We start from the raw sequence: 144,179 nt of genomic DNA, 5'->3' as shown, positions 1-144,179 counted from the left end.
ACAGCATGTGCCGCATTGGCTGACACATCTGAGCGGACATAGTCTACATGATGTCACAAGAGGCTCTGGAGAGCCGCTGTGAAGCTCAAAGTGGGTGTCTCCAGCCATCGCCATCGTAACAATGATGACGCAGCATAACTTCCAGCTAATCCGAAAAAGAGGTGGATTGTCTGTTCTGCTGAGGTGACCCGGTCGCTAGCGGGGTGCAATCTGAGTTAGCACCCACCTGTCACTCAAACTAGCCACGCCCCTTAATGAAGCCCAACTTGATTGTATGCTTAGTTCTGCTGTAAAGTTGGGCGTTTCAACGTGGAGGTGCATTGGGATTGACTATTTGTTGGCAGCCAGCATCAAATGGCCATTTGAGAAAACTGCAGTTCTTTACACTTTCACGTTGGCTTTCTTTTTCAGCACCGTTGGTCGTCGCATGGCTGTGCCTCTTAGCCGCCGCTGACCACACAAACACATCCAGCAGAAGCCCCAATGAGGGATTTGTGCCATTAAACACTAATCTCTGAAAGCATGCTATATGGCATCTTAATCTACAGATGAAGAGAACAGACACATTTTCAAGCAAACATCTCTCTCTCTCTCTCTCTCTCTCTCTCTCTCTCTCTCTCTCTGTCCCTCTCGCTCTCTCTCTCTCTCTCTCTCTCTCTCTCTCTCTCTCTCTCTCTCTCTCTCTCTCTCTCTCTCTGGCTTCCCCACTCAGTCGCTCCCCCACATGCGTGGCATCGCAGTGGCCATATCCTCCACTGAGTCGAGTCTTTGATGAAGCAGGCGATGCTTTGAAGCCCAGCTCTGCCATCAGGAGCTTTTAAAGAAGCCCCATTTATCTCTCTCTCACACTCTTTTACTCCAAAAACAACTTGCTCGTATCGCCATCTGAACCACAGAAGCATGCAAGGCCACACAGATAACCCAAATCTGATCATGCTCATTTTTGCCTTGCCTCCTGTAATCCCAGTCGAGGATGTAGACATAAACCACCTTCCCGCTCTCTCTCTCTGTCTCTCCCACTGTGGCTATGACTTCTTTATCTTCTGCATTTTGCCCCTCCCTCACTGCATTGTGTTCCTCCAATCTCATTACCACTCGCGTACAATCCGCTGGCTCTATTCTCACAGATCATGTTTATCTCTTTGGGATAGTGAACAACAGGTATTTGCAATTATATTTATTGTCCAGAGTTGGTGTGGATATTTTCGTACGGATGAATTTAGAGACATTTCTTTTCTGTACACTTGTTCACACCTTGGTATTTATTTGTGGTAAAGAATGACAGCTCTTTCTTGTAATCTGTGTGATTTTAGTCTCCAGAGGATAAAAACTCCTGACTTTGATGATCTTCTGACTTTTTCATGCACCATCAGTTCTAGTTGTTGACTCATTCTGTACAATATCTAAACATCTACTTGATGGAATGGCACAAAATGTTATGCAGACTGTCACTGTTCCTAATGGATGAATTGTAAAACATGTGATCCTTTGACCACTCAAGGATTGAAATCCTTTGGTGAAATTTCAACTTGCCTAATACTTTGGTTCATGACCTGCAAAATAAAAGACTAAGAGGCAAATGTACTAACCTTTTCCATCTCGGACACAGCAATGAGCTTTCCTCTTCTTCAAAATGCACAGAAGATATCTCAAGCCAGTCACACATTTAGAGTTTAGTGACCGCATGGCCTGCCCTCTAGCACCTCCCTAAGGACAAACTTGTAATCCACTACTTCTTTGTGCAGTTTCTGTCTTGAGGAGTAAAATGAATAGTGGAGCATCTGGGTGAATCTCGCCAGGCTTCAAAGTTTGAGGTTTTGTTTATGATTGCAAGTTGCTGACAGAATATAAAAAAAATGATGTGTTAAAACTTAAATCCATCACCCACACTGTCTCACACTGTCTCACACTGTCTCAGTCATTTGCATGTAACAGACAGTCTCAGGCATTTTTTTCTCTCATAGACTTTAACAAGATCTCTCAGATTTCTTGCAGTTGCTCTGGGAGTATTGTCTGCCGGTGCCCACACAGGAAGGTACCTCTTAGTTCTTCTGTCTGGCTGAGTGGGCCACGAGGTGCCTGTTGTCCTCCTACGCCGGGCCTGGGAGACTCTGTCATGGCCCTAATGAGAACTGGACCTGACATGCTCTCCAACCAAGGCTCGACTCTTCCTGTTCTTCGTCCCCAGTAATGATGGCACTGAGGTTATGGCAGCAGGCCTATTGCAAGCTGAATTATTGATGGGACACTAGGTCCGTCTGGTCTGTTGCTATACGGAGATGGTTGATCTTGTATGACATCCGTCAATGCAAACAAGTGTACAAGTGTAGTTATGTGACAGGAAATCTCTTTTATTTTTCCTGTGTGGGGCTTTGAGAGAGTGATGCTCAGGGGGAGCTGATGATGTCCAGTGTGCCGACAGTATTATCTCTCAAGGTGTGTAGAATGACAATGGCTCACTGTGATTTGCTGTGACAGGCTGATCCACATGGCTCCACAAATCCAACACCATTTTATAATAGAGTGTCCCTGTATTATTATTTTTTTAAAGAGTGGAACATGGGTAGGATTAACTCCTCCCCCCTCTCCTTCTTTCATGTCATGCAGGCATGGTATTGCGATAAAATTGCACAAAACAATCAGCTTCGGATGAAAAACAGCGTAGCCTGATTTCCCAAAGAAAAAAAGAAAGAAGCATACAGTGCCACTCGGTGGCTACCCTGTAATATGAAAAGATTATATTGTAGTTGAAACATCCTAATAATGGCCATTTATGTGTACGACAACCAATCAACTGCATCTTCACAAGCATCCATAATCCTGTGTGGCAGGAAATAGGTTTTGTTTCTGGCATTTGCACACACAGGGCAGATATAATGGCGTGTTTTCATTCTCAGTAATTAGGCTCTGGGTAAGATAGAGAGCTGGAGCACAAGGCACAGAGTATACGTGCACTGTAATTGCATCATTGGATGGAAAGGAATAACAGTAACTGTGACTGCTGTATTATACAGTAGCAGCAGTCGGCAAACTGTGAAATGATTTGTATAAGCCCAGTTTAGTGGGTCAAAGGGAGGGGTAGAAAGAAAGTGGGTGGTCATGTGCTTGAGAGAAGAACGCTTAAGCTGATGAACATTGCTTAACAATATAGCTGTAATGTGGACTAATTTAGAGCTGCTTCCTTCCAGCGGGGGCTTGATTGAGCAGCCGCCACTTGTTTGTTTTTCCATTTGGGCTTTGGTGGATACTCCCATTTTACTGCTGCGTTTGTTTTCCGAGCAGTCCTCATGTCTAATTTATTGGATCTGCTTTAGCACGTTCGCCTACTCGCTCTCCGGCGATGCTATGCTGCATAAATTATGCAGAGTACTTTTCGTCTCCGACAGCGGGCTGACGTGGGACTGCGTGCTGCAAGTTAGCAGTCAGTGTTCAAGACATCTACGTCACTCTGCCAGCTTCGCTGATTGAGACTTTGAAACCAGTTGCAGGCACACAATTACAGCTTAGTGAAATAAAATAGAATAAGATTCTGATCTGCGAAGAAATGAACGACATGGAGGGAATAAAATGTCATATTTATATTTATATTACATTTATATTATATTTGCGCCATATTTCTGCTTATAGTAATGGAGGAGAACCTACTGTATAATAGAGAGTGTTTGCCGTCCTGACTTTGAATATTCAACATGAATTTCACGCACCAGTGATGCTGCTCAATACAGCCGTCATCTGGAGCGGAATATTCCGGATGCAGGATAAAGCTTGCTCAAAGGCAACAATGTTGTTCACAGACTTGTTGAACCGTGGTCGAGTGAGGGTGCTGCGACCTGTGGACTTGTGCTTCACACTCAGCTCGCACCAGCAGCTTGTGAAATGAAGAACAAAATCAATGTGCAAGAAAAGGTGTCCTCCTGTCAGTTTTGTCAGATCCGGCTGAAAGGGTATAAATACCGGGGAGGATGATTGAAGCTGAGACTTTTGATACTCCTTCCAATCTGTGGTGACAACACCCAGCATTGAGATACCTGAATCTGTTTCTGTTGAATATTCCCCTCGTTCTCCCGACAGGCCCATCCATGAAGATACAGAGAAAAGAATCCTAATAATGGTCGATGCCGCTGAGAGGGAAACTAAACAAACCAGACGCAGCCGCTGCTTATAAAGAATCGACTTTTTGTTCCTGTTGCTCTGAGAAAATGAGCATCCTATTATGGCCTCAGCAGAATTAAATAGTAGATATATTTCAGCCAGCAGCACCGTTAAACCATGTTTTAGCATCAATGTGTGTGCTTGTGGGTGTGGGCAGAGTTTAAAACTTGAAACCTTGAATTAATATTCCTCAGAAATAACGATGCACAAAAAAAACACCCACATAGTGCAGACATGCGCCCGCAGGTGGACAGTTTAAGTTCAGGTGAAGTTTTGGTCAGCATTTTCATTTGAGAGCCTCTTCTCACATGTGTTTGTATCTCTCTTTATCTCTTACCTAAAGGGATAGTTTGGAAAAACAGGGAGCAGCACCAACAGCAAAGCAATGTGCTGCTGTGGATGGAGAAATCAACTTTAAGTGTACACTGTATTATTTTTAATTTACCCTGCTTTATCTTGCCGCCTGACGACCTTTTCTGAGAGGGGAATTTAACTTCAATTGGCATCTCAGTGATTTTAGGGTTGTATCACCATTTTCAGATTCTTCGGGAGGTTTTTTCTATTTGAGTTTTCTCTCTCTCTCTCTCTCTGTCTCTCTCTCTCTCTCTCTCTCTCTCTCTCTCTCTATCTCTCTCTCTCTCTCTCTCTCTCTCTCTCTCTCTCTCCGGTTTGAGAATTATGAAGGCTGCGTCGGCATAAGTGAACGTTTTGACAGCATTTAGGATGCAAATTCCTCTCTCTACACAGCATGAAGACCATTTGCACTGGAGCCAGAGGTCTTAGCAGAGGTATATGAACATAAATAGTCCTATGTAACATAATAATGTACAAAATATTAAATATATATATATATATATATATATTAATAGTTAGCATAATTATTTTCACATAAACATTGCGCTGAGCCTTCACATTATACATTGTATTTACAATGTCAGTACATTTGACTAAAATACAGACTTCACTTCTTGTATTAAGTGTTAATGTGCCGCACAAAACACAGATGTAGGGTAATTTCTAAATCACATGAGGTCAGCTGGTGATAGTCCTGTCCAAAAAGGGCTCATGTTTAACGTTTTGTATTTTGTTTAGTTTCCATATCTTTTTTCTTATGTTGCTAAAATACATTTAGCTGCTGCTGAAAACAAAACTTGAATGTTTTAATGAGAGCGACGAGAGACCAGATCCATTTTACATCTAAATAAGCATTGAGGTTAAATGAAATATAATTTATCTGCGAGTATTTGGATTACCGACAAGTTGTTCAAGTGATTTCCCAGCTGCTCGGTTGTGAGGATCTTCTGTTTTTCTTTGTCTCATGTGAAAGTAAAGTCAATATTTTTAAGATTGTTGGGTGGACAGGACATTTCAAAACGTCCCCTTTTAGGACGTTGTCTTTAATATCTTTTGCCTTTCACCACAGGGTGATGGCACAAATATCAGCAGATTTAAAAAATGAGTCTTTTTCTGTGTCTCATCCACAGGTATTAGCGGTCATCACAAGCTCTCTATTGCTCTCTAAATGACAACAGTAGGGCTCAAGTTCCTCCTCCGGTGTTGACTGAGCTGTCTGCGTCCTTAGCTACTTAAGAATCAGAATAAGCTTTAATGGCCGTGTACATTCTCACATACATGGAATTTGACGCTGGATTCTGCGCTTCGTACTTCTTTTTAGTTATTTATAAAAGGATCAAGCTGAAAAGGCGATGAGAAAAGAACAGTGGACTTGCATGTTGTTTTGAGATAGTGATGGAGGCAGAAGAGGTTAGTTTGCAGAAATATGTTCATAAGCTGCGAAATGCAATTATTTATCTGTCGTCTTAAGAAAAACACCTATTTTATCCAGCAGCAAAGATTCTCAAATGTCACCCGCTGAGATTTTAGATTTATTTATAGATTTATTTTTGGAGCAAAGGAACCTGAAGGGACTTCAAATAAACTCTACGTTGCAGAGGCAACTGGTTGCTACACCGGACTTGTAAAAAGACAGTATTATGCATGCACTCTTCATGTGCTTTGGTCTCAGAAATAGAGAAGATGATCAAGGAAACCACAAACCTTCCTCAGAAGCTGAGATGGAATTTGTCTTGGCACTGGGGATATGTTTCCCCATGACACTGCTGCTTACCGTCCATTTCTCAGCTTCAGCAGATCAGGTTTTCTGCTTTCTCTGTCTCCGACAAACATTTTAGCAAAGTGAATGAAGAGGAGGTGATGATAGGTACAAACGATAAGGCTTTGTACTTGCATTTAAAGCCCACCTTTTTACATCAAATCAGTGCCACTGCTAATGACGGATTTGTGCAGCTGATGAAGCTCTCAGCTGGCTGTTGAAACCCATCAGCAGCTCGTCTCACAGTTAGTTAGTTATTGCCACTTTATGTATTCTCCGTGTCCGTCACCTGTCCAATGAGACTCAGGGATGACCTCGAGGTGAGGAATGAAAGGAAAAACTGGTGAGACATAATAGATTGTTTGTCAAGCCAAAAATAAATGAGGAGTAGTGAAGCAAGACACTGAGCTCTAATTCAGCTTTAAAGATAAAGTGGGAAAAGGTGTATATATTTATAATTATGATACATTTTTTTAATAAAAATACAAAAAAAACACAATGCATCAATAAGTATTAAGGATTGCCTTTGAAGCCAAAGTATTATTCAGTGCTACAGACCTCTATTGTTGTCCAAAAACAGAGATATACACACTTCTGTTAATACACACACTTCTGTTAATATGTGTCATTGTAAAGTGGTGTGAGTTTTAGATATTTAGGGAAAAGTGCACGGTTTAGTTGTTTTTTTTCCCAAAAGTAGTGGGATTGAAACAGGGTGGTAGCTCACTGTCGCTTGTTAATTCTAGCAGAATCCAGAGCAGCCTCGGCCTAATGTGTGTGTTTGTGTGTTCACTCCCTCTCAAGTCCCCTGGCTCTCTATTTTATCAGAAACAGCACTAATGACCCTCTGCCTGGTCCCATCTCTTCTCATTGGTCCTTTCTACCAGCGCCGCTGCTCGAGCACACACACAAACAAACACACACACACACACACAAACAAACACACACTTTCAAAGCACACGTAGTTCAAAACAAACACATACAGACATGCTGGGTTTACATCATATCAAATTTCACTGCAGAAATTTACTTTAAATTGTGTAATTGTGCGCTTTTAAATGAAACAGCACACACACACACACACACACAAAAACACATTTTTGGGAAATATGGCACCCAAACACTTGCGTCAAGAAGCAGGGGCAGCAGATTATATTGCACTCATTAATTCTTGTTTGCCTGTTTATGAATTACTTGATTAATTATAGCAAACCCCTTTGGCTGGCATCTGCTCTGTGATTTACTGTACGCAGCATACAAGTTAAATTAAGGGCCGTGTTCATAAATCTGTCTTCACTGACACCAATGCTCCCTTGTGCCACACCAAGAGCCTCCTCCGCCACGCAAACTTTATTACTGAAGTGCTACTCGAATTGCACTTTGTGTGTTTGTACCGCCTCCCCATCCATCCAACAATACAAAGCTATCAAGAACATTTGAGATTGGTTTTATCTACCATATATATATATATATATATATATATATATATAGGTTGTTTTTTTTACTTTGGTTCTTCTGATAAGATGGCTGAATGGTGGAAGTCAGCAAAGAACAACATTGATCTGATGTGACAGGCGACAGGTCGCTCTCTTCCCTTTCAGCTGGAATTCCCTGTCGAGTTGCGGAAAAGGAGGCTGGACACAAATGGTTTTTCCATCAGCTCTTAACCGCTGAAGACTCGTTTCAGGCATGCAGGCATCTCTCCCATGGCAAACTTTGTCAGAGTCCAGTGGAGAAACACTTTGAGAAACATTTCGAGGTCTGCCACTTCTGTTTACCAGTAAAACCTCTCAATTCTCGCCTCAGGGAACAAACAAACCCGAGAAAACAGCCCCGATGCGCTCTTCCCTGTGGGGGGGAAGTACCCACATTCAAATCTGTTATTCAGGAAGGCACATACACTGTGATGGAAACAGTTGTTTCTTCGTTTCCGGACAAAATTAACTAGTATTATTCACAGGGGAAAGCCCCATGATTGACATGTCTGTGTGTCAGCAGAGGGTTGCACCTAAAGGTACTGTTACTCTGCAATTACTTCAAACTTTATTTACAACGTTTTCTTATGAATACACTCAAAAATACACAAGCACCAGCAGGCTGGTTGTTACGTGCTGATTTTGGAAACAAAGTGTCGGCAACGTCTCGGTGTAAGTATTAAAAGCAGTATACAGACACGCCTCTCAACGTTCCTCAGACGGGAATAAATCCTGCATTTATTGAGAACGAGTGCTCTCGTGGTTATTTACGGTAGCTGGAAGGTGTGTGCAGTACACATGTGCATGATAATGGAGGAGCATGTCACCCAGTGCAAAGATGTGGCTCACTGATTAGCGTTTGTATTTTATATGTTTTTGGACAATAATGGAGGTCTGTGGCGCAGAATATGATTCATATAATGCTTTGGCTGCACAGGCAATACCTAATTAATAGCTATTGATTCATTGTTCTTTTATGTTTGGAGACAAATAGTAGACACATGTCCCAAATAAATATAGTGCACTATTTAGTAAATTAAGTGATTTAAGAAATGGCGCAACAAATCTGATCGAGCCCTGTACTGCTTCAAGGGAACAGGAGGTAATGGAAGATCTTGTTCAATATGCTGCTTTATTTGTCAGGTAGATATTCGACCTGTGCAACAGAAAACATCTTTTGACAGCATCCGTGAGAATATCTTTAGAAAACTGCACTTTGGAAGCCGCAGTTGTCAATTCAACTTGTTTGTTCACTCATTCAATCATCCGATTTATTTACTTTGCAACTATTTTGCAACCCTTGGTCTTGACAGTGAGAGTATGTGATGCAGTGTTTTTGTAAAGCTGTGAAAATCCGACCGTGCTCACTCTCGACTCCAATGACATGCGTGAGCGTTTCATGCAAAGGCTCATGGGTGGGTTTAAAGAGGACGCTGCTTGCTACTGGCTGTGAAATAGGCATGTTAAAGAGTGTTAGTCTTTCGAATAGTCAAATGTACATTTGAAAGGTTTTTTGAAATGTATGCAAATACTAGATGTGTGTCAAGGTATGACGGGTTGAGAAAAAGAGGATATTTAAAAATGATTTCCCCAAACTGCAGCAAAGGATACCTTACTATGAATAAATACACAATACATGTCCAGTCATACTTTGCTACTACAGTCTGCTTTCACGGTGATTAGAAATTATAATAATACTAATCGTACATTGTATTTGTGTAGTGCTTTAAAAGGTACTCAAAGGCACTTTACATGGTAAAACATGTAAAGTGCAATAGTGAATGCCAGCGGTTTCTACCATCTGATTGCAATGTGTTTTCTGTTCGACCTCCACAATATTTCTGCCGAGTCACTCCACACAGCCGCCTTTCTGGCTGCCCTTCGTCCTGACTATGTTTTCGCTCCGTACAACATGTCTGTCTCTTCTCAATCACTCAGTCTCTCTCTCTCTCTCTCTCTCTCTCTCTCTCTCTCTCTCTCACTCTATCTCTCTCTCTCTCTCTCCCTCTCTCTCTCTCCCTCTCTCGTCTCCAGGGCTTTCTTGTCTCTCGTACACATCTCCCCCTTTCCTCTCTCCTCTGCTACCTTTGTCTCCTCAGACGTCTCTTTCTTTGTCAGTGTTTCAATATCTTTCTCAACTGCCTTCATTTTCTTTCTTTTTATTCTTCTTTCAAACATTGGTTCCACTGGCTAATGGAGGGTTGGTGACTGATAATACAGCTCATAAGCTGATACATTAACTTTGCCTCAGCCTTGGCCTCGGGGAGTCTGGCCCAGTGGAGATGAAGATGGGGAGGAAGAGCGGTTTTAAATGGACTGATGTAGATTGCATCGATGAGATTGCTTTTAATCCTTCTGCAGTTCTGTTGTAGCAGGTCTTACGTTTCACATAATTACTTTTGGACCGGAAATGTGTGCAGATGTGTATGTGTGTGTGTATATATATATATATATATATATATATATATATATATATATATATATATATATATATATATATATATATATATATATATATATATATATATATGTGTGTGTGTGTGTGTGTTTGTATATTAACCAGGTTGCCTTCTTCTGTCATTTCTGTCCAGATGTACAAAACTAAAGTCATGGAACTGGGGGAGAAGCTGCTGCCTGCCTTCAACACGCCAACAGGAATCCCCCGAGGAGTCATCAACCTGGGGAGGTGAGTCTCAGCACCAGCCTTCACCTCCAAAAGTCCTCCATCCTGATAAAAGGCGATATCAAGTTATTATCCTGGCTGGCATAAATCGGCGCATGCATTACATTCATCCTAGCGACCAGAGCCAGGGCTCGATGGAGGAAACGTGAGCCGAGTTGGGAGTGAGAGATGTAAACAACTGCGGAATAAGCCAATAGTGTATTCAAGCTTCTTCTGAATCCTCGGTTAAGTTACAAACCACAACACTGAACTTTAACTTTCAGATTATTTTGATGTATCATGATGCCCCGAGGCTCTACAACAAAATAAGATGGAAAAAGAAGAAATGTTCTAAAAGAAGAAAGCAGATTCATCGTCACTTCATAACATCATAACAAGAAAGCAGATTCATCGTCGCTTCATAACAAAATGCAGCTCCACACGAATTTTGAGAAATCACACCACATTTTCTGTGCATAAATACGAGATGAGATTAAGAAAAGAAAATTATGAAAAGAATATGTCCCACAGAGGCCCACAGTCTCTGTTTATTGACAATAGAGCAGCTGCAGGCTGAGCTTTACAATGACCATAATATTTGGATAAGAATTAATCTGTGTTACTCATTAGAGGGTCATGAATAATATGAGCTTGTATTTAAATGAGTTGTGTTAATTTGTAATCTGTTCCAAACCATTACCTTTCTAATCTAAAAATCTTTACTGGCACGATCTTGTTAATGCCACGGTCACGCAACACGACATCAAGCTATTTTCATATTTCATGTTTTCTGATCGTGAATCTCTCCGTGTTTGGATTTTGGTTTGATTCTCTTAAGCAAGAGTGCCGAAGTGCATTGTGCCTCTCGTTTTTTGATTTAACACTTTTTGAGTGAGAAAGAAGATTCTGACAAAGTGATGCCGATAACAGCACCGTGTCAGTGACTGTGACAGTCAAATTATCCTCGCTAGCCGACATACCCACAGCCCGACTTTATCTCTGTTACATGCACGAACACCAGCGGAACAAGTTTACTTCATGATTCAGTTTGATGAAGTGTCCTGTGAAAATATTGCAATAAATCAAACTCCTTTTTTTTTCTTCGAATCTCTGTTTTTGAAGATTTCTTCAAATCTTCCCGTGTATCCTCTCATTGCTCAATCTTATTTCATAAAATACTTCCTGGCGCTTCTGTCATCCACCTGCCACCACTTGCCAGCCAAGCTGGACAGCTGCTGGCGAATTTAATTACCTTTTTCTACAGTTAATTCCTGCTACATGACCAACATGGGCCTGTGCTGCAGATGGGCAGGAGGCACCAGGCTGCCCATACTGCGGTCATGTGGGGTGCATGGAGCAACATGTTGTGCAGACACACACACAAGCATATTCACTCTACAGACACACACACACACACACACACACACACACACACACACGTGTCACTTGAGAAGAACATATGCATAGTGTAACAGAACACAAGCAGGCAGTCTGCACACAGGGGAGTTCAGTTCTGCAGCACAGCCTGTGCTTTTGACTCCATATGGAAATTATTTTCTTATATAAGTGAAGGGGTCCTGTGCATTGCATGGTGTTATGAGTCTTTTTCTGCATGTGTGTGTGTTATTGTGATTTGTCAAACATCTGCAGGTGTCTATTACATCTGCGCTGGTACAATACATCAGATGTCCAAAAGATGAAAGCATGCACTAGATCTCTCTTTTTTTGCTGAAAAGATTGGAGAAAAGCAAATCGAAGTCGGTGTCTTTTTACCGGCACATTGTCTAGTTCCTGCTTCTCAATTCGGGATTTATTTTTTATATGTTCTACATTTCTAATGGAGAGATTGCCATTTGGTTGTGGAGCTCTGAAACCCCATCTGCTCAGCGTAGCCTCAGCAGTGGTGCTAGGCAGGAGAGGCCAGATCCATAATTCCTAGAGTTTTCTTTGTATGCATTGCAAACCTTCATAGTGAAAGATCGCAGTTGTATTGATACGTGTTTGTGTTGCAAGACAACATCAAACATTTGAATCATTTTAGCACCTCTGTTAAGATACAGAAAACTGCCAATTAGCCCAACATATTATGTGTCATTTTTGCATTTCTTTTGTACTTTCTACACCTCATTATTTTTCTGATAGCTTTGGACAAGTGTGAGCGTGTGTTTGTCAAAAGAGGTGAAAAGAAGTTAATCGCTCATCTTTCCCAACACACATAAACACACGATCTGCACCTCCCCTTTGATTCTCAGATTGATTCTTCTTAAAGGACGAATCAGATGTGACTCGAGCCAGAGCTACTAATGATGTAGCCCCCAAACTTTTAATGGATGCATTCATCAGAGTGTCAAACTCTTTGACTCGCACACCACCCACCTTTTTTTTTGTATTTCCCTCCATCGTATTCCCTTCTTACAAATTCAGTTCAATTCATTACCGGATGTCTCCAGCGGAGGATATGTAAAGTCATTCTACTGGTACAGTCTGCCTCAAGTAATCACAGCCATGTAGTAGTGCACCGTCTCAGAGACCACACTTTAACTGAGAATTAGATTTACAGAGTGATATTACCCACACAGACTTGAGGAAATAAAACTGAATGGTCTCATGTGAACGAAAGAACAAAATATTCACATTTTAGAAGCTGGAACTTTCTAAATTGTTGCTAAACAATACTCATGGTTTATTTGACTAATTGTTTCAGCCTTGGTGTTGCACAAAGTTGAATAAGAGTGCGTTTAGGAAGATGATACATGGTCCAACCCTGAAAACCACAAATGACAACAGCTGAATGTGGAAAAGGATCGATACACTCTGGATGGAATGCATTATACACATCTCTGGAGACATGAACCAGATTAGTTTATTGATTTCCATCTGAAAAGAGAATTAAAAAAAATCAGATCCGTCTGTTATGATGCATTAAGCACAGACAGAAGAAGAGAGGCGCTCTGAATGGGCGGCTTTCCGTAACATTGTTCGATGTAATACCTAGGAAAAAAACACTTTTGAAGGTACAAGTAATACTGCAGCTGAGGATCATATGAAGCACGAGCTTCCTGTAAAACATGTCTCACTTGAACATCACATGTAGCAAGTGAGACAGCAACTCAGAAGATTGTGCTGCATTTAGATAAATCATTTGGATCTCCGGACTGCATTCATGCACTTTCGGTGCTAAAATATTACATTTATTTTATTTTTGGAAATATCAGGACATAGCAGCTGTCATACACACAGCATGAGAGAAGCTATTTTGGAGTTTTGGAGTTTTCTTTTGCATATTCCTTTCAACTACACTTTTCTTCTCCTCCTGTAGATTTTTAACTCGACATACTGTAATTATATTTGTAACTATAACACATATATTTTAATGAGTGAACATTGTTGCTTTCAAGAAGTAAGTCATGCCTTTTTCAGGTGTCAAAAAATTTAAAAAAAGGGTTGTGATAAATCTGTTAAATCTGGGACTCCCTACTGTTGATGTAACGAAGCACACAAAACTAATGACAGATAAAAGGTAAGCTGGGCTCTTGACTTACAGGCGTGTTAATCATTATGTTGTAGCTTCAGGTTTCCCTTTCTCCACCTTTTAGAGAAAACCAGCATACGTCTGCTTACTGTGTGTTTGACGGCATGAACACCAACACAGCTGCACCTACAGTGTGAAGAGACACTGATCAAACATGTTACCTGATGATTCATTGTGTTAAATTGCACATATGCAATAATCGTATAAAAGTGTTGGTCCTTGAAGACGCTGGTGTGTAACAGCCATGAGACTTAGTCTACTTGTTTGGTGATTGTTGCAGTGGCACCAGTTGGAGTTGGGGCTGGGCCTCAGCCGGGAGCAGCATCCTGGCTGAGTTCGGGACTCTCCATCTTGAATTTGTTCATCTCACGGAGCTCTCCAGGAATCCCATCTACACAGAGAAGGTTTGATTTTTACAGTATATTTCCAGTTTTACTTTGCCTGACTATTCTACTGAGGTCTGACCATGGATTGGGAGTGTAGTATTCTGATATCCATTGTTCCCTGGTGTCTTTGCAGGTGATGAACATCAGAAAACTACTGAACAAGATTGAAAAACCCCACGGCCTGTACCCCAACTTCCTCAGTCCAGTCAGCGGCAACTGGGTCCAACGTAAGTACTGTTTGCTGTGGACGGCTCCTTCGTTCTGGAGATTGTTGTAATATTATGGGACATTTCGGTTGTAGAGTTTAATTTGCAGTGAAGGACAAGGTCAATGGCATTCTTGCATTATTATTAGAATAAAAAAGGTTTACATGACCTTGGTAACAAATCACTCTGAGCTGCCTTAAGGGAAGGTCAGTCTTGTTACCTAGTAAGTCTTACAATAATCATGTTTTCCCAATGTGGGATCAGAGTAAACGATTTAGAGTTCATTGAATGTCATTTCCCGTTTTTGACTCTTTCAGTTGGCTTTCATACCAATGACAGACCTTGAGTCACCTCACGTGTCAAAGCTCTTCTGGCTGCTCATCTATGTCACCCACCCAGCCGTCTATTTCCTTTCATTTTTAATATCAGGCTCATAGCAATGGCAATATACTCCCATTGCTCTGGGTTATTAAAATTATAATGAATTCAATTACTTCAGGAAATTGGATCTTTCCGATCTACCTGAAAGGAGTTTTTTTTATTTTTTAAATAATGCCATAAGACAACGCTGGGACTGAAACGGTGGTAATCTGCATGATTGCAGAGGCTAATTGTTGTGTGGGAGTTTGTATAGAAATGAAACTGTATATATGTATTGCAACAAAATAAAATAAATATTGGCTTCCCACCTCACCCTCTTTTGTCTATGTCAAGGACAAACACAGCAGCCCTGTGATAACCTTGTGGGGGAGTCAGCAAACGTGTGTGTGCTTTCAAAGAGCATGAGTGGATGGAGGAAGGCTTGCAGCATGCACGCCTCCGATGCAATATCATATTCATCTTTATGAGTTTAAACGTGGACTCACAGTTACCACTCAAAAACTAAGTGTTTTACATAATTAAAAATGTTCTCCCATCAGTGATCATGTAACTTGATCATGCGGACCACGAACTAACCAGAAAAGCCCAAAATGAATGAGAAAATATAGAAAATGGAGTTTATTTGGGGATATTTTAAGACTGCAGTGTGAATGAAATAACAGAGTTTCCTGTAGGGTTCACACAGTTAAATGTAAGACTTGGGACCTTTTAATACCACATATGGCACAATTTAATAAATGTTTCCTCATTATACTGGCCAGTGTGAAAGTATTATGGAAACCATAATGATACAGCTGAGAATTATTTGATATTTGATCATATTTATTGAGTCCTTCCTAGCAGTAAACGATCATACCTAATGGGATATTACATTAAAATATTGCAATCTTGATGAATGCCATTACATTAATGTATATATTAACCAAGGAAATGATTTATTCATATATTTGCACATTATGAGACAATTCACTTCCTAGCTACTGAAGCTAGCAGTAGTGGCGGTGCTGACTGAACAACCTGATGTACTCACAAACTGTAGAGACCTGCAGATAACCTGAATACAGGCGTGTATGTGACCCTGCTGAATATTTTTCATACAGATCTGTTTCCGTCCTATTTTCCGTTCTTAGATCACGTTTCCATCGGCGGCCTCGGGGATAGTTTCTACGAGTACCTGATCAAATCATATCTGATGTCAGACAAGAGGGACGAGGACGCAAAGAAAATGTACTACAGCGCGCTGGAGGTATGGAGATATGAATCATACATTTCACGCTTAGGCATGGCTCCATTAGATGAAATGATAATAGGTGCATTCATCTGCATATGCCTGCAATCAAAGAAAGTGTACAAAGTGCTTCACACTCATCACAAACAGAGAGTGTGAGGCAAATAGTGAATGCACAGCCGGTGCGTTGCTTAATGTTTCAAGGGATAGTTGGAAGTCTGAGTTCATTCATCTGCAAAGGTGACTGTGTTTTTTCATTAAGAAATTGAACATAGTCAGTTACAGAAATATTCTCCACGGCTTTATTCAGACTTTAATAAAATGAGCCAATGACGAGGTATAAGTCTGTTCTTTGTCCTCACAAAGGCTGCATTCATTAAAGATGGGTTTTTAACAAGTATTGTGCAGTTTAAGCCATAATTAATGACCATGGTGAGCTTGACTACTGGAAGCTTGAGCGATGAGGGTCGCTGAGTGAATCCCCTAATAAAATGTCTCATCAATTATATCATTTGACATTATTAGAGAGCTGGCTGTTTTTTTAAACCTGACACATTCACAAGCACTGAGAGGCACAATATTAAGTTGGTTTATAGTTCCTATATATACCTGTGGGCTTGGTGTGTGTGTATGTGTGTGCGTGCGTGCGTGTGCATGCACCGTGCATGCATGTGTGTGTGTGTCTGCGTTTGCTGATACTGCTGGCACTGTTTTTAACCCGCATCGAGAGGGAAGAAGTGAAAAAGGACACAGCTTTAATCACTCTTTGGGAATATTCAATCTTGTGCTGCTGTTAATATGCGTTAATAGGACAGCATAAATATCTGACTTGTTCAGTAAGTTTTCTAACTCATTAACAGTGCTGTCTTGACTTTTAAGCAAAAGTGATGCCGGCGGCAATTAGGAAATTGGACCTATGTGTTAAAATGCCATAACATTTACATACCGATGTGCATGTCTGAAAGTGTCTAGACTGCTCTTAATAATGACCTTATAGTGCAAAGCAAAGTGCCCTTTTGTCTCCATTTTTATGCCTAAAGGTTGAGATGATTCTCTCTTCTTTTGACACTCAGTGGATCCTATTCACAAGTGGATGTAGGGCTGTAATGGATGCTTTAATTCAAAGCACCATACCGTGATTATATACAGCGCTCTCAGTGGAAAAGTCTTAAGGCAAAGGAATGAAATTAATATCGAAAAGGAAAGCTTCCTGCTACTACATATTGTAACTAGACAGCAACTGACTCATGTATTTATAAACTGTCATGTAAAATTGGAGAACTACCTGCAGAAAAAAACCTGCACAGTATACACATACATAAAAAAAACACCGGAATCCATCTGTTTTGGTCTTGAATGGAGATAATGTCAGAGTAAAGCACATTACAACTGGTTACAATTACTAGATCACAGACAATAACTTAAAATTGCCACTGAGATTTCCTCAGTTCTCATCAGAGGGTGAAGCCAGAGGCATAACTGCTAATTACAGACTGTCCTTCTCTCCTGGGACTTGATATTTAAATGGCCAGGGACACCCGTCCTACCAGATTAAGTTATAAACTGTGTGTTTGTACAGAACTCTGAGGTGAAGGTGCAGCACAACTCATTATCTTTGGCATTCAAATGAAAGTAGATTACTCATTAAACATTATTGAATGAGAGCACATGTTCCAATTAGACTATGCCATGATTACAACTAACAACAGCTAATTAGCAGTAAATTATCAGCTCTCAAGAATGTTTTTTTCTTCTTCTGAGAACGTATTTATAAGCTTTCTTAGAATACACGTGTGTTTTGTACTCAGCTGGTTTCCTTTTTATCAACCCTCATTTAGCATGAAAGGTTTCTCTCACAGAGCTGTGGTAGGAGGGACTTGTTACATGCAGCATAAAATACTACATACTACGGTACTGATTGTCACCATCCAGTAAATGGCCATTAAAACATCCCACTCCACAAACCAAATGCTCTTCACATATACATCTGAAAGAGGAGGTATTGTTTTTCCGAGCACATCCTAAAAGAGTTGTTCCGAAATCAGATGAATGATTGGACCTGAGATTAGAAAGGGGATTTACACTTTAATTACCTGCACTTTGTGGTGTGTTGCTGCTGAATAACACAATGCTGGTTTCAAATGCAAAATGAGCACGGAATAGATGAGAACGAGAAAAAGAGAGAGAATGATGATTTGTAAAAAAAAAAAAAAGATATCTCATGAGATGTCCTTCTGTTATGTTCCGGCTTATAAAACAAGTGCTGACAGGAAACACGGCTGCAAAAAGGCAGACATTTAAACACTTTTCTTTATAAAAACATCGCCCTTTGATTTTTTTTCTGCCTCGTCCATTGTTTTTTTCTTTATTTATTAAATAATCTGTACTGTCCTCTTCAGGCTATCGGATAAAATCCCTCAAAGATTTGCTTTACTGTTACGCAACATATTTTTATAATGTATCATATAAATGCAGACGTTTACAGTGTAGCAGCCATGTTGCACTCATCTCCCTGTTTAACGAGTGTCCACATATACACACCTTTCTAGAAAACAGGTAATTAGCTGTTAGTTGTACTCATGGAATAGTCTAATTGGAACATGTGCTCGATAGAACATGGGAAGTTGCATCTGTCAGATCCAAACTCAATTTTGTGTTCATGGCCTCCTTGCAGCACAGTCAGATCTTGGGGAGTTGTGGTTATTTGTTGGGTTCATTGAGCACAAGCTACCACAGTTACGTCATCAACAAAACTACTACAAAACCTAGTAATCGTATTCAGTTGTAATCTTGAATTAATGCTGGTTTAAATACTCCTGACGTTGTGTTGCTTGCAGGCTATTGAAGCTAATCTGGTGCAAAAGTCCCCCGGTGGTCTCACCTACATGGCAGAGTGGAGAGGAGGGATCCTGGACCACAAGATGGGCCACCTGGCCTGCTTCTCCGGGGGCATGATCGGCATCGGGGCTGACGATGGCGCGCCGGAGAAGAGGCAACACTTCCTGGACCTGGCTGCTGAGATCACACACACATGCCACGAGAGCTACACTCGCTCAGGTGAGTGGAAATGTCAGGAATGCTGAAGAGGGCCACGTCGAGCTCTGAGAGGCTGGACGATCGTTCAGGTCTGGAGGCTCAACGACGTGCAGGAGAAGGGCAGCAGATGAGTTACTTGAAATATATATATATATATATATATATATATATATATATATATATATATATATATATATATATATATATATTTATTTATTTTCTTCTTAGTATTCAGGATTCAATACTTTTTTGCTTCATCATTTAGTTTTAAGTAATAGAAATGGAACCAAAATAAAACGAAGACCTTAATCCAGCCGTACCCAGCTTATTTCTTCTTCTAAAACAAGGATATATGCTTGCTTTGCATGATAGCATCTCAAAATAATGAATTTGTAGATTCAATGTTTTTATTTGCAAAACATGACTCACATCACCTTGGTGTGTTGTCTAAGTCAGAAATACTAGTTTTCTTATTAAACTACATTTGAAAATAATCCAACCTTTGCCCAACGCTTTATGAAAAAAACAAATTCTGAGGTTGCTGAATTCCAATGAGAGATCTTCTGGTTGAGTAGCAAATCAATGTTTAATTATTTGTTTAGTCACATCAAATCATTGTATTGTTTATCTTGCTTCCTATCATACAAACTCATAAGTCATTTCTACTTGGTGTTCATACTCTTTGGATCCAATTAATTGCCTATTATAAGAAATAAGCTGATGCTCGATCACTGTTGTGGTTCACTTTATCCGTCTCTCTTAAGAGAGCTTATGGCATTCAGAATGCAATATTGTAAATTAAAAAGGCCTCAGGCGTTTCAATTTTGCCCCGACTCAAAATGAGAATCGCTCTTAGTGGCTTCACCTCACCAGAGAGACAACAGGCTTAATAATGAGAGGCGAAAAAGTCCATGATTATTCTCCAATGTCGCACAGCTGTAGGCAGCAGCAGACATGGAGGTGTCTGTAAGTGCTAGATACTGATAATCACATTTTATTATAAATCAGCAGGAAGAATGAAAAGAAAATAGACGAGAGAAAATGGGGATACAGTATTGAAGAGTAATAAAAACTAAGTCCACAGGCAAATTTACTGCGGCTCCAATCTATAAATGAGATCGAGTAGATCAGTTGCCATCGACATACTCAGGAGAAAAATGCAATAGAGAATAAAACGGGAGAGTCAGGTTCCAGCAACAAGCCTGACTTAATTTTTTGGAAAGGCTGTTGTTTGATCTCTACTCCTCCCTGGCATCTGTCTTGGCCTTGACAATAATCTCCTTTGCTAATTTCAAGCTTCTTTTTTCACCACTGTTGGGTGAGCTGTAAGGATTCATCCTCAAGTGTTCACTCGCCTTCGCTTCTCCAGTAAGATAACGTGACTCATCACATAACAGGTTCCTTGATACGCTTTGAATACGTTTGATCTTCAGACCCAAAAGACTTCTCTTTCATAGTCATCCACCAGGTTTCTATTCACTCATTAAAAGGGACTGGATGGTGCTGAGCAGCTGTTGAATTAGCAGTCTGCAGCAGAGGGAGAGAGAGAAGATTTGCTATTGCACGTGCATAAAGTGGCTGCTCCTTAGCTTTGACTTACATAGTGAAACCTTGAAGACTTTCCTCCTGCTGCTGCTCCTGGATATCTGCCACCTTCACAGCAACAGACCAATGCTGGAAGATGGAGGTCTCATGGGAAGCAGCAGGACAATGTTATTGGTTTCAGAGAAAAGGTGGTAATAGAATTGTCATGTTTTAGCTTTGTGCTTTTCTACTATGAACTGATGTATAATAGAGTAAATTAAAAAAAACTCAGAGCATGAATCACTTAGAGCCATCATCTCGTATTCTAACTAATGTTCAAAAATAGGAACAAATATATCTATTTGATCTGTAATCATTAATGATCAGCGGGGAATTAACAGAAATCAGTAGGCTGGATTTTGTGTACAAAAAGCAAGTGGGTTAGAAAACTGGTTGGTAAAAAATATACAATGATACATCACACATATAACGTTCATACATATCAAAATGTATTTTGCCATAAAAAGGTTGCCATTCAGTTCCCAAAGCGGGTAAAAAAATTTTTTCAAAATGTACTTCTAAATTGTGCTTGACACAGGCGTACTATTCCTCTGATGAACTTGTGGAAAAATTGACTGTGTTATCTGCGATGCGAGTTACCGATGATCCTCTGCTGACTCAGCGTGAGCATTCCCATCACAAGTTCAAAACAGGCTGTCAGGAGGCAGGAAGTGGGATTAGGAATCAGATTTATGTAATGAAAAGTGTTTCAGTCGGAGAGGAGAGCCCCTGAGCTGAGCTGTGGAGGTACAGGTCTGGCATAGCTGTTGCATGATGTGCTGACCACGTTGGTGCATTTTAATCACAGTATCATGTGGCGCATCAATAATAACTCTGACAACAACCCAATACAGAACGTGGCACAGTAGCTGACAAAGAAAAGTAGCGATGCATTAAGAAGAAGAAAAGTTAGACTCCAAAACACAGATGTAAATAATTCTGGGGGGAAAAAATAAGAGGATGGCAGACGTAGTTCATATAGCTGATCGCAACCTGGATGTAGATTTGTCATATCTAGTTATTTAGTTGACTCGCATAATTGCAACTCGAAACAGAACTAAACAGATCAAATGTGTACGATGTAACACAGACATGGACCTTGGTTTAGACTTCCAGATGTGAAAAAAACGCAGACACAGTGCGTCTGTGCCTGTTTAACGCACTCAGCTGGTGATAACTGATGGATTTAACCTGTTTGTGCATCAGGATATCTTTGCAGCTGGGCCGCTTATTCGGCTCGACTGACGAGAGGTCAATGCCACGTTGCCGGAACAGCTGTGGTCGCATCGGAGTAGTTTCACAGAGAACCTGCTCGCTCCAACACGGCCCAATTTGCCAAGCCGCTTCACGGCGGATGGCTAAATTCTCAAATGAAAAGCAAGAGAAGAAAACAATATCTGAGCAAATCGATAAGCAGAAACAGAATGTCAGTCTCGTCATAATACACTTTCCACTTCAAACATGTTTCTGAGACGTTGCTATGCCGATGCTCCTGTCCTGACCACGGCAAGAATAGATTCCTTTGTGCGGTATCATGAATAGAAGCTCTTTGCCGCGCAGCATTGAATTGTGGTATAAATATAAAGAAAGAATGGGGAAGAGTAAGAAGGAAGAAAGAGAGAAGCAACACACCATCTGGAAGGCTGGCGAGGGTCTATTTGTTTAACCTTGAGCTCTTTTTTTTAAACTCACAATAAGTGAATTGTCTTTGTGATGTTTTGTTCTTCTGCAAAAGAAAGAATATCAGTCAGTGTGCTCGTATTTTTTATTTAGACTTTTTTCTTTTTTTTAATCCTCTGTTTCGTTTTTCTTCGCCCCCGTCAGCCACCAAACTGGGACCCGAGGCGTTCAGATTCGACGGCGGAGGAGAAGCAACCGCAACCAGGCTGAGCGACCGATATTACATCCTACGACCAGAAGTCATCGAGAGCTACATGTACATGTGGAGACTGACCCACGACCCCAAGTACAGAGAGTGGGGTTGGGAAGCTGTTGAGGTGAGATTCTCCAACAAAGCCAAGATGACCACTTGAAAATGTATTTTACCTCTTAATTTTTCAAAATTTGAACACAGACATTTCATCACACCAAACAAAACAGTCTTCTTCTCTAAAAAACAATTTTTTATATATTTGTCTTTCTTAGTTATGTTCATTCTTATTCTTGTTTATTATGTCATACCGTTTTGGCCCAAATAAAAGACCTTTTTTCTGGTAATTTCATTCGATAAAGTGGTTGTCATATTTTATTCCACAAGTAAATGCACATGCTAACAACATCTGAATAGTCAGGACCTGTTGTGCCTCCGTGAGGCTGGAAGCGTTCTTCAGATAAAACAACCACATATAAATGTCCAATGTTCAGGCCAGCGTGGTAAAAAGACTAATTTGACAATTCCACCTTATTTTTAAGTGGGTTATACTCTATACTTCTCTCTTAGGAGTACCTTGGACTCTGATTTTATAAATTGTACTCACCTATTATGTCAAGCCCCTTTAACACCCTTAATTACCCCGAGCCAGCTTCCTTGATGTTGTACGGCACTATATATATATACTTGTAAATCAAGCAATCTCCCCTGGCAGGAGGTGAAGGTTGAGTTAATGTGGCAATAGACAGGACATTAGCTGGAGTAAACTGTAACGGGGTGACATGATAGATTTAGCATTAATTTAGTGTGCACAGAAGTGGAGAGATCAGGCTGACGAGTTTGACGGGCCTTTAATTATCGGGCACAAAGGTTGAAAGTGGCGCACAACGCTTCCCTTCAGGAACATCAAGCATTAACACATCGGGGTCTTTGTTAATTAGCACATATAAGCCAGCCCTTTGTAACAGGGGTAATGCTGTGCTAATCCGCTTGGCTAGCTCAGCCACTCACCATTAGCCCCTTGTCAGATTCAGCATTGCTTGGGCTTCAGTTGTGCAGCCGGCTAAAGGGCTTGACATGTTCCATCCTTTACTCTTGTTTTAGTGGTACATTGGCACGTAAAGGATTTTCTGTCGCTGCACTATAATATATCAGAGGAACAGTGTTTTACTCAAATGGTTTCCTCTCTACAGTTTGTAGGATAAATGGTCCCCCCACAGTGCAGAAGAGAAAAGACAGTTATGTGAGAGCTGATTGAGTTAGTGAATAAATATACATGAATAAATGGATGAAGTAATATTGATTTAGTTTGTACAATCAAGCTGGCAACTGTGAGAAGTGGTCTTTAACTTGTTCTGGGGGGAAAAAAGGTTTTGAAGTTGTTTGCATTGTAACGGGCTCTCTTCCTGTCAGGCCCTGGAGCAACACTGCAGAGTGGAGTCTGGCTTCTCCGGGATCCGTGACGTTTACACCCTGACAGCCAGCCACGATAACATGCAGCAGAGCTTCTTCCTCTCAGAGACACTCAAGTAAGTCCTGTTTCCTCACGACATCTCCTGTGGCAAACTAAATAAAAAATCTGCATACATGATACCATCATATATATATAAAGAAAGTAATAATAATAATTCTTAAAAGCTGGGAAGGAATCTGTACCTTTTTGATCTGTTATCTAATTCACTGTCGGGCGATCCCATCACACACTCGGTATTCTGAAATAGGCCATTCTGCATAATGGTGACTTTTACTTTTGGTACTTTAAGTTTATTTTAATGCTAATACTTTTGTACTTTATTATTATTGTTGACGTAAAGACAATCACAAATGCTTGCCGTCTTCCTGAGAGCCTGCTGCTAGCGGCACATTTAGTGAGTCGGTCACTAAATGTGCAGCCGATCCCAGCTGTCTATGGGCGAAGGTTTCTCCCTGGACGTATCGCCAGCTTATCGCAAGTCACATATAGAGATAGACAACCATCCAGGCTTATGGGCAATTTTACAATTACTAAACTGAGAACATGCAAACTCAATACAGATTATATTGTACTTCATTGCTGCTCCGAGTACTCGCAGATTTATTCAAATGAATTAGCACTGAAGTCTCCAGGTCTGCATCGGAAAAAAAATTACGCCGCAATGGTTTTCTTGCAGACATTTATATTACCACCCTAAATTCTGTTCATTTTAAAGTGCAACGCATCATCCTGGTGCACTTTGTGCGCAAAATGAAGAGGCTCGCTCAAACAAATGGGAGGGATGGGTAGCGTTAGAATTGTATTGTCATCTTCAATCTAATGATGAAACATGTCACAGAGTATATTAGGCTTTAACGACACACAGGCGCGCAAACATACACTTTTCTTGTCAGTAGAATCAATTCATTGTTTTGTTTTTTAGTTTGACTGAGATAAATATAGATAGTGTCTACCCGTATTCTTTAAATGTGAAGATACAGGAAAAACGGCTGTAATGGATGAGTAAGTGCTTGGCCTCTCTGTTTCTTTCTACCTGAACAATCCTGTTGAGAAGTTGTTTGTCAGCATTTTTTACGTGAGGCAGTATGGTCAGAGTAATCGGGTAACACAAGTATTTGGTCAGCGTATTTATTCTGATCCGAATATTCATGCAGCAGGACAGTGACTAGGTTTCCCCTGCAACTCAAACCAAATGGCTCACTTATTTTAAGTGTATTAGCTCATAGTGCATATATTTTACTATAGCAAGCTTGACCCATGTACCGAAGGTCCTATTCACAATAATTTTGTTGATGAGTTAAAACTATTGATATTTTATGAATGAAAGTTTAAACGAGAGTTGCAATCCTCGAGAGTGAAGACGTGTCACTCTGATGGATTTATTGGAACCAAAGAAAGCAGAAGTAAAGTATTCAACGAGCCAAGGTTTGGATTAAATTAAACTGTGAACTATGTCTTCCTGTCTGCTCAGGTATCTGTACCTGCTCTTCTCCGATGACGACCTTCTCCCACTGGAGGACTGGGTCTTAAATACAGAAGCCCATCCGCTGCCCATCATCCGCAAGAGCTGCCTGCAGGACGAAGCGACACAGGATAAGACGGTCTCCGAATGAGGCTGAACACGACCAACAACCAAGACAGACACATTTGCACAGTTCATGTGTTCACACAGAGTCACACCAATATGGCAAACACCAATTAAATGCAGGTTCAGAGTCTTTCCAGGAGCGTGTTATGGACTCTCAATTCCTTTCCAGTAAAGGACGCCGTCGTTTTACGCTGTGATTGTACATCCTTTCTCCGGGGTTACTTCCTGCTGGCAATTCTTTTTTCGTGAACAATCAAGACAAACATGACTTTCATGAAAAGAGCACCTTTTTCTTTCCTTCTTTCCTCCGTGAGGAAACCAGTAGAACTTGCAGACCCCAATGTAGTGGGAGGAGGGTTGAACTACGGGCCATATTGTTAGAAAGAGAGAGAAACGTATTGAAGACCACTTGAGTTTTGCTCTTTGAGTTTGTTGTTTCGTTGATCTTAAGTGATGAATGATTTCCTTATATTGTCATTGCATCTTTTCCTTTGTGAGTACACTCTTTGACCAAAGGTTTCTTTGCATTTCTATTTCCCTCTTTCCAGTAATGTGTTTTTTGGTGGGTTTTGACTAAAAGTAAAAATTTACAACGAGGCTTGAATTGTAATGAATATTGATTATGTACAGACAAACACAACAATGTCATTCTCAAATTCACCTCCAAACCAATGTTGATGTCATGTTTCTTACTGAAACAAGCTTGAATGAATTTCTTAAAGGTTCGGAGGTGTCAGGAAAGTGGCAGTGTCTTATGCATCCAGGGACAATTAAACAAAGAATGATGTTGGGTTGAGTTTCCATTGTATGCTTGGGTTATTTTGTGAATAGGACAAAGCGTTCTCAGTCCTCTCAGCCTTTCAAATCAAAGTAACAAATGGAGTCCTGTCCGTTCTGTGGCTGTAATACATGCATTAAGGGAAAAGAACACATTTGCGCCAGCTCCAAATGGGTTTTCCTGTTTCTGTTGTAGTTATTCTGCTTCACCCTGCCTTTACATGTGAATCCATACAGCTGCCAATACTGACGTTAAAGGCTGTGAGCCCGGGAGTGGAGAGATTTCATTTCCATCACTGTTCTATTCATCACTGCTGTCCCGCACAGTTGTGGAGCGAATGTGCTGTACATACAGATGAAGCGAACGACCCCTGTATGAGCTTGTCTTGATTTTAATTTGTGATCTTTTTTTTTTTAAACTTTGTGGTTATTTTTTTCTCTGGATTCTCTTTTGATTTGCTTCCCTCAGGTGTTTCAGTAAAAAAAAAAAAAAAAAACTAAAATATTCTGACTTTTAAGTCTAGTTATCGCTGATATTAATTATTATTACTTATTCTTACTGTTTGATTTAACTTTCATTGTTGGATATTTTCAAATACTGATAAAAAGACCTGTGCAACTTTGTACATTTAAAACAATCATAGTTGTTTTGTGTGTGTGTGCTTTCTTTATCTTCTTTTTTTAATCAGCCTTGTTTGCTTACAAATTAGATAGAAAGTGAAAAATAAAAAAATGCCCTTTTTTAAAAGTATTTTACAGCAGGTTGCTACAATAAGTAAGAAGGACACAGGCAGTGACTCACAAAAAGGGAAAGAAACTACTTATTTGCTGCTTACGTTAGTTTCAGTATTTCCTTTCAAGAAGCTGGTTACAGATCTAATTGAAGGCGGATGTCTCAGGGATGTTGAAAGTTCCAGCAATCACACCGAGAAAATGACTCATGGGGTTTAACTACTGCGCCTCTCTCATGGTGTCAGCCCAACAAAGAACGTAATACCTTCCTCCCCAAATGATTTGACTCTAGCTGCTGTCTTTTGAATCCTAATGTCAGTGTGATAGCTTAAAGTGATTTTGCATTTGCTTTCAATATAATCATATAATCATCATTCATTATTGACACGGTTGACATTTAGCAGTCAAATGTCATGGATCTAGTTACATTAATCTTATCACCTTAAAAGAATAACTAATGTAAAGGTGTTGTGTGTTTAAATTCTAAGGGCAAATGTTCCCAACATTGAGGCCTGCAGCACTCTGCTGCAGGCCAGGACTTCTTCCCTGGAGCAAAGGTGTGATAATTAAAAGAAGGGCTGACGTGAAGGGCGCTAGTTGTACACATGAGCTCGCCTGGAGACATAAATAGGAGGATCACAGTCCATTTGAATGCAGCTGAGACTGATAGTGAAGGACAAATGCTAAAGATAATCCGCTACCCTCTGCACAGTCCCCGACAAGCCGGGCAAGGAGGCAGAAGCCCAGACGACACGTCTGTGTCTGTGGGACCGCTGTCTGGCTTGGCAAGAGACCTTCCATCAATGTGGAACGGAGGGGGAAGAGAAGAGCCGGCGCTATCTCTCTGCCACAGTCGTCCTCCAGCTGTCCCAAGCAGGGCAGCAGCTTTACAGGGAATAACAGGCACGCCATGGAGATCTGGTTCAAGTATTACTTCATTTCAAAACGCTTTCTACTCCACCTACTCACAGTTTCAACTGCCCACTGGTCAAGGACAAAGGAACAACATACAACACATTGTTTTCAAGCTTAGCCAGAAAATTCTCAATCGTGTTTTTAAAGTCTGATGCACTTTAATGACGGTTTTTTGACTCACTATATCGTAACGTTTTATGAGTTCTTTTTGAAAAGCCATATATTTTTTCTACTTTGACTCTTTTATTAATACTATAATATGATTGTTTTAGACACACTGTCAAATGTATTTTTAAGAATTTTTGGACATACTTTAAACATTCTAGTATGACATTTTCTGACTTATATTATGACTATAAGATACTATACGGTTACTTTTTTATGAGTAAATATAATACATGTATATTACTTACAATAAAACAGTATGTTACTTACCAGAAACAGTTTTCTCAGAAAATCCTCACTGTGGTTACGATCCACTATTTTAACCTCAATGCAATGAAGACGGATATCAAAAAATGCAATGTGCATGGTCACAATAAAGTCCACAAGTCTATACTTCAGCTAAAGTACGTCAGTGGGACGGTAAGATATTTCACCTACCGTACAAGAAAGGTTGATTCTAATAATTTCTGGCATCTTCTAAGCTGTCAATATCTGCAGAGAGCAGTAAGTGCTGTGTCACAGACGAGGCAGCATTGACAAATTAATGTTCACGACAGTGGGTAATATACGTGACAATTAGTACTACTAGTAATACTCCACTCATGAGGCTCCTCAATGCCTTTGAACATTTGAACACTGAATTGACAAAGAGGACGAGCCACTACAGAACAATCACACTGTTGAGATGGCAAAATCAGCACGGAGGCATTAAAATACAGCTATCACACGCATTTTCAATTATTATTGTCATAAACTTGCCATACTTATATTTCTTCAAATAAGAACAGTTTGAAGAGATCTTTTGGACTTGAAAGATTTTGAAGTACCAACTAAATTCACATTACATCTCATATTTACAGTTCATCAAGGTGTACCGCTTTGTCAGTTACAATAAATTATAATATGTTATCGTTTTATACTAACAGAATATGGTTTAAGGTGTAATTATAAAGTTTACGCTACATCTTTGGAAAGGTACAGGCAAATAAAAGTGACACAGTGTGAAAAATGTTTTCCCAAAATGTTTTTGATGTCATAAAACCTTCAGTGGATGTCTAATCACCTTTTTGGCCCCTAGCCTCTTTTAAGTTCCTCCTGTTACATTGTTCTTGTTAAAATCTCCCTCCAAACTGAGTTTAGTATGCAAACTAATATTTTTCAGTGGTAGGGGTGAACATTTCTAAATGAAATACAGTACTTTACTATCACCAATATTGTTGTGAGGTTTTCCACAGAAAACCTGGTTATTTCTAGTAAGGCCTTCTTCCACTTTAGTTTAGAAAACCAAATGTTTTTACCCCTTATAATCTGGAAAGTGGAAGTTAACGGCTGTATTTCTTAAGAAAACTTTAGAAGACAGAACCTTTACAGAAAAGCAATAGAAAGCATCCTGATTGGAAGCTTACATGCGATGTGCCCAACCCAGGACATGAAGGCTTTACAGCGGGTGACCAAAACTGCCCAAAACATCATTGGGACCAATCTAAAGAGCATTAAGGAAATTGGTGGAGAGCCCAAAGGATATTAAAATACAATATGCATCCTAGCCACAGGGTGTTCACGCTGGGTAAATATTAGTTGCTGTACTGACAAACTTTAGCGCAGCTTCTTTCATGAAACCCCTAAATTCATCCTCAACCCTTATCCACAAATTATAGTATTGCATTTTCTTGACAGCAGACCTTATATACTTCACAGACCTGCTTTACAGCAACAATAAATTAACCTTGTACCAATGATGTAGCTCCATCAACTCTTGCTTGCTTTGTTCAGAAACCTCCTAGTGACCTTCACGAAGAAGACCTCAAGCACAAAGCTGCCGAATGCAACAAGTCGACATTCCAGTTTGTAGATACATGCAGGCCGTCTACCGGTCAATTCTCAGCCATCCTACTTCTGACCCGCAGGCTGTCGTGTTATTTTTATAAGTATTAGCAGCTGATTAGGCAGTTGGGTTTGCCTTTTGGGTTCTAACAAGATGTTGGGCCAGCAGATGAGGCCGGCCTGGCGAACCTTCAAGTGTTGGCAATGCGGAGTAGAACGGGATTTTCCAGCAAGCACACAGTCGAGCAGCACAGCACCATGTCTGAAGGCTGAGGCATCTGTTTAGTTCACACATGTGCATGTGCAAAATGTTCAGAAACATACACTCCAGGGCTGGCTGTGGTTACACTTTTCAATGCGACTTTTGTAATCGGATGTGCCAGATTGGAACTGCGTTTGACGCTCAATGCAACCTGTCCCCTCAGAACAGATATATTTTGTTGAAAGGAGCAGTTGTAAAACGGTGAATGAACACATTTCATTTCCTATCAATTCTCTTTCTCACTGCAGTGTTAGCAGACTGTTATTGGAAAATATATGCAAACCAAGTTTCACTAATTTGTTTAAAGACACATTTTCGGATACATTTGAACCATATCTCTTGTATTTATTTCATACAGTAAAAGCAGGATAAACCAGGTTTTCACCAGGAGAACCGTATCACAGACTGTGCATCTCAGCTGTGCTCCAGACCGGGTGTTCCTCCTCTCTTTAATGTGTGGGCTGGCTGATCGGATCCCAACACGAGTGAGTTCCAATCTCAGAGCGCATATACTTGTAAATTAATGCACCCTGGCATTATAGGATGACAAAAAAATACATTGAAAAGACAAATGCAACCACAACGTTAGACTTAACACAACAGCACACAGCCAAAAATATATTTCACACTTGTTCTTTCACAGCATTTATTTTAAAAAAATCTTAAAATGTTCAATGGATGAATGGAAAGATAAGCTTTTTGTATTCCTACACGTTATCTTACTGGAATGTATAATTGAATATGAATATTAAATGACAACATGGCCGGACTAGCCTCATTTCTCTAAATCAGAATTGAGTTAGTAATTCAAATTATAACAAAGAAGCATGGGTTCCCATATTATCCGGATTATCCATTCATTTATTTTTTTGCTCATCAAATGCATTAAACACTACTTTCTCAAACATTAAAAGAAATAAAAGAATATTACAGCTGACCCACTCACTTTCCAGTGTAAAAAACTATTTTGGGAAACCCTGTCTGGAAGTCAATCTGTATATAGGATCTCTTCAGTAACAAATACATCATCTGTTCTGCTTTTTAGGATTTCTTCACCCAAAACAATGTGTCTGCATCTGAGAGAACTATTACAATCAGCAATAAAATCTTCTTACACTTCACAAAATTAAGCAAGGTACTTCACCATCAGCTATACAGAGTAACAAGACCTATTTTGCAAAACACTCCATATTGTCTTCCCTTCCTTCCTTTTTACCAGCGAGCCTGAGAGAAAATAACTCCGGTTAACAAACCATGAAATTGTGCTGACAAGACCCGAGAGGTAGGAAAAGAACAAAAGAAGGGAGGAACAGGAGTTGAAATTTAAGTCTTAATTTGAAAGGCCTCATTCCAATAAATTAAATGTTCACGACCTGAAATATTTTGGAAAACTAACTGCAGGCATTATGTGTCCAACTTACTGAACTATTCTTTAAAAAGTTATTCACTCACTGTTTGTTTTTCCTTTGTCAGAATGTGACATTCCAGGTGAGATGTGTGTGTGTGTGTGTGTGTGTGTGTGTGTGTGTGTGTGTGTGTGTGTGTGTGTGTGTGTGTGTGTGTGTGTGTGTGTGTTTGTTTGTTTTGAGAGCTGCGTAAGAAGACATTGTTGTTCCGGAATACATCAAAAGGATTTTGAAGCAAACTCTTTCATTTCATCCAAAGGTCGAAGTAGGTGGTTTTACAATATAGGATAAGGAGACTGAACCTGTCGCGGCACTGTTTTTGTCACTGGAGAAGACAAAGAAAAGCTGGCTTGTCTGTTTTTTATCTGCTGTTTGTGCTCAGGCATTTTCCTCACCTGATGTCAGAAATATAGTTTGAAAGAAGACAATGATGGATGTTCTTTTGACAAAAGAACACTTAGTTTAGCTTGTGTTTATCCGTAGTACCTTTACTTTGAAGTACAGAGAAAATAGTTTCAGTGTAATTTAAATTTTAAAAAAAAAAATCAAGGAAATGCAAAGGAAATGCAACTAGAAGTGGAGGACTTATTAATTGCAGTGAAAATCACGATGTGACAGGGGCAACAAAAAAAACAACCCTGGAAACTAATCGGGGTTCACAGAGTTGAAGTAGACCAAAAATAAGCAAGAGTTCCCAGAACACTTCAATCCTTTGCATTTTAAATATGGACTGTCATCCACGACCACTGAGGCTAAAATCTAAGAGTTGGGTCTCTTCTACAAATGCTGTCTCTTCCTCCATATTTCATGATTTCAACCTATATTTAATAGTGTTTCTCTTTTTTATTGCCTAACTTTACAGTCAGACACATTCACATCTGGGAGTGGCGGAAAACTACAACGTGTTACAATTGGACAGAACAGCTGCATCCCAATGGTAATCAATTAAAGCATCTTTTAAGGATGGATTTTATGCACACAAACATCCCCATGTCTCTGCTTTTGCCTCTTTACCACTACAGGGGGCCCAAATTCCTCCACTACCAGGCCTATTGCCAGGGCCAGGACCACTCTGGGTATGCCCAGCGTGGGAAACAGGCAACGGGCATCACGCCAACCCAAGCTGAGCCTCCAAGCTGCTTCTCATCCCTCACCGCTGTGGCGGTATGATGAAAGAAATACATTTACATTAATCACGTCGCCATGCTTCTCCAAGCACTTTTCCTTTCTGTTGTCTATTTCTTCATAGAAAAAAAGAGCACACAAGACATCTTAAATTAGGATAGATCTTTTTCTTAAACCGGTGAACAGAAGAAGAGCTATTTTGAAGTTTGTGGCTGTTAATATTCTGATCTTCCCAGAAAACAACAACTGTCAGGGATTAGTTTGAGTCACCAAAGGACAGAGGAAACTAGTAACCAGTACAGCTCTAATAGTTCACCATTACAGTAGTAGGAGCGGTGCTACTGTATATTGTTCTCCGGTAAAACGTTATTGTAAAATACAGCCTTAATTGTATGACATTGACTGCAACTAAATATTATTTTCATCAACAATTACGAAGCAAATAATGTATTGATTCATTGATTCATTGTTTGGTTTACAAAACTTCAGATTTGATTTTAATGGATTCTTATGGCAAAAACTTCTCTTCAACTACTAGTTGTATGTCTGACCATTTAATCATATAATCATAGCCTAGATCAATTCATATAGCGAAGATATGTTACCTATAATAGCCTTTTGTTTTAGGCCTCAGTTTTTTAAATAGCTTACCCAACCAAAAGTCTAAAACCACAAACACCTTCATTTTACAATAATACAAGGATAAGAAGCAAAGTCTGACATTTAACGTTTAGCATATTTGCTTTTAAAATGTCTCAAATGACAGATTAATTATCAAAAAAAGACTCACCAAATAATTGTTTTCCTACTGCTGACAGACCTAGTGGTGTAATTTGTTTTAAGTGTTCCCTCTTTACACTTTGGGACAACTTTGGAGATAATAAACATATGTATTGGCAGTGGACCGATACATTCAACCTGGATTGACTGCTTGTCTGCTTTGTTGCTTCTGCAATTGAATATAGTGTATTAATTAGAGCTATCAATTGACTGGAGGGTGCTTCCATTTCACACACTGACGTGGTGAGCTGAGGATTCTCATAGGAACTATCAGCACGGTAAAATACAACAACATAATTAACTTATCTTGGGCATCCACAAAACAGACATTATAGCTTTTTAATGTTAACATAATCATCTGATCGTTATCATAACAGCCTGAGTGTAAAAATAAGTTTATCCTACTCCAGATATGAAATCACAGCTGTGGTTTAATTACTTTCCATGATTTTTAAACTTGTTATGGCTGATCTCTGGATTTGCATGGCTATAGCACACTATACAGCTGGTCACCAATGGAACTCATATTTCTTGTTTTGGGTTTAACGCGACACATTTGCATCGTTCTTGCTGTGAGTATTCATGCAGAGACATTTAGGATTAAATTAAACATTTTAGGATTAATGCTATATTTTGTGGTCATTTGGCAAAATTGCAATTGTTTGGAACATACTGAGGAGATAGACAGACAAGGCTGGTGGATGATGCTGAAAAAAGTGCTTTTAGACTGTTGGTTGGATAGCGTGTCACCTTTTCTAGTCTTCCGACCGCTCAAAGCGCTTTAGCACTACACAACATAATTCACCCATTCACACACTAATGGGAGGAACCACCATGCAAGGTGCCACGGGAGCAATTTTAGGGTTAAGTGTCTCGCTCAAGGACACATCGACATGGGACAGCGCAGTCGAGGATCGAACCACCGATCCTCTGATTGAAGGACGACCCTGCTCACCACTAAGCTTGTTTGGCCTTTCTTGTTTCACTAAGTTTATGAATATATTGTGAATATAATTGCCTAACAAAACAACAACAAAAAGTTTATTTAGGTACTTTTTTGCCATAAAAACTGGAACCATCTCTTGAACCATTACAACTGACTGAAGTCAAAATGATCAAAGCTGTTTTCTGTCAAAAAGAAAACTAACTGTCCAAGACAAGGAGAGAGTGTCTGACAATCAGACCTTGCACATACATTTATAGCAATATTGAAGTATTATCCTAATCTTAGCAAATCTCCTTTTGCAAAAGCAGATGGTAATTATCAGTCAGACTGCAGTGAGTGATGACTTGGCTCAGTTAGTCTCCACTCTGGATGCGAGTGAAGTCCTCCAGTGTGTTTAAAACATGTCCTCAGTTAGAGTGACAGGCAGCCAGCTGGCTGTTTCTTTTAAAACAATTGTTACCCTCACAAAGAGAGTTTATAACTCTCCATATATTTTAATATGACTGTTAGAGGCAGATGAATTCACATGTTTTGGTCCAATGTGACTAAAGCACATTTAGAAATGAAGCAAGATGCTCGTGGAGGATGATCTATACTTCACTGACTTGTGAGCCGTCCTGGTAGATTACACTACTGTGTAAATAGCAATGTCCTGTCCTGCTCAATATGCAGTGTTCAGTCTTTTGGATCTCTTACAGGAACAATTACATCATTTTGGATTCAAAAATGCAATCTGAAGACAGTCAGCGGATATGAGTCGCTGTGTTTTCCAAGAATGCAGCAACACGTCTATGAAATATCATTTAAATAAAGATTTCCCTTCTGGGTGCCCACGTGATTGAACCGTGTTTTCAACTGAATATGCAGATAAGAGATCGACTGACCTCTAACTGAGCTAGTTTATTAGGCAAAAGCCAAATGTAAATTATCCTAACATACTTGGCATAATCACCTTTTAATTCTCCATTATGATTTTTAGTGTTCCAATTTCCCTTTATCTGTTAAATGTCCCACCCTTTAGCCAACATTTTGTTGATTAGCTGTGAGGTACTTGATTAATATTCCCGGCATGTAGCTCTGAAATGGATGTGCAGTTGGAAATAAAATCTACAGAGACTGTCAGTATTATTTGGAAATATACAAAACATAAACAATACACAAGTCAAATCACACATGTGGTCTGCAGAGAGCCTGCAATGACACTTCAAGTTCATTTTATTTTTTAAGAAAGGCAAAGATATTATTGTTTACTCTGAATCATAAAATGAAATAATTTGGATGACTATCAGCCCACGCTCACATCTTGCTAATTGCCCATGAAGTCATTTCCATAAATAATATCTCCTGTTTATTACAGAGGCCCAATCTGTCACACGGGAGTAATCAAATGAGCACAGTGACTTTGAGCAATCGCACTTACGGTCTTTTATTGGAATACTCCACCACAAAGCAAATGAAGTGCAGTCCTGCAGCTCATAACACACTTATCATTTCAACAGTTAACATATTCCCTTCAGCTCAGGCTCATACTGAACATCAAAGACTTTTCACTGAGCTATCAGGGCTTTAGGGATGACAGTGTTGGTTTGTTGGGACCCTACTTTGGTCCACATTAAAATACTTTTAACTATTTGAATAATTGCCATGAAAGTTTGTACATACATGAATGTTGTCAAGTTGTGCATAAAGAACAGTGTACACTAGTCCAGTTAACTGAAACATTAACGGTTGCTTTATCTACTTATGTGATAGATATACAAATGTCAATTAGACGGTAATCTGCTCTCCTTTACCACGGTTGGCTTTTCACCAGAGAGCTGTGTTGTTTATCACAGGGGAAATTGGTGTGTGAATATGGAAAATAATTTGGGCGCACCAACGAGCGACTCTGTGCTCAGACGCACGTGAATGGAAAAATACATGGAATCGATAAACTCAAGGCAAACTGATATTATTTTCAAAGCGTGTGTCCAAATCATTCTGGTGCCTTTCATGAGTTTATCTGCTGCTAACTGTTGCTTTGACTATTCAAAATAACAAACATTGTCACACTGTTAATAACTTCTTCTTCTCTTCCCGTCAGATACATATTTAAGAATCTGTGAATCATTGGTTTGTGTGTTGAATACATGAAGCTCCCTGCAGAGGTTGACCAGCAGCGAGACAGAGTTATAAAATATTAATAATAATTATATTAAAATATGATAAATCATTTTAATAATATTTGAATATGAGTACAACATATTATAGTTCATATTAATATTAGTGGTCATCATTTTAATTGTGTTAAGATATATCTTATGGGTCACTTTGGAAAAAGAAGAATGAATATGTTTAACAGAATAATTACGTTTCATTTTCATTTTAAAAGTGTCATACAATCGGATGCTAGCTGCTGCCTTGGTAAAAGTGTTGGGTATCAGCTGACATGAACTAGCATGACTAAGTAACATCCTAGATTTCAAATAGCACTGGTTAAACAGACCTCGGCCACCAAAACAAGGCAGTGTGCTGAGATACATATACCAATATTCTGCAAAAGTCCTGTAAAAACACAGCAATTAAGCAATTATATGCTCCATTTGACTGCTGACCATGATGTCTCCCACTATTTTATGCTTCAGTACCCACAGTGTGTCTCTAATCTTTATGGAGTGTTTGATTTAATATTGGTGCGCTGACAAAAGCCTGTTCTTAATTTAGCAAAAAACTTCCATAAATGTACAAGTTGAGATAATGGCCTCATAGTTTGAACTTTTTCAGGCTTAAAAAAACCCGAAATTGTTCACAGTGACTGAAAATGGTTTAAAAAAAAGTTAATTATTCTATTTACAATAGTCGTTGATTGTATCCTTAAGTAGAATAAAGAATAACTGCATCCAAATTGTAGTCATAGATAAAACTTGCAGAGAAGTGGCAGTGCTGTGAGAGGTCTTTAATAATAACAAATTAGAACATTAGCAAATGTTTACTGCATTAGTCTCACATCTATTTACATAATGTTTACCATTTTAGCTGAGCTTGTGTTTTCATGTACTACACTCTCGAATACTCGGCTCCCAATGTGCACAGTTTTGTTGGTGGGGTCTGTTGGGTTTCGTGACATGCCGCTGTTAGCCGCCTAATGGAGCTAAAGATGCAAGACGAGGCGTTTTTACTTTTGATGAGATGCTGCCTTGGAGGCACTTAATTGTTTCTTGATAAACAAATAGAAGTTTAATGCGGTTCCCAGGTGATAAGCATCTAGCTATTTAACTAATGAAGTGACTCCGTTATGTTTAACTACACAGCGAGTAGCTCTTAGGTTGGCTTCACCCATGATGCATCTTGAAAGGTATTTTTAACTGTACATCTTCTTCGGTGATGAATTATTTTTTCAGACGCCCATAATTCATGTGGGCGAGAAGTACAGTCCACATGACGTGATCAGTTAGCTGAAGTCATTTTACTTTAAAGAATAAAACATGAAAACATCATTGGACTTTATCATCAAACCTATCATTGTAAATTTGAAAACCAAGTTTTATTAACATTGAATCAGGTGTTTGAATAACATCATAAACAATATTGATGAACAAAAATATTATTTTTGAATTACGCATCATGAATCTATTAATGAGAATATTAAAAGGACAAAAAAACTGTGATCAAATGATCTCAGACTATAAGACCAAAAACTAAAACTGTTCAAAGGAGCAATAAGAATATTTCTCATTAAAATCCAATGTCTCTGTCAGCCGCCTTTTTTAAATCTGAAGCCGAAGTTTGAGTTATATTTAGGTTACATGCTTCATGTACATCGTGATGTATTCACTTTCCATTGCACTAAGATGTTTTTTTTTTTTTAAATTTCCAGCGTGCATATATAATATGTGCATCTTATGCACATATTAAAACGTGCATTATAAAAAGATGTTTGGAAATGCAGTTATTGTCTCTACATATAGCCAGCTAACACTGTAATAAGGACATAGGTTTGTGTGATTTAAATACATGATCTTTTTTATCTGGCTGACACTCACCTGATACACAGAATATCGCTTAATACCTCTGCTATTTGTTACAAGCCAATGAGTGTCATCTGATGAACAAAAGTGTGCGATGAACAGGATGCAAACGGTCCATGTAGTCAGGTATGTAGTCAGGTTCCCATCAAACGGTCCATGTAGTCAGGTTCTGTTGGAAGAAAAACAATATTCACACCTAATCATTTACTATTTCACTGTTATATTCAGACTTCTCATATTACTGTCTCTGTTTAATCTTACACACAAACTCAACATGTCTCCTGATAGCAGTGAGACTGGGGAATCTGTTTGTTTCTGTCTGAAAGAACGAGCAGTTCCTTTGTTATCGTATGACCATTTCTCACTAACCGCTCTATGGCACGAGGGGAAAGGTTCCCGATTAAGCCGAAGACGTCATGAGGGTTTCTGTTAGTGGTCATGATGTGTATTTAAGAGGTGGTTCTTTGAGAGATCTTTGAACAGTCTTGGATATGCAATATGTCTATCACCTTGTACTTCTGACTCTGCTCCTTCCTTGCAACGAATAAATGTTCCTGTTTTATTGATTTTACTCCGAGGGGTCGAGTGAATTTTTCTAACAGGTTCCCATCAAACGGACCATGTAGTCAGGTTCCCATCAGAACATGTGGATGAACAGTGTGGCAGTTCAGTCCGCAAAAAGGTAGATTGGGCAGTTGAGGTCAAAGTTAACGTTTGCTGGACAGTATTTTCTTCATGTCTGTTGCAGATTGATGGCTGTTTTAACCTTGTCACGTCGTCAATCACCTGAGATACTGGAGATTGCTGGCGTGTCAGAGTACTGGCTCAGTACAAAGAGTTAGGGCAACAACACACCTTCAACACAATAATGATAGAGACCCAACTTACCGAGATGAAAACATGATCAGGAATGAAGAATGGAGTCTACGCTCCACTATAATCATCCCGAAGGGTGTTTAGGTGTTACACCAAGGACCAATGCTTCAATTCCCACAGGTGTTTGTCAGGATGAAATTATGATTAATGGTGTCGTTTAAAAACATCAGTGCCTAGTGCAGGTAGACTGGGTTTCCTCCTTTGGTACCTTTAATTATCTCCTGACTCGCTTCTCTCATGTTTCCTGTCCTATGCCACCGTCTTTATTTTACCCATTTGTCCCCGGTAGCTGTTTAAATAACTGGATATTTTGAATAAAAAAAGGAAATAAATAGTTTGTGTTTAGTGGGTCATTGCTGTTTGTTGTTTGTTGGGTCGTTGTTGCTCTTAGCGCTGCAACTATCTCTAAACTAGGTGTAAATTAATAGATCAATAGTTTGTTTTATAAAATGTCCGATAACAGTGGAAACATCAAAATGTATCTTTTGCTAAGGCCCGGCCCCGTTACTTTCTCAAATGCTCGATTCTTTGTCTCTGTCTTTGCAGACATAACCTTTATTAAAGAGTTTCAACTTTAATATCTATCTACAAATATTCACAGCAGACACAATTAAATAAAACTGATTTAAAGCAAAAAGTCACAACCACAATTACAAAAACAATTTCTAACTATAGCAAGCTCTTTGTCACTTGTCATGCACATGCATGCTGCATAATAACAATGACAACAATGAACAATGCCTGGGTAATCTACAATTAGATCTTTATTACAAAGCTCTATTTTCCTCAGAACATGTGACTTCTCTGAAAACATTAAGCTGAAAGAGAGAAGTGATATAACCAACACCCAAACGTCAGCATCAAGGGAGGAGATGAAGAAGGCTCACGAGGAGCATGTGGATTGTGTTTTTTTTCCTCTTGATCTTTTCCTCCATCTCTCTCTGTAGGACTACTTCCCCTTTCTTGCTTCTTCTGATCTTTTTGCTCCCTCAAACTTGTCTCTCTGTTTGTCCTACATTATACACAGAAAATAACAATGTTTTTGTAAATAAATTATATTGATTTTTGAATTAAATAATAGTGTACAAAACAATGGAAAATAGTGAAAAATAATATTTATAAACTATATATGTATGTATGTTAACTTGTTGTTGCTCCACAGTGCTGTTATATTGTTCTGGTAAAATTACTTTAAAAATAAAAGCTGCAATACACTCGTTTTTTACTTCATTGTTGAATATGGTGCATAATGCGATTAATCACGATTAATCGCAGAAAAATCATGCGATCAATCGCGATTAATTTTTTTCAACTTTGCCTAGCTCTAAAAAATATCCATCACAATTTCCTGGAGCCCAATGCGATGCTTTCAAATTATTTCAGTCTGAAAAATAGTCCAAAACCCAAAGATTATATATATATATATATATATATATATATATATATATATATATATATATATATATATATATATGATGTAAGAGAATTAAGTTGAAATTGGGAATCGGCAGATTATGGCATCAATTATTAAAACAGGTTTACTTGTTGCATTCTGTATAAAGCCAATGAAGAGTTGTAGAGTATTACAATAACTAAGTGATCGCCATGTGGCTCACATTGAGGTGAAGACACTTCTGCAAGAGTTAAAAATATCACATCTATTGGAGTTTCTGGTTGATTTGGAATGTGTTCAAGGCTATCAGACTCATTAAACTATCAGCACGTCAATGCATGTTGATAACTAGCTACCGCTGTCGTGTGCAGTTTGTGTTTTGACTGTTAGTAGCAAATAATCACGCCCTGCAAAGACCCAGTGGTCAAACTCTCGTAAATAAAGCGAAAACCGTTTTGTCCGGGGCATGACAGGCCTTAGAATAATGGCCGTGTTGACATTAAAATGCACTAGGCAGCGAGTCTGCTGGCGTAATTAGCAACCTAGGCTGTCATAACAGATGGATTGCAAATGCCTGCCGGAGACGATGTTCTGCAGATTAATGTATCTGCTCCTCTGATAGTTAATGTTTGTTTGCTCTGTAAAAACAGCCTCAACGCTTTAAGACACATGATAAGAACAAGGATGGTACTAGTTGTTGTTTTTTCCATTGTTGTTGTTGTAATATTAGAGCACACAATATGTACTTCACCTTTTGTTCCCCCAGAATCAGCCTGTGAATAAAAGTCAAAACTTAAATGTAAAGACACTTTTAAGGTAAAGCACAAGAACAATATTTTCTCCCCACTAGTTTAAAAAAAAAATCAAATTTAGCTACGAAACATTGCATATTGTTCATATCAATTACTTATGCAATGCTAACATATATTGAAGCTATTTCTTTGGCTTTAATTGCACCTTCTTTGGTAATTGCTGCACGATAGATTTTCAATATAAAAAGTCCAGCTACATTTATAATGTTGTCTCCACCATCAATTACAACAAACAAGAGGGCATTTCTATTCGATCACTTCCAACAAAGTTCACTCATCCGTCTTTGCTAATCGGTGCAACGTGTCTGGTGCTGTTTCCTCTCATGACAGGAGTGCAGAAGTTGTATTGGGAAGCAGCAGATGAGCTGCCAGTTTCCATTAAAAAGCCGCATCACCAGGTGTTTGCAGTGTCATTCAGAATTTGGAGCGTACACAGTCAGCAGTGACATCTCAACAGAAGACAGCTTGTCAGATTAAAAACTGCATTCCTTTCAATTAAGAGGTGACTAAAGAATGTGTGATTAAGTGGTGGAGTCTCTGTGAGTAATGTGCTGACGTGGACTTGAAGCACTACACAGGACTTAATCATATTTCTGAGTGCTTATCTCAGGTATATCCTTCATTCTTCCCACTGTCAATAAACACAATAAATTATGTTAGACTGTGTCTCACAGCCAACTGACGCTGTAGTCAGTTGAGTGTTATAACCTTATGGCATATACAGAAGATAAGGAAAACTATATAATGTTTGTTTATTCGGGCTTTGAAGTCAGGCTGCATCTAGTGAATATTTAATCATTGGATAATTTCAATTTTTTTTTTTTGATCATTCCGACAGTCTATAAAGTTAGCATACAAAAGAGTAAAACCTTTTCTAAAAATGTACTGACGCTAAAGAACCTTTCACATTTTTCTCAACAACCGAATTCAACAAATGATCAGCATGGGATATTTGAAGCATTTCAGGAGTTACTACATAATAAAGTGTTTTATTTTTCTTGGTGAACCCATTTTCTCTCTGCCTGCCTCACTGCATCTTCCCAAGTTTGTGATTTACTGTTTTTCACAGAATGTAATTTCCACATGTGAGGGGGTACATAATAGGTTAATTTCATTGTTCTTAATTTATATTTCCCACAACCTCTTGTGTGACCTATAAATCGATTGAGCTCTTCCAAGATTAAGTCAATTTCAGTTCTGCTAATGCTGCTTAAGGGAGCGAGGAAGAGATTCAAGTCAGAGAAGTGAGGATACAAATAAGCAGGGCCGGGCGATAAAGTGGAAATCAATGTCAAGATATTAATAAGAGTGAGAAGCACGATACTGCCATTCTATAGTTTTCTAATGAGTTACATTTTTTAATGATCATATCATATTATAATTTGTATTACAGTGCAATTCATCTCTATTTTTATGGAACTTAACTATAAATTGCATGATTAACAGTGAACAGTGGTGGAAAAGGTACTTGATGTTTTACCTACTCAGTAAAATGAGCATTACAATACTTCTCTGCAAAAATTAAAGTAATAAAGTCAAAGTCCTGCTTTGACTTCAAAACATACCTAAAAGTACCAAAAGTAAAAGTACTCACGATGAAAAATGGTCCGTTTCGGAATAATGTCACAGTTCACTGTTTGTCAGCCACGCCCTCCTCGTTAGTCTAACTCCCTTCACCTGTTCATTCTGAGCACTAATCAAGGCCCTATAGACACCTTGCCAGATTGTGCTTTGTTTTTTCATACCAAACTCTCCAGCACTCATTGACGGACTGATTTCCTGTTGCCGACCCCACGTGTCCCTGTTGAACCCACTAGACCTGACTCCTGGTGAACCCACCTGCCTTTCCTATCCTGACTCTGCTGTGCTCTTCCTGCTGTTTCTGGCCATCTTAATAAAAGGGCAACGATCCCTTGAGGCACGCGCGTGCGTGTGTGTGTGTCGCACTTGGGTCCTGATATGACCCGTTACAGGCTCAAAATGTCCCTTCAATTCAGTACTTGCGTAAAAGTACTTCCCACCACTGCCATTGAAAATATCAACAACACCTCGTCAGTCTGCCTCTGTGCAGCTGAAGTTCAGCATGAAAGTTGAGGCCATTATTTATTCAAGAGTTTCAGGGGATAAGATGTTTTCTCCTTCCACATGAATGGTCTCCTCACTAGTTCATGAAGTTTATACATCAATATAAACAGTTTACAAACGCATGTGCAGTAAAAAACACTCCGCCTTTTTTTGTGCAAATGTGTTTGAATGTTGCACATCAGAAAGGAGAACCAAAAGAATGTTGCCAGTGTTGCCTGCAGAACTCATTGGCAGGTTTCCCCGTCATGTGCGGCTTCAAAGGCTGCTCACAGCCTTCCATACGAGCTCATGCAACAAAACCACTGCCTCAGGGTCTCTGTTGACTAAAAAACAGACCATCTAAGGCCTCCTGGCAAGATAAAAGAAAAACTTTCTCTGCAGTCACTGGTAATTATTCATTTGTGCACCGTAGTTTGTAATTAGGTACTGATTATTAATCAAGTGTCAGCCGGATACAGATAAAAAACATTACACTTAGCCGTCAAAGGTACAAACAAAAACCCCAAACAGACACGGCCACCCCTTGAGCTAATCAAGTACACCCAGTAGAACAAGACCAATTTAATCAACACCAGAATCAGAGTTAATACCACTCTAAATTAAAAATGATGATCTTTTAACAGCCCCATTTAAGTCAACCAATGAGATTTTTAAAGCTTTTACATCAGGTGAGGGCCCTCATTTCGTCAATCGAAGGAGTAGACTCATGTCATGGAGAAACACACAATGATAGTTTAGCAGACTACAAAGTCTTGCAACTTCTTGACTCGAGACAACCTGACAACCAACGAAGGAATGAACTGAAGAACATGAAGTCACAGTTGCACAAGACACACATCCTGCGTTGATGATGATCCTGTTAAATGCCAGAATTTGAACTGAGGTGTGAGACTTGCCAGCTTTTGTAGAGGTTTAGTCTAAGGTATGGTTTCATGGAAGGAACATCCGAAACCCTGAAAAAGATCTTTGACTAAAGATTTAAAGTAATACAAATAAAAAAAACAATGTCAGCTTGGATTGGCTCAATTTGTTTTAGCTTTCACAGCTCAGAAAAAAACTGCTGCAATTTCCTACTCATTTTGTTAGTATTACATTATTTATATAACATGAATGAATCTTCATTTTTATATAAAATGAAGATGCAGCAGCACTTGAATGTAATTGGAATGGGATCCCAAATGAAACTACGGTCATGCTTTGTGGATCCAGGAATTATTTAGTATGCATTGCAGTTGTAATAGATGTATCTATAAAAAATGTGCAACGTATTTAGGGCATGCTTATACATATGAATTATTCATTTACTGAGGGATACATTTTAATTATATATAATCTTTATATGCAGCATTAGATATGTTCATCTATGTGTCAAATGCATTCTAATCTCTAAAATGAGTGTTATTTGTAATAGTTTAGCCTTGTGCCCATTACCTGTAATAACCGTTTACTCCAACTGTGTTGGTGTTTAATAATAATACAAGTTTCTTTAGATGCTCTATATTAAACAGTATAGCGCCCCTTTCATCATCTAATGTAATTGGTGGTTGATGTAGATCTGGTGGTCCTCTCTGATTTAAGTTCAAAGGTCATCGTATTAGCAAATTATACTATGAGCACAATCAACAGTTTGAGTAACGCATATTAACTTAAAACCCAAAGTTCGATTTACCGAATCAATATGTACCATTAATATGCATGGAACAAAGCAAGTTGTATGGGTTATTTCCATGCTTTGATGTGATTGAATGAGCAGTGATTATTTAAGCCCCAGTGAGGCCACAGGCCCCTTGGTGCATTTGCACACCAGTAGTTGCACAAGTGGAGAGCAAGAAGAATGATAAATCATTGTATTTTCATGTGATTGATTAGATATATCTGTAAGAAACAAATTTCTTCTGGGTATCTGAGTCCGTTAAAAAGGCTAGAGAGCCCGCGTGGAATGGTGATATTGTGAGATGCAAAAAAAAAAGGATGCACTGACACATCTAAAGCCTGGCAAATATAGACTAATCACAGAGGCAGGGCCCACAGCTCTATTCTTCATCCTATTACTCAGAAACCTCTCACTTCCCCCCCCAGCTGTCATGCGTGCCGCAGATAATGAGAAAGCCAAACATTTTTCTCTCTGCTTTATGAGTCTCTCCTGTAAAGTAGCTTTTTAAGACGCCTTCTGCTGTTTTCCTCCCCAAAACAGCGACTCTGATTATCTTTGGAGTAGAGTTGGATGCATTTAATGAACAGGGCCTCGCTAATGAGCTTTGGCTCAGACTGGAGGCCAAAATATGCAAACATGATGTATGACTTTAGTGTATAGCGTTCATGTGCTGATTAAACTCTGTGAGAAACAAATATTAAACACCAGTGATTGTGAGGTTGTTTGTTCTTCTTAATTGTTAAATCTGGGATCAGACAGAACATTGTCATGTTCATAGTCTATGCTCTATTGATCGAGAACTACTCCATTATTTGTTCCATGTGAGGGTGGTGTTAAGTGGGAGGTGCGCTGGGCTGTGAGAAGCAGCAGGGTTTCTGGATGATATTTTGTCGCCGCCAAAGCCATCTGCACTGTTGGAACAGCTCTCTCTCTTTTAAACAGTCGGATCAGTCCCTACATCTGTTTGTGAATTCTCCCGCACTGTTGACAACTCCAGTCATGTGTGTGTGTGTTGTGTGTGTGTTTCTCTTCTTCAGTCTTTGCGATGATCATTTTTTGAGTTTTACGCTTCTAAGGTGAGGACGTCAGTTTGACATACAATGTCAATATGACGGAGATTTATGGTTAAAATTAGATTCATGATGAGGGGCTGGCATGTAGTGCTGAGCCAATTTGTACAAAAATATAATTTATTGCTTTAATAATCAAGGACCAGCAGTTGCAGGCACTGATGTTGCACGTGTTGAACAGCCTGAAGTGCTTTTCTGAGACCTTCACAAGCCTTTTCGGAAGGTGACTATAAATTATGTGGAGGTATTTCACTGAAATATAAAAGTATCCTCCTCACCTGGCAAAGAGGCTTTTCATCTTTCTATTGTGGTAATTCACTTGACATAAATTTATCTTGAGCACCGTGGTTTACTGATGTATTTTATATCCTTTAATTATTCAGTGTTTTGATATTGTTGTTTTGACCTCCCGATCCTTCAGTTGATTGAGATAATGCAGATATATGATTCAGCTACAGTTTTATATGTGTATCGGTGCCAAGGCGTTCATCTGGCCCTGACACTTTACGCCCTTGGCCCGATTTTTAAAATTCCTTTAGTTATCATCACTTTGGACAATCTCCGCCTGCATTTGAAACTTGGAGAAGAAAACCCAAGCAACCAAAGCTGAGGAGTTCTTCACGCGGTATCTCCCCCGCCGCCATAGACTTGACGTGTTGTTGCGTTCCTAAGGCTATGAGGAGGCTCCAAAGCTACCACACAACACCTCAATTTGCGACTATGAATCCTTCCTCAGTGCTGAGGATGCAGAAGTAATACAAATATGTGTTAGGTGTTGTTGTGTGTTTGCTAGAAGTACTATTGCTGTTATAATAGCACAAGTGGCACAAAGTGTAGCCATAGAGGAAGTAATTTGAGTGTAATTCTTGAGTATCGTGTTTCAAGACATTCCCCACGCACACCTGAGGCACATCACACGGTCACGTAAAGGGCGTCTGATTGGACCAAGATTGATGACTACAATGCTGGGGAGAGGAGGGCAGAGGAAAGCAGGACCTGGTGGAGGGGAGAAGAGTGGACGAGCATTCGGACAGTTTTTGAAGCTTGCAACCCCATTTGTGCTGTTTATGCTGCTGCTCCTTTTAAACATAAAAATATATTTTAAAAAAAATGTTAAACTAGAGCACTAGTGTGTGACATAAATTCTACTTGTGATTCAATTGGTTATCAATTTCCAAAGTTCTTAAAATCTGAAAGCTTGTTCCCAGTACAAAGCTTGTGTACCGAGCTTGTGTTCCCCACATACGAATACTGTAAAACTATCCTCAGAGTCATGTTCGTAAAAAGGAACCAATTGCACATTTCAAAGCAAAAGTGTTTGTTTTAATCCCCGCATATTAGTAAGAAAAAAAGAAGCATATGAGATCAACTATTTAGCAGATGAGCTCACAGCTAGAGGTGGTTAGACGTGGTTTGGTGGTCCTGAGCCAGATAAGGACACCATTTGGTCCACGGTTCACCCTGCTGGGAAATAATATTCACTCTCTCTGTTGCTGCTGTGCCCTCGCCATCTGGGGATTTAATGAGCCCAGAACAGCCTTGTTGATGCCAACCAATTGCAGAGCATCCAGTCCTCCTGGTTAGTCAAACCCCAGCAGGACTTCATGGAGCAGGGGAATGTGTCCCATACAGTGAGCTTAAGTGAGTCTGTGCATGACGTGCATACTACTGGAGCCGTGTACACACACTACCACTCTCCGTATATTATATAACACGTGTATATCCATAATTGCTTCAAACAGGATGAAAGGAATCTAACAGGGAACGCATACACATGACTGAGCATCAGGCTTAAAAGTGTTCCACTATCTGCGCGAAACATCTGTAATTAGCAGGTCACATTGTTCAACTTTTCATTAACACCTTGAAGTTCTAATATCTAATACCTAACTCTCCGTAATTGAGAAAAGTTTGTTTTTCTCAAAAACTCTCATTTCTACACAAGGACATCTGATAAGCCTGAGAGAGGGGAGGGGGGCAGTGTGGAGACAATTTACAATTCCAAGTCTGGTTGAACTACTTTGTCTCCCAGTATGTGGCAAAAAAGATCAATACTGCGTGTTGCTCATGTTGTGCCCTGCAGTGCTCTGAGTGGTGTCGTCTTGACATAGTGGCGGCCCCAGCTGCTGATTCTGATGCTCTGATGCTCTGATGGTGGTGAAATCCCCCTCATGGTGAGGACTTTAAAGCAGCAGAGCTCTCCCAAAAGGCTGAGTGGGGCTGTGTCAAATCACTCTGATGCTGCTCTTCAGGGATTTCAAGCTGTAAAAAATAAGTTCAGTAAAAGTGTCCCCTGGTGTTTTCATGTATGGTTTGTATGCAATAACAAACCCTGTGGATGTTTTTATGTTTTGGTTATTTCAGAATGGAGAAAAATAGAAGAAATGTATTTGATTTGTTATCGATTTGCTTTTATGCTTAGAGATCAAACATCAGAACAATAGTGATAGGTTTTGCACATCTGGGTGCCTCAGAAATGTGCCACAAAACAGAGTTATAATAGAATAGTCCTATAAATAGCGAAAGTATTAGTTAAAAGGATCCGTTGCTGTTGGTGAACTCACAAATTGTAGGTGATTTTTTTTTTAATAGTACCTTTTTGAAAACTATGCTGGTAAAATAACATATACAAGAAAATGTTGGTGCCAATAAAACTCAACAAAATCCCTGTGGAGCTTTGACAGACTCTTAATCAAATGATGGAACCATCTGGTCTCTCTTATTAATTTATAAATGCTGATACAATAATTAATTCGGGCCAAAGTCATTTTATTGGAGATACTCAAATGCATATTAATGCAAGATTTTTTGATACCTGTCCAAAGCATCACACTGGGACTCGTGGTCTCAGGGGAAAGTGATCGAAGAAACACAACGTACACATCAGATCTAAAGCAAACATTAACTTTACTGACCGGGAAAATGACCGGGAACCAAAAGTGAGTCCCGTCGAGCAGATAAATAGCATGCAGTGGAAACACGGCTCAAAAGGCAACAACATTTCATGCATTCGGACGCTGTTGATCTTGGTACGGTTTGCTTTAAACCTTTTATTTTTCACATGACATGGTTCCTGCTCTTTGGCCCATGAAGATAATAAGGACAAATATGAAAGGAGAATCAGAGACTTTTTTTTTTCTTTGCAGCGTATTGGCGAAGCTAACGAGGAACAAATTAACCTTTTTTTCCCCTGGGCTTTGTCTTAACTCACCCCACACAGACACAAGTGACTTTGTTGGCTTTTCAGTCATCTCTTTGACCAGGCGGACTTTGTCAACACAATTTAATTACTTCCTCATTGGTCACACAGAGGGCTTGTTTATTGACGTTCACCATTGTATGTGCTTTTGATTCTGCTCTTCCCTTTCTGAGACTTGCCAGTTATGCCCCGCAGTTGCAAATAGCTAATGAGAGGCTTTGTTTTTGCCTGCTGTTTTTTTCCAACACCCCATCACAGAGTCTCGTTCCCTTCTTCTCTCGGCTCACATAATGTGCCCTTCAAGAGATCCAAAAAACTGTGCGCCACATTCTGCACTGAGGTGATTTTCTCTGTCTGTGCCTCTTCCCAACTGAGACTGTAATTAACTTGCACTGATTGAGCCATCAAGCCCACTCGACGTGTGCTCCCGCTCATTTGAATCCCACAGACGAATCAACGTGAACTACAAGGCGTGCTGCTGTTTTGCTTGATTATAGTTGTGTGGTTTCCTTCTTCCCACTCTTTCAAGTTATATTGTCTTTCTATTTCAGACGTTTGTGCCTCTGACTTGACAATTGTAAATATCCACCAATGCAAAAGAATAAAGCAAGGAAAAGATCAGAGCTCAGTCTCTTTCTTTCACACGCACACGCACACACACACACACACACACACACACACACACACACACACACACACACACACTAAGATGGTTTGATCCAGAGAGCTTTATTAGCAACAATTCTGCGTTATCAGTCTCATGGCTCAGTCTGAGGCATACTACTCAATCCACACGGACGCTTTCTCTATCGGGTCAGATTATTAGATCTAAAAAAAAAGACTCTTCAAAGGCCTTGTGACTTACACTTACAAACCAAATTAGAGCTCATTTCCAACCAATTGGTTTGTCGGGGGTCGGACGAGGTTCGTCAGAGTTGTTTCTGGGCCAACTAAGCAGAGCAAAGAAGTTGTGTTTATTACCCTAGAGAGATTAAACTACAGCACACTGATCTTATCATCAATTTGATTTGTTTGTATGCACTTGATGGGGTTTCTCAGAGGTTTCAGATCTTAAAAGTTTATTTTTAAATTATTATTAAAGCAGTCACACTGGCTTTCAAAAAGGCATGTCTTTGGAACGGGATATTACTGTCTGAGATGTCAACTTTATGCTATTTATATATTAGAAATGACATTAAATATGACTAGCCACCATCACTGGACTTTAGTAGCAGACTGTTGTTGCTGTTAAATTAAACTTACTTCAACTGATTCTTATTGCTTTGACAATATAAACAATATGTCAACTGATTGTAATTGAAAATTTCTTCAATAATCAAATCACTTCACAGATACAAAGCTATTTATACACAAACATATGGCAGTCTTTTAGGAACAGACATCCTACGTCGTAAAATAGGAAAACTTTACGCGTAAGCACAAAAAGGATACGTAAAAGTGACAAAATCCTCAAGCACATAGAGCAGGTTGGTACTTTGGCCGCTTGAAGCCTTATTTGGCCGCAAAGTGGATGATTCAGTCCCAAAGGGGACCAGACTACATCAAATAAAAAACTAAGTACATGTTGACAGTGTCAACTCTGCCAACACCTGTGCCAAAAAAGATTGGAAACACCACCATGAACAAAATAATAATTATACTACATAAAGCATCACCACCCAGTTTAAGCATCCAACACTTATAGCGTACACACAACACAAAAAGCCCTGCAAAATGTTTTCAATAGCAAAATACAATGTGACTATATGCATATAAAATAGGGATTCAAATTGATAAATATAATTAAATTAAATTTTATTTGCATTGCCAAACATATCACAGATCACAATTTTGCCTGAGAAGCCTTTACATTCACAGCAAACGACATCCTCTGACCTTGACGCTTCACAATAGGAAAAGGAAGAACTCCCAGGCCTTGACGGCCCACCACTGATGCCAACAGTGAATGTCACATTGACACATTAATTAATAACAATATGTATTTCTCCCTTTATGTCAATGATGGTATCATTAAGTTAAATTAAGTCTGTTGTAGCTGAGTGTTGCACAGACACGTTGGAGTTGCAGATTCGGCATCCCATGCTTCTGTGTTGTTACCAGAAGACATGTGAGGAGAATTTAAGATTCTAGTCATTGTTTGGGAAACAGCCTGGAATGAAATTAGGAGAGACAGCGGTGAAATGAATCCTGGTTGGTCTCTCGCTCCAGCTAATCAGATAACAACAAAAGGCAGCGGAGCATGGGGTTTCTGTCAGTGGGAAGTTTGGGTCTTGAACCTGCGGGAGAGGAGAAAATGTATTTGATTGGGGATGAAAGAGTGCCAGAGGTTCCTTGGAGGACCGTGCATCTAATTGCTTTTGTAACGAATGCACCAGCAGGTGTCAGCAAAGCAAATGCTAACTAGGACACCAACCAATCCGCCCCTTTCATGAATTATTCACCCCGAGTCTGATGATCTGTTGGGCCGAACTGGAGTATGAGAAAGAAAAAGTTAGTACCGCCTACTGAGGATGAGTCAGCAGCAGCTTGAGCTCTGTCATCTCTCTGCCGGCTCATTCATATGCAGTCTGCCACAAAAAAAAACACTCACGTTGACATGCTTTGTACGTCACAATTGGGGACAATAACATCTTTCGCAGTTTCCTCAAGTTAAATGATTGAAGGATTCGGTGTCTTATCTTCCCGTAAAAAATACAAGAAATGACACATTTGACCGTGTCGGAATTAGTCACTGCCTTTCAGATATGTAGCAGTAGGGGGTCCCGGCTCCAACACACTGATATCTCTGTCTTCCAGAGGGAGAAGCACCAAGAGGCTCAGACTGCAGTTTGAACATAACACCAACACAGCGTTAAGCACGTCAATCAAATAATGAGATATCAACTGTGGAATGTTGTGTAGTTGATGAGGTTTATTAACTTCACTCAAATAGGGGTTCAGCATATGTTTGATTAATGTTGATCAATTTAGGAAATAATCAACTGTAAATAACTGGACAACTATTGAGTTGTGGTATAATTAATACATTTCTTTTTAGATTATCTCACTGAATAGCTTTGGATTTCATATTCTTGGTCGGACAAACCAAACAAGATGTCGCTATCTTTCACTGTTTTCTGACTTTTTATAGATTGAACATTGACCAATTAATTGACAATATAATCAAAAAAAATCAATGCTTCAATGAATAAATGTTGACTAAAGCTCAAATGTTTGGAGGAGTTAAAAGCGTCTGAAAAAATTAGTTTATCCAGTTGACATGAAATTGCAGATTTTCTCCGTTTCCAAGGTCAAGAGTTAACTGTGGACCGCAGTGTTTAAGCTACCATGGACAAGAAGTGATGGTAACAGATTTATGTAAAGTTTGAACCATTACGGCAAATTAAAACATTATCAAGGCGGTTTGGTGAATGTGTGCAGCAGCAGGATGCAGTTATGTATATCAACAGCAGTGTGTGAAATGAACATTTCCAAAGTTTTGATTAAAAATATGTATAAATGTACAGTGCAGCAGCCTGTTGGCTGGAAAAGCTGCTATGACGGATGCAGAAACTGACTTCTAAAATGTATTAAGTAAATCAAAAGTTGGCATTGTTGAGGATAAGCCAAAACTTTCAAACTATCCAGTTTATTGGATAGCACATTGATACATATGTATTTCTCTGTGTAACAGTTATTTCACTCAGCTACATACTGGAGGAGGTATTTTGATGGCTCTGGAATACCACCAGACAAAAGTGTCATTTGACAAGTTAAGACCTGAGGGTAGCAACATGCACTCTGTAAAGCATTCTGGACTAATTCATGTTAACTCCTGTGGATGCAGAAAATGTTAATTATGATAGTCTGTCATGAAGACGGAGACTGGAGGACGTTTCGGGTGGATTGACAGCCGTCTTCCGTGTACTGTCAAGTCTATTTGCATCTCCATATGGCCTCAGCGCTGCTTTTAGCCAACAGCTGTCTGTCTCATGTCAGCTCGACGAAGCACTCTCTATTTCACTGCTGATTTACAGTCTCACTCCCAGAGATGAGATTCATGCCTGAAAAAAATGACTGACACAAGTCACTAACCATAAATACACAGAAAAGTAATAAAATATTGAGGGAGAACAGACTTTGGTCCTCTGCTCATTCATTTATGCCCAAAGCTGTGGCATAATTCTCTCCGCTATCTTCCCAACTTCCTTTTTGCCTTCATCCATTGGTAATGCTGTGTATTTTTCATGGCCGGCAGATCGCGAAAGGGTTTCAAATCATTGTCAGCTCCGACCTTTCCTTTGAAAATTGGTCCACATGCACGACATTTATTGTTAGAGTTTGTGGGCGAGCATGTGTTCCCATGAGTATTTATGTGCATGCATATGAGCGAGATCCATCACCGCGAATAATAATAAAAAACACTGTAATCAGAATGCCACGGTCATTACCCTTCATTTCTCCAGAAAAAAAGAAAAGAAATGAGCAAGTTTACAAAAAATCTATTGGCAAAAGGTCACACTAGAGCAGCCAGCGCTTTGCTGTTTCATTTTCATTTGCACCGCCCTCCTTCTCTCCCGCCTTCACTGCCTCCCAGCCCCGCCTGTCTTCCTCCAGAGCATTTCTCATCAGACAAACAGAGCCTGTCTTGCTTTCCAAAGCAGCCTCAGCGAGCAGCTATCAGCCTGTCACATCTTATCTGAGTTTTCGGCTTCTTTCTAGGGAAACGAGACGGAGGAATCACGGCCCTGTGGATTCTCAACCATTAAATAATAATAATAAAAACAAGTCTGGCAAGTTCTCTTGCCGACCTGTGTACACCATTTCCAAAAATTTTGGGAGTATCTCAGTCCCAGTTGGAGCCACAAATTTGTCAGAGGGCCGTTCTGGGTCACAAACGGAGAGACAGTTGAATCTGGCTGGGTTTGTAGACAGAAAACATGCATTTCTTCAGATGGCAGCACTGATTCCGTCATCTCTTATTGAACTGCCAGTTGTAATTGTTTATTTTACAAAACTGCATCGGAAAACACTGACAGTGATCACAAAATCCCCTTGGATTTATTTTTCCATGTTGCATTATTTTGCTGGAGACTGTATTTTGTCAGACATTGCATCTCAATTAGCACATTTAACATAAAATGTATATTTTTAACTGGTATGCTGAGCAAACAAAATATAAATGTAGAAGCAACATCTGATTCTCTCTTTTTTTTAATGATTATCTTGATTATCGTGTTGCAGCATTTGGTATTGCCTTTTAATATATTGAGGATAGGGTCATATATTTTTGTAAAACAACTAGAATCTGTTTGTTCAACAATTTGCTGAATCATGTGCCGATAATGACAGCACATTTTCTATTCATTGATGCACTTGATGTTTTGCTTGTGAGACAAGTTTTATAAAACCTGTATCTTAAGTATTTGAGAATTCACTGACAGTCAATTCCCAATGTGTTATCTTGTTAACCCTCAACATGTGAAGTGATTGCTTTGCACAAGGTATGATTATTGAGCACATCCTCCTTTTAAAAAGGAGAAAGGGACATGACAAAGATTACAGTGATGCTTCTTTGACATTCAGAAATAGGAACAGACATCCTTGCCAAATTCTGCGACAAGATGGATATTTAAGAGCAGAGAATGGGAGGGAATGGCTCTTTGAAGAGTGGCAGATAACCTTGAGCAAGTCATTTCATATTTGTATGGCTTTGAGCTCTTGTGGAGGATGAAGTCCCAATTTGCATTGAATTTTTCAGCATTTAGCTGACACACCTGCAGTACTCTTGGTGACTTATTGTGCGTTCAACAACAGAAAAAAGCATTTTCAAAACCCATTTGTGCCAAGGTCACCCAGGAAAAGGAATAAATCAATATTCACGTACTATTCCTAAAATGTTTATGTAATGAATTAAATTATCTAAAACCTTGGCGTTAAAAAGAGGACAAAAAAGAAATTCAAGAGACAGCTTGAAAAATTCTGCCCTTTGCTCTCCGCAGATGGTTAATGGAATAGTGTCTTCATTTTAAGTCTTCCCATCAGAACTAAGAAGTTGGGGGACTGGCAACAGATATTGTAAATCTTTTATATCTGAGTGCTCATCTGACATGTTAGGACGGTCTTCTGCATAATCACTGGGCTGACCTGTTTTTTAATTTACGAAAACACAGTCGACTCAAATCATCACAATTAAGAACTATTTTTTGTTAAGAATAAGAATAATCTTTGCTATCTCACACCATCAAATGGAGAGCGCAAGAGACTGATTGAATGTGTACAACCATCCTGCATTCATGCCTTCCTGTGAAAAGAGTGTGATTATCCAGATTAATTAACGGAAGGGAATTAAAAAGTGTAGCACTCGATGGAGCATTTACCTGCAGATTACAGCTTTCAGTTTTTTGTTGCTAGAGAATGTTCTCTGACATTTCTTGATTTATTTCTGAGCAGGTTTTTACTAATTATCCTCTGGTGAGGGAGCACTTTTTAATCTACGGTATCAAAAGGAACACTAACGTTTAAATATACTTATTTTTTCCAAGCTGTCTAAATGTGTTGGTTATTAACACTCATTACAAAGGGTAAACAACAAAGACAATGGGTCCAGGGGAGTGATACATGATACTTTGTTTTTTTAATCTATTAGTCATTTTGTACTTTTTTTCATTTTTTCTCTTCGTAAGTGCTAAATTAACTTAATAGCCTCTTCTTTAGCGGCCCAAGCTCCCAGTATGGGGTTTGGTCTAATTGTGCACAACATATTTAAGTAACTTACATCCAAAGCCATGTTAACCTCCTATGGAGCTTTATTGGGGATGGTTTTGAAACATATTTCTCCTAAGATTGCTTGATGAGACACATAAAAATGAAACCCAAAAGAAACCCCTTTACAGATTTGTTCTACTGCATATCATGGCTGGAGGTCATGGATATGTGTTTTTTCTTTTCTTCAAAGTGAACTCCTGGTGACTCCTTTTGCTAATGTGGGCTTGGAGTCTCTCTTCTCACACATGAATTAATCAAATCTTCAGAGGGGCAACATGGATTATTTGGTTGAAAGGAGGAGGGGAAGCAAAGAGCCAATGGTGCCTAAAGTGGAAAACTGATGTGTGTCTATATGTGTGGGTGATAGAGAAAGATGAAAGATGACAAAGAAAGACAGCTGAAAGAAAAAATGTAATAAACCAATACCACAAGTCTGAAAGAAACAAAGGTAAAATATTGATTAAAATGAAAACACAGTGGTATACAACATCTATATCTTCTGATAAACCAACGGCTATAATATCATTTAATAATCAATTCACAGCTTTCCAATTAGATTTCTAGCCTATTTGACTATTCTGGGAAGTCTTACTCTGCACTACCAATAACACGAAGATAATATTTAATTTATTGATCTGTAGTAAAAATTGGGAAAGCTAGTATAAGCCATTTGATTAAAGTGCATAATTAAAAAAAAAAAAAACAGATTATAGGCAGGTCAAAGATTATGTTTACATATTTAATGAAAATGTCTGATACTGAGTGATGTAATTTCAAAATGAGACATTTCAACATTGTATAAATTATTAACACATTTTTCACAGAAAGATTGCTATAGTGACCTTTCCAGGAGGCAGGTACTCTGTAATGAGATGCAGCTGCTCTGAGAAACATTTTAGAGACACTATGAAGATATTTTATTGTTAAGGTATGCAATAATAATGAAAGGATTAAGCACACACTAAACATACATGTTTAGCAACAAAGAATCCAACGTTTTCCACTTCATTTCTGTAAAGCCCACCTGAACCACGACATGACCAAGACCAGAGACTGCGGCTCAGTGGTAGAGCGGCTCGTGCCCAAGGACACATCGACACTGAGTAGCTCCCGTAAGTTGTGCGGTAGCAAGGTGAGTGTTTTATGTGTGGGTCAATCACACGTAGTTTTAAAGCCCTTTGAATGGTCTGAATACTAAAAAAGTGCAACACAAGTACAAGTGTACAGAGAACCAAACCAGACGGTGACATACCAACGATTAAATGTGGAGCTGCAGTTGTGAGTTGGAACAATCTTGAAATAAATTCCTTAGTCTTCATTGTCTGCGACCGGGACAGCACCAAGTGAAAATGTGTTTGTTTTCCCGATACGACTCCAAGACCTTTAGAAAGTGGTCTCGAGGCAAAGACCGATCTCGACACAACACTGCTCTGCGCTGCACAGAAGATTTATTGTTCCCGCATGTTGTAAACGGTTTTCAAAGACTTTGCTTAACAGAAGCTGACTCGATATTTTTGCGCTTTAGTATTTAAAGTCCATTGTCAACCGAATGCTGCATTTTATCATACAACACATTTATCATGCAGACAATAACAGCAGGGCCAGGAACATATTATACAACGATACAGACTTTGACATTTCATGTGTATTTATGGTTCAGTCAGTGTATTCCCATATGAGGAGTTCTCAAAAGAATAACAATATTACTCTGGTGGTGAAGTAATGACTTAAAAACATAATGTAAATGACTAATGAGTAGTTTATTTCCACTTTGTTGTGACTTTTTACACAATTACATAATAATAAATGCCATATTCCTCACAGCTGTATGCTGTCACTCAACTCACCGTGCTGCTTCAAGTGTATGTTTTTTGCTCCACGTTGGTTTCCCGGCTCTGGTTACAATGTCAACCTGTTGAGGTTGATTTCCTGCCTTTCGACAAAGATTTTACAATTTTGACTCGAATAAACAGAATAGAAAAGAAACTGAACAGAATATCTTAATATCTTCATCTCTTCACCTCCCTGTGACGTCCAATAAAAGACTAAATTAAAAGATGCATTTGTTTTTGTTTATCCCTATAATAATGCTAAGTTTTGTACCCGTGGTGCGATTTACTAAACATATTAGAGATTACATCTTGCGTTGATGTTTGTATATTTAAATTATACAGTTCCTCTGCATTTCTCTTCATTCCATCTTGCTGCCTTTCTGTCTCTCATCGCAGTCTCTCTTTCTTAATCCCAGTTTAGATGTGTGGCCAATGTCGCTAGTTCAAAAAAAGAATACTTTCATTTAACCATCTTCTCTCAATGGCAAGTCAGAACCTTTTGTTCTATTATGTATCTTTCGTTTAATTTCATTTCAAAGTTGACTGATTTTGAAGGGTGGTGTTATGTGCTTTGGCTTAACGTTTGCCATGCTGTCAGAATGAGTAAGCAGCTTTCTAAATGTGAGAGGAACCCATGGGAGTATGGCCACACACAAAATGTCACTACCATGCAGAATAATCCTGGTGCTGAACGGCTTAGTGAGTGTAGTTTAATTGAGGATAGGATGCTCTGAGAACAAGGACATGGGAGCTCTCTTTGAAAACAACAAAAAGTTGAAATGAGGACTCACAGGGCCGGTGTTGAGTGGAGGAAACAAACCACAGCCTGCCAGGTCTGCGTCAACGATGTGAAAACCTGCTAGAAATTGAGTAGACTCATACAAACTACCCACAATCATAAAGCTGACGTTGTGGAAAAAAAGCTCTGCGTAGCACAACTCAAGCAGTGTTGTACAATATGTTTTGGTCACAGTGGTAAAGCTAGCTGGAAGAAGGAAAATGACAAAAGGAGAAGCTGTAACAGTCAAATAATTTTGTTCTAGTAACTTTGCATTGTATTAACCAGATGGTAAAGACCGTACATGCATCACATGCGGCTGTAACATGGACGGATGCAGACAGACCAACATTAAGTTCATATTCTCGGCCTGTCATTGAGGCTTTTATTCATACTGATTTGCAGTGAGTAAGCAAGCTCAATGCTGTGAGCACAGATAAAGTTTGCATGGTTTTCTGCCTCTGAGAAATGGTCCACATTGGATTGTCACGGTGGTAAACTAAGCTTTCAGCTCGGGGTGGGAATCTTGTTGCGATTTGTTTCGAATTTCATTCAAAATGTATTCTTTATTCAGTAAATAGAAAAGGGAGGCTTCAGTTCAGTCTATTACGCTCATGCACCGTGAGCCAGAACATTATCTGCTTTTAATTCATCGAATTTTAACTGGCAGCTACGACGCTAACGGATCTTGATGAAGGTCAATGTTACAAACAGAAAGAGAAAAGTGTGTGGTTATGCAGTATTTTATATATTAAAAAAAAAAAAATTAAGTGAATCGCATTGATCTTCACTTTGAATTATGAAATAAAAGTGGGACATACAACACATAATGGCTGAAGGTCATAAAAAGTTAAAAGTAGGGGAGGAGAGCTGCTGTTACTAACGTCATGTCCCACACGAGCACGGCTGCATGTCTGCAGGTCTTTTGATAGGAACAGGCAGTAGAAAACGTTATTTTCTTCTTGTTTGGTAACGTTCTTGCTGGAGTTTGGTCCTCCACCTCTCTGATGTCAGGCTTTGGGTGATCAATGCAACCTGGTTTCACTCCCAACTATCAATACTAATGCCGACAATTGGTCAGTGCCCCTAAGCATCTGATACCGACGCACATCACTTTCAACTAACTAACACCCATTTAGGTTTTTAAAAACCAATGCCCCTTGGGGGGGAAATTGAGCAATTATTATATAAAACTGTAAATCATAGCTTGTTTTATACTAAAAAAAAGCCCCAAACTGCTGTGTTTGGGTATATTAAACACCATAAGCAATAAACAACTGAAATATATGGTTTGGCACATGAGAAAATTCAAATGTCACAGATGTGCTCAAATGTGCATAAATGCAAATTTGGGAGACCTCACCAGAATTTTCTCTGTACTAAACCCTCTCTAACTTTGTTCTGTTTAACTTTATCAAAGTCAACCTTTGCAGAGTGAATGTTCCCTTATTGTGCTATGATTTGGGTTAAATTAGACCTTACAGCTGCATCATTCCAAATAAATAATTATCCTGGAAGTGCTTTTATTCTAGGCGGACCTGAAAATCTTTTTATTTTTGCAGTGTGTCATCTTTATTCACTCTTAACCAGTAACATATGTACTGATATGTACACATCTGATATGTGTAGCCTTTTATTATAACGCCAAACATTATTGAAATAGTCCCAGTGGTTGCAGAGATACACCCTTTTTAGTTTGGGTATGCAATTTTTAAGCAGAAGCCTAAAAATAGCTTGATTGGTTTTCAAAGTGAGGGTCAAAGCAAATGATTGGGTATAAAGAGCATGATGGTCCATGCAGGCGGAACGGAGAGGAGGTGTACCGGTAAAACAAACCCAGGACTTTATCTCCAAAACTGATAATGGCAGGGTACCTAGAGAGTCATAGTTTGAAGCTTAGGGCCACTGACCAAGCGTTGGTATTTGACAAGTTGAGAGTGAGAACGTGTTCAACAAAGTATACACTATAAGTCAATTAATACGAATATATTCACTTCCCCAGCAGTGTTTGATCAGAACAATTCAGATTTGAAGACATGTTCTTCAGTGCGTTATATTATTTAAGTGTTTTGAGAAATAACCAGATAAACTTATATAACAAAAGACAAAGTTGACCATGTGAATCCCAAGTCCTCTCTGAAGAGGCATTAATAAGGAAAAATGGAATTGTGACATGGAGGACACAAAATGCCCTTTGGAGGTCACATTTATGCCCCTGTTATAATTCAATTCCCAAGGTGAAGCACAAATCAGTAAAATATTACACAGGCCACGGGCTAGAGGCTGGTTTGTGCCTCACGATTGTCACGTTTTGATTTGTGAATCCGTAGAAAAGCCCAGAGGGGACTTGTATTCATTTACGCATTATTCTGTTGTGATGTATTTTGTCTTTTATCCACGCATGAAATGTCCAATATGCCTGCTTCCCTGGGAAGAATGATGGATCGTTGTTGCCAGCCCAGGATGACGCATGGGGCCTGTGGTAAACGCTGTCACCAGCCTGTATCGTCCCGAGCTCTCCAAGGTGGCTGCTGCAGATCCACATCACTCACTAAGTGTTGAGTTAAAAATGACAAGACTGACATTAAAACTCTCACAGCTAAGTTCACTGGATATCAGCTGTCTGTACTAATATTTTCCTTGATTTCCTTGAGGCCTTAATACATTAAAGTTGGCTATAACATGCACTCATAGATTCATATTTATATTCAGCTTAGCCAGAGAAATGTGGTTTCATTACAGGTGGCGAGATAGTATTAACAAGCAACATTAAAAAAGTTTTGCTGGCATCTATTGAGCCGGTAGTATCATTTTAATAAAGTTTCACCAGCATCTTCTTAATACATTGTTGCATTACCCTTTGACCAGTAATTTTAATGAATAATTTCATCTGTGGGGCCATGTAAAATGTTTTTTTATTCATTTATTTAAATATAGTTTCAGACTAAGACATATTGTCATGGAGACAGCTACTCTGTCCTCTCCTGCTCCAGAAATACAAACCCCTCAAGATGTTTCAGACCTGCTATTCCTCACCTGTCCACCGGTCGTCATTACCGAGTTGTTTTTCTGCTAGTCACCGGGTCGCGGTCACGTGCAAAAACCGTTGTGCCACAACCTTTATTGTGTCTGTATTTATGACAATGTAATTGCTTTTTAGATGCCTTAGCACTCTAAAATGACCTGATTTGAGATCTGTGATACAGAGCTACACAGGTCTCATTCTTCATATTTGTTGGAAGTTGAATTGTTCAAAAAGAAATTCAAGAAAGGACTTCAGATCGTTTTAGCACTGATGCAATAATGCTATCCTGCAATTGAATGGACAGGATGCACTGTGCCAAACAAATAAATATTCACCGCGCTTAACGTGTTTGTTGCGTTAAAACCTGGAATTAATGTGAATTTGATGTAAATTGGTTAAATGTAAAGTTAGATCATGTGACAAATGAAACAATTAAAAGGTACAAACAAACTAAAATGTGGGATATGGATATGTATTCACCCCCTTTGTTAAGAAGCCCCTAAATAAGATTGGGTGCGACCAATTACCCTCCAAAGTCATAGTTTAATAAAGTCCACCTGTGTGCAGTTTCACATGATGCTTCACATGATGTGCATTAAATCCACCATAACGAAATGGAAAGAATGAGTATGGCTCCAAACAAACCTGCAAAAGAGAGGACCGATACTCAGACAGCAGGCAAAGAGGTCATTAATCAGAGAGGCAACAAAGAGACCAAAGACAACCCTGAAGGAGCTGAAAGCTCCACAGCAGAAATTGGGGTATCTGTCTGTCAGACCACTTTAAGATGTGCACCTCAAGGATGGGCATCCAGCTCCTTCAGGGTTATCTCCAGTTTCTTAGCTGCTTCTCTAATGGATGTCCACGAGTATTGGTCCTGGCAGGTTCGTTATGGTGCCATATTCTTTCCATTTGGTAAAAATGGATTTAATGGTGATCTTTTAGATCATGTGACAAATCATAAGACACTTAAGATTGCACACAGGTATTCTACCTATTATGAGACTGTTTAAGTTTTTTAAAGGTTCCACAAAGGAACAAAGGAGATACATATATGCATGCACGCACCATTTTTTTTATTAGTTTTTTTTTTTTTCACTTGACCAATTTTTGTAATTTTAATTCCAGGTTGCAATGCAACAAAATAGGAGAAAGGAGGGTTGAATAGAACATTTTGCAAGCCTCTGTTTCAGTTGGTCCTCTATGCCCACTTCCTTTGTTTTACACACTCTGTACTGCTGATAGTCTCACCACTGGGCTCCTCCACTTTCTGTGAGCTACTGTCATCATCGTGCGAATGTTTCAACACATATTTAGTCACTTTGGCAAGCCAAGCACAACCAGTCACGGTCCTGTCAAGGTATTGTTTACTTTTGGTTGCAGCATGCTCTAGTGACAGGGACTTGTCAATGCTCTGACCTCATTGCTCCCTCTGGGAGACCAGTTTTACCACATTTTGCAAGAGTGAAACACATGTTTTATTTTTTTTTTTGCCTCCTAACAAGTAAAGTGTTAACAGGTTGAGTGGTCTCCATCCTGTGTGCTTTGAGATCGCAGGTTAAACTTGAGGTCTCCAGAGGATAAAATACCCTTTGAAGAATGTACATTTTTGAAAAGTTCCTCCAACCCTTTTTATTTCAGGCCTTTTAGAAAGGGCACAAGCTACAATGCTTGGTAACTAATGCTTTAGTTGTGTATTGACATAATGTGGCTCAGCTTCCATCAGCAGGGACATAAAACTGATACAACTGGTAACCAGAGGTGTGTTTAATGTTTGTTATGCTTTTAATACTTCGTATTGCAGAGCCAGTGTTGGACTATCTGATCTTTGCCATTTTAGATGTGTAGATTTAAGGCATTAAGGAACAATTCATATGAAAAACTCAGGTATACATCAACAGTCCAGTGTTGGAGTCACGGCCTTTACATTTCATCGATGCATTCCCTCCTCATCCGAATATTAATGTTTCAATTTCTCCCTTTTGACTCGCTGCCCTCACAAACACCTCCACCCCCTGATAAAACTATAATGATCTTGCATTAATGGATGGGTTTGGATAATGCCATGGCATGAGGCCAGGCATGCGCGACACAAATCACATTACTGATCAGATCGAGGGTTTAAGCCTCGAGACACATTGCCGACAAGTTTAACGTAGAAAATAAAATCCATCCTCATTAATTTATGGAAAGGGCACAACTCACAACACCATTATGTTACCATTAGTGAGCGTGTCGTTCAGGAGAATCAATCTATTTTGTGCTATACTTGTTCAGAACTTTCACATTCTTGCCTCATTACAACGCCACCTCCTCCTCTCTCTGCTGTGGTTAATCAACATGTTTGGATTCTATGTGATATGTCTCCAATGAGCCATAAATACTCAAGGTGCTTTTGTGTATTTAAATGGACATTAATGCAGACGCAATGACAATGCAATCTCATCTGATTTTGTTTAAGGATAAGCTGGCTGTGCAGTCTCTGATGTGCTTTTAATGGGAGCATATCAATATGTTGTCAATGATTATCCCTTGATTTAAATGCACTGGCTTGTCTTTGAGGAGTGTGATCTGTTTACCTTCCTGCGTAGGGCAGCTTGCGTGTTTTCAGCCTATCTTTAGAAGTGTATTTTTATCTTGTTCTCATTCTGCCTGTCTGTAAACTTGGCAGCTCGTCTGTTGGCCCGTCTCTCTGTTTGCCTTCTTGTCTGTTTGTGACCTGTCAGCCGCTCAGTGATAACCTGCCCTAAACGCTGCATGGAACAGAACATTTCTTTGTTGCTGTCTCTTTTTGACCCGTTTGTGTCCTCAATGCATCCGGTAAATGTGTTACTGGGTTTGTCACAAAAGACACAACTGATACAAAAAGACGTTACCTATCATTTGAATCTTGTTCTCTTTCACAATTGTTTAAATAGTTTTTCTTTGGCTGTTATCGAGGCGATAACGTCGGGAAGAAATCTATTCCAAACTGCTCCAAAATCTAATGTCAATTGTAAAAATGGGACTGATGGATTCTTCAAAATTGTTTTGCTGAAAAGAAACCTGGTCTCTCCTTAACTGATCTCGACCAAGCCAGAATCTGCCCAGTGCAACCTGTGTTCATTGAACAAGATCAAAGGTGTCGCTCAGTCTTTGTGACTTAAAGAGGCCGATGAGGTGAGAGACGCAAAATACATTTGATTTGCTGTGACAGTGCAAAGGATGATTCATTCATGATGTCCTTGAAGTGCATGAGCCCATAGAAGTGCATCACATCTCTCCAGTTTGTGTCCAGCAACATCAAAGTCTTTCTTTCGCTCACGAATGCCACCACTGGAAATTAATTTGACGACAAGGGGAAAACTGCACACGGCTCTCTCGCAATAAAATTCACTGAAGCGTGGACTGAAAACAAGGTGCCATACCGGAGATGGTGTCAAACGGTGCGGCAAAAGAGAGATTTAATTGAATGTTGTGTTTTGTTCGTAGCCAAAGTTAACTCATAAGGTTTTCATGAGCTGCTTCCTTAACGACTGATATAGCCTTCAAACAGAGTCATGATTATAGTGGTAATGAGTCAGAAAAGTCTGAAAAACCCAAACCATTCCCTATCTTTCAAAATACAATAACAGACACTCTCACAGTGTCCATTTCGGTTTGTAAAAAGCCAACTGAAGATCACATACTCAACTCCTCACGTCTAAAACAGGTCAGTGGGTTTCATCTAAAGTCAACATGATCTGTAAGGTTTACAAATGAGGCAGGGCCTTTATTATTTAGCAGCCAGGTGGCATATTGGGATGACAGCGGCTACAGGAGAGTAGTCAAACAACAGCCTAATTAAAATCAACCATCGGAGCAAATCACTGCCAGGATGTTGTTGCCTACAATAAGGTGTCACTGACTATAACCAACTGAGAACAGCTGATGATAAGACAGATGGTGTACACAGAGAGCAGTACATGCAATATTTGAAAAAGACTTGAAATCAATACGGGTTTAAGCGAGATTAGTGAAGTAGATCGTCTCTGCTTTGGTGCAACAAATCAATCTGTGTTTTACATGTCATTCTTCAAATGCAATTTGAGTGTAGCCATGCCATGATGTGACACATTTAACAAGAACTTCCACCTTTTAAAGTCTGTTTGAGATTAGAGTGATGGCTTCTTTTGTGTTTTTAATAGTTTGACTTTAACTATATTTCCAAAATCTCGCTGTAGAGGAAGAATTAAGGCCCCACTGTTCATCAACACTGGAAAAACAGCATCCTAATTATGACCATAGCTAAAATCATGTGTCGAGCACAAGGACAAAAACAGAATTGCAAAGTAACTGTTGTGTCACTTTCAAGGGCTCAATATCATCTCACTAAGTTACTAAGCTAAATTAAATGGAGAAACTGTTTTGTGAATACATTCACTATTTCCTTTACAGGCCTGTTTATACGTGAATGCAGGTATTGGGATCTGCATAAAATTAGACAGATATAGGTCATTGACAAAGAAAAGAACATTGAGGGCTCGATCTTTCAATCCGCTGATACAGTATGTCAATAAGAGGAAATAGGGAAGGAAAAACCAAAGTCACCATCACTTCTCCAAGTCTGATATTACAAATGGGCAGATGCAACCCGACCCTAAAAAAGGCATGCGTATGTTCTGATGAGGTCTCATGACTTCAAAGCTCCCGTGTTCTGGATAGAAACACTTAATTTAGTTGTAGGGATTTAGATTTAACAGGTGAGCTGGTAGGTGTCTAATCCAAGAATGTCACTCTCCTACCTCGCCAGGAGCTGCACACAGTAGGGGTGAAGTTGCAAGAATGCTGTAATGCTTTTTTTTAAAAATATAACATCATTTACTTGACATCTTCATGACGTAACACTTACATTTCTGTCACCATTTCTGCTTAATGTGTGAGTGTCTGGGTGTCCACACACCAAATAGAATTTAAAGTCACAGGTTCAAGCCGTAAAGTCACTATCTAAACTGAGTATCTGTTCACACAATACATTTTTGTGCGAGGTGTTGACACCCTGCACAGGTATACTCAATTGCACTGCTAATAGCTGCATTCCATTCACAGGAGGCGTTCTGGTGACACAGCTCTAAGTGTATGCTCACCTATTCAGAAAATTAAATGAAACAGTCCTCCATTGACAGTGTATTTTCGGATAGGCCAAGTCAAAATGTCTGACATGTGAATCATCAATGAGGCATTCTTCAGAGGCTCAACGCTGAAGCTTGCTGTCAGGGATGAACCTATCTCTTGCTGATAGGATGAACCTATCTCTTTGTTTCAGACATATTGGAAGTCCCTGTCCTCCTCAGACCGTGGTGAAGAAATGTTCCACCTGAACAAACAAACCATACTGCACTGTCTTCTACTATTTCCTGTCATTTTTTAATGTCATTCACTGAGCTGAGTTTTGTCAATAGAACAATGCTCGTTTATTGTTTTTACATACAGCAAGTTGTCTATATTTGTTATTTTCCTGATTCTAAATGGATAGCATGCATTGTTTTAATCTAATATTCATAACTGATATGTATTGTTTTTTATTTCAAAATGTTGGTACAGTATATTAGCCAGTCACAACTATCAGCCAGCATGACACTTCATTTTATGATTCTTAATAATTATGATAAGACAAAAAAGAAAATCAACATTGTTCTTAAGCAACGGATACACACAAGTGGCACCCATCAGAGAGGCCTTTGATTGTGTTTACCAATTATAGTGTACGAACTCATATTTAGTGGGTTTACATCAAGGCAAAGCAAAGGCACCTCTCCCAGGGCATTCCTCGTCACTACTTAATACTATAATTACTGCAACACAGGAACATACATTGCATGCCTTTTTATACATTCATTTATTCGGCTATTAATTCATAATATTGTATCATAATATTGTCTATGAGCCAACATCAGATTATAAGTACACAATGGCCTTAAAACAACACACCTTAATAATCACCATGGGTATGTTTGTGAATCCAACCTGACACTCTACACTAAAATGAGAGCAATGATCTTTGATTTCTATGTAAATAACCAAACGGGGTCTGCAAACTTTCATATTGAATAACTTTCCAAATAATAACTTTCCAGTGCCCAGATTACGCTCCGCCACTCCAAGAGGTTTCTGATTAACCGAACGGCAAATTCCAACAACGCTCCGGATTTCCCAACGGTGCCAGAGTGCGCGCTGGGGCTCGGAGAGATAAATCAGTAACGTGTGTTCATGAACATGTTCTTTCACTTTCAGTCTTTTACAGTTTAAATATTTTTCCCATACGCCATAAACCAACCAGAAATAACCTGAAAAATGAGCTGAGAGAGAGAGAGAGAGAGAGAGAGAGAGAGAGAGAGAGAGAGAGAGAGAGAGAGAGAGAGAGAGAGAGAGAGAGAGAGAGAGAGGGTAGAGAAGGAAGAGAAGGGAGGAAAAAGGAAGTAAGGAGAGTCTAGAGACATAAGGCAAGTGGGCGGAACATACAGTAAACTGAAAAAACAGGAACAATGTGATCACATGTGCCAAAGTACACCTGCACACCTGAGTAAAGCCACTCCTTTCCCAGGACGCATTAGAGATGGTTGAGAAGTGGAAGCTTTTAAAATGCATTAAAACCCAATACAGCGTTTATATTTTACAGCCCTTTTGACATCCACTCTGGTTTTGTTTTGAGTGATCTTGGATATAAGAGGGTTTTTGTTTTAATTTAGTTCAGATTTTTCTTTTTTTGTGGTGTGTATGTTGCTTTTGTTTAGAATTTACAACTTAGCGGCGGCAGCTTTGGAGTTCCAGACTTTCTTTTTCTCTTTTTGTGATCTACTTGCCTGATAAAGATGTGGTCTATGAAGGTCATCATCCTCCTCCTGTTCTGCTATGGTAAGTACAGAGTAGCTAACATGGTTTTATGTTTTGATTTACAGATGTTGGTAACAGGCATTCAAACATTTAATGGGTCATTTCCTTTGACAAAGTAGCCCCAATAGAAGAAATAAATAATAAAGCGCAGTAATGTTTTTGACAGAGATGTTTCTCTCTCATTTTAAATTAAGAAGAGTCCATGAACACAAGGAGGACTTAGGTCGTTTAAAATGATAATGACAGAAAATGCAATTATATTTTAGAGTCTAGCTGATGTAATACTGTTCATAAGAGTGTACAGCCTATAAGTATGCTAATTTTAGATGAACTACTCTGTGTGTAATTTTCAATTTTCACCTCGTCAATAACATTCAAATTGTAACATGCCCTGATTTGGAAAATCACTCGCTCTGAGTATGGCTTTGTGGTATACATAGGAATAACTCAGAGCATCATCATGTATTTAAATAAGCTATTTAAATCCTGTATGCCAGCACGAGAAGGAGGGCAATTATTTTCTTGTTTCAAAGAACCAAACACATTTTTTAGTTTCAGCTACCAGCAGAAGCAAAGTCCACTTTGTTTACTCTCCTGGTGGTCCTGGCTCCAGTGACTGTGCAGCTGTACTGTAAGACTTCACATAGCTGAGGAAGCTGCACTGCCTGAGGAAGCTGGGGCTCGAACGTTGTTTTACAGAATACACTGAGATTGAAAATGTCAGCTTCAACATACAGTAGATGAAAGCGAGATCGAACCTCTGAGTGCAAAAGTCTGTATACGGCTCTTGTTGGGGTAGATAATAGTATCCTTAATCACTTGTACATCAGCACAAAGTGTAACAACTAACACTATATTATCGATTCGGATTCATGAGTTTTACAGTCATTATGAAACTGAAACCAGGCGCATGAGAATATCGACATTAGCATTCACAGTCTTTGCTCCTGTGTCCATTTTTCCTACAGCTTGTCTTTCGACTGGCAACGAAGGAGTTTATTTTGTCTCAAGGAACTTTTTCAATGTCCTCCACTGGGACCCCCTGAAGCCGGCCTTCCCTGGGGAAAAGATCTTCTATAGCGTACAGTCCTGGAAGTAAGAGCCAAGATGACGAATGAGTGATTATAATTCCATTTCCCTCTTGCAGCTCTTGATGCCTCCATGAAGAGATCCATACGGAGAAGTGGGTCAGAGCAGGAAAAATGGGTTTACAGCGTAAACGCCCGGTTTTCTCATTGTGTCATGAGTATTTTGTAGACTGATAACAACACATTGGCTCAAACTCAAATCACATGTTGCATTTTTCACGATAGCAACATCTCAAACTGGTAAGACTTTTATTTTAGTTAAAGGGTGTCTCTTGCTTTGTTTAGATTGACTGATTGATGGATATATAGGTTGAGATTGTCTGCAGTAGGAACAATTAGATGTGGGGTTGAGAGAGACAGACAATTTCTAAAAAGGGTTTGTTCGTTTTGGTCTTTTCATGGGATTTGTTGAAAATAACAAGAATAGCCAGCAGATCCTTTGAGATCTAGGATTTGTATATTGTGGGGAGGCAAGTAGTACAGGCATATCTGGCTTTTGTTTGCAGCCTGTAATCCCTCCCTCTCTTATAGAACTGGCTAGTGGCTCGATAAATGTATTATTAAAAAACTAGCACGCTGCGATGGATTCAACTAATGTACCAACAGCTTAGACGCAACAATAAAGACGAGCTATAGGGTCCGTGCTCATAAGTATGATTAAGATGCTCACAGAGCGCGTTTTAATGGCTTCCAAGTTGAATAATGGATATTTTTTTTAATTCTTCAATTGACTCTCAACACAGTGGAAATGTCATCTGGTTCTCGTCTAATGACACCGTCTCCAAGACAAATGTCAAGTGGCACCCCTGTGCTGTTGACTTTTCTCCCATCCACCTGGAATTTTCACCTGTAAATGCTGGAGAGACTTCCAGCATCAAATTAGCTGCAGAGAAAGACTGGTTTAACTATCCTCCATAATATTGGTTCCCGGTTACAACAAAATACTGTAATTTGTTTCCCTCAAAAAGGAACTGTGTGCTCCAGTGACGAACGGTTGATTTGGCAATGGTCGGTATGATCGGTCGTGTGTTTTTTCACTGCAGCCATGAACTGCATAGAACTGCCAGAATTCCTTGTCAATATATAATAAAAAAAAGTGATACACAGTAATAATATTTATCTTTTGGAAGTCTGTGAATCATGAAAACGAGTCAATGAAAAACGGTACAAACAGTTAATTTAACTCCCCACAGCACATGTTTTTTGTTTTAGTACCAGCGAACAAACAGGGATACACTGCCATGATCCAGTGGTTCCAGTATCACAGTTTGAGCACACTGCTCTGCTCTTTTTATAGTGATTCTACTCAGGAATACCGGATAAAAAAGGAGTGTCAGAACATTACTGCTCTGTCCTGTGACCTGACTCCAGAAACCCCATCAGTTCATGACGTTTCGTACCTGGCTCGAGTGCACGGCAACAATCGCTCGTGTGGCAGCACCCGCGTGAGGTTCAGCCCAATTAAAGACAGTAAGAATCCCCACACTCATCCATGCATTTCTTTACTTCGCGCCAAACCTGATGTATTCTATTGCAACATTGATTCATTTAACTTTCTTTGCCTCCACAGCAGTTTTTAGTCCGCCCATTGTGTCTACACACTCAACAGTGTCGTCCTTGCATGTCAATGTAACCCTGCCCTTGGGACCAAAAGGAGTCTCCATTGCTGACATCATCACCAGCAGCAAACACGGGCCTTCTAAAACTGAACTGGTTTACATCTTAAATATCACCAGCCCAAAGTGGGCTGCACAAGTGAGTCACCATTTAAACAATACGATATACTAAACAAATATTCAGTCAGTCTTATAATCATGAAAGCCCTCACATCTATAATACAATGAGTTAACAAAAGACAGTTCATATTTTCAAATTGCTGTCGACTGTGTGTTTACATAGCAGCGAGAACAGGGGCCTATTTTTCAATTAACATACCAGCTATGATTTTTTTAAATTATTGAGACAAGCAACTTTTTAAATGTACTATCTATGTGACGGAAGTTTAATGTGATGAATGGATTTAGTCTTTAAACTGTGATGTTTGGTGTGTTCTTATTCTGATGATTTGTTTCAGACGCGTTCTTGTTTATCTGACCCATAAAACCAGCAAAATACAGATTAAATCAGTTAGCATCCAAATGTCACTTTCTGTCTTCAGGTCAATCAATCCACAACTGGCCAGTTCGTTATCAGCTTGAAGAACAACCAAACTGTGTACTGCGGCAACATTTCGTACAAGACGCATGGGGTCGCATGGTGTCGCAATGAAAGCGAGAAGGCCCCCTTCTGTGTCACGCTGCTAGGTGAGGACAACGCTGAATAGAATAATCCTCTCACACACTAAGCGCACAATATACTTACCAGCAAATGAATATTGGGCAATAATTGCTAAGATGTGCGTTTGGCAAATTGTATTTCCAATATTTGCCATTGATTTAAGGTGTGTATGATTAATCAATTTGTGTGTAAATGTGTTTTAATACATTTGATGCACAATAGGTTCTTTCCATATAATATGACAATTTTGAATTGATTAAGTTAATAATTTACTTTATTTACATTACTTAAACTCGACAAAAGGGAGAAGATTCAAAAGCTTGTATGTACCTGAAGAGGGGACATCCCCATCTTCTGCTGAGAAGTTACTGTTGACCAACATTTAAGTACTTTTGGGAAGTACTTAGATATACTGGTACATCAACAACCCTACATCACAAAGGCATGGCACAGTGACTCGCTGGAAACATGCTGAAACTTGTGTGTCACCGTTGGAATTTCTTACTCGCTGTTTTAAAGCGCTTGAGGGTATTAGACGTTACAGTTGAGTTGTGTTTTCCCAAATTGGTGTATGACGCCAATTCTCTTGTCCCTCAGATGATCCTCTGACGCTGTTGCCATGGCTCCTCGTTAGCGCTGCTCTTGTGACCGCCATAATCACAACTTTAGTTGTGTGCATGTGCAACTATACCAGGGGCGGAAAGGGAAAGAGCATTCCAACGACATTGGTAAGATTACCTGAGGTGTCATTTGGTTGGTTTGTCGACAACAAAATGTTTCCTTACTGGAAAATTAAACCCTCTGGCACTTTAATTACTTAACACATGTAGATTACAGCAACTTAAAAGTAATTAAAGACATACTGAGGAAGTTGTTTCAGTTTCAGTGACTCATTTGGCTTTCAGTGACGACCAATGCAACGTGATGATGTGTGTGTGTGTGTGTGTGTGTGTGTGTGTGTGTGTGTGTGTGTATATATATATATATATATATATATATATATATAAAATAAAAAGCCATTATTTACTGATGAGTAAGTATTTTTTTTATCTTCAAAACAGGCAACCACTTCTAGCACCCCAACCAGAGTACTGCAGTTTCCAGACAGGAAACTCATCATTTCAATACCAGAGATCTGCATTGAAAATCACCAAACAGTTTACGCAACAATCCGGATGAAGCCTAACATGCCCTCAGTTCCGTCTGGAGGTTATTCCCCGCAGGACAACCTCTGCCAAGTCTGGCAAGGCGGCACTGGCTCCTCTTTCGGCACAGGGGAACGCAGCCTGACAACAAATCCAGAGGACACAAGTGCCCAGTCCTCCGAAATCTACAGTGTTGTAGCTGTCCATGAACATAATGAAGATGTGCAGCAGGCCATAAATGACAACAGAGAAACCAGTAACCCTCCAATGTCGTCCAGTGGAGAAAGCTGGGATAAAGCTGCAGTGAGTCCAAGGCTGACCGCTCATGGATTACAACCTCTACCTCATCCAGACCCTCATGAGAGCAATCCAGCAAGGCCACTGCTTTTGCAAACAGTGCGGGATAGCGATGGACAACTTTTGTTGCCGTCACTAATTTTTCTGTTACAGAACAGCACAGACGACACAGTGCCACCCCTGAACCCAGAGAGGAAACCCCTTTTATCTGACCTCATAGACTCCAAGACGGAGCGGCCATCATTGGCATCCTTGAAAAGCTTTGACGGCTCAGAGTTGTCAGACTCAGGGTGTGATGATAGCACAGTCACCACACCAATCCAGACCTACTGCAACACTCATTACTCCCCATCACAACTAGTTGCTCCATACTTTCTCCAGGGATGGAAGAACACACCATCTAGTGATGCCGTGCTTGAAGCAGGTTACAAACAAAACAAACAACTGTCTGCATCCACAGACAGTTGTGAATACCGAATGACAGATTATCTGCGGACCTGGACGGGTCCCAAAAAGGAGGAGGAAGGTGAGGAAGATGAAGACAGAGGAGAAGAGGAGACAAGGCAAATTCTTCTCGGCAGTTGGGTGGTACAAATTCAAGAATAATTTGCAATGCAGTAAGTTAATGGAACACTGATGGGTGCTTTAAAAACAATACTGAACTGTCTGCTGAATGACGCGGATGTTTTAACTCTCCTTAAACGTACATTTATTCTGAACTAAGACACACCGAAGAAACACCATCTGGAACTTCAAGTACAAATCAAATCGAAGTAATACATTATGTTTTGTTATTTTTGTTTTTTATTATTGATATACATTTGTAATATATTCATAATATAATACGTATGGATAGTCATCAATTGTGTGTTTACATTGGAAGACATCAGTGAATATACATTGTTAAGTCAATGTTTCTTTTGTGGCTGCAACCAACAATATTTTGCAGATTATATTCTTAATTTATCGATTATTTGTTTTGTTTTTGTCTGAAAATAGTGAAAACTGTCCATCACAGTTTCTTACAGTCCAAGGTGATGTCTTCATATGGCTTGTTTTGTTAGTCCAAATTAAAAAAAAGACCCAATTTGATACTCTATGAAACAAAGAAAAGCAGTAATCTCCGCATTTGAGAGGCTGAATAAAGCATTTTCTACTTCAACAATTAATGGATTGCCAAAAATATTTTTCATCTACTTAATGCAGCTCTACTTTGGTAAACGTTATTTATATTTTAAAATATGTTGAATTGTCTTTGCCATGTGTTAATTGTGTATATAAGAGATAGAAATATAACGACTACAATGTAAAGTATGAAGTTACACTTACTCTTCACATTTCTGCGTATAAAGCTGTGACAGGGAAGTCTTTTTTGTTTGCATATTGAGGAAAAACCCACCTAACGCGTGTCTTGTTGTGAGGGGTTTAAAATGAAGTTTAGATCTTTTAACAATTCAACTCAGTTTGACCACTCAAATGAGTTTTGAAGTGTTTTCTTCTTCAACAGAGCAGCAATCACACAGTCATAGGCAGCGTGTGCGTTTGTGTGCCCACACCATCGCGACACATTATTGCAATTTATTACAATCTCTAAATGCACAAACTCAATTATTACACTGTGGACAGTCAGCCTTAAAGATTAGATATAAACTCGAATCTGATTGCTTTGTGGCTGAACGTTCACATTAGACATAGTCGGGTGCCTATTATCACCGTTAAACTGTTTAAAATGGTAATAAAATGACTAAACCTCCAGTGGAAATTAAAATAGTCCTATTTATAAACTCACTAACATATTTCAGTATTACCAGCGTTTGCATCTGTGGCATACTTAAGCATAATATATATTTTGTACTTTTCTAAAGCAAAGTTCATGAACTCATTTCGTAATCGTCATTGTTTGCTGTTCTTTCAGGGGGAAAATATACCGTGTATGAAAACATAAAAGAAGGTGTGGTCACAGCGAAACCTCAGTCACACTGATAACAGCTAGCTTTTTAATAGCCGGAGGGCAATCATTAACACACTCTTGTAAAGTAATAACAGATTGCGTTGACGACAAGAGTGTCAAAAGTGTCACGGATGAATTTATGTAATATACCTTTAAACTTAGAATATCTACTTGAGTTTCTATGATCTTTTGTATGTCGGAAAGTCTGCCTTGTTTAATTGAAATTTGAAACAAATCATATTAAAGAACCGTGTTTTTGTCATTCTGTCATTCTGTGTATACGATAGTTTGGTTGGAGAAGGTTGTAAAAGTATTTCTTCACTTTATTGACACCGGAGCTCGCTGACAAACAGTAACACTCTTTGTCAATACTTTGTCTCTTGGTGAGGTGAATAAAATATGCTATAATAATAATCTTATGTATCCTCATACAAGTAATGTATTTAAAAGGCAAATATTCTTGCTAATACTGACCATGTTCCCCATCTTCAAACTTTTTCCAGAATCTCAAATAAAGAAAATTAATCTGGTTTGAAATTACCTGTAAAAAAGAACATCTTTTGTAACCTTGAGGGGGAATTACCTTAAATATAAAATTGAGGTCCTTTTCTTTCTGAACAGTGAGAAGAGGAAGTGATCTTCTTATTTAACTGTTCAACAGAAACTGGAGAATTTACCTACACCCATGGGACTTGTTCCAAAGGATAACTTAAGCCTGCAATGGGTCACTGGTTTAATACTCATTGTGTGCTTGGTTATGCTGCTACCAGATACCTAATGGAATATTTTAGATTAACAGCCTGATCTGTAAAGACACACAGGTAAGGGAAGAAGTAACACATACTTCTTATTTTAGAGGATCTACAATAAAGCACTAATCATAATTACAGCACAAACTACACACATTATCAGTTAAAAGAGGTCTGATAGTCATTGTATTGAAATGTTGTTCATTAAAGATGTCCCAAAACGATCCTTTGAACTTAGTCTTGGCAGACAAAGTAAGACTCGTGCCAGAAAAAAAAAAAACTTGATCCCGACATTTCCTATTTTAACTATGTTTTTAGTGCAAATTGAAGAACAATGGCTCAGGTGAATCAGTCACAAAAACAAAAAAAACATTTGATGTGACAAAAGGAACCGTTTCAGACATCTCTGAGTACACATACAGCACAATTTGCTGGATATTAGCTAAACGCTAACAAACCCACACCATGAAAACTGACGGCAGAATTGAATCAATACGTCCTGTGACGCAGTTTACATGATGAACATGTCCAAAGCTCATATTTATGGCCGGGTTGCCTCATAGAAATTCATTGCACATGCATAACACAGCAGCACATAACTTTGACTGCTGCATGAATACCAAGAAGTAATATTGTCTGATGATTCATTCATTTCCAGTCTTTCATAGCTTAATGATTAGATAGAAACAAATTAAACTATTCACACAGTCTTCTGCCATTTCAAAGATAAAGCCCAGTCCACAGGGTTTCGCCAGCAAGTCTAGGGCTTCTTTGTTCAGTTCAGATCTGTCTTTTACAGGACCAGGAACACAGCAGAAAAAGGTTTTACTCAATTGTAGGAAAATAGTGACAGTAGTGAATGTTGTTCTGGGGCTGCTAATACATTTTGCCATCTTGTTCTGTGCAAGCAGAACAAAAAGTACAAACCAATACGGAGCACATTGTATTTCATAGCCCTGAGGCATTCTGTGACCCTGTCTCCATCAAAGCACAAGCGTGTCAATGAACACGATGCATCTGTTCTGCTATTGGAGATCAAGTCAGCTATGCTGCCCTTGACATGTGAGTGGGCTCTGTGCTTGTAGTCAGAAAAGATAGGGCTGATAGAGAAGGAGAGGGGAAAGCATTGTAAACGGTGATTTAACATGAGCAGAGACCGGGAACTGGCAACGCACCAGGGAAGTTCACTGTTGCATCTGACACAAAAAGCACGGTGATGAAATTAATATGTGAAATGGCTATTGTGAGTGGGAGTAAGTGGGAGGTACATAGACAAAGAAATTGGGTTAAATCCAGTCATAAAATGTTGGGACAACTACCTGCAGGAGAATCAAACATGATGTGAAAAGGCAAAAAAAGGGGGGGGGGGGGGGGTGAACCAGGGAAACATGAGAGGACTCTTTTTATCCTGACAACAAACTGCAGAGAAAAAGCCAGGGTGTTTTTAGGTCTCTCACGTGCTTGGAAAATAAATGGCAGAGAGCACATTGTCTAATTTCTCCTCATGCTCTTTTCCTCTATCTTACTATCTTGCCCTCATTTTGGATACGTGTCAACATTTTTTTTGTAAACAAAATTCCTTCTTTACTTGGCGAGCAGCTTTGACAGGTTGTTTTCTTTCTCTCTGCCATAAGGCTGTCTCTCTCGTCTTTCAACTCTCCAAGTCCCAAGAAGATTGAATGGGAGATTGCCGGGCCCTCCTGAGTTCCACAGGCATGATAAAACTTTGAATGGGGAATAGCCGTTCAGATGAACAAATAGGATTTCGATCACAGCAGAGGGTGTGCGTGTCTGGCCTGGATCAATCGATGTAATGATGGCCACTTAAATAATTTGTTGTCCTGCAGAGCACATAGTGAAGCAAGCAGGTTTTTCACTTCTAAAACATTAAAGGTTGGGTCTAAATCCACATATGCATACTTTGATTATTTCTTCCCTAAACAAAGGACCCAATGTGTCCTTGAAGCTGTCCGTTGTACGTTAAATGGCTCCTTTAAAGGTTTATTCTCCAAACAGCCTATTTGGAGTTTAAACAGGACACGGTACACACACTTATGATTGCCTCATTTATTATATTGCCCATCCACATTCGAGGAATAGTTACAACATGGTGACAAAAGAGTAAATAGGAACTCCTTTGAAGAAATGATACACTCTCAAAAAACGTTTGAAGATGCTGAGTGAACTTAAAGTCATGGAGAATGGAGAAATGGAACTTTATGTGGTGGTAGAAAGAGTGTTTCTCACAACTATACTGTAAAATAACAAAGTTTTACATGCTCATAGTCAGGGGCATCCTGAGTAAGATGGCAATTAAATAAAACTGTCCATTTAAGAGTTGTGTATGTATGTGGATTCAGAAAGTCAAGTCAATTATCCAAACACACAATTTAGCTTCAAAGAGCTTTACAATCTGCACAGCAGCCAGTAGGACAATAATGTCCCCTCTATATACTGTGTGCATATGTATATATATATATATATATATATATATATATATATATATATATATATATATATATATATATATATATATATATATATATATATATATACACCTCATTCTACTTTCCCACTTTGATGTGACATGAGTGAGGCACATCAAGCAGTCCTTTTCCTGCTATCCCCATTGAACAGACACCTCCCTCTCTCCAGACTAAATCACTTGATGAATTAAATTCTGCATATAATTGGATGCAATCACGTCGTCCCCTCCTCCTCCTCGCTTGCATCCAAATGAGCTCTTAATGGGTCCTTGATTAGAAAAAGGCATGAAAACAGCTGTCAATGCTGGCCAGGAAATGATGGATCATCCAGGAGACTTTGGTGTCCATTAAGGTATATTCTGGGCACCATCACAGGAATAAAAGAACATTTTGTAATATTCAGTTTCCACTGCGACATTTCCCCAATGAACGTTGACCGTTTCAGATTTGAAACTGACAAATGGCTGCTGAACACGAGAGTGAGCTTGCCAATAGTGATACCTCACTTTTTCAACATCCATAATGCCAAAAGAACTATAGCTAGCTTAAAGAGGATATGCCTTAAAGAAATATATTAATTCTATCAAAAAATAGGGATATTATAATATTATTACTTGTCAAAACATAAAGAATAAACCCCACATCAAAAACAGTCACGCCATGTCTACAATATTAAATAATTGATATCCCTTTATATCCTGGCCTCTGGCTCATGTCATGCCACATTTACTGTTAATATGAGCCGCAAACTGGAAAAAAAGAAAAACATTAATACTAGCCTCGAAATTGATATTACAAATAGACTGTGTGGGGATTTTCAACACTATGAGAGCTCAGACTATATCACAGCTTGCACTCCAAAAAAGTATTTTAATTCATGCATTTAATGCATCAAACACTGTATTCAACTTAGTTTAAAGAGATTAAACAGCAGTTCAATGTACTGCAAACAACTTGATTCAATACTGCTACAGTTCTTGAGGTTAATTTTTTCTAAAATCCATCAAGATAACATTTCAGATGTGAGCTCTCCAACATGATATACATTTCAATGGCATATCACCGTCTGTTCCCTCCACGGTGACCCACACATTAAGGGTATGGTATCCTTGACATCTGTGAGATGCAGATAAAATGCAAGAACACCCATCAGGGAATAAGTGTTTGCCAGACAGTCACTCTCACTCTGGCTTTTATTCATAATTAATGAACGTAAAAGCACAGAGCGCTCATGAATTGTGAATAAGAATTAATGATTGATAAAACACTACAAGACGTTCTCAGTGTGCGGCAAATATTTATTCCCTGTTGGCTTGCTATATGTTTCACCTTGTACATGTTCAAATTCATTACATATTTTTGTGCTGCAGGTGCTGTGGGAGAGTGCAACCAAATTGATTTTGCCTAAGTGGTCTAAATAAATCACCCACTAAGCAGACAGAGGCTGCGCAGGTTTGGTTTCTTAGCATGGCGGTTCTTCAGAAACATCTTAGTAAAAGTGGTTAAAAAAATCTGCACTTTTAATACAACACTGCAATGCCCGTACTTTCTACAATAAGCACTGTAAGAAATAGAAGACATGAGATGTTGGTGGCGGACTTGGAAGCTAAATCAAAGCTATAAATACATATAAAAGAATATTTAGAATCTGATTTTCAACCCATGGTCCAAAGATATAAACAGCCAGGAAGAAAATGAACTGGTCTTGATCCTTTGACTATTACGTCTTTCAATCCAGCAAAGAAACACACCATGTGACTGGAGGCAGAGACACAATGTGAGAGTGGATGTCACAACACCCAGTGAGGGACCCGTCACCGACACTTCAAGAAGCAAATTACAGTTAGACACGGCACGTCCAGAACAAACGTTAACCCCGCTGTCAAGATTTCACACATCATTATTATCCTCTGTTCTGCATTTCACCGAATGAAGGTGAAGCTGCCACACAGACACACACACACACACACAACGGGGCAGAGTAGAGACAGATTAAATAAAAAATATTACACAAGTAACGTGCTGACATGCTGGTGCTGTTTTTCCCTCATTGTCCTCTGTGAAGTTTTCTTGAAGTGATGTAATGTAGCCCCCGCCCTCTCTCAGTGTGTTGGATGTAGAGAAAGCACTGCTCCGGACTGCGTTTTTAAAAATAGCTTTCTTCGGTGCTGTCACATTCAGCCGTGTGTCCTCTCATTAATCTGTCATGCAGTTAACACACTTTTAATGAAAACTCAACTCCATTTTGCTCCGGGTGTTCTTCACCAATGGAAGAAGGTGCCATCACCGTGTGGGTTGTTAGTCTCCAAAAAAAGACAAAGATGATCCTGTTCTGTGTTCCTTAGACTTTTTTTTTTTTTTACTCTTTTTGCCGTGGTATCAAAAGAGGTCCAGAGTATCTTTTGTGGTACTAAATCCCGGTATCTTGATAACCTTACCCTGTAGTTATTCTTAGGCTGACAGTCACTGCTGACGTATGAAGAGAAGAGAAGGCCTGGCAAACGCAGCCTGTATTGTGTGCTGATATTCCAGGGGCAGGTGTAGCCGCTAGAGGCTTATAAATAACTCCCCACCCTAACATACAAACTGTAGCCTTGAGTGATGCCTTCTTTTCCTCAAAGCCCCTGTGTGCTTTTAGTTAGCACACACACACACACACACACACACACACACACACACACACACACACACACACACACACACACACACACACACACACACATTAAACCGTACAACCATGACAACACATATAATTCTAATGTCTGTCTTTGGTGTCAAAGGACCGGAGCGTGTGCTCACCAGCTTTCAACATAACATGATAACATTTGTAACCCTTCCAGCACGCAGAAGGATATTATTAAGCTGGAAGAAGGCAAAGGCTCCAGCTCACTCTGCCGATATGGAACATGTTATAGAGTACTGCATTTATAAATAAAAATAATTCCTTCAATTTATTTGTCGAACACACACACACACACGCAGACACACACTCACTCACTCAATCACTCACAAACAAAAACAGTCATGGGCTTTCTTTAAGTTCTTGTTACCAGAGCGAATCATAGAAAACTTTTCAGAGACACTTGGTATCATCCAATCCAAACACACGCGGCTCTAATAAACCCTTGTGAACTCTGCCAGACAGAGTGTTTAATGAGACAGAACCGTGGACAAGTTCCAGGAACTAATCAAAGATCACGGTGAAAGTAAACGAGAGCCAAGAACAAAGTGAAGGAGAACTAATGATACCGATACACTGAGCATTACCTTGCCTGAATAGCGAAGCAGTAGTGTAACATATAATGGGATACTTTAGTCTTTTACCTTGCGTGCTTGCATTCGTTACTGGAAACTGATTAAAAGAGATGAGGCTGATGTAAATGTCAATGGTTTGGTCAGAAAATACTGGATACATTAAAATGTTGAGCCGGTGATGGGACGACATGTGAAGTCAGGGGATCAGGAAGTTCAGAGTGATTTATTCTCTGGGAATATCTGTCGACAATTTAAAGTGTCTGACCACCAGTGCCATCAACATACTGCAATCCAGAGTATTAGTACATCTATAATGTGTTTTTACTTCAAAACAAATGGCCTTATATGATATGTAGGAACAATACAGGAAGAAGAAGAAGAAGAAGAAGAAGAAGAAGAAGAAGAAGAAGAAGAAGAAGAAGAAGAAGAAGTGAAAGAGTGAAAGGATTTAAGTAAACAAAAGAACTAAAAGTACAACGAAAGATGGAGTATAACAGCAGAATCAGGTGGGAGGTCTCAGATTTTAATTAAGGAGAAATCAAATGGCCTGAGTTCCTCCCTTAGACTCAACTCCTACTAAACAGTTGATCTGTTCCTTTCTCTTTGTTTCCACATCTCTCCTCCTTTGTCTTCCCTGGCTCCCTCTTGCCAGTCCGTCTCCTCTCTCGTCCCACTTGGCATTTCCCAGCCTTTAGTTTTGCCTGAGAGGGCTGAAAAACATACATTATATGCATTTCTTTTACTGATATTTATGAGGGAGTAATTCGTAATCCTGCAGCAGCCCGTTGTTCTCCTGAGGTCCTTCCAGCTGTTACTTTCAGCTGCTCAGGTCATTTGGTCCAGGCTCTAATTGCAGAGGGAGCTATTGTGCCCTCAGAGCTGTCTGTAAATCGATCAGACTGGGTCTGTGGTGGTTTCGTGTGTGTGTGTGTGTGTGTGTTTGTGTGTGTGTGTGTAGGGGAGGTGTCATTGGTCTATATTTACCAACTTAAGAATGAGAGGGCATTATGTTGTCCACATTCTTGGCACTGAAGGACACTTTGTGTGCAGGGTCACCCCCATCGCTTCATCAAGAGAGGCATAGTGACAGGAGGCAGTGAGGGAGACAGTGAATACTAAGAGGTGAGACAGCAAGACTACACAAGATCTTCAAGGAGAGAGACAGACAGGCAGACAGAAAGGGAAGTGGGATATATCCGTCCTACAGATCTTTGACACTCAGAGGACTTCACCTGCTTCTTTAAAGAAAGCGTGAGTGGGATTTCCTTTCCTCAGTCTTCATCTATATACAGCTTTTTTTTTGCCTTTCATCAGTTAAGACGGGTTACTGACACATTAGTGTGATAAAACCAAGGAATCATAAAACCACAACACTGAGTAAAATGCACACACTGTACCTCACATCTGTATGATGCAGTTAATTCTTCTTCTTTCTTTGTATTGTCACAAAGGATCTCTGGTTGTTCCTCTTGAGTCTTTGCTTGCTTCTCCAGTTGGTTTAACTTCTTATTGGTCTCGTCCCTTGATGGTCTCATGGATGTAATTGTTATTTACTTTCCCGGGAAAGGCAAACAGCAAGTTCCTGTCGTGTTCAGACAGTGCCTTCCTCGTCAACAAGTAAAATATTAAATAATTCATTCTCTTGTTCAGCTGTTGATACAGTTTTATTTTATTATTTTTTCTATTATAAGAGACCTGGAAACTGAGCTTCCTGTTCACTCCCGAGCCTGAAAACTGCACTGCGTGTAGAAAAGAGCACTGCTTCTCGGTCCGCTTTTTCTCCCTCCAGGGGCCCCGGATCCAGGCCTACCCACGGAGACTGATCAATTTTAATGTGCCAGAGGTCGACCTTCCATTAACACTGTTCAAACAAACGACAGCTTTGCACGACAGTGAAACCCAAAAGAAAAGCAACATGGGAATCAACAGAAGTCTATTAGCCTTGTTTGCTAGCTCGCTGCGGTTTTTCATGATGTAATTGAGGGAGATGAGAAGAAATAACACATTACGCTTGTTTATGGCACTAACACGGGGGTTGCAACTGGGAGCGGGTGAATGACGCTATCACTCAGACACAATCTGATTTTGTTTGTTGGGTGCGCTCTGCATTCACTTCTCCAGAGCAGCTACGTGATTAATGATGGGCAAGGTAAGGGCAGCAGCATGGCGGACCTCAGGTGATGAATTATTAGTGGCTCAGCGGCCCACAAAGAGGTGATTCATGTAACGCAGGACTAAAACACGCCTACCTAATACCACACCGGACTCCAATAAGAAAACTAAATATGACATGAACATATTTCATTTCAAAACAGCTGCAACAAAGGCAATTTTTACATTTGTTTATCTGAAAACAAATTAGCTCTGTGCATAAAATATATCTGTTTACATAAAAGTATAGTACGTTATGACTTGATAAGTCAATTGATTAAAAAATATACGCCGTGTACTTCAGCCAAAATATTACTGATGTCAAAAACATAATATTTACTCTTTTTTGTGGTCTTCTTTAAAAGTAAACTGAACTTCTTTGAGTGTTGGACTGGGGGCTCGGACAAATCAAGACATCACCTTAGGCTGCTCTTTTCATTATTTTCTGACATTTAAGGGCCAACTTATAAACAATCAGTTGAGATATATTGCAAAATAAACAATAATAAAAAACAATATTTTTTTGCATTGAATTTCAGGCACCAGTTTTCTGTGTTGTGCTCTTTAGAAAAAAGAAGTCAGAAGGGTGACATAAGTTCACTGCATGACCCAGGATACTTTCAGCAAATATTAATTCATACACATAATGTTATTAACACTATGTTCTGCCGGGTCTTTAGGTTGCTAGTCCCAAGACACTTTAGGATATACAAAGACTTTTAAACTATTCAAGAGATAAATAGCACAGTTAATATTTTACATACACTTAGCCCACCCATTGAGCTCAACTGTACATCTCATCAGACTGCAGATTGATTCACAAGTCATTATTCTACCACCTCAACTTAGCAAATTACTAGAAATTTAACTATGAAGTAGGAATACAAAGCACAATAAAGAGAGTTGTCTCTTGCCAAGGCTAAAGTGATTAAATTTGTAAAGTGGCCATTCATTTGGAAACTCATCTGTACTCATGAAACTTGCAGCCTTAACTTGGCTACTGCACCTTTAGTGTCTAACTGACTCCCATTGACGCTCATCCGCCTGCATCCTCACTTATAGCCTCCCCTCTCTCCACAGGTGCCAGTTGGTTACCATGGAAACCAGGATGGTGATGCAGCGAGAGCAGGAGGAGCAGTCGTCCCAGATGTCTCACAGCATGCAGCTGTCGTCCCAGATCAAGAAGAGGACTTTCACTTCTAGGTGCGAACATGCTCCCCTGACTTCAGTATGGAAGAGGTTTTCAGATCATTTACTTCAGTGAAAGCACAGATACCACAAAAAATACTTTGCATTTAAACAAAGGGATACAGAAGTATTACATTTATTTAAAGAATAAAAGTAATTATTTCTCCCCAGCTAATATTTTATTACGGCATTATCAGATGTTCAATAGTGATGTATCAATGAATCAGCAGAATTTCACCGTTGCAGCTGCTTGAGGTGAAGTTAGTTTCAAACGTACATACTACGAGATCAGAAGCATTTTGACTGCCTCTCCAGGGCTCTCAACATGCTGCTTCTAGCTAACGGTGCTAACTGTGCAAACTGTGGTGAAAGTGCTGAAAAGTGCTCACTTGTGTTAACGATAATGGAAATATACAATATCTTTTAAGCAACACCATGTATAAACTTCATAAAAAAATACAAAATTAAAACTCTGGGCTTACAATTAAAACTACAGTTTGGACAAACAATGGCTGCTGTAAAGGTAAATTGTGTGGGAAGGACGTTGGCTCGACTATTTTTACCACCTATGCATATTTTTATAACTATTTAAGAAAGTACATTTGATTAGTATTATGTTGCTCAAAGTTGACCTGATTGATTACAGCATATTCTTTTTTGTTATGAGTATTTATTACAAATACATGCCACGAATAAACTGCCACTGCTGGTATAGCTGCAAGCACAACACATTAACACCTCAAGCTCACACTTCGACACAGTGTTTCCCAACAATAATGTTATATTTCAATGTTTATCTGCACTTAATCTGACATTTTATTATGCAGAGTTTTCAGCGTGTTTCAGGAGTAAAGATACGCACACAGTAGTAAGTAGATCTAGCAATTGAATGCATGAAAACAACTTTGTGTGCAGTTGCAGTTCAGTGACTTTGTGGATAGTAGCGTTACTGTACCACAGATATCAACCGAAGTGTCTATTCCAGTAAATGGGAGGTGTTCCAGTCAACCAGCGCAGCTTGAAAGACAAATATGAACAGCAGCAAACGGGACTGCAATAGTGAAAACATTGGAAAGTCACAACAGCTCTCAAAATAAGGGGTAAGACAGTGGCTTGACAGATTAAAAAAAGAAACAGGCAGCGGCATTACCTTACTTTTCTGCGATACATGAACTGGGTGACGTCTGAGATATGATGCTCAGCGGTAATTCACGATATGGAGAGAACAGTTGACAAAACCATTTTAAGGTGAAGAATAAACTTTGAACCTTATTTTTTTTAAGCAAATAAAACCAAAACTTTCTTAAAGTGTTGGAAAACAAATGAGAAATTTGAACTTCTACAATTCAATGAGGATCAGGGTGCTGATGCAGATTGTGTGCTATCATTGACAGCTCCAGCACAGCGAATAAATGAACCTTCAGATGAGTTTCTTGTAATGTCACATTGTAGCTCAAAATGTGTCGGTAAGTCGACTCATTCGCTGCTGTTCAAGCCACTGACTTCACCAGCTGTAACGTGATTCAGGACTATTACTTAAGTACAATATCAGGAATGTAAAAGCCTTTTTTTTCCATGACACTAAAATATCTGTGTGTCTTTCTACACCTGCACACACTCCACAATACTGGCCTGTCAATTTGCACTGTGACGGTAGACATGAAAGGGAGAAGAAATAAAATTAAAATAAAGCAGCAAGTACACCAGTGCTCCCAGATGATGCCAGTGAGGTGTAATAGGAACCACTTCTGAACCAGCCCAATAGACTCAAGTCAAATGAGCCTTCATTTTAAAAAGGCTCCCCTGCTGCGATGAGTTATCAAATTTGGCTAACCTGTGGGTTTATAATCTCCATTGCAGAATAAAAAGAAATGGACAAATTTATTCTCATTAGGGGTGATGGAAAAAAAAAGCAATTATCCCATCAGGCTTAGTACAGCTCATTTCAAAGTTCATCTCTCTATTTAAACTAGAACATCCTCCGTGGGAGGACACTCAAATGTATCTTCGTGTTAGATTGAACACAGTGGCCAGATCACCCAGTGCCTCTCAGAGCTTTTCCTCTTTTTTTGTTTTTGTATTCCTAGTTAAGTTAATATTTTGAGGAAGCCTGTTGTTTATAAAACACCTAAATGCAGAACTTCTATTCTTCTGCACACAGCAACAGCATCAGCCCATAAATGTTTGTTTGCGTGGGTGCACATGTGTGTGCATGTTCCTGTTTATATCCATGCCGTGAGTGTTTGTGTCCCTGTGTGTGTATATCTATGGGCTGTACTTGAGTGATACTGCCCAGCCGTAGGCTCTGCACTCCATTATTCAACAGCCAAAGCCTCTCAGAAACACTCAAAGGGAACCTAAACAAAGACAAAGAGAAAAATAAGACAGCAAAAGCAGAAGTTGTCCTGTGGATGATGTGAAATGGGGAAATTTTCCAGGTTACAAACAAAAGAAAACGAGAAGTCACGTAAATTTGCATTGGCATTTGTAAGGTGGCTGGTTGAAGCTAATGCCTGAGGCTACAGGTTAACAGCAACAGTATTTGGGAAGTTGTGTAGTAGTACACACATAGGTTAATATACTGCTCTGACAACTTTGAGATTTTTATTGTTATATTTATTCTTTTCAATTGAGCTGTGTTGTACTGCAGGGTACTTTACCTCAACATTAGACCTTAATGCATGTTGTAAATACAGATCTATTAATAACACGTGAAAGGAAAGCATGCACAGTTAAAATATCCTCTCACAGTGGTTGCAATAACTCTTGTTAAGAGGGCAACAGTCATCTGTGGATTAATGGAGAGCAGAAATGAATGCCTCTCTTGTTACAAAAATGCCTTTCATTGCCTCAAGTGACCTTGTCGCCAACAATAAATTCCCCTCTTCTCTTTATGGGGGTGCACATAGATAAGGTCAGCTCAGTGTATTGTTGGTGCTCTAAATGGAAAGCTCTTGCTTTAGTATTGTCTTACACACGTGGGCCTGTTGTCTGTATGTGTGTGTGTCTGCGTGACTATGATGAAGAGACTAATTTAAAGGCCCGACGGAACGAGACAGCAGCTGTCAGCGCTTTAGATTTAGAACCACTTTACTGTACGAGTCCAGTGACTGCTCCGTGTGTTTAGTTCATCATGTTTAGTTTGTGTTACAGTTCATCAACTGGAACACACCCAGCTCCACCACCAGTTGACACGGAGACATTGTGAGATGAACAGTTAAACGTGCCATTGTACCGTGAGCGAGCTGTTGGCTCACATCCAAAACCCTTTGGTTCATAAACACCCAATAGTCATCATTTGCCTGTGTGTGCACATCAGCAGCTCCTGTTCCTCCTGATTATATAAGCTCCCTGTAGACAATAGCACGTGTGTGTTTGTACACCAGTGAGTAAAAGAGGAACAACGAAGCGGAGCAGAAGCAGCTGATGGTGGCCACAACATTTCCCACTACCCAGAAAACAGGTCACACGCTGCCCTGCTGGGCAGCTGGATTCTGCTTTCCATCCCGCCCACGGGAAGCAGCTAGTAGATCAATACGATACAATACTTTAAATTGTTTAAAAAAAAAAACATTGTGCTTTGCACTTCTGGGAGAAAAATAAGCCGAAGAGACGACACACAGTTTATGCCCAGCAGCTGTGTAACACGAGTCTGTACCCAGCACTGCCATTGTACCGGACGTCTTCTTAGCGCTCTCATCTCTTGTTTGTCAGGACAAGATGGTTGAAATTACAACACATTCACAGAACCTTTGAATTACATTGTAATATTTTTGGAAAGCAGTATTCTGAGCAGTGACAAATCTGCTGCGCCACACAATGAACCATCATCTGTGGCTTAACCATGAGCGGCACAGACTGGCGAGGGTATTAGTGCGAAACACTATGTTGACATTGTACTTTAAAGTGGGCTACGTCTTTCATGTATTCTCATTTCTTGACAGTGTATGTTGCTCTGTTTGATCTTGGTTTGTCAATGTTTACGTTATTCACAACGAAAAGAGAGCAGACGACACAAAAAGAATAATTTAGATAAGAGTTTCCAGTTTCAAACAGAATCCCTGGAGTGCTTGATTAAATGAACCCTTGTGTATATAATGTTTGCCGACAGTAAACCGGAGCTCTCTGAAGTTTGGCCACCTCTGTTGTTCAGACAGAGAAAAGGAGAACCGCTGCTGCGTTCTAGTGGCAGAGGAGAATAACGGTCTGATGAACTTGAGATTGGATAATGTGCCGTAAACCATGACAAAATGAATAGGCATGCTAATATGAACACTCAATCCTTCTATCAACAGAATAAATAACTGTGAAGGATGACACAAGGAAGTATCTTCTTTTTCTTTGTCTTTTACCTGTGTCATTTGATGATGTGCAAGATCTATTGTGTTAATCAGGCTCTGCTTTATTTTTCCATTATCCAACTGTCTCTGAATGTAACAGTGATGAAGAAGCGTCCTACTCTGATTTCTATCCCATCATCCCTGCTGACCTGATGTCCGTCAAGGAGATCCTGAACATGGACAACTTACCCCGCCACAGGACATGGTGAGATATAAGATCCGGCCAATTACACGGCGGATGTTTTTGTTGATTATCAATGAGACTTGAGAGGTAGTTGATGTGTGTAAAAGCCTCCACTATAGTGTGTAAATATACCGGAGCATCAATTAAGAAATTGTTCAAGTGTTTAATAATCATGCACGGGTGTCTGTTTCACATCACTTTGATGCATAAATCATGAACATGTTGCCAGGAAGCAGACCTGCTCACTGATTTAAAAGCATAGCCGACAATGGACTGGAGTCGCACAAGATGAGACGTTAAAGAGGTAGATACCACAGTGTAAGCAGCATGGAAAAGTCTCTGAGGGTTGACAAATGTCTCACAGTATCGGTCACCTTTAAGAGGTGCATGATCCCAGATTGGGAAAAAAATGTAATTCCATCTCTACGGTTTTTCAACATGGCGGACAGCGGCTCATAGCTCACGGTGCTCACAGTACGAACCTGGACAAAAGTGCAGAGATGTGTTTACCTGATGGGGGACTGTAGGGTGGGTGCTACGCTTCCCCCATGGGGGCTGTCTATCAGGTCGACCTTATCAACAGCATTAATATCGGCTATGTCCACAAAGCAAGGAGAAGCTATGACAACAACAGAGAGAGAGAGAGAAAAAGAAAGAGAGAGAGAGAGAGAAAAAGAAAGAACGAGAGAGAGAGAGAGAAAGAAAGAAAGAGAGAGAGAGAGAGAGAGAGAGAGAGAGAGAGAGAGAGAGAGAGAGAGAGAGAGAGAGAGAGAGAGAGAGAGAGACTTTACTCTCAGGTAGACATTACTCCACTACATAGCGAAAACCTTCTTCAATGCTATATAAAATGTTCAGAGTGCTTAAATACAGCTCCTTTAACGAGACTAATACATGATGATAATAAGTTTGTCCCAACAAACATGTTTTGGTTGCATCCTGTAGGGAACCTGGTGATACTGGGCCCAAGCCAATATTTATAATGCAACGGAAGTGTTCTCGCAGGATGAGGTGACAAAAACAAAGACACGATCAGCTTTATTTTACCCAATACCGATTCATTAAAATACTCAATACTCAATACACAACACATCTCTAGGTGTTGGAAACCCCCAGCTGTTTTTCTTTCTGTGCATACATAATCAGTATCAGTACAATGTATAAGCTCTATATCCCTGCTAGAAGTGTATAATAATGCAATAAAAAGTATCTTCCTCTCATGCTTAAACTGTAAGAACGCCTCCACATTTCTCCAGCAGACTTCCTTCCTGAATGATGTGATGTGCTTGTCATGAAATCCTGCCTCATGTTCTCTCTCTCTCTCTTCACTTTATGTGAGAAAGTGAAGTGGGTGAAGTTTCACTGGTGCTTTGCCCTGCAAGCCATTGACTGCACATGAGCTCATATTCAAACAAAGGGTCTCGATAAACGTCGGATATCCGGGCAAGTTCTTGACATTAATCTGTCCGTAAAAGGCCAGCTGGGGACTTCTCCCATCATTTGCTGTCTCGCAGATGTCAGTAAGCCGCGATAACTGAGTCATACAGTGGGAAGCTTTGTTTTTTTGAATTGATGGGGAAGAGGAAGGAGCCTCACATCCTATTGGAGAAAAGTTGGTCAGCCTAATAGATGAACAGATAATCAATCTCCAACTATTTTGATAATCTACTAATTGTTAAATTATTCTTCAAGCAAAAATGGCCAAGATTTTATGCTCCTAGTTTTTTTAATGTGACAATTTGCTGCTCGTTCCAGTCAACTGAATATCTTTAGATTCGGGGTTGTTGATCAGATAAAAGAAAAGTCATTTAAGGTCATCACTTTGGGCTGTAGTTTTGCGTTTTTTAATACTTCATATACATGATATTTTACAGACTAATTTCATAAATATATAAATTATAATGAATCAATAACTAGCTGATTGATGGCTAATTAAATAATGAATGTAGTCCTTAAAGAAAATTGTGTAGACGATCAATTTAATCACACAAACATCAAACTCTAAAAACAATTTGATAATCCAGGATCTATAAATGATATGTTTGGCAACGGGTTGAAAGAGAAGTTGAGAAGAAGAAGAGAAGAAGCACATGGTTGGAAGCTGGAGCTAATTTCCTGCCGGAAAATCTTTAATTCATTAGTGAATCAGAATCTAAGAGGATTTTGGATGAGCTTTTACTTTTCAAGTGTCTTATGATCATGTTGCAAGGACAAGATTACCGCTCAGCTGCCATGAAGAGAATGTCACATATATAAAAATGGGTCCCAGAAAAGGGAGGTCTGGGTTACCGAGAATAGGAAGCGAAGGGATTGTAACCTCTTGAGACACGCTTGGATTTACCTAAATCCAGGGATATTGTTCTCCATTGAAAGGCATATTTGTTTTTATACAGTACAATATTTATTACTGTGATTTTGACAGTAAAGCTTGGACTACTGTAATATTTGAGTGAATACACAGTATTTTACTGGGAAAATAGTTTACAGTAAGTTACTGTTGACAAACACAGTAAATTACTGTGGATTTCACAGCCATTTTTTTTACAGTGTAGTTTATCTTTATCTCAGTGATAGTAGCATAAAATACCACAATATGTAAAATTAAATGGACAACAAAATAGATGTATATGTTGATCAAAATCCTATTGCCTTCTACTTATAATAAAACAAGTAAACAACTCAAAAGTTGACACTGTCAGGGCCTTTCTTCATCCATTGTGTGTGGTTCCCTTATGAATTAGGATTTGGGAATCAAGTGGCTATGAAAGCTATAGTTCATCTGTCTTTCCTGTACAATCAGGAACATTATTTCTCTTTATTTGTGTTGTCAAATTTTACTATGAGTTCTCATATACTGAATGCAAGAAAAACTACAGAGCAAAATCACACCCTTTCTGAATGAACTAATTTATGAACTGAAATAATGGATATCTGCGGCTTCAAGTGGGCCCCAAAAAACAATTGCTGCGCGCTATAAGCACAATCATGCATCTGACTTTGGGTCTAAGCCCCCCCTCTATTTGATCCTAGAAACGGCCCTGCCTAAATCCCCTTTTCTTCTGTAGGGGCACCTTGTTCTTTCTGAGTCACGTAGTCCATCTGCATTGGTGCTCTCAACAGCCCTTTCACATTCAGAGGTTTAGTGGCAGACTCTTTACTCTTCACTAATCCGTCCAGAAATGAAATTGGACTTGCTGTGTCAAAACTAATTTGCCATCTCTCATGTATGTAGATTTCTTCATCAATGCTAAAAAATAAAAAAACAACTAATAATAAGAACCCTGTCATGTAAGGAAGCCTTGGCTGCCAATGCTAATTAGATGGACGGACAAAAGTCCCAATGAGTATTAAAGGAGAAGACGGGTAATACTAGAATATAGAGCTGTCGAGGAGGGAGAGTGGAAAGGGGGGGGGGGGGGGGGGGAGTCATTGAGGGTGTAATCTTATCACACCCTCTTGAAAGACAAAACACATTGAAAATGATGAGCCTCAGCTGCAGCGATGTGGGCTTGCCAACTTGGCATCTCTTTAGGTGCCCGATCCCCAGCCACCATCACAACCCTCCATCTCATCATCTATCTTTTCCCCCCTCAAAAGCGCTAAGATGAAGATGGTGAGGATTGATATTTTAGGATGGAGGCTGGAAAACTAGCAATGCTGGAAGTGATTGACTCCTCCAAGGATGAGATAGAAAGGACAGAAGGATTAAGTTGAAAGCGTTCAGAGATTGGTGGACAATTTCTGGAAGGGCCCGAGTGTTGGAAGATGCTGAAGCATGACATTTGTTTTGATTTTTGTGGAAATGAATGCGCTCAATCTTTGTGTGTTGTTGGCAAGTGTGGCTCCAATTGCACATTTCCATTTGACTCACATAATAGTTTCTCCCCTATCATCTCCTCGTGGTAAGGGGTAACATGTAAATTATGCAGCTGACTCATAAACGCCTGGTTTTCCTTGGCAGGAAGGGTTTGCTTTTGTTTGCACCAATAAGCAAAATTGTAATTCCCATTTGGAGTAATAATTAAGCCAAAAGACCTCTCATACACACTGACTTTGTGCGCTGCAGTGTTCATCCCCTCTGGGCTTAAAATCTCAGAGCCCACAGAGATTAGAAATACTGTCAGGCACAGACTTTAATAAACGACGAAAAGTCAAAACCATCTTTCCAAACGCCTTGGAGCGAGTGTGCGTGTTGTCTGTCTATGCATCTTTGCATGCACATATTTATTTGCATATTTATTCGTGGTGTTTGGGCATTTCATTGAATTATTGCAAGCACTTGGTTGGGCCATTCATGCATGGGTGGCCATCAAAGCTAAGCTTTGTGCTTCTGTCTCTCTGTTTGTTGTGGAAATGCGTGTGTAGTACGTGTTCGAATAATTAGGCCCTGGGGGCCGTCAATCAAAATATGGTTCAGGATACCCCCCGCCCACCCTCCCTCTGGCAATAAGCGAAGAGTATATAAAACGCTACATTTAAAAAGGAGGCAACATTCCTGATTGTACATGTTAAAGTGTGTATAAATATGCATGCATATGGATGAACTGCTGCACGTACAATACACAAAAGATTATGCAAAGCCATATAAACTATGTGGTATTCACAGCGACAACATACCGTTCACATGTGTGTATACAAAGGACTACCAGACAGCCTTCTGGTTTGGTTTGACAGCCTTTACAATGAGCTCAGAGTGCAGGTTCAGCCGCCAGAGCGCTGGTTCACTGCGTTGCATAACAGCCCCTATACGATGGAGACGTAACTCAAAAGCAAGCCTTGAACCACAGTGCCCAGTTACCTCAGTTGTCTTACTTACTATGCCACCTAGCTGCCCATACGAAGAACGATACTATAATAGTTTTCTGAGTGAATATATCACAACCACGCACCATCTCCATGATAACCAACCTGATGAACATCATAGTGAAGGACGTCAACAGCAACTATTTGAACTGTCCACAACGACACATCTCTTCACAGTGATGTGAATCAGCCGTGGTGGCAGGGCTCGTAAAAGATCAACTTCTAAAATAAAAAGAAACTTTAAATGTGAGCGAGAGTGGTGCTCATGTGAAATGACACGTAGGTTTAAATGGAGCAGCAAACCATCAATATCATCACTGAGGCTTTCAAACAGCAAACTGACAAACATCATAAAACTAGCATTTGTGTGCAAATGGACTGGGACAAAAAGAAACGTTTACATGCAAAAAGAAATCAAAGTGGAGTTGCTGTTTTGTTTCTCTCAGAGGCTGATCCATGTCATTTCACACCAAGTTCCCTTTGTCTGAACTGCTGTTTCTACTCTTGTCACCTCCTAGGATGGAGGTCTGAATTGCTTTAACAACCTATTCAAAATGTTCAGATGAGGCAAATTACTTCCCGTCTGGTGGAAAATATTTTTGTGCAGCTAAAAAATATCAAATGTGCATAATAACCTACTTACAATTGTTCATCGGTATTATGTCTGAATTGGTCATTTATATGTTGCTGTGTTGCCAACAATCTATGTTTTCTGCATCTGAATTTATCCAAAAGAATATGTGCTGTGCTCCACCAGGGAAATCCTGAAGGAGACACTTGCTGAAGAGTATCACAGAGACAAGTGGACTATGTTTGGGAACGAGGCTGAGAAGGTGGAGCTGGACGTGATCAGGAACCAGCATGCTTTGCGCACACACGTCGACGCAAAGACCATTCGCAAGCAGGTGAAAGTCTAGTTTTGGTCTGAGGAATGAAAAGAACTGCCTAGTACACAGCTTTGTCAACACAATACTGTATATTTATTATACTATATCATAGTCTTAACCATGCAACATTAAAGTAGCTGGTTTCATATAGCAGACTAATTGCTTTATTGGAAAGAAAAACTGCGTAAACATGTGATGGAGACTTTGCTTAACCTTTTTATCCCCGAGCCCAGCAGCGCCCATTAACAGACATGGAAATGATAAATAAAACAAAGTCAAGTGACGTTTCCTACAGGATCTACAGAACCACAACGTTGATTAACTTAATTTCAATTTCTGAAATACAGTAAAGCCTTGTGGGAAGAGTTCTATCCGAACAGAAAAAAATGCAACTTACCGTTAAGAGTATGTAATTACGTAAACGCCTTAACCTCAAAAACCTTGCTGTCACTTTTTTGTGTGGCCGTAACTTTTATGTTTTTTCCTACGCGTCATAGTCTTAAGGAGAAATTTTAGCAATTGTTAATACCCAGAATGCCCCAATCCGAGCAGTTTGGGCATGAAGCTTATAACTTTTCCATTTTTTAACTGAACAACACAGTTATTTGACTAAAATCCTTCGTAACAGGCCAAGGCTTTTCTTTTCTTTTCTTTTTAAAAAAAAAATCTTTTCACAAATAAATTCTGAAAAAGTATTAGTACTCTTTTGGGGTTCATATCACTACTAGCCCCGAGTCCCTACAGGGTGGGACTCGGGGCTCAAAAGGTCTTGACTTTTTGCATTCTGCACTGAATGAAAATTATACAAAGTAAGTTTTTATATAACATCTTTGAGGTTGGCTGAAAAGTGGATGTTAAAGAAAGATACAGCATTGTGGAAACACAAAATCACATCAGTGACCCAGTTTAAATAAACTCAAATATTTTGGTCTTTTCGTGATTAACTAAGTGTATATTTTTTCACTTATTGTTTCTGAAAATGTTTCTACAGCATCACATTATCCAGGCTTTTTACAGTTTTTGTTTAATCTATGTGTTTTTTATTATTTTTTTCTTGTTCTGCCTCGGGTAGCAGTGAATATCTGCAATAAAAAAAATCAAGTTCATTTAAATTATGTATAATATAATCATCAGTACAGTACAGTTCTCTTCCTCTTATATGATACATTTATTATTTATAATTTTCCTGGATTCATCTGTGCTGCAGGCAGAAGAGAAAGCATCTGCCCACATGAAGTACCTGGAGCGTCTGAGTCAGAAGGCCCCAGACTTTCCAATCCCACTGAGGGCTCACACTGTCTGGGAGGGCATGACGGTCACGCTCTCCTGTATCGTCCAGGGCTGTCCGCCCCCAAAGGTCACATGGTAAGAACTTCTGTCTCTGCCGCACTCCATTTTTTTGGCCTCTTTTGGCCTACGGTGATTCTTTTTCGAGCAGTTTCTATTAAAGTCTATTGCTTGGGTCGCACTGCAAAACCGGTGTCATTTCAATTTAGTTTCTCACTTGGTTTGAAAAGAGTTAGCGGATAAAAAGTGTCATGGACCAAAGTTAATGCTTTCAGCAGACCACTTGATAAGATGTATAATATTGTGCACTCCTGCCATGTCTTACTTTAACATTGTATTTGACATGATCAGTCGATTAATCGCCTAGTCAATCTACAGAAATTGAATTAACAAAGTTGATGAATGACCATTTAAGATGATATATTTTACTGCACATCACTATTACCATTACCGTTTTTGACTGGCCAGCAAATAAAACAAACTACTGGAAGATGACACTTGTGTTTGTGGGAAATTCTACTTTGCATTAAAACACCGACCTTATAGCCTTTAACATATAAAGAAAAAAAGAGTTAGTTGCTGTCCTGCATTTTGTTTTAAATTCATGGCTCATCCATGTTATGACACACATAAATACTGGTATAACTATGTGATCATTAGAGGAATAGTGTTAGACAGAAAGAGGTAGGTTAGGTTATAACCTGGACATGCAAATGATTGAATACAAAGTAAGACTTGCTTAAAGAAAAAACAAGTCATGACACCAGATTTCTCAACCCTGGCTTGAATATGGCCCTTTCTATAAATATGAAATTACCTGAGTTAATTCAAGCAACGTTCCAAACTGTCGACCTTGATACTTGAACTGCTGTGAGACTAGCTGATGAATAGACTGCGTGTGCTCAGTATTCATGAACCTAGGCTGAGATCCAGATGACTTGAAGCTTGTGGGTTTCACCATCCCATATGGGGCCCATCGAGCCCGATGAGCCGCCCTCAACGGTGCCCAGCACGAGAGATCAAAGGGTTTCTCTGGCTGCTATGGATTCAGCAAAACTAACATTTGACTCGCTAAATATGTACATAAGTAATCAGAGAGCAGGACGATGCACCATAAACAAAGCCCATTGTTCACTTTGTCTTTGATATAAAAAATAAAATAAACTTGTAACACACTCAGATCAATTTCTACCTTCCTACCTCAGGTTTAAGGATGGTGTGCCACTGAGAATGTCTGACCAGCCGTGGAATTACAGTCTTCAACAAAAATTTGGTCTTAACTCACTGGAGATCAGAAGGTAAGGACCTTGCTCAAATCCCTAATTAAGTATGCAAAGCTCTGTGCAGGAACAGAATGAGCTGGAGGTTCAGTAAGATGGGCGTATGTAGATAGCACAACATTGCTATTGATTCATTTAGAATATAATCAATAATTAAAAGGTTCAAGGTCCGAGAGTGGTAGCATTTTGATGCCTCTCAACGACTCTTAACATGTTGACAGGAAGCCGACGGCTCATAGTTAACGGTGGTAACAGCATCACTCTCTGCTCAGGTAGACATTACTTCACTCTGTCTTTTGTTTGCTGCTGTAGTCATGTGAAGAGTGTTAAATGCAACTCCTTTAAGAAACTATGCTTAGGAAAATGTGCTTTTATGAGATAAAATGTGGCCGTCAAACTGATAAATTAATGATGGTACTAAATTCTAAGTGTGCCCCATTAACTAGGGGAGCCAATTAAGTTTAGTGGTCTGATCGTAAGAACCCACATGTTGTATTTGGGATTAATTTGACAGCAATCACAATACTGCTACTACTGCAAAAAGACGTGCAACGAAAGCGCAGACTTTTATTTCAGCTGTGGGTACAGACCTTTCTATATATCTTTAGGTGTTCTCCTGATGATGCTGGCGAGTATAAAGTGATAGCCAGGAGTCCTCTGGGTGAAGCGAAGACATTTGCAACACTTCTGGTGAACTGTGAGTAGTTTTCTGTTTCATATCCTCACCATCGTGCTGGAAATCCATTATGTATAGTACAAAGATGGGTTGCAATGCAATGACTGATATATATACAAGAGTTCTGTCACAGGCTCTAAACTAGTTATGGGTCACTGAGACCCTGGGAGTGAATATCAGTGATATTAAAGGACATATAATCAGTCCAAAGAGCATAAGTGCAGGATATCAATGTTTTTCAAAACATACACTGGTCAGTGTTAGTGCTGAGCGACTGCCCTTGGCAACAGCTGCTCCATTAAAACTCCACACGCACACGCACACACACACACACACACACACACACACACACACACACACACACACACACACACACACACACACTCAAAAACTCAATATATTGATGACAATGCCCCCTAGTGTTTTTGTTGTGTAAGCTTGACACAATTTCAAGCGTAAGCAGACAACAAAGCTAAGCTTTTTTTTACATTAACAAAAAATGGAGGAAGCAAACTCCAACTATGAGTCAACTTTTAACTGAGTTAAAACCACGGTGCTTTTGGGCCAAGTGTTAGCCACATTTAGGATTTTTTTCCATACTTTTTATTTTATCAAAAACACCTGGATAACATTAGAAGTGCAACTTGGAAATCTTATGTTATTCCAGAGAGTCAACACATATTCAAATTTGTAAATCTTCATACCAGAATCCAGAAATAACACAACACAAAATGTTTAACGATGGTCAATTTGATGTAACTTACTTAATTTCACACAACAAATGAATTACACATGCAACCTTAACATTTCATTATCGCCAATTTGATCATATATTTCTCTAGCTCAGTGCGAAGACAGTAACATCTAAGTGAAACGAATAAGGCAGAACGAGAGAAGGTTTACAAGAAAAGGTTTAGAGACGAGGCGCACAAAGGAAGAACAGAACAGCAGGACGATAAAGAGCACTGACTGAATGTACAAGAAGTCCACAGCAGCAACGCAGCACGGGAGCAACAAAACACACACTACACTACCCGCTGTCATTCACAATGCAACACCAGTGAGAACAACAACGTGAACCAAAATCAAACAGCCCAGAGATGCAGATTTGACAAAGAAATCTGATGCCAGAGTTAAATAAATGAAGTAATAAAGCTTACAGTTAAATGTGAAGTCAGCCAGTGTTGGAGTTGAACCTTCACAGGAAACCTGTCAGTCAGTGGTTTCCAGCCCTTGCAGGTCGTGAGCTCTCTCGCCAAGGCCCTGAGCCGAGCCGCCTCTTCGTTAAGCTCCACGATGTCGAGTCAAAAACCTGCAGGAACAATATTCATAACATGTCTTGACAGCTCATTCCAACCAGTCCTTTTACTAGTACAGGGGGAGAGGTTTACCTCGTGAATTAAGAGTCTGGCTGTCGATGTGAAGCCTTAAAGCGACCTGTTGTTCACCAACGTTAGACAGTTAATGCTCGCTCTGGTGGGCAGCAACTTCACCACTTTTTGTGCGCACCGAGCGCACTGAATTGTTCCCAAATTGTTGCTTCCACAGCCACTTATTTATGTGTGAGCTATTTCACACACCATATTGCTTATATGAGCGTGTCCATTGTTGAGGTGTTCAAAACACTGACCTAAGTGTGAGTGGCAATGTGTCACAGAAATTGCTGTATATAAATGTCAAAGATAGGTCGTTGAGAGGAAACTGACAAGTTTATTTATTTATTTTATTTTTGAATTTCAAAATGTCCTGCTCATTAAACTACATCTATAGGTCAGCTGTCAACTCACATAATTAAATGGAATTATCAGGAAAATTTGACATAGTGGGTTGAAATTTAAAATGTAATTATATTAGCCATTTTGTTGTTATCGGACATATTATTATTATTATTATTATTATGATGGATTATCAATATTTTAACAACCTCAAAAATTCATTATTAGGTGGGTTATTATTACATTAGCATTTGCATTTTTCACTTTCATTAAAGCCCCCAGGGTGCTGACACCGTCTTCGCCTAATTTGATCAGATATCTCCATCCTCCTAATACCTCCAATATTGTCATTGTCAGATATATTTTCTTTTTTTCTAAGTAAGCCCGAAGAGAATTATTTCTAGTTTGGATGTTATTTTGTATCCCCTGTATAACAGATTATTTATTCATTTGTATGATAATCCACCGCAGACTAAAATGATGGGAAGAACAGATCTCATTGCAAAACTCATGCATTATGAATTATAAAGAGGGCAGTGGATGAAGTGCTGGCTGATGGGCGCAATTCTACAGTGAGCATCGTGGCCTTACAGCATTGTGGCAGAAACATTTACATTAATGATTTCTCTTGACATCCTTTAAATGACCCGCTCGCTGCCTAATGTTGTAGATCATTTACAGGGTCAGGGCTTTAATGATGCGCTTCAAGGCTTCTCCTTGTCATCTATATTTCACTCGCTTTCTTTGGTTGTTAAAAATAGGTTAAAGGGAATATTCAATGTGACTTGCATGGATGTGACATTGCCAGGTTTAATATATCTTCTGTATCCTGTTTCCTAACATCTGTCTCTGTTTCTGTCTCCATCTCTGACCCTCGCTGCCGCTCTCCAATCTGTCTTGCTCTGCCGCTCCTGCGATTCAGCATATCACGGAGCCGTGGCTGGTTCAGAGCGCTCGCAGACCCCCGGTAAGTTTCACGCCTTGGCCTAATGAAAAGTGTCCCCTTTCATTTTTCTCCGCCACCCTTTGAAGTTATTCCCCTCCACCAGTGAGTGAGGGGAGGGGAGGGTTAGCTTTGAAGACTGTGACGCAACACGTCCGTGCTGCACCTCCTGGTTAAGATGCATTGAAAAGGAGCAGTGCGTTGATGCTGTTTGTTTATCATGGGAGTTTGTGTTACTGTGTGGGCGTGCGTGCCACGGGATGTATGTAAGACTACAGTTGCTGCAGGGATAGAAAGACTTGCTTCCAAATGAACAAAAAAGCGACAGTGTATTTCATTTCAGGCACAGCAGGAGATTTATTCCGTGTTGCTCCGAGCTGTGGAGCATCTTATATTGGCTTGTGGCTCTCTATGACCTACATTAGTCTCCACCATGTAGGGATCATGACATTTTTAGGCTCTACCTGCACATATGCTCAGTATCTGAACTAGCTTTTTATGAGAGCAAGGTGATCAGATTTTCTTTGACATTTCTTGTTATTATCAATTCAGACAACAACAATTTTGTATCATGATAACTCGATATATGATTTCATCACCATATGTTTCCACTCCATTGTTCAGCCCTACTTTTAAAAAGAAACCTGCTGATCCCTAAAACACAGAACCCCTCTGCCTTATCCAAGAGTGCAAAGAGACAAAGGACAGCGAGGCGAGCATCTATTGGAGGAAACAACAGACGACGATAGAAAAAGCTGAAGACGTGACAGTTATTCCTTCTGCTGCCATTCTCTCACTTGTCAAAGCACTGAAGCAATACGATCTGAAAGTGAGAGATATGTGTGCCACGAGGTCTCGTCAAATCCTATTCTCAGAGATGCATCTGAGAGTCTGTGACATGTTTCTTATAATGATCTAGTTCTGCTTTGTAGTCCAGAATATCACAGGAATGTGCGTCGCTTCATCACAAACCCACCGCTTGGATCTTTACCTCCCATCATTCAAACCTTCCCTCAGCGCAATGATGATTATGATAAATTCACCACGTGTGCGCCTTTGTTTACTGAGTGATTTATGTTGTGAAATGTGATCTTCTTAATATGAGATAATTAAATAGCAGTTTTATAAAAATGTCTGCATGCAATTCTTCAGCATATTCACATAGCATGACAGGCCCACGGCCGTTACAAGCTGATGAAGCTTCATTCAAAATGATTGCCGAATTTATGTGTGTGAAATGTTTTGCATATGCACCTACATAGTCTTCTGCAGAGCCAACGATGCAGTTGCAAAACAGCGAGAAAAAAAGCCACATATATATATATATATATATACATACATATATATATATATGTATATATATATATATATATATATATATATATATATATATATATATATATATATATATATATATATATATATATATATATATATATACCTCATTCTACTTTCCCACTTTGATGTGACATGAGTGAGTCACATTAAGCAGTCCTTTAACTGCCATCCCCATTGAACAGACACCTCCCTCTCTCCAGACCAAATCACTTGATGAATATATATATGTATATATATATATATATATATATATATATATATATATATATATATATATATATATATATATATATATATATATATATATGGCCTAATTAGATGTGTATGTTAGTTGGCCATCGCCTTCTTGGCTTTTTACAACCATTTAACAACATTTTTTGACTGCGGAGGCTTGATGCTATATGGCCCAAGTGAATTTTTTTTTCTTTCATATTTTTCAGCTTTATGGCCATATTATCTATTTACACGTTTTCATTAGTTCATTGGTTCAATTTGTGATGTAACACATGTGTATGTATCTTATACAAGTGCCTTTAAATGGTAAATTTAAGAAATTACGTAAATTGGAGAAAATGACCTCAGTCCCCTCCAGGGGGCTTTTTCAGTTTCATTCTCTGCCACTAGTGAGAGAAACTGAGGGAAATAGAGTTTGTTCCTGCTAGCTTGCAGAGAATAATGAAAAACCGAGCACAAACCACAATATAGAGACATGAGAACTTTTTTTGACCAGGTTTGGTAAGCTGGGGGGATGATGGAGTGAGCTTTTATTTGTTATTTTCGTGAAAAAGCATTTGTATTCTTGGTCACAACTACTGCACATCCTCCGCTCCCTGATTCCTCTCCTCCTTACCTGCTATGTTTTTTTCCGTTGTAGCGGCCCAAAGGAGGTCTTTGCACTTTTAATATAAGTAAGGCTGTATCTGAAGTAGACCTACTTTTCAATATGAATGTTATCTTTGCCCAGTACCAGTGAGAAAGCAAATGCATATTAATGAAAAGTTTTTCTCTCTTCTTTCCTTTTTTTTTCCTACAACCCTTCTTTTTCCTTTTCTTTAGTCTGCCGTTTCCTCATATTTACTCCTCTTGACTTTCTACTTGTACACAGGAGCCCAATTTGACAACATCTTTCCCCCGACATGGGTGACAGAGGGTGACAGCCTCAACCTGCAGTGTACCTTCGCCTCAGCCCTGCTGCCCTTCCAGCAGGACGTTACCTGGTTCAGAGATGGTAGGTGCCGTTGAGGATGAGTCAAATGACAACTTTGATGTGTGCTTGAGGTTAGTCAGACACTGTTATTTTCCTTCTCTAGGCCTCCAGCTGTATCCGTCTAGCAATGTGGACATCACGACAGTTGACAACAAGGCCTCCATCACTCTAAAGGCTGCACACAAGGAGCACGAAGGTGTTTACACTGTCCGACTGAGGACCTGGGATGACATGCAGGAACACAGTGCTTTTGTCTATGTCGAAGGTGAGGAGCCGTTAGGGAAGTGGTTTTGATGTAAATACTGTTCCTGTTTCCTTGATCCTTTGTCATGTAATTCATTTAAACATGTGTTATTATTATGTTGTTTCTCAAACATCAGGATGTTTTTATTTATGTAGACTACAAAATCTGTTTGCATTTATTGCGTTTCACAATGAAATGTTGAGGATGTTGAGGGTAAAATGTAAATCTTTAACCTAAATAGTAGTTTTGCAAAATAATGTGAACACAAGGTCTGCTCACAAGCTTTTTCCAGGGCTGTTTTGAAGACAATGAGATGGTCGAAAGCCCTGGAGGAAGCTCGAAGTGAATCTTTGTTTGATAAATGCTAATTTACCAAGCTCAATTTTGATCTGAGGATGGATGCTAGGACTGCAGATCGCTAACAATTTAGAGCGGGCACACCTTTTCACAGGGCTGAGCCCTTACTGCAGCAATGGGTGTTTGAATCTGACCCGTGGTCCTGTGCTCCAGATATGTTGTCAAACCCTCAACACTAAGCTACTGCCAGCGAGGTTAGGGTCGCACAAATACTGGAAACCGGGAAGAGGCTAGTCTCGATCGGCCCAAAGGGAACAGAAGTTGCCTCCCACGGTCCTGTAATGCTCACAAATTGCCATTATTATAAACAACAGTGGATCTCATTTATATCTCATCCGTACAAAAAAGTGTGAATAAATAAGTTGTGGTTATACGTGAGGTTTTAGAGTTGTGTCATCCTGAAATTTCCAACAACCCCTTTTAAGAATGCATCTGTCCCGGGCCGGCCTTTAAATAGCTGTCACACCAGATCACATCAGAAACCCCTCCAATATTGAAAGGTGTCTCTAAACAGCGAGCCAACCCGCAATTCAAATGATCCGCTTCACTCTGAAGGGATCCATTTTGTGTTTCTAAAACCTGACAAAGGCTTTGGCGTGAACTTGAGACCGTGCATACCAAAATACTTGTGTTTTTAGTGGGTGGACTCGTCATTTGTTGTCCCAAACTGGATAAATGGTGTTTTGATTGTATCCTTCACTCAAAATACTATTTACGTTTCCTGGATTTTAGGTCTACTTTCATTTCCTGTCAGCAAACTACCCTGACTCATACAAGGGAATTGCACCATCAATCAAGCTGTTCTGCTGTGGCGGGCTTGTTAACTTTGTTCGGTGAAACTATATTTTCTTCAGAGGATGCTATTTTCTCTCTTGCATTGTGTGCCGCATGCAAATAAACCAGAGAACCGCCCCCACTTGACTCATCAAACATTTGAAATGTATCTGGGCAGCTCTTCAAAGAGACTTGGCATCTTTCAATATGATACCAGTGCTTACCCATGTATGTATTACACCTCTACAGCCACAATCACAGTATAATGTGCACTGAATCATTCATGAACTTGGTGTGCATATATGTAAAAATTACACTTGTCCGAAAACACACACACGTACGCCAACACTTTAATGTAAAATTAATCTTCATGCAAAGCTCCCTTACAGTCTTGGCTCAGGTCTCTCTCTCGCTCTCTTTTATTAAGCAGCTTCTTCACCAGAGCTGGAGGTACTAATTAGTGAATCAGCGAACTGTCCTGCTTGTCGGTTTTTTTCCTTCATTCATCCGTCATTTTTGCATTAAAAATAGGCAGTACAGGCGAGCAAAAACAAATGAGAGGGAAGGAGGAAAAGGGAGGATGAGGATGTAAATTACAGGAAAGAGATGAGCTTGATGTTGGCTTGAGTGTTTGGTTGGAAAAGGCATCTATTCCCAGCCTCGAGAAGAGGTTTGGGAACACATCCAGTCTCCTCAATCCGCTTAGCATAATTCTCTCATTTAATTTTTCTCTCTATGGCCTCACATCCTCTGGTTCTCATTCTATAGAATATGTTGAGTAACATATGTTAATATGTTAATATGTTATTTCCTTCAGCCTTAGCCCTCGCCTTTTAAATAATATGTGGAAGCCATAAGCTACAGCTACTTAGTACCAAGATGGCATTTCCCTCCTTCCATGTTTCTCATCGTCTTTCTCTCTGTCGCTCGTTTCTATTTTGCAAATTTTTTTAATTTCAGATTCATATCCGTCTCCTATTTGTGTAAATTCTTCTCTTTGCTTATTTTCCGTGCAAGGTATTTCTTCCAAAGTATTTCTTCTGTTGCTCCAGTCTTCCTTCGTTGTTTCCTTCTCTCACTGACTCGCTCCCCCTCATCCGTCAGACGCATCGGCTGCAGTGCTGGGAGGCCCCGCTTCCCCTCTGGCTGTGCAGGTGTCGGATGTCAACAAGAACTACGTCTTCCTTACCTGGCAGCCACCCAGTGCTGATGGAGCCTCACCTGTGGAGGGTTACTATGTGGAAAGGTGAATGAGCCTGAATCTCTGGATTTTCTTCACCTTTTGTCTTCACTTCTCTGACAATGAAGTTTGATTAGCGAGCTTGTTGTGAAGCTTTCTAATGCTCATGTGATTTGAAACACTAAAACTTTTAATAGCATAAAACATCTATTAACCAGCATCAGCTTCTGTAACATCTCAAAAATGAATTACAAGACTTCAGTACATGAATTAAATCATAATTAGCAGAATTAGCAACTAATGATGAGATTTATGATCAAGTAATCTGACGATTATTTTCTCCATTACCCAACTAAACATGTGCTGTATGAAATGTATGAGCATTGTGCCCAATGAATGCCCAAGCTGACATGAAAAGAATATCAAGTTGTGTCCAATCAGTTGTCAAAAAAAGTAAAATCAGCTTTTCATATGGCAGTTTTTTTCTTCCCACATGTGCTCTAGTAGAACCAAATAGTATTCATGAAAAAGTATTTTAACTGCATTTGATTTTCCACGGCCAGGAATGTCCAGCACAAAGAATAGATCTCTCACAGCGAACTCACACTGATTTAACCTCCATAAAAAGTCTTATTTTAGACCCTGTTTAGCGTCATTTCCTGGATTGCAAGTCAACAATAGACATACAGTAAATCTATCGCGCTGAACCTGCATGCTGCTGTAGAGGAAATTAGATCAGGGCAGATAAAGAGGCTGCTGGTGGTGGCCAGCGGTGAGGTTGCATCCATTTGGCAGTGTTCACATGAGATGGATGGTATACATGATAATTATCAGCCCTCAACACTATGTTAACAGCAGAGTGAAAGACTCCCGCAGGAGAACAGGTGCTGCACTTATCACCAACACCGATCAATCAGGATTGTCCTGTGTTTGTACATAATGTGTGTGTGCGTGTGTGCATGTGTGTGTGTGTGTGTGCGTGTGTGTGTGTGTAGGTTTGTGTGTGTGTGTGTGTGTGTGTGTGTGAGTGAAAACCTGGTAAATTGTGCATTGTATGTGTTTGTCTTTGCTAAATGGAAGTGAAGTATATTTGCATATGTGTTTTTATGGCCCTGCATACCTTCTTTATTTCGTGTTGAAGACTTCTGAATGTTTTTGGGTGAGGAGAGGACGTCAGACACCTAGTTCCCTAGCAACCTCCATATGGTTAGAAAACAGCACTCTTTCCTATCTTTGTTTTTTTTTCTCCAAGTTGCAATAGTTTGTTATGGATGTTGTATAATCTGAGCTTGCGTTCTACTTTTAAAGTTTTTTGCTGTGGTTTGAGGGCCATTATTTTTCCATGTCGGTGTCTGGTCACAGTTGAGTGTCTGGGTGGGATATTTACAGACTTAGATGTGTTGTTGTGTCGCCTAAAATGCTTTAAAATTGTTTCCATAGTGCACAACATTATGTGTCTTGTTCTTTGTTTACCTCTTATTTAAATGTATCTGTCTCCCTCCGTCCCACTCTCTCTCTCTCTTTCTCTCTCTCTCTCTCTCTCTCTCTCTCTCTCTCTCTCTTTCTCTCTCTCTCTCTCTCTCTCTCAGATATGATGTCCGTGAGGGTGAGTGGGTGCGCTGCAATGTGCATATTCAGAAAATGTGCTACTACCCGGTGTTTGGGCTCAAGGAAGGAACACTGTACCAGTTCAGAGTTCGTGCTGTTAACCAGGCGGGAGCAGGACGCCCCTCCAAGGCCACCGAGCCCGTCCTCACTGCTGACCCCCTGGAGCCCAGCAGGACCACAGGTACCACATTACACACTCTGACAGTCACAACACTACAGGTAGACAAACAGAAATTGGTGTCAAATTTAAAGAAAAAACCAACATGACCTGTTTGGTTCAAACAAAGGTTATTAGTGGTGAGAAAGCAAAAACAGAACAACCCGTAAATTAAAGATAATAAAGAGCATACATTAACACATTAATAAGATGAATCATGATAAAATCAGTATGCTGGTCATGAGCTTTCGTGGAATTTATGCTTCATCATCTACTAGCCACGTAGGCTTTTTCAATCAGACAAGCTATTAAAAAACAGAGGCGTGCTGAGCTTATGTCCCACACCGTGTACCAGATCCCTTATAAAAAATGAGTGAAATAAGTAACACTCATACAACAGTGACCCCTGTTATGTTACATTACAAGATGCAGTTAATATTATCAATGCCTAATGTGTCCTGGCTCTGGACCAGGCGACAACTACCAGTTCTGAAAAGTGAAGCCAATGAGGAAGTGCTCTAAACTTGCATTCTCTCTTATAGCCATCAGGGGGCAAACTCTCTGGTTGGAAAATAGTTGGGTTGTATAGGAGTCTATGAGAAAATTACACTTTCTCACTTGATTTGTCACCTCTGCAAACGTTGCTAACATGAGTTTATGGTCTAAATCGCTAGTTTCAAGTCTTCTTCAATGCCGCATGATATCCGTTTTGTAAATTATGTTGCAGTTTAAAGTAAAGTAGATAAAGCAGGGCACGCTTAAGGACTCGGCTACCTTGTGATTGAAAGGTCTCTATATCATAAAGCCATATCATAAACCGTATATAGTGTCTCTGCCATGAATCACATGTAAGGTTGTCCTTGTCATGCGTTTTCTAAAGAAATCAATGGGATGAACACATTCTTGCATTTGTCTTTTGATGATGGTGGTGGTTTTGTCTAACATGTCGCTTCAAAATCCTTTCCATAAGTAGAAGGGAGATCTGTGACTGTAAGGGCCACAGCACATAAATCATATCATTTTCACTCTCGTCAAACTATTCAACGACGCCTCGCTCCCTTATTTATTCAGGTTTTTTCACTTTCCACTCATTTGCATCTGTTCCTTAAAAGAGCATCAGCAATGTGTTAACCACGTAATCCTGCTAGTAAATCGCCTCATCTGCCTTCAGTTACAGTGTTTACACCTGCACACTATCAGCACCACCAGATAAAACATCTGCACAGATGTGGATCTAATTTTTATAACGCTGGAAGGTTTCTTGCAGATGTCACTGCGGCAGCTTCTTTGCAGCATCCTGCATTGCAACACTTTGTTTCTTAAAACATTACTTTTAAAGTTTTTAAGGTTGTGTTAAATATGTCATACGGTGAAGGGATGACCAAGAGAGACGTTGTGTTGCTCACTGAGTGTGTGTGACTGTGAGAGTATGTGTGTGTGTGTGTGTGTGTGTGGGTTCGAGGGAGGACAGATGGGCTCCGGTCCGATGCTGTGGATCATTAACCACAGATGAAGGACAGGCAGAAGGTTGAGTCGCCTCCCGCCTGCTGTCTATCCTTCCATGTCGCTCTCTCTAATCTCTTTGTGTCTGTCTCTGGCTCTCTCACCGGTGACTGCTCCTCTAACATTAACTCTAATAGTGTTATCACGGCCACTCATATAACTTCATTACACTGATATGGCGTCCCTCGTGATTCCCTCTGCCCTCAACCTATCTCCCTCTCTGTGTCCCCCCGTTTCTCAGTGGTCAAAGTAGACAGAGGGAGGACGGTCACCATTACCAAAGATGAACTCGAAGGTGAGAATGCCATATTTGTATTTCCCCGTGTATAATTTAGTCATAAAAAGAACATGAGCATTGAACATTTTCACCTATGATTTAAAAATTAGCATCTATGTTTTCCTGGCACGCAGGGTACCGCCTCCTCGCCTTTGGACTGCCTCAGGCTCGTGGCTTAATGCATCTTCATATTATATTCAACAACGAGCTGCAGTAATTGTATGGCTGAGGCAATGAGTGTTTCACCCATTTGCAGAAGTGAAAAGAATGAACAGTCCTTGGTGGTGTCCTGCTAAATGCACATAATGGCCCCAGGTAGTGTGAATGCCTGTGAAGACGGCTGCTAACCTTGGCAACGTAACTCAAAGAAAGAGATAAAGTGAGAGGAGGAGAAAGATGTTTTCGACGAGGCAACCAGAAAATAAATATAGCAAGGACTGTGCATTCATATATTTTTTCATTCACCATGTTCTTTATTGGAGCTTCTTGGAAAGTATGTGAACGAAAGATAGAAGTGTGTTTGTGACCAAGTTTTATCCAAGTAATCAGTTGACGGACAGAAAAATTTTCATTCAAGCAAATACACATTTTATATGCTTCTTTAAAATCTACCAAATACAAGAGGTGTTGACTCGAGTCACATGACTTGGACTGAGACAGATACGGGTCACACCTTTTATGAATTTAGACTTGACATTATCATAAAAGACTCAAGTTGGATTTTAACACCAATGACTCATGACTTCACTTGAACTTGATATCTTTCCCCAAGCCCAAAGATTAAAAAGTATTTTATCAAAAAAGTGTACCACAAATCAAAACTTTCATCCAACATTGTTTGATGCTCATTGTCTTGCTGTCTCCTAAAGTAAAAAAGAGCTGTGAGTCCAACGCTGCACACCCAACATGGATATGAACATCCACCTCACCCTCCAAATGGCACATCAGCACTTTAACCTCATCGTCACGGTTTCATATTAAAATTCAATGTGCTGACTGCAGAGCTACTACACAGAACAATATTACAGACACACACACACAGACACACACAGACACACAGACACACACACACGCACACACACAAGCTACTTCTACCCCTTCCTATACAGTCTATGCTTCTCCCAGATCAGCTTCTTTCATTTCAGTGTGCTCTCTTTTGCTCTGGAGTTCCTCTCTGATCCACTGCGGTTCTGTTACTCTTCGGGGGATACAAACAAAGACTTACAAAGACTTTTGACTAAATTTGAATGCTTCCATTGTCCTTGAATCTTTTAGAGAGTTATTGAAAGTGTGCTGAATCAAGCCTTTCACTGTACGTTATCCGATACACTTACATTTTAGGAATGGAGCTGACATTTGGGGCAGTAAGGGGAATTCCATCATGTGCCTTCTAAATACAACAGAGAAAGCATTACATTTCCTGATGCTAATATTTTGATTAAAAAGAGCATTAAAAGAACCCGGCCAGCACTTTTTGGACTCCACATTCTCACTGACCTTATTCTAACTTTTCTTTGTTCACCTTTTCTTCCTCTTCCTCTTTCTCCTCCTCCTCCTCCTCCTCCTCCTCCTCTTCTTCCTCCTCTTCCTCCTCTCGTTGCTCTGCAGGTCAGGTCAAAGCTCCTTTCCCTCCCACCAATGTCCACGCCTGCGAGGTGAGCGAAACCTACGTGGTGCTGAGCTGGACTGAGCCTGAACCCAGAGGCAGAGAGCCACTCACCTTCTACGTAGAGCGGGTCCGTCTACACACACACACACACACACACACACAAACACATGCTTTCAAATTGCGGTAACTCTATAATTGGCCCCTTGCCCTTCACCTAAACAACACCTCTGTCTTCCTTAAGGACAACTTGCAGAAAGTTGCTGATTATAATATTATAGCTTTATGGTCTTTAAGTTTGGGAGAGCATTTGGGTTTTGAAAGCTTGTAAATTCAAGGAAGCAAAGACATCTGACATTTGAGAGTATGCTGCTATCTTTGACCTCTATTGACATGGACAACTTTTGTGATTCGTAGCTAAAGAAGGTTTTTCCATACTTAAATTGAGCCCTTCGAGGTCTGTTCAAGTAGTCAAAAGAACCCCAAATGAGTTCTAATACTTTTTTTTCAGAATGTATTTGTGAAAAAAAGTTTTTAAATTTTTTTTAGCTCCCTAAAGGTACAGCGCACCTACAGAGAAGTATTCAAGCAAGCACATACATGCTATCTCTCACACACAAGATCCCGTGTAGAATTATGAATATATTAAAACTGTAACCACCATTGTAATTAGTAAGATGCATCCACTGAGCACAAGGATACATTTTCTTGCATCATCAGTTCCTCCTTTGGCTTGCTGGGTTTCGGCAGCCCGTTGCTGGAGCGAGCCAAATTAACAGCAGGCTCCTGACCGCAGCACTAATTAAGGAGGCACGAGGAGGAAACATGCACACTTCTACCACTGTGTCAGTTTAAAAGGGAATTTGTGGACTCATTAAAAGCAAGCAGACCTTGATGTTGCTCTTTTGTGCCTTGCGGTTTGACATTGGTTTGGTCTCCTTGCTCGCATACTTTCTAACTGGTGATTTCAAACTACCTTGAACTGGGATCTAAAGGTTTGGTTTCAAATAAGTTGAAGAGTTGATTCTAGTGGCAATTAATGTAACACTGTTTTAATCTTGAAGATGCATATTTATAAAAGAAACAGCTTAAAAATTACTGAGATTTTCTAAAAATTTAGTGTTCAAAAGGATCCCAAAAACAACAAATGTTTTCTTCCGACATATCAACAACAATAAAGGGCTTCAGCTCTTCAATATCAACCGATACACCCAATAGCTTCGATAGCTCCAATAATCAGAAAACTGCCACAGGAAATAGATTTTTATTGGACTTTTGTAAGTTGCCGTGGTAATAAAACTGTCAAATCTGTCAAAGGCACCTGAAATTACTAAATGTCTGCTGCTTCACTTCTGCTTATATAATGAGGTGAATATTCAAATATCCCCTTCGCCCTTGAGCAAGTACTTTATAATCCCTGCTCTCTCTTCAATGTACCCTTTTGTTAGGTTTTCTTCTTCAAACAGGGATCTAGACAAGGAAATAATGGTAACTCTGAGGAGGATAACAGAAAAGTAAATTTAGACAATCAGATAGAGAAGGTTAATGTCATTTGGCGTCATTAGCTGCAACGACTCATTGATAAAGATGAAGGAAGATGTCAATATGAACAAGTAGTTGTCCACAATTTACCTGCATGTCCATTCCAGATTATACAACATCGGATTTAATTATTATGTAGTTTAATCCTGCAGCATGTCTGAAGGAGACTGAATAATGAGCATGTCCTTAAGATACATGGAGATAGTGCTTTCAAATTGTCTTTGTGTCTTTTCTTTTCGGGATCAGTCTCTGGCAGGGAAGAACAGCTGGGAGCTGGCCAGTCTGGACATGGAGGTAAACTCTCCCAGGTTCCCGGTGTTTGATCTGGCCAAGGGCACGCAGTACTGCTTCCGAGTGCGCTCCATCAATAAGTACGGAGTCAGTGACCCCTCTGAGCCGAGTGCACCGATCTCCTTGGGAAAGCCACAAGGTGAGAAATGTACTATGTGCAATACTATAAGCATCAATTGCTTTGCAGGTTGTGAAGGTCAATTGGATTTTGTAGTAGTGAGCTACTGTAGTGCGAACATAGATCATTGTTACGTTCACCTTTATTTTCTGGGGATGTATTAACCTTCTGTGAGAGCATCTGTCTGCTTGTGTAGCTGCACACTGCATCTGAATCACAATGTACACACTTATACCTTGGGTTTATAATAATAACAATAATAATCATGAATTGTTTAGTGATGAGGTACAGTACGTTTTATAGCCTGCAACTCAGTGGAAGCTGGAAAAAGTACTCGGATCCCATACTTCAGTGAAAAAAAGCAATACTGCAGTGTAAAAAGATACTGAAAAGTAAATTAGAGTGTTACATTATTATAAACTGGATCATAATGATGTATTAATTAATGTGTAAGCAGCAATCAAAAGTTGTAGCTGTTTCATTGGTGCTCATTCTAACTACTCTGTCTACTGTTGTGTCTCAAAGAATGTATCATATTCTGTTCGAAAAAGTAGTTAATAAAGTTGTCAAAATTGATTGGTAAAGGAGGAATATTCATCTGTAAAAAAGAGGAATAGAAGTATGAGGTATCATGAAATAAAAACACTTAAATTCAAGTAGCTCAACGTTGAACTAAAGAGCAGAACTTGAGTTATATAGTTAGATAGGTTAAATATCTGTGCATCTCTGGATAACACTCCTTCTGTGTGAAAATCAAAGGCAGCGCTGATTGGATTCTCTTTTATTGAACTTCCATTTGATGATTTAACTTTGTGTTACCCATCAGCGGTGCCCGCTCCACCTCACTCCGTCCTGGCCATCAGAGACACGGACACCTCGGTGCTGCTGCAGTGGCAGGAGCCCGAGGAGACGGACGACGTCCTGGGTTACTACCTGTACTACAGTGAGAGCGGCAAACAAGACTGGAAGACTGTCAACAACAAGCCTGTTTCCAAAACCAGGTAGGAGGGACCGATAAGTTGAAACATTGTCTTCAGAATGTTTAGTTGTCATGTTTCTGAAGAGAAGAATAAAGAACAGTTACACCTCGATAAACTAGACTGGATGAAGCCAGGTCATTTCTTGCGGCTAAAGATGCCGTGGGTGATTTGCCCTGTCTGAACTCGATCTCATCTTCTCAGATTTACAGTTCATGGCCTCAAGAACCGAAAGGAGTATGTGTTCAGGGTGAAGTCGGTGGGCCGAGCAGGAAACAGCAGCTATTCAGATGAGTCGTGTCCAATCCGTGTCAAAGCAGCCATTTGTAAGTGCACTCGCGAGGTCTCAAAATAATGGACACAGCATTTCTTTCAGGGCACAACTCAAGGACGTTCTTAGTCACACATTTACTTATCGAGCAACTCTTGCATCTCTTGTTTAATTTTACTGCAGCAAAGAATGAAATGTATTTTTGTGAAATGTTTTTCTTATTCTTAGAACTACCCAACACAGCCAGTAGATTCCTGTTTTATTTCACCGTGGAGACATTTCTGTGTAATTGTAAGGTTTGATTTTAGACCAAAATACATATTTCAAGTTCAAACTATTTAACTTATGCACACTGAAAGCCTTGGCCTACTTCTAAACTATTAGATTATTGACTCCATCTTAAAGTATATTCACGAGAGCTACCAAACTTATTCATGCTTTGTAGTTTCATTTCATAGATTCAGGAGCCTGAAATGCCTGGGAAAAATGTCCACGTGTTATAGAACACTTTTTGCATTTTCCTTTCAATTGTAGCTTCTGAGTTTAGATTTTTTTTTCTTTTCAAATCTTTTACTCAAATAAATTATGCAGAATATACTGTCAAATAACACTCTTCATTGCTGCTGGTATCAAAGTCGACTGAGATTGTGCTCCATCCACATTGTGCTCGCTCTAATTGTGGAGACGTACCTGTTGAAGAGCTTCATACTTCCTGTGTCTCAGATGAAGTGCTCTCTGCAGCCCGCAGTAAAGTGCAACGATGACTCAGTTTTCTTGCCACTCACTCACCAGAATATCCTCACATCTACTCTTCCACTCAGCCATTACCTGAGGATAAATGGCTGTTGTCCAATTCTTTGAGAGGAATACATTTTTATCAAATAGAGTATGAAATATTCATCTCACACTCTATTTGATATATTTCCTTCTCATACAGAAATGTTTAATATGGGCCTTTAGTCAAGAATTTTCAACTTCAGGCTAGAGTTGTGGTCGGCTTGGAAGTTATTGGCATTTCTCGGTCCATTTACCAAGAATAGGTGTCTTCTGAGATTCTCTCTCCTGTCACTTATTGTTGAAAAAAAATAATTATTTACGCTTCATCAGTGATCAGTTTAATATTACGCACAAACCTGGCATGTCACCTGATAGCCATGAGACAGGGGAATCTGTATGTCTCTGTCTGAAAGAACGTGCCATTCCATTGTTATCATACCAGGCCGAGGCCAATCCAAAGACATAATGGGGGGATGAAGCCATGAAGACGTCATGGTGGCCTCGGTGTATTGATAACCGTCGCTCATTTGGAAAGCAGTCTTGGATATGCAATTTGTCTATCACGTTGTACTTCTGACTCTGCTCCTTCCTTGCAACGAATACATGTCCTGATTAATGATTTTACCACCAGGTGTTGAGTACATTTTTCTGTCACTTTTAATGCTTTCTTCTGTTTTCATCCCCTCTGCTTGATCCAGCCGTTCCCTCTGCTCCCTCTGCCATCGCCCTGCTGCTGTGCACAGGTTCAGAGATGGTGTTGGGCTGGAGGGCCCCCGCCTGTCACGGGGGAAACCCTGTGTGCGGATACTACCTGGACCAGATGGAAGAGGGCATGAAACCGTGGAGAGAGGTTAACGTTGAGCCTGCCAAAGAGAGGAAGTTTAAGGTCAGTAATGCTCCAGCATGGTGCATGGTGCTCACAGCACGTCAGTCAGTCCACTTGTGGCTGCAGATTGAATCTCAACAACTGTTGGATGAAGGGTTATGTTTCGCACAAACATTCTTGGTCCCAGAGGAACAATACTGACTTTTTGTTTTCTGCTATTTTAGTTTTTATGTTCTGAAACTCGTATGCTGCCTTTTTGGCCAAGACCTCAAAAAACTCAATGAGAATATCCTTCCTAAATGAAATAAAGATGAATTAAAATACAACGTGACTAAAATGGGTTGGCAATACATATAATTTGGTTTATGACCAAATACCTGCAAAGCTAATGACATTTCATCATCCTAAGCTGTACTTCTTTTGTTCTAAATAACAATTCAGCTTGCTAACACGCTTAACTAAGATAGTGAACGTAAAGAAGAATTAAACCTGCAGAACTGTTAGCAATGTCATTGTGACCATGTAAGCACACCGACTTTCACATTTAGGTCACAGGGTGTAAAGTACAGTCTCTCAGAGGAGAGACTCTTGTTTCTGAGTGTACTTTTCTTCCTTTCACATCATACGCATGAGGCAAACTAGAAAGCTGTTTTACATAATGCACACGTGAACTTGCAGTGTCCATAATGCACAGCAGAGTCTCCTCTGTTCACTGAGAGTACGATGACGAATAATACATGTTTCATCTTGTGATGAAGGAGATGAAGGAGAAACAATCATTAGAAATCCTCCCAAGTAAGAAATAGTTCTCTTGTCACTATATCTAATAAGGACTTATTTTTATTATAATTATACAAAGACAAGTTTCCTCTCTATTTAGCAGTGACCTCAAAGTAATGGAAATATTGGCTAAAGCTCCCTCATCCATATTGGCGGTGTCACTAGGCAACAAGCAGTGTCCATGGAGACCTGGAGCGAAGTTAAATCTTTAACCTGTCTCGGGGAGATTACAGGTGCTCCGTAATTAGACATTGTTCATATGTGTTGTATGTGAGTGGTTGTTTTTAGCTCCTGGGGAAAACAAAGACAAAGCCAATTAGAAATAAAATAGACTGTATGGGAAGATTAGCCCCACGGTGTGGAGTGCAGAGTCTTGAGGATTGGAGAACCTTTTCCCAGAAGGACCGCTCTGGTGAGAACATGCAGCTCCCCCTTTTGGGGCAAGCGAGCAATTTCAACTCCCCCACGATGTGCCGTCTTCACTTCCCACTTCAGCGGTTTTATGTTGTCATTTAAATCCGGCTGCCTACCTCCTTGTTGCAATTTAGATCGTAGTCTGTTTCATTAGAACAAAAAAATGAAATTCTATTTTTTCTCCTTGGGTTTAAATTCCACCACGAGCCATGCAGTAGTATGCAGATACTTGTCAAATACCAACACAACACTGTAAGAATAACTAGATGCACGTGAGTGAAAGTTTTAGCAGAATATACTCAACCGTAGAACGCTAACATTACAAATAGTAACACCATCGCTAACGTTAGGTAGATTTTACCTGATTTAATGTCCCTGATAAAATATACTTCTCATCAAAATATATTAAAATACAACAATACAAGGCAAATTGAAGTACTCTTCTTTTATTTTAACCAATAGAAATTATCATGAAACAAAAAACAAGTATCATGGGGGGACCCTATAAAAAGGCTCAAAATCGGGTGAAAAATTAGGGAATCTGCAATAAAACATGATGACAAATATATAATATAAATAATGGAACTATGAACTTCTTCTTCGATACAAGTTCCTGTGACATGTGAGCTTTGTCCTGTAAAGAAACCTTCTCCCTGCAATGGTAAAACCCATCCAAATGTTTTTACCCTCTATCACTAACATATTTTACTCAAACACGTGCTGTTGAAAAAAACAGTGATTGGAGCAGAGAGACACGCTTACCTTCAATAATATCAGTGAGCAACGTGAAACTACACAAAGACCCACGCAACTCAGACAAAAGCAACACAATGAAAAGTATGTAACCAATCACACTGGTAAAAATCACTTGACGTTAGTGTTCGAGGATTAAATGGACAGTTTACCCTCAAATCTAAAAGACATATTTTTCCTCTTGCCCATCATGTTATTCATCAATCTAGATTGTTTTAGTGAAACTTGCCTAATTTCGGAGGTATCTGTCTGTCTGCCCTTTCTCCAATATAATGGGACGTTACAGCGCTCATGGTGCTCAAAGCAACAACAACAAAAACACTCAAGCCAATGTCTCTCTACAGAAGTCATGACCTTGTTGTAAGCACGTTATAACTGCTCACAACAAGGAGCTGTGGATTATCTTGAGTAACCCAAGCGTAATTTAAGTTTATAAGAGGAATAGAATAGAAATCTTTGGAATTGCTAACAACTCATAGACACCTGAAACATGTCACTTGTATGTATATCTGATGAGACTTGAATGGACATCATGCTAGTAGTCAAAATTGCAGTTGAGGACAGTACTTAAACGTAAATGTACTTAGTTACATCCAATCACTGCTCAAAGTAAATATGAATGGTGTATTGGGATTGCGTTATTGTGTGTGAGTTTGCCACAATGAAACACAGCTCATGGTTTCAGTCTCCCATCAGCCGACTCTGCTGATGTTTCCCTGAAGAGAACAAACGAAGTCAGACGTCCCGCTGGAAGCTGAAAAAAGAAACATGCCAAGTGACTCAAGTAGAGCCTGGTCGCCATCTAGTGGATGAAAGCTCTACTCTCCTCCACTTTTTTTGGCAGACAGTTCAACTCTGCGTTCCTCCGGGTTAACTGTATATCGATCTGATAAGAAGGTTGTCGCTCTATCTAAATGTGGTGAGAGAAGGATCTATAGATAATACAGGGACTGGTATATGTAAGTGTTGGTGGGGGCTTTTGATAGCATTTGCCATCACTGTTAAGCTCCCCCTGGTTGTGTCAATTAGTTGGCGTGAGCAGCAGTAAGTTCACAACCATTCACCGAGGTGATAAGGGCCTTAAAGTCTAAGTGGCTGTGAATAGGAAGATCAATGAGCGGATCAATGAGGCTGAATCCCTTCTCTTCCCAAAGCCAAAGTGCCTCGAGGGCTCTGCAAAAAAAAAATGCCGTGTCAGCAGCAGAGCTAATACCTCGTAAAATGCCTGCTTGAGTCTGGAGGGGTGTAACTGTACAACCAGGGACCTTTGGCCCAGTGAGATGTACCGACTGATCTGTGTTTTCATCAAGGAAAAAAGTATGAGCCTTTTTTATCTATATGTTGCAATAAAGGTTTTATGCGCACATACATTTTTAAACAATGCCACAAAACAAAAAACAATGTAACTAATTTAAGTAAGATGTCTATTATTGACAACACGATCCACAAATATCTGACTAAACAAGCACTGTATTGTACAGGAGAAATGAGAATGATTACAGGTAGTTTATTTTGTCTTCCCTTTGAGGCTTTAACAAACTTAAAAACATAAAACTTCAATAGCTATTTCATGTGTGATCATAAGTGCACCAGAATATTTATGTTTCTGTTTACCTCCTGAATACTTTTGAGTCTTTTAACTTCAGATTTCAGAGAAAGAAAACCTGCACTCAACTAAAGCTCTTTGGCTTAATTGAGCTGAGAGGTGTAACATATGTGGGGGTTTTTTTGGATATCCACAGGTTTGCAACCTGACAAGTGGAAACTTCTACCAATTCCGCGTGTTTGCTGCCAACATGGCCGGCGTCGGGAAGCCCTCCGACTCCAGTGAAGCTTTCCTGTGTGAGAAGTGGACCATGCCAGAGCCAGGTGAGGAGAGCACATCAGCTCACCTTCAGATCTGTCCATACACAGAGTGGAACTACAGAAATTACTGAGAAGATACATCTGAACACCTGAGTGTGTGACAGGTGAAAACCTTATTTAAATATCTCATCACAACATGTTTTAAGACACACAACATACTCTTCTAAGACTATTTTTTTGAATCTTTTATGGTTCCAAATGTCCATGTTAGATAATGACATTTGACTGAAGAATCCTAGAATCTCTGAACATGCAAATATTTTTCTTGAAACTTGAACTTGAGATGTTCTCCTCTGACAGCTCCATTGTCCGCGTACATGCACTGAAAGTTTCAGTTGTCCACATCACGCTTGTGTAGGCTGTATGTTTGAGCTGAATTAGCCTCCTAACTTCGCTTCTGCATGCACGTGTTAAAAAAAAAAGAGCAGAGAGAAACTTTTCTCCTCGAAGATGAATGTGAGATGTATGAAATTAATCATTTTTCAAATTATCCAATTATTTCAGAGTATTCAGTATTTGGGCCTCAGCTATTAACATCCTGACCTGCAGTTCCTTCTAAAGGCTGTTAGTTCACGAAACTGAAAGTTTATTGACCCCGGCTTGGGAAGGGAGATTAGATAGAAACAAAGACCATCCATCAACTGGAGGTCCCATTACCACTCTCCAACATTTTCTTTTCATTTAATCACACCATTAAAAGTGCAAACAGCCTTTAAAAACTAATTAGATTTTAAATGTGCAAAAATGCAATAATAAAAAGCTAAAGGGACGGCTAAGAGTAAAGGTAGATAATAGACATGACGTGTTGGTGCGTGTCTGAGCTGCGTCAGTGCCATTGAGCAAGACTCTGACTCTGAAAAGTGGCAAAAGAAACTGATGTAGTAAATATGTATTTTTCATTTACAGTTACCCTTAAATCAATTCAGTGTTTGAGAGATAATGATGAGTAATTTACACCTCTGCTGTAATGTTGATGCAGTAAGAATAATTCAAATAGTTTCCTTAATATAAAATATTTATTTTCACCTTTGCAACAAGGAACTCTTTTGTTTCCGGCCTTCGTTTTGATAGATGTTGTAGTCAAGTCTTTACTGTGGAATATTAACTGTAATTGAATAATAGATCACATAAAAAACCATCCAGCAGCAAAAAAAGGTCCATGAGGAAGTCTGAAGGATGCTTCGATCAAAATATCAACGCTTCTTTCGTCATATTTGGACTGTGGACAGAAAACAATTTTTAGATTGGAACCTGAAACAATAAAAAGATTGGCGGGTGAAAGATAGGATTTTAAAAGGTAAAAGCTTGCCCATTGCATTATTATTACAAACACAAATACTGTCTGTGCACACACACACACACACACACACACACACACTCAAAGTCACTCCAGTATGTGGTGGTTCAGCAGTTATGGCTCCGCTCCTATAAGCTTCTTGTGACATTAATATTGAAAATGGAGAGAGGCTCTCTCACACATGCCACTTTTAAAACGCAGCTCATTAATCTTGGCAAATGGGCTTTCCTCTGTGTCGTTAATAATTTAAAAGGGACCAAAAATCATTAAGCAAATGAACTACCAAGTGCCGGCATGGAGTCAGTGGAGAAAGATTAAGTAAAGTCACTGTACTCTTTTTGACTTTACTGTTGTTTCTGATTTGTTTTGCTCTCAATTTCCAGGAAGTCCTGTTTGGTTGCATTTCATACGACCACTGAGGGAATATATGTCCTTGTTTTTTATTTCAGTGGGGAAAATGTATTCCAGTTTTTTGGCCAACAACCTCTGTTTTCCTTTTGTTGTACTTGGAGCTCTCCTGCACCGAAGCATGGCCGCTGATATAGAGCATGTCTCCTCCCCCTCAGGTTGTCCCTATGATGTGGAGTTCAGGGAGGTGAGGGACGGCTCCCTGGTGCTGCTGTGGGCGGCTCCGTTGTACGAGGGACAGAGCCCTGTCACTGGCTATTTCCTGGAAATCAGCCAGGGTGACCAATCAGACACCTGGACTGCTTTGAATGAAACACCGATCTGTGACACACATTACAAGGTAAGTGAAGCTGTCATTTTTTTTTCACCAACTACAGTTTAAGAAAACAGAAAAGTATACTTAGGATCCAATATGATCGATTGCTACGTTGTGTAGAGTACGAGAGTATGTAATAACTAGTAAGTGCAAGTAAATCATTAAATTATTAATACCCTAAAAACTCACTCTCCCTGTGTTTCTGTGGGTCCAAATGTTGAAATAGTCATGATACATTATGACAATGAGCGTTTAATATTTCATGTGTTTTTTCATGACATTCAGGTGTCTGGTCTCGAGGTGGGTCAGACTTACCGTCTCCGTGTGTTGGCTGTCAATGAGGCTGGAGTGGGCTGTGCCTCCCTGCCCTCTGAGCCAGTCAAGGCCCAGTCCCAACCAGGTCAGCCAGCACCATTCCAGAAATGAATATATATATATATATATATATATATATATATATATATATATATATATATATATATATATGTATATATATATATATATATATATATATATATATATATATATGTATATATACGCGTTTAGTCACCTCCAAGACTTGTTGGAGGTTTCTGGAGCAGAGATATGATAATAGGGAAATCCTCCACACAGTCCAGTCTGTATAAGAATTATTTATTGAGTCAAGCTTTCTGAGACCTATACGGATAAAACATGATGAATCTCCCAGATCTCCCAAAGTTTTGAATTATTCATTTAAATGCATCTTTTCATGCCTAAACAGACATTGACGACATTGGTTCTCTTTAATCTGGTGGTGATATCACAAAAAGACTTTGACGTCATACATTATATGACGTAACTCATTGGAACACACTATACTATTTATTATGGGACTTTCAACCATTTGCAGAAAATCTTTTAGAAATAAAGAAATTAGCACATTTTTATTAGCTCAATGAAATACACAGCACATGTCAAGGATAAATCAAATGAATTCTCATCATTTTTGTGTTCTCCTTTCTAATGCTCTGAATTTGCTGAAAGTGTCTGCAGCCACACTAACCGCTTCGTTCATCTTCAGATGCCAAAAACATCGAGATCGGAGTGGACGACGATGGCTTCATATTTCTGGGCTACGAGGCGGATGAGACGGACGAGGAGAGCCAGTGTCTGTGGAATAAGAACTACACCGAGCCGATCGATGCCAGCAGGGCCCAAGCCGACACCAAGAAGGACGGGTACGTCTGCACTTGTTTGGATCCACTCTGCTGGGACAAGAGGTGATATTTACACAGGCTTATTCAAGTTGTGAGAAATGCTGTTTACCCGGCGACTTAATATAATAATATAACAGGATTTAAAAACAAAGAGAGAGCTATTACGAAACATTCGGTTTGGTCCAGGCGAATTAAATGTGCTGTGTAAGCAAATATAGTCCAGTGTGCTGTGTAAAGCAAATTGTTTTAAAGCTTTTCTCACTGGGATTCACATTAAAGGCAAGTCTCCTTTAATTATCTCTACTCTTAGCTTAAGGGAAGTCTGTCTGCTCACGGTTCCACTCATTGATATCATATAAAACAATATCTAGCTGAAAAACATCGGGAAAAACACTGTTGGGACAGAGAGCACACAGTGAAGTCTGACACCTGACGGAGCCAGACAGTCCCATCAGCACAAGGTGGACGGATAAACAAGGTCTGTCTGTCTGCTTTTTCCATTCCAGGTCGGTGCTCACCTTCACAGACCCCTCTGAGGAGGATCTGGGTCTCTACACAGTTGAGATGAGCGACGACCCAAACCAGTCGTCCAGCTACGACTTCACTGCTGAAGGTAAGCTGAGAGAGAGCAGAAGGTTCAGAAACTTGTCTTGTCTTAGCTTTGCCTCCGGCACAATGACAAGAACGATTAATTCCACATCGGTCGTCTCCTGTGTTTATTGAGCTGACGGCGGCATGAATAGCAGGACTTTTAATTTTAAGGGTTATCAAGCTTTTCACTCGAGCAAATAATTATGCTCCTCACGAACTTATTCCACAAGGTCACCCGTCCAACTCAGCTTATGTTCTCAATCAGCTTTCAGCTTGAAAACAGAGCCATGTGACCCATTGTTCTTTGCCAATATGGCTAAGGGCTAAGACATGTTAGTCCTTTTCAAAGTTGAATTAACCTTCAGCAACTGTTTTACTTCTTTGCAGACCTTGAACGACTCAAAGAACTCAGCTGGCAAGTCAGAAATCCACGTATGTACAAAAGACAATATAAATCATACTTTGGAAAAAGTTATTCTCATCAATAAATGTGATGATTCAAAGGGTTTTTGGGTATTGGTGCACTGTTATTTCAACTTGTAAATGCAGTACTTCCAAACACATGGTGAAATACTGAAGCAAGACGCACACATTACGTTCTCGACGTTGATTAAATGATCATCTAAACTGCTTCAGCTTGTCCTGAATACTCTTGTTTGTTTGTTTTGCAGTGATAGCCCTGAAGTCAGGCTGGCAGGTGGAGGTTTCTGAGCAAGGTGACGTACGTCTTTGGCTTCAGACTGAGAGTCTGAGTGACGACGCTGAGCTCCGTCTCGTCTTCAATGACCGAGAAATCTCCAGCACTCCGGTAAGAACCGCCGTGATCCTGCAGCTCGGACACTAACCCTGTCAGGGTAAGGAGGTTTGATATCCATCCGTCTATTACATCTAACCGCTTATCCTCTATAGGGTCGCAGAGATAATCATTCACCCGGCATGTGTTGGGCTTTTATATTCTGAAAGGATACTAATTGTTACACTACTTTATGAGCACATAGCAGAGACTTGTCGGCCTGCTGCTTGTCAAGTTGACAAATTCATGATATAAATTTGATGGATATTAAAACAAATATAGTCCAGTGAGAAATATGTGTAGCCCATCTGGACTCAACAAACAAAAGTTTCTGCAAATCATTTTTCCAGTGCATGAGGGAGAAGTGTGAGCAAATAAGATAATCTATAATCCATACTACATTTTCAACAATCACTCACCACACTGTGTGTCAATGCTTTTAGTGTTAGGTTCAGTGAGGTGGAAGTGAGTTTGGTGAGACTATCATATGCTCAATAGGTGATTTGTAACTTTCTTTGCCTCGTCCCAGTCCTCAAATTGGTTTTCAGCAGTTCCACCAAAGAGATGTTCCCTGTAAACTTTTCAGATGGTTTTATTTAAATAATGTTTTGAGGCCGGAAGAGGTCAAATTCTCCAACGTATGTAAAAAGTTATACATAGACTGGAGAATAATAATAAATAAATAAAAAACAGATTTGTGTCACAAAGTACACAATAATGTGTCCATTATTAATGATCTCACAACCTTCAGGTTTAAGTTGTGACCCGAAGGTTGGGAACCATTGCTGGACTTAACTATAATCGTCTGTGAAGTATCTCATTCAGTGACTTTAGTTAGAAGCTACTTGAAGTGCTTCTTCTGAAAAGAAAATTCAGTCTGAAGGTAGCTGCAAGAGGAGAGCTGTAATTCATAAATGTTGGCCTTTTTTTGTCTGGGTACTTGACTTACAATATGCTGAAGGTTTATTACACATTGTTTTGCACAATGACGCCACGAAGAAATACTGCCAACTCCAGCTTTAATATGTGTTTCACATATCTCAAAAATATCCTCGAGAAAATAATTTACTTTGATAATACGACTCAGTGAAAGCCATTGCTATTTGCAACAAAAATATTCTTACCTTGTTATTGACAAGATAATGTAATGCTACAGCAAGGTCAGATGGGAATAACGCCAACGGAGCGATTTCACTTCAAAGTTCAATTGGAATAAGATCATATGACCTAAAATGAAACAGTATAATCATCAAGGCGAAATAACTGAAATTGAACAAACCTCCTCAGCGCTTACATGTGTCATGACACCGAGTTAAAAATAATCAGCGCTGCCGTCAAGGTCATTGAACCTTGTACTGTCATGTCCACAGAGAGAAAAGCAACTACAGCTCAGTATTTATTGTGCTTTCACAACTCGCTCGGATACATTTTGTGTGACTGTGTTTGTGCGAGTCGGGCGACTGCTTCGTATTCAGCAGCTTGCGTTCATCCCTTCTGTTGCATTTTCATTTATTCCATTATTTCTCAACATCAGTGCTCCATCTGAACGGTACTGATTACACGTTATTTCTAAATGATCACAGCTGAGGTTTGCAAATTCAAAAGTCATTTGGCTGATTAGAGCCCTCAGGCTTTCCATACATCACACATCCCATCCACCAGTGGGTCCATCAACGTGCAAGGCAGACAATTATCTCGATGAACATGAAAGTCATGTAAACAAGGCTGTTTGTTTGTGTTTGTCTTTGTGTGTGTGTATGGGTGTGAGTGTTTCTAAAAAAAACAAAACACAATACTTCATCTACGCTGAGCATTTTGTCGTTTCAGTCCCTTTTCATTGCACCGATTCACATATATTCTCTCTAACTCTCTATAACTAACCATCTGTATAATGGATTGCAAGTGACGTGTCTACCTGTCATCTGGGATCAACTGTCTGCACATGTGCTGTTGTGTACTGTGTGTGTGTGTGTGTGTGTGTGTGTGTGTGGCAATGTGTGTTTGCTCTCCTGCAGCACCGTAAGATCAACTTCGACAAGGCCAAAGGTCTGGTGGAGATACTGTTTGACCCGCTCTCTCCGGAGGACGAGGGCTCGTACACGGCCCAGCTGAAGGACGGCCGCGCCAAGAACCAATTCACTTTGGTCTTTGTGGATCAGAGTGAGTCTTTTACTCAGATGTCACAAAGCTTTCATATTGGTTGTTGTTGTTTTTTACATACAATGATGAAAGATGAACACAAATGAAGAGGGACATTAGAACAGAACAGACATAACTTCCTGAAACTGATATACACTGCCTGGCCAAAAAACACTTAGAGGACCTGATTTGTTGCCTAATGACTTCAGGAAAGAAAAGATAATTAAATGATCATATACTTATCTTCTCTTGCGTTGCTTTATACATGTTATAAACAAACGACCTGTTCTCAAATCATAGGAGTCTTTTTTTATTCTACCCATTTTCGTTAACTTTTACTCAAAAGTCCTCTTCCTCACCCGCACTTAAACCTCTCGAACGATTGGTCGAACAGTTCAAAATTCAGTTGGAATAATTCCAGAAGTAAAAAACCTTTTGGAGCAGCAGATCGTCATGACCTCTCCCCACATGACCTCCACGATTCCACTGTTTTGTACTCATGATATTGTTTGTGTCTCGGTCAGAGTTTCATGAGACGATGGCCCTGGCTGATAAAAACCGGCGTGACCATAAGAGGAAATCTGGTGAGAAGTCTCTCAACATCACTAACATACTTTACAGTAAATACCATTACATCTAATAGCTGCAATAGCTTTTTGGGGACCTTTCTGTGGAGTGACACAGCTGCTCCATTTTGCCGGAACCTCGTGAGATTAAAGAGTTGCATACAGAAAGAAAGGAAGCCTCCTGCGCTACTGGACTCAGTGTTTTTATCACCTGAGCTCTCAGATGTGATAAGGAGCAGCTATACAACTCTTTTGTGTCTCGAGGCCAATGCCCCAGTGTCCACTTGTGCAAACAGACTGCCTTCCAAATTGTCTACTGTTCAAAGTACATGTGACACTCAGAGTCCAAGTCGCACATTTTGTCTATTACGTGCAGAATAGCACGATGCAAAACAGATATTAAAGCGGTTTATTACCTGCATGCTGTTTTGAATTATTGCCTCTCTCTGATTTTAGGCAGTTGTCACTGTCAGTAATTGCCATAATTTGCCATATAATGATGCATTTGTGTTTCAGTGGTTGGTCTGAATAAATAATTGTTTGGTGTTTCTAGTAGGGTAACCGTGGGTTTTGTTCTTTCTGTTCCCAAGGACCGTACTTCCAGGAATATTTGTCGTGGAGTGTAAATGAGGATTGTGAACTGATTATAAAGTGCAAGGTACTTTTAGCCAAACATTATTAAAGCCCAGAAACGTTTAAGCTTTCATTATTAATATATATATATATATATAGTTAAATTTGCATAGTATGGTGTTAAGTTCCCACATCACCCAGAGCAATGGTAATGTTCTATTTTACTATTACTCATCCAAAGAGTATTTTGACCCTTTTTTCGCAAGAAAGCAAAGAAACACATTCCCTAAAATGGCAACGTTTTATAGGGATTCCTTTTTCTTTTTTTTTACAAAGATCTCACTATTTCATTAGTAAAAAAAAACCTTTTTTATTTCTCAATACATAGGTGACAAATACCAACAAGGACACATCACTCAAGTGGTTTAAAGAAGGTGCTGCAGTGACCCGAGTTGTGTACGACCAGACATCAGGGGTCAGCACACTCACCATCCCGCAGGTATCCAAAACGATTCTGCTCTATTATCAGACTCGAGGTGGGGAAGGGAGTGAAGAGCTATTAGAAATGGTCGTGATGTAAAAAATGTAGTGAGACAAAACAAGCAGTCCTAGGTTCACCTTGGAGTGTAAGGTTAAATAAAAGATTAAATGAAGTGTTTTGTTGTTCTCCAGAATCAATATTTCAGAGAAGCTATAAATATGTTTAAGTTTAATACGGTGGATGTGTTTTGCCCCTCAGGTTACCAAGAAAGAGGCGGGTTCATTCAGAGCTGTGGTGTCAGATGGGAGAGGAGAGGACGTCAGCACTTTAGAGTTGCTGGATGATGGTAAGAGGCTGTGATGCATGTATCTACAAACAGCAGTCCCCATTTGTTCCTGTGTGCATTTCAATTTTACATCCATAATGAAAGTGAGGCGATTACTATCTTTTTTTCCCCTCCTGCCCCCTCCATATCTCATTAAGTATCCTCAGTATTCACCTACCACTAATGTTGCATTTAGTATTTATTGAGTTCCAAAAGCGATACAAAAGACTATCTGAAAGCTGCGTTGTTCTTTTTATTTCCAGAGTATGACAAGCTTCTCCAGCAGCTGAGTAAACAGTGTGGTGAGTTCTTCATAGTTGAAAACTCTTGTGTCATGTGCGAATAAAATGTACAGCAGATTTACTGAGAACGATACAGCTGAAAAACATGTTAATTAATGCGTTTAAATCAAAAGAATTGCCAAGGAAACTGAAAATGTACGCAAACTGTGGCACGAAATAACCAGAAGCTCCGTCGTCTCTGCAGCGTTGTCTGCCAGCCCACTGAAGATTCAGAGCACTGCTTTGGGTTTCCAGCTCTACTGCTCACTCAAATACTACATCAGCCACCTGAAGACCAGCTGGCTCTTCAGGTGAGTCCGCACGCAGAGCTCCTCTCTGACCGAACACCCTGTGTGCATCTCCTCCCAGTCTGCCAATGAGAAAGTATTCCAAACATGCAAATTCTTTTAGAAACCTGAATAAAAATGTGGGAAACCACTGTGTACAGAAACATCTGCACAGAAAAGCAAATGAAAAGTAGCTTGAAGTTTATTTTGTCTTCAGAACCATCTAGCAGTGTGGTCACACATTGTTTACTGCAAGCCACCGAAGTGGACTATTACTGGAGGTAATCATCACAACCACGGTACCATAAAACATTAAATGAAGACACACATACTGACTTGACTGCTGCACATGCACACACACACACAAACACACACACACACACACACACACACACACACACAAAACCCATTAACGTTCAAAGGTATATTAATGTGCTGTGACATTTCTCTTGATAGTGGCAACGTCTCGGGCTCATTTACTAAAGTTCAGCCTCTAAAATGCGTAGCAAAGTTCAACTACTGACAGCTTAAAGAGTTCAGGATTTAGATGTGAAAGTCGAGCCAGATCTTGCATGCAAAGGTTCTCATGTGGATGTTTTAAGCACATCTGGACGCTGGACGTTCATCCATCTTATCATAACCGATCACGGCAAATAACGGTTGAGCCAAATGTTCTTAAAAATCCCAGAACTTTTAGATGAGGCGAAACGTTTTAAAACAAGCCAAATATGTCAGTTTTGAGTTTTGCATAGATTAATAAAATGATGAACAATCCATACAATCATTTAGAAAGAGAGAAAGCTGTTCCACTGCATGGTCTGACTGTTAAACTGTGTTTCTCTCCTGCTCTGTCGTGCATGTGCATTTCATCTAATTGAAATATTCTGTGACATTAGATTTGATGTATTTCTTATTATTTAAAGGGCAAACTGAAACATGATTATGACATGGCTGAGGGTGAAATTGGTGTCTGTAGAATATGAGCACCACCTGCTGGGGGCTTTAGAGATAGCCCTTACAAAAGAGAACAACGAGCTGAAGAAAATGTAACTAGTGTTATGTAAACTGACACGTTATTTTAGTCTTCAATCAAATTATGGCTCCAGTCTGAATTGAAACATGTCACTACAAGTATATTTTCAATTTGGGTTTCCACTTTCTGAGTTTATAAACTTTCATCCTTGAATTCTTTCCACTGACGTGTGATAAAATGTGATAAGAAAGCAGGATAAAGTTCATAACACACATTTTGGTAAGAATCTGTTTTTTGTAGGTCGCGATGTAAAGCTTACGTACAAAGAAATGCATTTCATTCCTTCCGTGCAGGGAGAAGAAGATTGGCCAGGAAGCCAGGACAAAGCCTGGCAGCAATATGGAGAAAGTCTGGATTGAAATCTGCAACCCAACAGAGAATGATAAAGGCAAATACACTTTGGAGATGTTCGACGGCAAAGAGACACACAAGCGGTATCTGGACCTGTCTGGACAAAGTGGGTGGAAATATCAAGTTTGCTCAGAAAGAATCTTAAAGACTATTTCAGATCAAGATAGGTTGTTTTTTTTTAGAGTAGATAGGATACATAATGATCTTGATTGCCTACATTTTCCGCAGTGTTTGCTGATGCCTTGATGGAGCACCAGAGGTTGAAGTAAGTGCTGCACGACATGAAGCTGCAGGATGAGATGATGTGTCTAGCATGGCATGCAGTGGCAAAACATCTCAGCACAGAATATTATTGCCTGACGCTGAGCAATGTGATTTTGAATTGAATCTTTGTGTTTCGTCCCTCAGGCAAGCAGCCATTTCTGAGAAAAGTGAGTCACAGGTTATGTGTGAATCCTGAGAAATGTCTGCACATAACAAAGGTTAAAAGAGTCCACAGTGCACGTCAGCAGGGACTTTATGTCGCTTGTTTTGTTTCAGATCGGGCCAAAGTGACCAAGGGCCTTCCTGATGTGGTAGCCATCATGGAAGGCAAGGTATGCCATTTGTCAGGGAAGAAGTACTGGTTAGAGACTATGTCACGCAAAATAATACTATGTTGTGGTATTATCGTCAACATTTTGTGTTGTTGGAGGCCTAACAGTGTCATTTTTTTGCATGTCATAATTCTTTGACTGCTCCTCGTCCTCTTTTCAGTCTTTGTGCCTGACGTGCTTCATCGACGGCGAACCAGCCCCAGAGATCATGTGGCTGCGGAACGACAAGGAGATCGCTAACCAGAACCAATTTGTCATCACTAAGGAGCCTAAGTGCAGCACCATCACCATCAATGACGTCAACATGGCAGATTCCGGAAAATACAGCATTTTTGTGCACAACCAGTATGGTTCTGAAACGGTCAATGTGACTGTGAGCGTCTACAAGCATGGGGAGAAGCCTCCGACACACGCAGTGGAGATGGGGTTTTATGTTTGAGGTGGGGTTGTTTCTGATTTGAAAGAAAAAAGCAATTGAAGGTGGATGGATTGAGAGATGGAATAATGTTGGATTGTTCTTGTGTTGGGACATGTTATTGAGCATGAGGAAACCTTGATGGGATTTGAAAGATTAATCAATTTAGTAATCACCTGTAATCTGCAAACTGTCGACATAGCATTTACATTCTCTAAACAGTCTATTCATAAATATGATGTCAGGCTTCTCCTGTGATGGAGATGCACAATTACATTCATTAGCAGTACATTGCACCAGTAATTAATATATTTAATCAATTAGAAAAGCACTCAGATGATTTGTTGCTACAGACTTACTTGTTCTGGTAACTTATATATTATAAGCAACCATGTCGGCTCACATAAGCTTAAATGAGCTAACATTAGCTTGCTGCCACATTACAGTTTATTGTTTAACCGTTATTATGTAAGTGTCTTGTTTGAAGGGTTCACTAAGAATCTGTCATAATGAAAAGAGCTCCTGGTCTGTGGAGCGGTTGGTAAATTGGGTGTTTGTTTTTGTGTGTGTTGTGAATAAAGCAATTTCAAGCGATTATCTTTTATTTTATTTATTTTTAAGCGCATGCGCAGATACTACATTTCATCTTCAGATTCTTAATCAGTAAACTACATAATTATTGATTAAGTATCAAAGAAAATGTGGTCTGCAGATTTCTTTCTGTATGATTTTGGAAGCAGAGATCAAGTCTTGTTCAAAGCAAACAGTCTGTAGTGTCATTAACCTGCTGGTCCTCAGGAGGTTAAACGGCACAATGAGGAAAGGTTGCAGATGGATCTAATGTCCAATGAACGAGTCCTGAATTAAAATACATGTAAATATGTCCGAGAGTGTATTAAATGAATCATTTTCTCGTTTTGATTCAGTGGGTCCACTTCTGGACTTTGTAAACACACAGTAAATAAAGATCATGTAAATAATTGTCATTTGGATGCTAAAATACAAAAGAAAAGTAGATCCATATTTCTTATCAGTGAGACTTTTGATCACACAGGACAAAAATGACCATCTAAATTCCTCTTGGTGCACGCCAATGTTTGTCCCAAAAGGAGTAAGTGAACTCCAGGTTGTTCAAACAACAGTGATTACTCCAGAGGGATTTGTTACTCATTAGATACTTGCGTTCCTATAAAAAGGTGCAGCACAACAGTCACCTCCTCCACATTGTGTTGAGCTTCACACAGCTGTCACAGCCTCCAGCCTGCCTTGTAAAACACAGATCTTCTCAAGAACATGGACTTCAATGGAACATGGCAGGTCTACTCCCAGGAGAACTACGAGGAGTTCCTCAAGGCCATGGGTGAGAAAACAAACAATTTCAGAAACTAAACACATATTATCTTAGGAATCTAAAGACAAAGTGGCTATACAGCGACATCCTTCTAATGCTAAATATAACCACTGTGCATGAATTAACAAAAACACTCATACTTTGCTTGCCAGATCTCTCAGAAGAGGTTATCAAGATGGCCAAGGACATCAAGCCCATTACTGAGATCAAGCAGAAAGGTAATGACTTTGTGGTCACCTCTAAGACACCTGGAAAGACTGTGACCAACACCTTTACCATCGGGAAGGAGTCTGATATCACCACCATGGACGGCAGAAAGCTCAAGGTTTGTACTCATTTGGATGTCACACCACAGTTTTTTCAGTACACAATCTGAATTGTGTCCTCCTGTGACTTGCAGTGCATTGTCAATCTGGAGGGTGGCAAACTGGTCTGCAACACCGGCAAGTCCTGCCACATCCAAGAGCTCAAGGGAGGAGAGATGATAGAGGTGCATACCTTACAATAACTCATTCATTATATTTCACCTTGATGTATCGTACACTATCATGCAGTGCAATGTATCTCCTGGCCACAAATTCCTTTTTCTTTGTGCCTTTCAGACCTTAACGATGGGCTCAACAACTCTCATCAGGAGGAGCAAAAAGATGTAAAATTGGCAGTGAAGAAATCAATTTCTATTTTAATAAAAAAAAATGCTTGATACGTGTGGTTACAGCATATGCTTTGTCTATCTTTTTCGTTCTGCCTACTTCCAACATCTTTTCTGAGAAAATTAATATTATTAAGAAAGCATGATCTGAATAAATGATCTAAAACAAAACAATAGAAACATTGGATAAATTATGTTTAATTGTGTGTGTGCGCATGCGCGCATGTAACTGTGCGGCTGTACATTATGTGCGCATGCGCACTAGAAGGGAACACTTCGACCACGCAGTCGCCTTCGCGTTTTAAAAGCACCAGGACTTGTGGAAAAGAAATTGCCGTTGTAAACAAATTCCCGGCCACATAATCATAGCAACAGGCCATTAAAAAATGGCGAGGTACTTGAGGCCGCCCAACACGTCTCTCTTCGTGAGAAACATCGCCGACGATTCCAGGTACGTTCTCGTTTTAACCCCTTCAAGCTAACGTAATGCTAGTTGGGTAGCAAACATCACCAAAATGGCCAACGGAACGAGTGAGCCCAAATTAGGAATGCACACAAAAAAAGGTGTGGTGGTCCTGTTTTAACTGAGTATTGTTCCACATGAGTGCTTACGTTAGATAAATCACACAATGTAATGCGGTTCGCTCACACGAAGATAAAAGTGTGTAGTTGAAGCTAACGTCGTTCACTGGCCCGAACAAGCGAGTCGCTTTTTATTTTATGGACATTAATTAGTAATCTTGCGCGATTTCAGTCGGTGGTGTTTCCTGTGGAATACGTTACGTGTGCGTTAAAGAGCACGTTTTTCACTATTTTCGTCTTATTTTTTATTACGGCCGCAGTGAAGCCAGCAGCGAGACTAGGTGACGTTACATTTAGCAGATAATAGACCTGCAGACATGTCGAGCTCCTGTTACAGTCCAGTTTAAATCTAAGGAACGACATTTTTTTTGTTTTTTTTCTGTTTGTTATCATTCAAATAATGAATACATGCATAGAATTACAAAGGTTATCTAGCAATGCAAATGGTTTGGTCATGTAGGTTCCATTTAGTTTTGAGAGATCGTCCCTGAGAATCATATAAATAAGCCAATACAATATGAATGTTGTATATGCATACGGGGGAAATACTCAAAGATTGCACAGACCTTGCTTTGAAACGTTTTTTTGTTCCCATTCCTGTACATAATTTCCCTTGGACTGGAAAGTTTAAGAAATGTGCTACTTTTATTTGGTTCCGTCCCAAAACTCCTTACACAAAATTCTTTAATTTCTAATGCTCAGATGTAGTAGGCAGGACACAGAAAACACTGGTCCACTTTCATATGCATTTCTGTTGATTTATCACAGATGTCAATGTTACTGTAATAAATTCTGACATGTTGTAGTCATTTTCTAACCCCTGTGACTTTGCCACCTCTGTTTATTAATAATTCACGCAATTTTTTAGCTTCTATGGGGGATGTGTGAGCATTATTATTATTATTATTATTATTATTATTATTATTATTATTATGTATTTTATACAATTAAACATTTTAAATGATAACTTCCTTTTTGAAGTAGGAGAGTCATTTGATGTGTCTGCAAATAACTTTTGTCATATGCTGTGCTGGCACTAGCTGCTGTGTATATCTTGCACACTGAGCTCCAGCTAAATTCATATGACAGCCATCGGAATAAATGTGCTTATTTCATGACACTTTAGGCCAGAGGATATACGACGTGAGTTTGGTCGTTATGGGCCTATAGTAGACGTCTACATTCCACTTGACTTCTATACACGGCGGGCAAGAGGATTTGCTTACATTCAATATCCTTTATTCTTTTATTTTGGAAATCATGTTTTAACAGAGGGATTGTAAAGCATTACATCAGATTTTTGGATTGTTGTTTATTCAGGGACACTTGATTATATCAATGACAATATGTATTTTTTATGTTTATGTAATTTTATTTTCTGAGAATTATTTGTTTCTGATTATTCATGTATTCAGATTTAAACTTATTCCTAACCATTATTTCTTCTGTTGTTGCCTTAGAATGGTAAAGATACAGTTCTGGAGATCCCGCACCAAAGAAAGTTGAAAAGCGGTTATAGAGTAGATTCAAGCACAAGAGAGACCCAGGCAACAAGCAATAGTGGAATTGGGGAAATAAAGAGAGCAAAAGCATGAAGATACAAAGGAGAAAAGAAAGCGCCCAGGCTTCCATTTGTCTACCAAAGGAAGGAAAAGCAAAGTGTTTATTGGGCAAAGACAAGCAGGAAACCTCAAGTTCTTCTGCCAAGACAATAAAGATCAAGCTGAAGGTTAAAGGTAACAAGCCAAATGTTTTGTATCCTACTGAATCTGATCACCATCAATATTTGTCTTGTCTTCACAATTTGAGATCACAAATGGGGCCAATGATTTAGTTGTTTGTTGTTTGTTGATCTAAGTCCAAGCAGTCAACCTGTGTTGCAGTCTCTTTTTTTATTATTTTTTTATTGTTGTGCATGTGCAGCCTTCTCTGTCCCAACTTTCCAAATATTCAAAATAAAAGGCCTTAACGATACAGCACGTTTGAAGATGTCCGGGATGCAGAGGATGCTCTCCACAACCTGGACCATAAATGGGTCTGTGGACGTCAGATCGAGATCCAGTTTGCCCAGGGCGACAGAAAGAGTATGAAACCTTTTAATTCCTATCCCTGAAGCATACATTTAACTTATGTAACGCCTCATTAAGCATTGTATGGGAACTATTGAGTTGATAAGCAACTAATGTTCTGGTGTATTTATCAAGCTCCGAATCAGATGCAGACCAAGGAGCGCCATTCCCCTCGCAGTTCCTCCCGCCATGATGATGATCGAGATAGCCGCCGAAGACGGTCCAGGAGCCGCAGCTATGAGCGCCGCAGGTCACGTAGCCCTTCCCATGAGCGCCGTCCACGGAGGTCCGAAAGCCCAAGAGGGTGAGTTATGGCAGCTTTTGCTTTATTACACTCGCAGTAACTTAAATTCCTTCCAATAGTTCAAATGTTTTTCATTTTATGACCTATTTTTGTCATTGTAAAGCTGAATCAACACTCTACAAAGTAGTTACAGAGCGACAGCCTTGTGCCATAAAATCCATTAAATCTCAATACTTTGCCTACTGTATCAAAATATTTGGCATCAAAATTCTGTAAAGATCTAAATCCGGAAACTTTATGCTATATTTAATGGTTGCATATTCATCCTGACTAGTTTAGCCTCTAGCGTTGGTATAAACAAGTTGGGTCAGTAATAAAGCAGGAAGCCAGACTGCCTAATTACGATAACTCAATGTTTTCGTGTCCTGATAATAAGGGTGTGCACCCAGTCTTTTATACAGTAGTTACACCCTGAAAATCCGGTTTGTGTTTTGTTCTCTCTCCAGATCTCGTTCCTACAGTCGACACAGACGGAGCAGAAGCCATGAAAATGAAAAGTAGTCAAATTTCTCATCTCGTAGTTTGTAAAATAAGCAAGGGCCATTGTACTGCACCTTTTACAATCCACAGTTATCATTGATAAGTGATGTTCATCCCACCAGGTACAGAGGTCCTCCTCGTGAGCACCACAGGACACAACGTGAACCCGGCTCACGTAGCCACTCTGCATCCCGCTCCCCTCCACCCTCCAGACCCATGCCCAAAGGTAAAAAGAGCCAGTCCAGGTCCCACACCCCAGGTGAAGACTACCACCCAACCGCCAGTTCCCAGAAAAGGCCTGTGGGGCGATCTCCATCCCGCTCCCACTCTAGATCTATGTCCCGCTCACGTTCTCGCTCCAGGTCTTGGGCTGGACGCAAGTCTGGAGGCCACTGAGTGTCTGCTCTCACTCCCACCCTGTTCAATCTGTCTTTGAGGATGTCTGCGTTCAGTTATAACTAGAGTATTAAGCCCTGTTAGCATTTGTTTATCATCACATAATAGTCTGTTGCCAAAGGGGGGCGGTGGTTGACGAGAGCAGCAGAGAGGTGATATTTCTTTGTGAAAAGGGGGTTTTGTTCCAAGTGATTTGTATTAACAAAACAGTTAACGTGTGATCAGGTTTTTTGGACTTGTAATGTCTGTTGCTGCGGGAGAAAACATGTTAGATTGGCGTTGCCGATAATATTTTTGTACTTTTGATTTCCCCATTTGTTAATGCCTGTGTTTGTCTATTTGTGTGATCTAAACATGAATAAAAATTGCATTTTACTTTAGGCCCAGACTCATCAGTATTTACCAACTACGCTGCCCAAGCTATTTATACAGCAGGCAAACTGTAAACTGCAAATGGCTGTATTGAATGGAGTTAGTTGCTACCTAATGTTGTCTGGTATGCTATGTGACTGTTGAAGACTTACTGCAATCATTTTTCATGTACTTTGTTCAGTGAGTGAAACAGTTACTGTTCTAGTTTGACTTGGTATGCTTTGAAAATAAAGACATTTTAAAAACTAAAATATGCTTTATATTGCAATGTAAGCTGTAATAGAATGAAACCATAAGGTGTGGACTAATTATATGAAACAAGTGTTGGAAGATACTCAAGCAGACAGAAAAGTAGGGGGGAGGGAAAGGGATTTATTTCTTTTTTGGTAAAATTGTTTCAAAGTGCATTTGTTAACATTTGCTCTTTTTTTTTTTTTTTTTTTAACCAATTGATACAAATTGTAAGTGGGGCATTTTCTTTCCAGTCAGTGACTTTTTCAGGGGGACAAATTAACGGCCAATTCGTTACACATTTCAAATTTAGAGTAAGGAGACTGCCATGCACAATTCAATAAGGGCAAGAAAGAACATGTTTACATGAACAACAAATAGAACTTAAAACAGCATTAGGCCAAGTTCAATTGTCAGCTGGCGGAAGAACAGCAGACAATTGACGATGGTTCTGATGAAAAACAGTCAACTAGTGGCTTTGCCACCAAATGAAAAGACAGTTTCAGCATGGATTTCAACTTAGGCACAAACAGGTCAACTTGAGATTAAAAAACATCACACTTACATAATGTAAGCACATTCAGAACTCGAATAAATACATAGGCAAGTCTCCTCTTGGATCCAATCGGTGTTTTGCAGTTTTTCTTGATTCGCACTAAGCATCTTTCACCCTACACTGCATAATACAAAACAATAAAAAAACATGTGCAAGATCTCTGGAAAGATAACAGTGCAGGGGTACTGAGAAATGCTGTTTGCAGCTTTTTTTAACAAAAATATTCTTCAGTATTGAAGTCAAGACATTGAAGTCAAGACACGTCCTTAGCATGTCTTATACATTCAGTGTTATTACTAAAAATACTTTTGTCAGACAGGCCTCAAACTCGGCCTGCAAATGTACATATGCTACAAGTACTTTATACATTTCATTATTTACATGGCTCTTTAACACATTAATAAGCTCTCATACTTTGTTTTGTCATCTTTAGGCTGGCAATAAACAGCTCCAATTCTGCAAGGGGAAAGCAAAAAAAGAGCCTCAATAGAGAAGTGAGTCAAACTAAAATATAAAAAAATAGAGAATCCATCGGGGGATAGTCAATTACGCCTCCATTTCAATAGCATCCTGGCCTGTAACGTATTAAAAAACTAGTCAGATTGCAGTGCAAGAGGGTAAACAGAGGGCAGAAAGTGTCTGTCGATCATGGGATGTTCAACTACGGAAACCTATTTTGTAAACATAAACACCAACCTCTCGCCTCATGTTGAGTCCTTTGGGGCCACTTTACTTAAGGAACCCTCCTCTGCTTTACCTTGCTTACAAATGCATGCAGTCAACAGGGCCATGTCACATCACTTAGAAAGTGAAATTTTCAGCCTTCACCACTAAGCTTGGCCCTCTTCCGCGTGTTTAAGCTGCAGCACTGTCCTGAAAAAGGCAGAGACCCGAGGAGCAATAACAGTGCTAATTAAAACGGATGAACAGTTAGAAGTGACCATGGGGACTGTCACTCATTTACCACACAGGCTGGTATGGGTTAAGTGGCGACGGCAACAATACCGACCACATAGAGGATGTCCCAAAAAGGAAAAGAAAAATACAGCGAAAACATTGCTTTGGTTACACAGCACTTCTTATATCTTTCAACCACAACAATAAAAGGACTTGTAAAAAATAATGCTATGATAGAGGGTGATGGCCTCAGACAAGCTGAACTCCTATAGTGCATGTGCGCACAGCGCAATAAAAAAGGTACAGGAGTCAACAGTCCAAGGCCGGTGTGCCATGGTCTCTTATTACCCTTCAGTTTGAGGTTATACTTTTGAACTGTACTGTACAGCGCATTACCTCCAGTAAGAAAGCTTTTTTTCCCTGCAGAATTGCAGTTTGAGTGTCCTTTCCATCACAAACAAGGATTGTTATACATCAAATAAAAAAGGTGGCCCGAGTAAAAAAAAAAAAAAATGTATAATTGCTACAAATGTATGTTTGCTTTAGCACCTGAAGCTTTAGAAGTGACCCTAAAGAATCATCATGAAACTTTTGTAAATGAAAAAGCATGTCTGTCCACAGAAATGGACCGTAAAAGTGGTGGGAATTTACCTGACCGATACTATAACCATTGTTTGGGGGGGAAACAGAACACTCAATCTGCTTTAATAGCCAACATTAAAAAGAACAAAACAAAGAGAGAAGTAGAAGGGCTATCCAGTTTGTCATTAGTCACAGAAACTGACTCTACAAAAAGGCATTACCGACCAGCAAGGCTCCAAGGCTGTAATATCAAGAAACATAGGCTTAAAATTTTTGTGTTGAATTCACATTTTGCAGCAAAACATTTGCTGCAAATAAATGTTTCCAAACACAGAGGTCAATCTTCAAAACAGCTGAAAGTATTACAGCACTGAGGTGTTCCTGGTGGGTGGGTGCCCTCAAGAGAGTCCCAGTTCATACATGGGGCTTTTCGATCAAGTGTGGGTACCCCCTCTCAGGCCTGCACCTTGAGGAGGCTCTTGAGCTGGAAGGCCATCATCTCTCGGTTGTCACAGGAACCCATATGGAAGGGCACCCAGTGGCTGGGGGGCTGAGGCAACACGCTGGGCAAGGGTGGCTCGCTGAACTTGGGCCCTGCGTAGCTCGGACTCCCCTGTGTGGCCAGGAGCGTGTTGAGGTGAGACACCACGCCCTCCCAGTTCTGATCATAGTTGGTGGCAAAGCGGACAGAAGCGTTCTTCTCTGCACACGCGGCCTGCCGCGCCTCTGGAGACCTGTGGTAGGCGGCGACCTTGTCACTCCGTCGGTGGCTGTGGTGGTGAAGGCTGCCCGCCCCTCCTGCAGATGCTGCTGCGCCGTTCTGGTCACGGCTCCTCTGCTTGGCCCGGCCCAGCTGGTGGTTCTTTTTGGGCAAAGGGCGCTCGGGGTGGGAAACTGGAATGTTGTATCTCTCTCCACCTCCCATACTGCTTCTGCACTAAGTGTCACCTGTGTGATTAAAAAGAAAGAAAAGAGATAAGCTATAAAACTGTTCTTCCTTTGAGCTGGTATCTGGAGCATCACATTTGTGGGTTTGATTATACTCTCGAAATGGCCAGAAAAAGAGAACACTTCATGTGAAACTCGCCAGACTATTTGTGTTTTTAGCTATTCCATGTAAAAACTTGCAAAGAAACTGAAATTTTGTCTGGGTGACGGTAGTGTATGTTTTTATTAATATATATTATTACATACATACATACCCTTAATCATGATCCGCTCTTTCTTATTGAGCAGGGTAATGCCTAATCCATCCACACAGCACGCACACACTTGCGGCAAGTCTCAAAGAAAACAAGCACAGAGGGCTACGTGCAGAGACGCCAGACGGCCAGCGTCGCCCCTCCTCCACACACACAGCCGAGAGCAAAAAAACAGCCCCAGCTCACCTCTTTGTTGTCAGAAAGTTGGTGCACCAGAGATCTGTCTTCAATCGTTCACCTCCAATCGGGCCCCAGGTCCTCGAGGTAGTTCTCTGTCTACTCCTCGCTATACTTCTGTGTCCAGCAAGATCTGAAGTTTTCATGTGCCAATGAGCGTTGTTTTCCCGTAGAGCCGAGCTGAACATCAATTCACCTCGGCACACGATACTTCAAGAAGACCTTTTTTTTGTTGTGGGAGGGGGGAGAAAGAAAAGTCAGTTAAAATGCATTTAATTGACTTTAACGGTCGCTCTTCAGTCGTTAGTTCGTGTTATCTACCAAGTGGACGTATAAGTGCGTCATCGCAGCCCAAAAAATAAATAGCTTAACGACAGCGACCGTACCTTTCGTGAGAAAGTGACAGGTGTACACAACTGTAAATATGAGAGCGGGTTTACATAAGCAAACTGCGACAGTGTTGCGACACTTGTTTGTGCGCTTTGTTCATGTAGCTTTGTGTGGGATATTTCTGAGTTACAAAAAATAAATACAAATACAAAATATTTACGATTATCTCGATGGGGCGTGAATTTGTATGAATAACCCCGACGGCAGATTGGTTAAATGACAATGTTTACAGTCTCTAACACACAGTTTTAGACGCGGACCAAAACAAAGGAACAGTAAAGCTCAATATGGCGACGAAGCTGCTTCTCTTACCTACTTCCTCAGGCTTGGTTGTTGAAGAGCCTTTCGTCCAAGAAAATATGTGATAAGCCTTTTATCGGTCCCTCGGCGGACTATGTGAGGAAGCACAGCGAGCTATAGCTCCTACAAAATCCCCGTCGCCTTCGAAGCTTATGTGGTGTTTAACAGTGACCGTACGACTCCGTTTCACTCCCTCCCGACTCCGTCTGAATTGCAACAAAATGGAATCCACAGTAGAGATATGTAGCTCGTGCGCACCCGGATCTGACCAATCAGGTACCGAGTTGGAACCGCATGGCCAATCAGAGAAGAGGCGGCCAGACGCATTCACGCCTGTTGCCAGACCGGTGACGTCAATTGCTGACACTCCTCTCGCTTCCTTTGTTGGACTTCGGGTATTTCCTTAAACAAGTGAGGAAAATAACCACGAAAACAAACGCTTTTAAAGCCCCGTGACTGTTTAGCCTTCACACTGTTACGTAAAAAACGGTTACATACAACGTAATAATAAGGGTTTGGGATAGCATTTTACATATTATTTATTTTTTATTATTTTGTAATGTCAATCCTTCCTTCAGATAACAAGGCAAACACGGCCATAGTTTGGATTCATTGACGTAGCCTAATTCATACTATGTTCTGCTTTGTGAAAACGGACTTGTTGTTCCACAGTTCCTGTTTGCTTGGGTTAACTGCTGTGCTGCGAAACAGCTGCAACAGGCTGTAATGATAGCCTACACAACAGATCTTGTCTATGAGCTGCCCATCCCCCACGTCTCAGTCTTCTGGTTGAAACAAAACATTGATCATTTCATTAAAACAGATCAATTAGCCCTCTTACCAATGTCCAACTACTGCGAGAATATATGACAAGGGGAAAGGGACATGTGAGATTTTCCTGTTTTAATCCCTATCCATGTTAGTTGAATGTACAAGACTTTTGAATAGACTTCATGTTGTTGTGTCCAATTTTTGTGGCATAATCCAGTGAGCTTCACAAAGGTCCACTTAAACTACTACTACTACTACTACTACTACTACTACTACTACTACTACTACTACTACTACTACTTCTTCTTCTACTACTACTACTACTACTACTACTACTACCCATTAAATGTGTAACAGATAAATACTACACTTGTCATATCATAAATTGAGCAACATGTGAGCCAAGACCCCTCAAATGGTAACAAAAAATAGACTCCAGTATCCTGCAGATGTGTGTGGGGGTTGCTAAAAAAGATTAGTGTAGCAAGTGAGAACATTTCAGAGCATACAAGGCTACATCCGTTTACCCCCTGAATCAGTTATTGGTATTGTAATAAAGCTTATAACTTGGCCGGGAGTTCCCTGTTAGTATACTCATTGTATTGTCATTCAGTTTTAATCCTTCATCTATTTATTTTTATATACACATAATACTAACTTAAAATGCCGTCATTACACTTCTCTTAGTCTTCACAAGGACAA

General features: G+C 39.7%; 6 protein-coding genes across 10 annotated transcripts in view; 5 read left to right on the top strand and 1 right to left on the bottom strand.

Moving 5' to 3' along the window:
• LOC137781667 (mannosyl-oligosaccharide 1,2-alpha-mannosidase IA) overlaps positions 1–27,073 on the top strand; it is a 156,602-nt gene extending 129,529 nt beyond the window's left edge. The window contains exons 5-12 of the mRNA XM_068570567.1: positions 10,332–10,426; positions 14,215–14,338; positions 14,454–14,547; positions 16,038–16,153; positions 18,973–19,192; positions 22,580–22,752; positions 24,039–24,154; positions 25,571–27,073. Of these exons, the coding sequence (XP_068426668.1) occupies positions 10,332–10,426; positions 14,215–14,338; positions 14,454–14,547; positions 16,038–16,153; positions 18,973–19,192; positions 22,580–22,752; positions 24,039–24,154; positions 25,571–25,712 (1,080 nt within the window). The 3' untranslated portion in view covers positions 25,713–27,073. The remainder of the gene's footprint in view (positions 1–10,331; positions 10,427–14,214; positions 14,339–14,453; positions 14,548–16,037; positions 16,154–18,972; positions 19,193–22,579; positions 22,753–24,038; positions 24,155–25,570) is intronic.
• A 41,847-nt stretch (positions 27,074–68,920) lies between these two features.
• ifnlr1 (interferon lambda receptor 1) lies at positions 68,921–74,505 on the top strand. Its single transcript, XM_068570793.1, has 7 exons — positions 68,921–68,991; positions 69,939–70,065; positions 71,356–71,528; positions 71,629–71,813; positions 72,217–72,361; positions 72,933–73,080; positions 73,411–74,505. Exons 1-7 carry the CDS (start codon positions 68,949–68,951, stop codon positions 74,381–74,383), a joined length of 1,794 nt encoding a protein of 597 aa, XP_068426894.1. The 5' UTR covers positions 68,921–68,948; the 3' UTR covers positions 74,384–74,505.
• Positions 74,506–85,465: 10,960 nt separating this feature from the next.
• On the top strand, positions 85,466–132,736 carry myom3 (myomesin 3). Its single transcript, XM_068570142.1, has 38 exons — positions 85,466–85,572; positions 89,998–90,102; positions 95,639–95,786; positions 96,976–97,133; positions 98,261–98,353; positions 98,944–99,032; positions 101,649–101,693; positions 103,796–103,800; positions 103,882–103,894; positions 104,113–104,235; positions 104,318–104,479; positions 106,694–106,835; positions 108,359–108,558; positions 110,279–110,332; positions 111,923–112,050; positions 113,709–113,892; positions 114,698–114,872; positions 115,053–115,174; positions 116,595–116,782; positions 120,412–120,538; positions 122,399–122,580; positions 122,842–122,956; positions 123,599–123,755; positions 124,241–124,347; positions 124,713–124,757; positions 124,997–125,133; positions 127,134–127,278; positions 127,782–127,841; positions 128,414–128,481; positions 128,785–128,895; positions 129,136–129,223; positions 129,466–129,504; positions 129,689–129,794; positions 131,097–131,260; positions 131,383–131,419; positions 131,563–131,585; positions 131,695–131,750; positions 131,911–132,736. Exons 1-38 carry the CDS (start codon positions 85,466–85,468, stop codon positions 132,187–132,189), a joined length of 4,287 nt encoding a protein of 1,428 aa, XP_068426243.1. The 3' UTR covers positions 132,190–132,736.
• A 652-nt stretch (positions 132,737–133,388) lies between these two features.
• Positions 133,389–134,221, top strand: fabp10a (fatty acid binding protein 10a, liver basic). The gene is made up of 4 exons (XM_068570295.1): positions 133,389–133,525; positions 133,669–133,841; positions 133,917–134,006; positions 134,119–134,221. Exons 1-4 carry the CDS (start codon positions 133,459–133,461, stop codon positions 134,167–134,169), a joined length of 381 nt encoding a protein of 126 aa, XP_068426396.1. The 5' UTR covers positions 133,389–133,458; the 3' UTR covers positions 134,170–134,221.
• A 220-nt stretch (positions 134,222–134,441) lies between these two features.
• On the top strand, positions 134,442–138,374 carry srsf10a (serine and arginine rich splicing factor 10a). Of its 4 annotated transcripts, XM_068569226.1 has the most exons (7): positions 134,442–134,619; positions 135,877–135,893; positions 136,211–136,505; positions 136,728–136,834; positions 136,955–137,123; positions 137,570–137,620; positions 137,726–138,374. In XM_068569226.1, exons 3-7 carry the CDS (start codon positions 136,342–136,344, stop codon positions 137,997–137,999), a joined length of 765 nt encoding a protein of 254 aa, XP_068425327.1. In that variant the 5' UTR covers positions 134,442–134,619; positions 135,877–135,893; positions 136,211–136,341; the 3' UTR covers positions 138,000–138,374. The 4 variants fall into 4 exon arrangements, with proteins under 4 accessions (XP_068425327.1, XP_068425328.1, XP_068425326.1 ...); XM_068569227.1 differs by lacking the exon at positions 135,877–135,893 and having other exon boundaries at positions 136,211–136,486; positions 136,739–136,834; XM_068569225.1 differs by lacking the exon at positions 135,877–135,893.
• A 349-nt stretch (positions 138,375–138,723) lies between these two features.
• pnrc2 (proline-rich nuclear receptor coactivator 2) lies at positions 138,724–142,912 on the bottom strand. 2 transcript variants are annotated; one of them, XM_068569230.1, is made up of 3 exons: positions 142,719–142,912; positions 142,026–142,238; positions 138,724–141,585 (listed from the first exon to the last, which is right to left on the bottom strand). In XM_068569230.1, exon 3 carries the CDS (start codon positions 141,560–141,562, stop codon positions 141,092–141,094), a length of 471 nt encoding a protein of 156 aa, XP_068425331.1. In that variant the 5' UTR covers positions 141,563–141,585; positions 142,026–142,238; positions 142,719–142,912; the 3' UTR covers positions 138,724–141,091. The 2 variants fall into 2 exon arrangements, with proteins under 2 accessions (XP_068425331.1, XP_068425332.1); XM_068569231.1 differs by having other exon boundaries at positions 142,723–142,912.
• Positions 142,913–144,179: the final 1,267 nt, after the last annotated feature.

The sequence above is a fragment of the Clinocottus analis genome, unplaced genomic scaffold, assembly GCF_023055335.1.
Source record: "Clinocottus analis isolate CAN_PGR_092001 unplaced genomic scaffold, fCliAna1.0.p SCAF_9, whole genome shotgun sequence".
Classification (NCBI taxonomy): domain Eukaryota; kingdom Metazoa; phylum Chordata; class Actinopteri; order Perciformes; family Cottidae; genus Clinocottus; species Clinocottus analis.
The sequence above is the reverse complement of the archived record's forward strand: the minus strand, read 5'-3'. Positions and strand labels throughout refer to the sequence as shown.

What these genes read in the sequence shown, in the direction of transcription:
- ifnlr1 (XM_068570793.1), top strand. Translation starts at nt 68,949, where the DNA reads ATGTGGTCTATGAAGGTCATCATCCTCCTCCTGTTCTGCTATG. An exon ending in GTTCAGCCCAATTAAAGACA is followed by an intron (nt 71,529 to 71,628) that starts GTAAGAATCCCC and finishes TTGCCTCCACAG; the next exon opens with CAGTTTTTAGTCCGCCCATT. An exon ending in TTGGTAAGATTACCTGAGGT is followed by an intron (nt 73,081 to 73,410) that starts GTCATTTGGTTG and finishes AACCACTTCTAG; the next exon opens with CACCCCAACCAGAGTACTGC.
- myom3 (XM_068570142.1), top strand. Translation starts at nt 85,466, where the DNA reads ATGGAAACCAGGATGGTGATGCAGCGAGAGCAGGAGGAGCAGTCGTCC. An exon ending in CCGTGTCAAAGCAGCCATTT is followed by an intron (nt 115,175 to 116,594) that starts GTAAGTGCACTC and finishes TGCTTGATCCAG; the next exon opens with CCGTTCCCTCTGCTCCCTCT. An exon ending in AAGACCAGCTGGCTCTTCAG is followed by an intron (nt 129,795 to 131,096) that starts GTGAGTCCGCAC and finishes CCTTCCGTGCAG; the next exon opens with GGAGAAGAAGATTGGCCAGG.
- fabp10a (XM_068570295.1), top strand. Translation starts at nt 133,459, where the DNA reads ATGGACTTCAATGGAACATGGCAGGTCTACTCCCAGGAGAACTACGAG. An exon ending in GGAGTTCCTCAAGGCCATGG is followed by an intron (nt 133,526 to 133,668) that starts GTGAGAAAACAA and finishes TTTGCTTGCCAG; the next exon opens with ATCTCTCAGAAGAGGTTATC. An exon ending in TGGACGGCAGAAAGCTCAAG is followed by an intron (nt 133,842 to 133,916) that starts GTTTGTACTCAT and finishes TGTGACTTGCAG; the next exon opens with TGCATTGTCAATCTGGAGGG.
- srsf10a (XM_068569229.1), top strand. Translation starts at nt 134,555, where the DNA reads ATGGCGAGGTACTTGAGGCCGCCCAACACGTCTCTCTTCGTGAGAAAC. An exon ending in AGAGGATTTGCTTACATTCA is followed by an intron (nt 135,982 to 136,730) that starts ATATCCTTTATT and finishes ACGATACAGCAC; the next exon opens with GTTTGAAGATGTCCGGGATG. An exon ending in AGGTCCGAAAGCCCAAGAGG is followed by an intron (nt 137,124 to 137,569) that starts GTGAGTTATGGC and finishes TTCTCTCTCCAG; the next exon opens with ATCTCGTTCCTACAGTCGAC.
- pnrc2 (XM_068569230.1), bottom strand. Translation starts at nt 141,562, where the DNA reads ATGGGAGGTGGAGAGAGATACAACATTCCAGTTTCCCACCCCGAGCGC.